Here is a 144,179-nt window from a genome sequence, read left to right as displayed (position 1 = left end):
AGCCTTTCAAAAAGGGCTAGTCGACTCTTAAGTTAGCTGATGAAAATGGAAAGTGCTCTCGCTTTGTAGATTAATTAATTTACTAGAATAGCCACGTGCATCAATCAACAAATTTTACCACACACGTGAGGTCAGACGTTATGAAGTAGTATATATCGTTTAAAGGGAAATCACACTATTGTTTATACGCATCGCTCTCGGCGCCGCCATAGTGTCGTAACTGTATTATGACGTCGCCGTTTTCGATTCCGCCGTAAAGGTTGCTAATTTATGAAAAAGCGAACGCTCGAAGGGATGTTCCACTAAAGCAGGAGAAATGATAATGGACATATCATATCTTTTACAACTGATATGTTGTACTAGCGAGTTTCTAGATTGTATTGTGCTGCGGAATACAAAATAATGGGCAAATACTGCAGAATAAAAGGCAAAAAAAAAAAAGATTGAATGATGAGGTGCTAAAATCTAAAGAATAAAAAATATTGGAAACACAAAATAAACATTAACAAATGAATGACCCACTATCCAGACCATTATAATAAAAAGGATCTACCAATACAAAACACATAAATTAATCATCATGCATAATCAACACTAAGAACGTTGGAATTTCATCCTCTCCGACCATTTTCTCGATAACGAAGTCGGTGACATATAATTTTTTTTAATTTTCTGATGTATATGTTCAATATCTAATTGAATTCAAAATTTCCAAAAATATTATGGACTCATCTTGACCTTAAGTGCAAAAATGAAAATGCTACTCGAAATGGACAAAATGTATGGCAAAAAAATAGCCGAAAGTGGTCATGAAATGGCACAACTTTGGCAGCGTATCGCCGCGATGCGGTATGTAGGGTTCAGCGTATATTTTCGGGGGTTGGGGGGTTGGGCGGGGGGGTACATATAGACCAAGAGTACCAGCATGTTAGCGTATAGCTATCGGAATCTGTAGTTTTCTGTTCAAAAGAGGGTTGTAAATAAGAACAATGAGTTTCAACTTACAGTTTTCTCATATCACATGCATGCAACGTCATAACTATTATAGTCTTCTATACTACATGTATAAATAATTCATCAAACATCTCATTTCATATAAGTATTTATCCGGCTCAGACTGTCGGGTTTTTACAAAGCAGAGACAAATTCATATGTTCTAGTTCTGAATATGCATTAAACTTGCCACTGGACGTAAATGTGTGAAGTCCTATTTGAAATCGTTATTTATTTCACATGTGACGACAGAAATTATCTAAGTGTCGTCCATCTTACCCAAATGTTCCTTTGATATCTAACGCCTCTGAACCCTGAACAGTTGGGGCAAGTTTGGATACAATATTAAAGCTTGATACGGTCTAAATTTGGATTGTGATAAATTTTTTGACATAATATAGGTTTCTGACACAAACAAATGTGGTCAAAGGTATTAAAAATCTATTGTGCAATACTGTGCAATTGGAGATTTCTTTTTGAGATATTTCGAAAAATTTGCAAAAAAAAAAAAAATGAAACGCCACCCCTCCCCTCTTGGAGTAATTACCACCAAACTCAATCCCAGCCTTCCCTGTGTGGTATGGAACCTTGTAGTACAATTTTAGATAGATCCATAACACAAGATGTTGTAAAATAGTAATTTTATTAAAATGCTTGTTTGTGGCCCCTAATTCCTGAACGTTTTGAGCAATTACATGTACCCCTTAAATCAATTTCAGCCTTTCATTTGTGATATGGAACCTTGTGGTACAATTTCAGAAAGATTCATTACTTCTCAATGTCATATTAGAAATTTATCAACAGATATATTAAACAATTTATCAAAGTTGTATGAAAAAATTGATGAAAGCGATATTGAGTTATAATTGTCCGAAAACTGGAAAATCCCCCTTTTTGTCGAGCCTTCGACTTTAGTCGAAAAAGCGAGACTAAGCGATCCTATATTCCGTCGTCGTCGTCTGCGGCGGCGGCGTCCACAAATATTCACTCTGTGGTTAAAGTTTTTGAAATTTTAATAACTTTCTTAAACTATACTGAATTTCTACCAAACTTGGACAGAAGCTTGTTTATGATCATAAGAAAGTATCCACAAGTAAATTTTGTAAAAATAAAATTCCATTTTTTCCGTATTTTACTTATAAATGGACTTAGTTTTTCTGCGAGGAAACATTTACATTCACTCTGTGGTTAAAGTTTTTAAAATTTTAATAACTTTCATAAACTATCCTTGATTTGTACCAAACTTGGACAAAAGCTTGTTTATGATCATAAGATAGTATCAAGAAGAAAATTTTGTAATAAATTTCCACTTTTCCGTATTTTACGTATAAATGGACTTAGTTTTTCTGCGAGGAAACATTACATTCACTCTGTGGTTAAAGTTTTTAAAATTTTAATTACTTTCATAAACTATCCTTGATTTGTACCAAACTTGGACAAAAGCTTGTTTATGATCATAAGATAGTATCAAGAAGAAAATTTTGTAATAAATTTCCACTTTTCCGTATTTTACGTATAAATGGACTTAGTTTTTCTGCGAGGAAACATTACATTCACTCTGTGTTTAAATTTTTTAAAATTTTAATAACTTTCATAAACTATCCTTGATTTGTACCAAACTTGGACAGAAGCTTGTTTATGATCATAAGATAGTATCAAGAAGAAAATTTTGTAAAAATAAATTTCCACTTTTCCGTATTTTACTTATAAATGAACTTAGTTTTTTTGCCAGAAACAAAACATTCACTCTGTGGTTTAAGTTTTTAAGATTTTTATAATGTTCTTAAACTATCCTGGATTTCTACCAAACTTAGACAAAAGCTTGTTTCTGATCATAAGATATTATTCAGAAGTAAATTTTGTAAAAAAAAAATTCACTTTTTCCGTATTTTACTTATAAATGGATTTAGTTTTTCTTCTAGTTAACATTACATACAGTCTGCAGTTAAAGTTTATAAAACATTTATTAGATTCATAAACAATCCTGGATTTTTTACCAAACTTGGAAGCTTCTTTCAATCAAAAGACAGTATCGAGAGGGACATTTTTATTGATGTTTTTCTTCATTTTTGTTGAGTCTGCGATTAACAGCAAACGTAGGCGAGACACTGGATTCCGTGGAACCCTTACGAATTTTTTAATGGATAACTCGGGAACGTAAAAACAAAATTTATAAAAAAAGAAAGGGAGCTCACGTCAATAGATATCAACAATTTCTTAAAGTTTTATGCCAATTGGTTAAAGCGTTTTCGAGTTAATGTCCGACATGTTGACGACGGACGGACAGATGTATACCAAAATACGTCCCGTAACCGGGCGTATAATAATTCAACACGTACTATACATTTGGCTTTACCCGTCTCCAACAAGAGAAATATTTAACACACACACACATGTATTTATGTAGAGGTATACACATGTCTCACAGAGTACTGCTAAACTGTAACAAACACATTTTATTTAATGGTCCGTCTGGTGAAAGAATATTCCGCTCATATAGACAAATGTTTAGTGCTGATGTTCATGTAATATTTACCACTGAAAGTTTTGCAAAAATCAAGAAAACAATGGAAAAAAAATTAATAAATAGTAATAAAAGTTCAGTTTAGATCAATCAATCACTGGGGTAAAGCTGATGACCGTAACTGCATTCACGGTCATCCCAAGATGTCGGATGAAAAATTAGGTCAGTTTCTGTATTGTCTGTTAAAGTGTTTCTATATCATTTTCTTTACAAATCATACATTGAAACGATGTAAATTTATAAAAGAATCACTCGAAAATCACTAATTACTTCCGAGAAATGTGCATGAAACGGGAAATTCGATTTGAAAAAATCGTTAAGATGACCGTAAATCATAATCAAAATATTTTCAAGATGACCGTAACATAAAACAAGGATGACCGTGATTGGTAAAAAGATGACCGTAACTTGTAAAGGATGACCGTAATTTGTAAAGACTGACTGTAATTTATATAGGACGACCGTAACTTTTATAGGATGACCATCAATTCTAAGAAATATCCGTATTGTATTCAAAGCTGTTTTGTTGAGTTTGTCGATCTCAATAGGGGCTCGGTTAGCGGATATAAATATGTTTCATAAATTAAATTTCTTTTTTTAAACTATAATATAATTGGCCATATTTAGGATTTATAACAATGATAGTAAATTGCATATTTCTCGTAAACAATGAAATATTTATTGATATCGACGTTAAAATTTTAACACAAATTTACAGCGATACGACGAAAATTTGAAGAAACATGAATGTGTCCCTAGTACACGGATGCCTCATCTACACTATCATTTTCTATGTTTAGTGGACTATGAAAATGGGATAAAACTGTAATTTGGCTTTAGAATTAAAAAGATCATTCCATAGGGAAAATGTGTACTAAGTTTCAATTTTATTTAACTTGAAGCTGGACAATCGGACAAACAAACAGACGAACGGACGAACGTACGCACAGACCAGAAAAACATAATGCCAATAAATGGAGCATTAAAAACATTAATAATACATACGAATATTTGGTAATCGAGCCCATGTGAATGGGTCCAGAGGAAGCAAATTAAAATCTTAATTTGTCTTGATATATGCAGGCGGAAACACTTTTGAAATAGAACAAAAGAATCGAAGCTCTGTGTTTATCGAGAAAGCGATAAAAGTTAACTGTAATGTTTGATATAGTAACAAAATTTTAAAAAGTTAATAGAAACAAATAAAACGACAATTTTCTTATTTTAAAAACACCATTTGCATAAGTTTTCAATGTATCTATTACATAGTACCCGGTAATGCAAAACAATAAGATATCAAGTCGACGACATGGTTCTTATCGGGGCCTTTTATAGCTGACTATGCGGTATGGGCTCATTGTTGAAGGCCTTACGGTTACCTATAGTTGTTAATGTTTGTGTCATTTTGGTCTTTTCTGGATAGCTGTCTCATTGGCAATAATACCACATCTTCTTTTTTATATATAGTATCTATAAGTTGGATGTAGAAAATGCATAACCTCCGATTTTTTTTTTATCACGGACGGAGAACATATCAATCTTTTAGTTCAGAAATTTTCGTGTCTGCCCTTCCATTATGTGAATCAAGAAAAAATTCCCCAAAACAGGTAACGATTGTATCGAAAAGAGAAAAATCGAGTGCACCTTTTTATGTTAGGGCATGTTTGGGGTGTATATTTTGTCTTTAAAACGTACAAAGCAAGAGTATTTTATATAGCATCTCGCTTCAGATTCTATCATTATTATATATCAAAGCTACAGGTTGACTTTATAACGTAACAAAAATGACAGTACGAAAAGATGAAATATATGGGTCAATTGAGATACCTATCTAATGAATCACAAAAACAGAGTAGGTGTGTTCGAATAGCTATTTTTTCTAAAAGTACTTGACGACAGTCTTTTAATTTGGATGATGAAAATGTGTGTGTGATAACTAGGGTTTATAATCTTCAACCACTGAAAATGTTTAGTCTGCCCTTCCACGAAATATTTAATTAGAATTTTTTTAAATGCTTAAGAATTTTCAAAAATTCCATCTGACATCCAAACAGACAATATTTTTTAAGTTGAATCAATGCAGACAAGATCATTAACTAATGCTCATTAGTAGTAGATACATTTGTATTTTAAAATATAACTGACATATAACGATCGATCGTAATGGTGCTATGTGGATAAATTTATCAGTTTTCAAGAGCAAAATTGGCAGAGCGTCATCCCTACAATGGCTTCCATTTCTACGACTGTGAGCATGAACTGGCGTAATGGGGAGATAATTTTGAAGAAGTAGAATCCTGACTGTATGAATAACATTTCTGTATATATACAAATTGACAACGTTCCGCCTTGTGATACGCTTTTGGTACAATACTATTTTAAGGATCTACTTTGCTGGAGCTCACCTTCACTAGTTTATTCGAATGATATTTTTAAAACATTTCTGTTATTTTATTTGCACGACAAAATGAAAGACGATATAATATCAATGGGTGTACATGCAATTTTTTGGCATTTTTAAAAATGTGTATTTATTATATTAAAAGGAATCCCAGAAACAAACAAAAAATATTTTGTCGAGCAGTTGAAGGCTGTGCAACGCATGTCTTTTGGCAAATTCATTTTAAAAATTGAACCCTCTACTGTAAAAAAAGATACATATTATGGTAATCTTTGCATTTGAAGCACGTCTTATTTTCTTCTACCTCTAGGATAAAACTTTCATATTAATATGTGTATACCAACACGATTAATCATTGATAGTTATATAAATACGGATATTTCTTAGAATTGAGGGTCATCCTTTAAAAGTTACGGTCATCATTTACAAATTACGGTCATCTTAAAAGCAGTTACGGTCAGCCTTGTTATGAATCGCTGATTCTGTTACGGTCATCTCGATTGTGATTGACGGTCATCTTGGCGATTTTTTCAAATCGAATTTCCCGTTTCATGCACATTTCTCGGAAGTAATTAGTGATTTCCGAGTGATTCTTTTATAAATTTACATCGTTTCAATGTATGATTTGTAAAGAAAATGATATAGAAACACTTTAACAGACAATACAGAAACTGACCTAATTTTTCATCCGACATCTTGGGATGACCGTGAATGCAGTTACGGTCATCAGCTTTACCCCAGTGAATCAATGTGATCACTGTCGACAGTGATAAAGAGATATTGTCGGAGACCGTGACTGAAAAGGACATCCAGTTTTTTACCTCTTTATTATTTGTTCTTTAAACAAAAATAGCCAACATGATATATCAGAGAGTGCTTAAATATTGGCACACAAATTCAATTAACTATTTTCAAATTAACTATCATTAATGAGGGGTGGAGGGGGGGGGGGGGGTCAGAGGGTTCCTGATCCCGAAATCCCGGGCTTAAAAACATGATATCCCGAGGTCCAGAATTAAAAAAAAAAATCCTGACATCCCGTACATCGAAAAAAGAAATCCCGGATTCCGAAAGGGTCAATCCCGAAATCCCGAGCTTAAAAACACTTGATCCCGAGGTCCCGAAAAAGGTCGTGCCCCCCTCATTAATAAGTATTGGAAAAAATACGTGCATTTACCACAATGAAAGATAAATGTGATAAAAGAATATACATTCAAACAAAAAGAGGTGCACCAACAGCAAATAGAAACCACATTCTTACTTTTAATTTCATCGGATCTCAAAATTTAAGCTCTTACCAGAATTTTTACTCTACCTAACAGTATAACTCAAGAAGTTTCTTAGTGTAACTCGAGCTTAAACTAGAAATCTTACTGGAAAAAATATTCGAAATCAAAATAAAACTGGAACTCGAACTTAATTTGTGTCGATTATGGAGCGTTGTGTTATAACAGAAATGTTAGCCAATTTTAAAATTTCTTCCGAAAACCGTGTCATTGAGGGCTTTTTTTTTTTTAAAGTGCCGAGTTTGTGGCTTTTTAGACACGGCATTTCGGGTTTTATCTTCCCGGTGCAATGGACAAATTAGTTAATTTATTCTGTTTGTAGTCTAAATGGAACGTGTTACTTTTCAGCCCAGATACCCTCAATCTTCCGAAGTGGAACATTCTAAATCTGCAAGCCGTAAATTAATTCTTTAATACGGCATGAGGCACACATTAGTTTTTCCTATACAACAAATGCAATTAAAAAATTAAGATGACTCCAACTTTGACAATTACTTTTTAATAAACTGTAACTGTATGTTTAATAATGAATAATCAAAATACCTTAAAAAAAATTATTATATAAAAAAATATATATATATATATAATTTTAACCCAATAGTTCCAAGCATTGCAAGAAATGCTGCTATGCTAGCAACGTCGTTCTATAACGTTAAGAAAAAAAGTTATAATTCCCGCCAAAAATTGATAATAAGATTATTTCCACTGTAGCGGATTTAAAACATCGGTGACCCCCCTTTTTTATTAATGCTTTTAAAATCTCCCCTGAAGCTGCAACTAATGCAGAAGTTTGAAGGAAAAAACATTAGTAGATTTTTTTTATTTCAAGAAAAATCTATAATAAGCGGCAATTAAAAATGGCGGGAAATGTAACAAGGCCTTAAAAAATAAGGAAACTGAGAAAAATAAATGTGTATAAGATAAATGTTACAATTGACTGTTTTAGTTAAACCAGTTAAACATCGTTTTTCAATAATTTTGCCTTCTTTTAGCATTTTTGAGCGCTATTTCTATATTACGGTATAACGCAATTCTTTACTTTTTGATGACGTCATATCTCGTAAACAACATCGGTGACCCCAATTTTTTTTTCGCCTAAAATATTGATATAAGTATGATCTGTCTAAATGCAAAATTTCAATGAATTATTATTAGTAGTTTAAATAGTGTGATTTCCCTTTAACGTTGTTGTTTACGAAACTCCAGAAGATTCGACTGTTTATAGATAAAAGTTACCTGAGTGTGTACCAATATCATGAATATGCATGATTAATGACCAGGCAAAATCTAATTACTAAAATAGAGAGGACAAATCCGATACTCTACGGGATTGAAGGACATTTACTAGGTTTGGATTGTCCTAACCAATCAATAAACTTTGAGTATTCACGTCTCGTAATATCTTCCAATCAGGTAGCAAGAAAAATTAACGCACTAACTGTCCATCGTTCAATTCTTAATATCGACTCCTAGGAGTCCCAGGAGTCGATAATAATAAGTAAGTAAATATATATATATATATAAATAAGAGTATATAGAAGAATCATGAACGATATTGTCCTCGATCAAAACGTATATTTTGTTATTTAAGAATAATCAGTGCCTGAGGTGTAATATTTTCGCAACTGCATGCATGCATGTGGTGAACACCTTTTTATGCAGATACTGATACATATTTATTATATCTTTTTATAAAACTAAAACTGTTTCAATGGCTATGCTTATCAGGGTTTTAATGCTTAGTTTTAAATTAAAACCGAACTCCTGCTCTTTATCCCCTTGTTTTAACTACGGTACATGTATAGTACTGCTTTATTTGCTGATTTATTATGTGTAACTCTTTTAATTTTGATTGAATTATTATTTATCTGTGAAATTTAAGTTGTTTTTACATTTTTCATTTTAATAGTATTCATATATTATTGTTAAAATGAAACATTCATACGTGTTTTTGTGCCTTATTACAAATGTCTATTATCTGAATTTGCAAATAACTTGTCTAAAATTAAAAAAAAATCCATTTCATAACTTATTTCATCGACACAAAGTTGTCCCATGCCAAACAAATATTTTTATTTTTTTCCCGGGGCGCCTTTTCTTTTCTCCGGGCGCTTTTTCTTCACCCGGGCGCTCCCGTGCGCTTTTTAGTAGGCCCCGATTAAAGAGGGTGCCATTATATACAATGTAAATAACACATAGCTGAGAGGGTGATAGAGCAGATTGCGAAGCCATGGTTGACAATGCTTTTTCGATGGGTACCAATCTGCTCTATCACCCTCTCAGCTATGTGTTATTTAATTTATTATACTGCGAGATGTCCTACATCATTATTGCCTTTTACAGATGAATTGTTATTAAAGGTATTTTCTATGACGTACGTTACGGGAATTAGAAAAATCAACAGAAATGAAGCAAAATGTTTTATAGAATGAAATTCAAAACAGTGTGGCTGTGGCCATTGATTGACATATTAAATTCATTCATTGACTGGGTCAATTTACGTGAAAGTTTGTCTGTAACGACCACTGTTCACGACGTACCTACGATAGACATTTAAACTGTGGACCAAAGGTTTCTTAACGCCTTTAATTATAAAATAGTTCGAAAAATTAATCATGGATTAACCTTTATGCTTTGATTTATAATTTTAAAAGTACATAGTGAGCAGTGGTCGTTACATAAAAACGTTCACCTAAATTGTCCCAGTCAATGGATCAGTTTAGTGTGTCAATCAATGGCCACAGCCACACTGTTTTGAATTTCATTCTATTTTTATTTTGACAGTCAAATAATAAAATCTGACCTAAAAGCGTAGAATTTAAGCATTGTCTTCAATAACTTGATGTAAATTTAATTAATAGTTTTTAGAATTGTTGATTTTTGGTCGGTCTGGAAGAGAGGGTGAGTCCCTGACATTAAAAAAAAATTGTCACGCTAAAATTCGCTAAAACACGAGTATCAATCTAAGTGTAATGAATATTTTGTCACACTTAATATACTTTGTGAAGATTTATTGAATTAATAACATGAAGATTCACAACTGTGAAAGTTAAGGCTCCAATAAAGCTTTAATGCTTACACGATTGGATTGGTGATGCTTGGTTCAGTGTACATAATTATTTTGAGAAGAACGCCAGTTAAGTTTGTCTTTATGCAACAATGTTTGTACTTAAATCAAGAGTGATATTTAAAAAAATGTATTTCATTTAACTCTTATAAGACAGTGGGAAAACTGGTAAACCAAATAGAACTTTGTAAAGTTTGGCTCGTTCTCCTTAAGGAAACTGTTTTAAGTATACGAGTTCACAACAAAAAGCGTGATGTGGTATGAGACAACTCTCCATCCAAGTCACAATGAGTAAAAGTAAACAACTATAGGTTAAAGTTCGACCTTCAAAACGGAGCCTTGGCTCACATCGAACAGCAAGCTATTAAAGGCACCAAAATGACTAGTGTAAAACAATTCAAACATGAAGACCAACTGTCTAATATATATTAAAAAAACACAGAGAAACACTTATGAACCACACCAAACAAACAACAACCACCGAACAACAGGCTCCTGTATTTTATTAGCAAGGTGTATTTGAGTTGAGCCAAATTACTAATAGAAGATTTTGTATTCTTGTTTGTTTCCATTATTAAGCCCCACCTAGGGGCATTATGTTTTTCGGTCTGTGCGTCCGTTTGTCCGTCTGTCCCGCTTCAGATTAAAGTTTTTGATCAAGGTTCAGGTTTAAGTTTTTGGTCAAGCTAATTTTTTATCAAGTTGAAGTCCAATCAACTTGAAACTTACATGTACACATGTTCTTAATGATATGATCTTTCTAATTTTAATGCCAAATTAGAGTTTTGACCCCAATTTCAAGGTACACTGACCATAGTAAATGATAGTGCGAGTGGGTCATACGTTTTCTATGGACACATTCTTGTTTTTAATGAGTCAAACTGCATCAGGGGTAAAAATAAAAAAAATACAAGTAATTTTCTCATAAAAACCATATTCTCAAAATAAAATATGTAAGGATTCCGCGGAACCCAGTGTCTCGCCTACTTTTGCTGTTAATCGCAGGCTCAACAAAAATGGAGAAAACAATAATAAAAATATTCTTATCTTTTGATTATAATAAGAAGCTTCTGTCCAAGTTTGGTAAAAATCCAGATTATTTATGAATCTTATAAATGTTTTAAAATTTTTAACTGCAGACTGTATTTAACATGTCATAGATACAATAGCCTTAGATATGGCTATTATATCTAAGGTAATGTTAACTGGAAGAAAAACCAAGTCCATGTATAAAATACGATAAACAGGTACAAAATTTTAACAAAATATCCATCTAGATACTAGTTTTTGACCATAAACAAGCTTCTGTCCAAGTTTGGTACAAACCCATTTATAAGTAAAATACGGAAAAGGGAAAAATTACAAAATTTACTTCTGGATACTATCTTATGATTATATAAACAAACTTCTGTCCAAGTTTGGTACAAATCTATGATAGTTTAAGAAAGTTATTACAATTCTAAAATAACTTTAACCACAGAGTGAATGTAATGTTTGGTGGCAAAAAAAACTAAGTCCGTTTACAAGTAAAATACGGAAAAGAATATTTGTTTTACTGCTGTTTTACGACGCCGACGCCGACGCCGACGACGGAATGTAGGATCGCTACATGTGTATGTCTCGCTTTATCGACAAAAGTCAAAAGGCTCGACAAAAATGCGCAATACAGTATATCAAGTTAGCAATATTCTATGAGGATCTATACTATTACTAAAGTTAAATCACTGGAAAAAATGCAAGTGTTGGGTTTTTTTGGGGACTCACAATATATAAACCGAAGAAGCATATACATGTAACTATTATAGAGTTGTCACTATTTTGCAACAATCTCAGATATATACAATATACGTTTCATGAAGCTTTTCTGTTTGTTCTATTGCTAAATTTAACTTAGAAGACTGCTGCTTCATCAAGCAAGGATGTTTTCTCTTGGTATTCTGGGAAAAGATCAATATCTATTTGAAATGCTTCCAAGGCTTCAACTAATGTAGCTTCTAGAGAGCTACCAGCAAAGAAAATTTGATATTGAACATGAAGGTTCACGTACATAGTCTAAAACATCACTAATCCAAACCTCTTCTGGACTTCTGACTGTATGTTTGTAGTTATTATCTTCAAATTAAATATAAGATACCTTATATACCGGCATTATAAGATACATCATATACTTATAAGATATCTTATTAACTTGATTAGATATCTCGTAATTGAATATACAACAATAATAAACAGCTGCACCATGAGCGCATGATACGTCCGACGTCTTGAGTGGAAGTTTTTTGCAATAATCATAAATAGTTTCTGACAAAGTTTTAAGCAGTGACCATATATTGTTTTTGAGACACGGCGGGACATGTTAAACCCCCAACTCTGTGTGGTTTTTTTTTTTTTTTACAAAAAACTAAATATTACTAAAATAAAATTTTGAATCATCACCAAAAAGTATACAGATCTTAAGATTAATATAACAAAGAAGTGTGTAAAGTTTTAAGCAATAATCATAAATTGTTTTTGAGATACGGCGCGACATGTAAAAAAAAAAACCGGCCTCCCCTTTTTTCAAAATTATACTCAATAACTCAAAAGTAAAATTTTGAATCATCACCAAAAAGTATACAGATCTTTAGATAAATATAACAAAGAAGTGCGTAAAGTTTTAAGCAATAATCCTGAATCGTTTTTGAGATACGGTGCGACATGTGAAAAAAAACACAACCCTGTTTCAGTTACAAAGTGCCGTAACTCAAAAAGTTTTAATCTTATTTTCACCAAAAAGTATACAGATCATTTGACCATCATAAGAACCGACAATGTTTAGTTTCGTTAAATTTGGATAAGTCGTTCTCAAGTTACAGTGCGACATGTTTACGCCGGACAGACAGACGGACAGACGGACAGACAGACAGACAGACGGACGGACGCCGGACATTTGTAAACCATAATACGTCTCGTCAAAATGTTGACCATCTTCGCTAGCCAAGGGTTACCATCCACTCCCGCTCTCTTCACCCTTGGCGGATTGAGCCAACATTTGTGAAAACAATGTTGCGCCATCTGTCGGAAGATTTAAGTCACGCCCATTCCGAATACATTATTCTTGACCAATGGTAGCACTTGAACTCTTCAATTTGGAGGTAAAAACACGGTAGTGTCTAGATTCTACACACTTGGTAAAGCCGGAAACGAAAATATACGCCAACATTCATGCATTTGTGCATGAAACATACACAGGAACTTCTATTAGTTGATTAAAAACATTCAAGTTGTCACTAAATATAGTCGTATGTTTAGGGATGCAAAGACTTGTTGCATAATAAACACGTGGCAATTGTTTACAAACACTTTCTACATTTACACGTGATCATGTTAAAGGCACTTTTTGATTGGATGCAGCGAGTTTCGACTGCAACCAATAACAATCCTTACCCTGTGTCCCCGAAATTTTATCTCAATCCGCCAAGGGTGAAGAGAGCGTGAGTGGATCGTAACCCTTGGCTAGCGAAGATGAATGTTGACGGGCGTATAAAAACGGTTTGTCATAGTCATTATGGACTGGTAATTTGTAACCTGAAAGAGGGTAATGGTTGAGGAAAATAAGGGGGGGGGGAATTGTTAAACATGGAGTCGAGTGTTAAATTTTTCAATACTTCGGATGGGCGATTTAGAAACATTTTGGTGACCCACATCCACCTCTCTCTTAAACAATAAAAAATATTATATTCTGGTACATCTGTTAGCTTTATTTTTTAGATTCAATATCTTCTTTAATTTTTTTTTTATTGGAATTTAGTTAGTTCGAATTCACCAACTTTTAAAAAAAAGGATACACATGAACAATGTGTTGAAATTAAATTAATCAAGGTGCGGAAAATGTCAATGAGACCATAACATGTACATTCCTTCAGCCCCTTCTAACAGTATTATGATATATTTCACAACTTGCTCACTATTCCCATTTTGATTTTAATGAACATAATTATTTATATTAAACTGGTGAATTAAAAGGCACAAATTAATTAAAACTTTTACAAAAGTCTTTCATATATATTAAATGTTGGTCAGAAAGTTCGACAGAACCTGTACAAACGGGATATCACATTCTTGTTTTACGGTGATGCCTGTGAATTTAGAGCGCATTTGTTTCTAACCTAAACGATGTAAACGATGACAAAATTTCGGGTTAGAAACAAATGCACTCTTAGACACAGTCAACATGATCAAGGTCACCAAAACAAATTTTAACATAATTTTATTGCTACATTTGTACTGAATCTGCTTATCTAGGGCGGAAATTGACCACAGCTTAATTGATTCTACTTCTTAACAGGCCGTTTCATTAACACCAGATTTATGACAACTGGTGGGTATAAATATTGACACCTGTATGATTCTGTATCATAATGCATGTCTCTTTTCAAAAGATTTGATGTAAACTACATGTACATGTATATTATGAATATTTTTATTGGTTGTTTACGTACACAATAAAACAGATTAAGATCGATTAATTGGTGAAATCTTCTGATCAGGAAATAAATCACCTTTTAAACAAATATGTAAAAATGAATGTTTCGCGCCAAGAATATTAATTAGTGTCGATTTATGGGATAAGTCTTCATGTCTTCATGACAAAATCATTACATTACCACTGAATTGGTGTGATTTCTTTTATTCGAAACTGTCTTTGTGTATATATGTCTCTGCTTTGTGTGACTTTATTCAGCAACAAAATTTTTTTTCACATACAAGATTTGTTTTTAAACAGAATGTTGTATTTTCTTTTCCCTCTTATTTTGAAATGGAAACCAACAGTTTGTTTTACCCCCCCCCCCTTTTTTCCACAGAAAATGTTTTGGATTTGCATTGTCTAATATATAATCATTAAAACAATGCTATTATATTTTTCTGAGACATATTTAATAACACCATCTCGGACAAATTATATGTAATAATTTTTGCTATAATAAAAAAGAAAAGTATGGAGACAATTTTTTTTATTCCACTACTACCTCCCATCCCCTAATGAAAGAAAATGACCCGATTCCCTTAGACATATCGTTTTAGATTGTAGAAAGTTGTTCCAAAAATTTTACCCTAAATTCAGCATGTAAGAGAGATTTTGATTGGACAATGAAATCATTTTTGCCATACCATTAATGTAATTATGCGATTGCATAAAGCTTTTTGCGATTGCATTAATAAAAGTGCGATCGCATAAATAATTACGCCATTGCATAAATATAATTGTGCAATGGCAAAATTAATTAGGCGATGGCATAAAACGCCATTTATGCCATCGCATAATTATTTATGCCATCGCAAAATTATTTATGCAATCGCATAAATAAATTATGCGATTGCATTAAAACGCCATTGTGACACTATTCCCGCGCCATATATTTCTTTAGAGGTAGAAAATATTAGTGTAAACAGTGCATGAACTTTTAAAGTAATATACATTGATTAGTGTATAATTGACATAATAACATGTGTGCCTTAAATGGAGTACAAATGTATATAGTATGGTGATGGAACAGTTTCCTGCACTTGTACAAAAGTGATTTAGCATTAAGTTATTTTAATAACACTCAAGTTTTATGTTTTAATTGAGCACCCAGCTGGGATCGCAGCCTTAGGCAGCAACCATTTGATTTTCTGGGGGGGGTTATGTTTTTTTTTTCTCAGAATCAAAAACAAATTATTATTTTCTCCAAAAACTGGAAAAACCCCTCCCCCCCAGCTCATTTTGGATAAGACCAACTGCCGTTGCGTTGTAAATTGGTGGTGTGTACGCCAGGCTGTGTTTATATCCTTTACACCAGTATATTGAACAATTAATTTTAGGCGAAATAATACTGGTTTGTGCACCGATCATATTCACTGTAAAATATTCCTGCACATGTATGCACACAGTTGCTTATAGTATCAATCAGTTGCTTATCCGTGCTACACTACAAAAGTAGTGGTACTCCAGATAGTGGAGGAAAGAATAAAGAAGAAGAAGGTAGTTCTTATTAATGAAGTATTTGAAAGTATATTTACAAAAACAAAGCTTCAGATATAATTACCTAGCTTTACAAATTTTTCAGGCATGGTGATTGCTACTTCCTCCGTTTGTTTTCATCTAGTCTTCTTCTTTCCTCTATAACTTCCTCCAATAGTTGGAGTACACCAACCTTACTAAATTAAGGTTGGTTAAACCCTTATAATAATTAATTATTCAGTGAAAACATAACTATTTAAAAATAACATTATAAAAAATATATACAGTTAAATCCCTGAAAAAATAATAATAATAACTTCTATGTACATTAAAAATGTTTTATCGCAAATGTACGATAAGTCTAGAAACATTCCGAAAATATCCAACTCGTGTGTTTGCATATTTGGCCACGCCCTCACATTACAATCATTCCAACCGATTGGATCCAGACTCTACATATGCATATGGAGCGTCTGGATAATCGAGACTAGATTAGACAAAGGAAGATCATTAATAAAAATTAAAAACAACACCGGTCCTAATATGGATCCTTGAGGTACACCCGTTTTTTGTTTTTGTACGTCTGATAATGTATTTGAAATAGATACTTTCTGATATCTGTCAGCCAAATATGATGTAAACCAACGTAATGAGTATAAGCTAATTTGTATTTGTTTAATTTTTGAATAAGCAGTTCATGATTGAGAAGATCAAAGGCTTTTGCTAGATCTAGAAATACTGCTCCAACAAGATCGCCATCATCAATGGCTTGAAGCCATTTATCTATTAAAGCTGTTAAAGCAGTTTGACAAGAATGGTTTGCACGAAAACCTGACTGCATTCTATACAATAACTTGTATTTATTAAGATATTTTACTAAGTGTGTTTTCACATGTTTTTCAAGGATTTTAGAAATGAGTGGTAAAATTGCAATTGGTCTATAATTAAAAACATCCTGTTTTGAGCCTTTGTTCTTATAAACTGGTATGACTTTTCCCAGTTTAAATGAGGATGGAAAAATACATTTTTTGATACTCAGATTAAAAATATGACAAAGTGGTATTGAAATAGCATGAGAAGACATCTTTAAAAATTTTGCACTTATGGTATCAAGGCCTGTTGCTTTTGATTCATATAGTGCTTTTAGTTGTAAACACACAAAATCATAACTCATAAGTGGTATAGAAAAATACACGTCATCTGGTACATGACCCGATACAAAATCACCAAGTTTGTTAAAACAACTACCAGAATTGTTGATGTTTTGATCTATATTAAGATTATCTGTGATATTTGTGAAATAAGCATTAAAAACATCAGCAATGCCTTTTGGTTCTAAAATTTCCTTTTTGTTACAATCACTTATGATTTTTATACTGGTATGATTGTCGGTACCGCTGACAGTATGTAGGTGCTTCCATAATTTACTGCTGTTGCTCTTTTCTTGTTCTATGATATTGGTATAATAATTTTGTTTAGAGTTTTCGATGAGATATTTGACTTTATTTCTCCAAAGTCTATAACTATACATATCTTTTTTCTTATGATAAAAATCACGTTTTCTCATGCTATCTAGAATTTCATCATTCATCCACTCATTTTGATACAAACGTTTTACTCTCTTTTTAATGAGTGGAGCATGATGATTTAATACTTTAGTAAAAATATTCAAAAAAGACAACAGTGCTTCTTCGGGGTCATCAATTTTTAACACACAATTAAATGAGCACTGTGATATGTGATTGACAAAATCATTTTCATTAAAATGTTTAGTAGATCTGAACGTAATATATTCATGAATTTTCTTTTTCGATTTTAACCCTCTTTTGTGAGAAATGCATACTGGATAATGGTCACTGATAGAATACTTCGGAACAGCGTGGCTAACTTTGTACATGTTCAAAACAATCGTGGTGCGGTCGTGGCGAAATCAGATCGTAGTAGAAACGTAGTGAGAGCGCACTAAGATCGTAGTAAGATCGCAAAGGTCGCTGTACCATCGTAGCCATCTTCGCTAGCCAAGGGTTACGATCCACTCCCGCTCTCTTCACCCTTGGCGGATTGAGCCAACATTTGTGAAAACAATGTTGCGCCATCTGTCGGAAGATTTAAGTCACGCCCATTCCGAATACATTATTCTTGACCAATGGTAGCACTTGAACTCTTCAATTTGGAGGTAAAAACACGGTAGTGTCTAGATTCTACACACTTGGTAAAGCCGGAAACGAAAATATACGCCAACATTCATGCATTTGTGCATGAAACATACACAGGAACTTCTATTAGTTGATTAAAAACATTCAAGTTGTCACTAAATATAGTCGTATGTTTAGGGATGCAAAGACTTGTTGCATAATAAACACGTGGCAATTGTTTACAAACACTTTCTACATTTACACGTGATCATGTTAAAGGCACTTTTTGATTGGATGCAGCGAGTTTCGACTGCAACCAATAACAATCCTTACCCTGTGTCCCCGAAATTTTATCTCAATCCGCCAAGGGTGAAGAGAGCGTGAGTGGATCGTAACCCTTGGCTAGCGAAGATGCATCGTAGCGAGAGCATGATTTCATTCGGAGAAACTGCGCTACCTTCTCATTGCGACGTTATTACGACCTCACTACGACGATCACGTTCTCATCGCGACCCAATTACTCTCCACTACGACTTTACCACGCTATTCACGACCATAGTACGATTCTAGCACGCCCTTGCCGTCGTCATCACGCTCTTCTTACGACCTGAATACGTTCATACTACGATCATCATTCTCATTGTCATTTTCACATTAAATATATTAAATATCTTAAGGTTTTGTTTGTCTGTATGTAATTGGGACGTCTTGTTCATTTTGTCCTACGGCTCAGCCATGCTTCTCGTTTTCATATAGATTAAACCGTTGATTTTCCCGTTTTTATGGTTGTACACTGGTAATTTTTGAGACCCTTTATAATAATGGTTTACTTTTAAAAATAGATACTTGGCGATGGAGAGTTGTCTCATTGACTCATACTACATCTTCCTATATCTATTGACACATCTGTGTCATCTCTGCTATCGTTCACTAAAATATCGTAAATTCAGCTTTATAGACCAGCAATAGGTTTTAATTTACGTCGGATTGGTCGGTCCGACATAACAACTTGATCAAGATTCGTTGCTATCAGAGCTCCCTCTGCCTCTACGTCAACCCTACCACCACGTCCACGTGTTTTAGTAGATTTTGGTGGCATGACTATTGTTTTCAAGAAAACGTATTAATCAGAAATAGAAGGAATGGAACTGTATTCATATGGAACACGATGTTGACGTTATTGCTGAGAGCGTAGAATAGATCGCGGTAAAATCGTGGTAAGAACGTGCTATAATCGCAGAAGAAGCGTGGTAAGATCGTGTTGCAATCGGATGACTCGTGGTACGGTCGTAGTGAGAACGTGATGAGCGTAGACAGATCTTGATAAACGTAGTGAGGTCACAGAATAAGCACTGTGAGAACGTGGTATAATCGTAGCGGGATCGTTGTAGAAGCGTAATGAGGACGTAGTAGCATCGTGAAAGCAATGAAAATTTACATTTTCATGCCGCTCATACCGCGACCTCACCACGATCTTTTATTTATTTCAGATCGTGGTGAGCGTGGTTCGATCGTGGTCTAGTGGGACTGGGCATAGATTTGTATGTTTAATTTTGCTCCATATTTTTTTTTTTCATTTTTAATGCAGTTTCGTGTTCCCCTCTAAGTGGGCAATTTTTCTTCATAATCCAAAACTGTGTACTTATATTTCAAGATAACACGACACCGAATGGCATATCTCCCAATTTCTAAAATTTTTGGCACACTTGTACTTTGAATAGAGTTACATCGGAATATGTAATAAAAAAAATGGCGGTTACCATTTTTGTTTTTTCGTAAATTTGATTAGAAAACGTCAATTTTTACGACAAATTCACACAGGGAAAATGCCTTGTTTTAACTTTTCTTTTTTTAAAGATTTTTCAATAGATGGCTTATTCTTGTATACGGAGAAAACTAAAAACTAACATAATATCCCGGACTGATGCATGCTTTTTGTAATAGTTGTTATTAGCTTTCAACTAGCTGTCAGTAACTGCGAGTACTCTGTACTTAAAGTCTTTTGGTTGTTGGGATGTATAAGTACCACTCTGTTTTTGTTAGATGTATTATATTTGTATCCATCTGATGAGTTAAGCCTTTTTTAACTGATTTCTACAGTTTATTCTCATGTTGTACTGTTACACCACTGTCCCACGTTAAACTGGTCCGTCATTCCATCTTAAGCTTCGCACCGTTAGTGTAGCGATAAGGGAACACAACAGGGGTCCAGTTTATGTCCCAGGTTAGGGGAAGGGAGGGTTGGCGCCTTTAAACGAGTTTAACCTGACCACATTATGTATGCTCCTGCCCCGAGCCAAGTAGTCTGTAATTTAGTTTGTTGCTATGTAACATATTTGTTTTCGTTCATTATTTTGTACATAAATTAGGTCGTTTGTTTTCTCGTTTGAATTGTTTTACATATGTCATTTCGGGGCCTTTTATAGCTGACTATGCGGTATGGCTTTGCTCATTGTTGAAGGCAGTACAGTGACCTATAGATGTACATTTCAGTGTCATTTGGTCTCTTGTGGAGAGCTGTAACATTGGCAATCATACCACATCCTCTATTTTTTTATATATATAGAAACACACATGTAATCATCCTTGTGTTTTATATACATTGCTTCAAAGTTGACCGATACACTAAGAATTTGACAGAAAACGTGTGACGTTACAGAATAAAGTAATTTGATAAACAGTGATATTGAGGTACAATCTGAATTGATTGATTGATGGTTGCTCAACGTCCGGTGGCAAATATTGCATGCATTTACAGGACGATACAGTGCAATTTGAATTGTTGTGTCTGAAAAACACATTTGGTGCAGCAGTCAAGAAAGGTTAAACATTCTGTTATTTGTGAAAATTAAAAAGAAAATCAACATCCTGATACAATACACAATCTTAATATAACATACTTTGTATGATGTAAACGTGTGGGTTGTGTGCGTAGTTAGTCGGACCATGGAAGTGGAAGTATTATATACTTCCATGGTCGGACAAACCTTGCAAACTGTATGCAAAATTTCACTCAAATACACCAAGTTCAACATTCTGTCGTTCGTGAAAAATCATTAAAGAAAAAATGATCCTGAGAATATATATGCACCCTCAAAATAGGTAAAAAAATATATCGGCGCAATATATTTAAAAATGGAGTAAGTTCGGTAAGGGCCATATTTGGCCCCAATTATAAAGTTCATAGTTACAACCCAATGAAGGTGCATTAAATACATGTGAGAAAGTTAAACAGAACTGTTTTTGTCAAAGTTTAAGTCTTAAGACGTTGATTTTTACATCCCAAAAAGGTCAAGATAAGGGATTTTGGTGAAATTTCACAAAATGAGCTGGATTTCAACCAAATTAAGGACCAGTAAACATAGAGCACAGGCGTCGACAAACTTAATATTCAAATAAGACATGTGAAATGTCTTCACAAACATTATTTTAAAAGATCTTTGTTGTCGACGTATGCGCTCTATGTTTCCTGTCCAATAATCTATTGAAATTTACCTATTTTCATTGATTTTTTCGTGAAAAATCAATATGAGTGCAACTTGTGACGTCATAATGTAACGTAGAAACGTAAAGTTTTCAACAAAATAGCTGATTTCCTATCTTGTCACTATATAAGCTTTAATTTATTGTGATATTGGTCAATAAATCCGAATTTGAAATTTACGCTAAAAAAGGGGGCCATTTTAGGACCTTACTGAACATTTTGACTTTGATGGAACGTTGTTTAATTGGCAATCATATCACATCTCCTTATGTCATAATGGTTTGAGTTTTTTCAAGACTAACAAATACGTACTTGGAGAATAAACTATGTTGCTGTTATAGCTTAAATCTTACTATTGTTGTGAACATGTGATGTTATAATTTGATAGATTTAATACTTGCTATACTAAATATACTTATTTCGGGGCCTTTTATAGATGACTATGCGGTATGGGCTTTGCTCATTGTTGAAGGCCGTACGGTAACCTATAGTTGTTAATTTCTGTGTCATTTTGGTCTCTTGTGGAGAGTTGTCTCATTGGCAATCATACCACATCTTCTTTTTTTTTTTATAATTATTAACTTTCATATTCAAGAAACCAACAAATCTTTACTAAAACTACCGTAATAGATTAGCAGTAGAAAATTACTTGTCCATTCTGCATTAGTCACGTGTTATCTACATTTGTATATGTCTTTGGTTTTGATTGTCGTTAATTGGCCGGTTGCTGTGTATATCCCACATTTCCATTTTTGCAAATAAAGAAATAGCAACCCTTTTAATTTACATAAACACTTGTATACTTGTTAGAAAAACTCCTTATAAGACTGTGAATACTCTCGGGCTTTTCCCGACGCCCATGTGACCAAAATTCCCCCCCCCCCCCCCCAATCGCATGTGAGTCGTTTTGTCTCCCCACTTTGTGAAAAGGTGCGTTTTTTACCAGCTGTACCAGGCCTGTGTATCATATCTAACTCAAAACACAAAAAACACACCCATCTCCGAAGACCAAAGTGCAAATTAATATGAATCTAAATTCAAAATGATTTTAAGATTTGTCCCCCGCGCGACGCGCTAATGGGAACATTAAAATATCGGGCGTCCGTCCTTCCGTCCGGTCTTGTTAGGTCTCTAACGGGTAAAATTCTTGCCAGATTTTTATAAAATTTATATATCAGGTATATATCAGCATTGTTGCTGACAAGTTTCAAAAATCACTGCCGACAAACTGCTTATTGCATTGAATAAAAACAAAAAGCGACTCAAAGACAAACACCAGTTTACAAGTATACGACATAAACATGAGGATGTCAGAATGTGACAGTAAACCGGATTTATTTTACATTTATTAATGACTAAAAAAAGACTTGCTATTTTTATTACCGGATTTCCAGTCCCGTTATTGATTTATTGTTGTACTGCGGACGAGCAGGCGGACTGCTCCAGTTGTTTCCGTGCGATGACTTATGAACCTTTCATCTAAAGGTTTTCAAATTTTAATATGTTGTAACTGGTGGGAAAATGAAGGTAGAGTTCGATATTGACGATTAACTTTACATCATTCAGCAACAACATTATTTTGATTTGAAATGATATGCTATTGCTAAGAAATGTTTTAAAAAATTTGAGCCTTCGATTAGAACAAACACATGCACTGGGATTTTTTTTCATATCATTATACCTTTAAATAGGATAAAGTCAAGATCGGGAAACCAAAGGGCACCAAGATATTTTATTAAAATTTTGAATTGATTGAATACTACCATGTATATCTTTAGAATAAAACTGATACAGGAGCAGGAAGGTTATTGAAATTGATGTAGTTTTTTTTTCCATTAATGTTGTTCATTTTTATTCTTGTTAAAACACGAAATACAGAGATATACCTGATTCAAAAATTAAATTACTTGCTTTGCATCGAATCTATTATATCTGCTACATGTATGAGAAGCGGGGAAACTAGAATGTTTTTTTATATACAAAAGATAATTGTTTAAAAACAGTTTTACTGTATATAATTTCAACATATTTTTAGATACAATGTTACAGTAACTGTCCTTATTTCTCTTTTAATTTTCTAGCATATAAACTTTTAAATTATCTGCGTTTTTCAAAGTATTAACACGTTTTCACGAATACAAACTGCATGTTTAATGATGTCTTTATCTGGCAACTCTTGGCCTGCGTAATTGGTATAATCTGTTTACAACATCTGGATGTTATCATACACAATTAGCGTTACATTGTATTTGATCAATTTTAGTAATTAACACATACGGTTTTCCTTTTAAAGTACCCTATAGTGTTAAAAGATGAACCATTTCACAGTCAGGAAAATCCCTTCATTTACATACAAGTGACACATTTACCACCAATTAAGGGATCGTTAATTCATGGTCTTTCTTCGCAGTATAGCCAGTCGAGGTTGTTAAAAACTTCCATCATCATCATCTCTTTCTTCATTGTATTATTAGACATTTTCAATTGTAAACATAAACATTCTGACAACATTCTGATAAAATACATGTATGTGCATACTCGTGTATTTTCAAATCATAGGATCATGCAAAACCCACGCCTTGGCTCTTGTTTAAAATGAAAAAAAGATCACAAATAAGCAGAAGCGAAACTAACATTTTTCCAAGTCCACATCAAGGTTGGTAGACTTAAGGTTGATGTGGACAAAACATACCGTGTTTATCGATTTGATCTTATTTATTCTAGTTCTAAATGACATCGTTGTTTTCATATTTTGAAGTACAAAAGGAAAAGCTGCTTACAATTTAGTACAGTGTTATTATAATAGTGCATTTCTCCCTACACCTGAGATTCATGTAGTATTTGCAACTGGACGTTTACACAAATCAATCCATCTACCCATTTATTATGTGGCTATATAAGATGTAAAAAAAAATATCAGCTTACTGTTACAATTCATCGTCTTAGTTTAAGTTTCCGTTATGATTCAAGCATATCGAATTGTAAAATCTGCTGTATGGAAAGTTATGAACATTTTAAAGCCGTGTTTTGTTAAACAAGCAAGATCTTAAATTTTTTGTCCATGGTTCTGGAGTAAAGCTGTGGATATTTCCTTATTTATTCAAATAGAAAAAAAATATCATCGGTCCGACATATAAAAAGCACCTTGCCATTTTTTAATATCATTAATTATATCTTCAAGCAGTTCTGTTTTGAATCAGGAAGAACAATATCTACTTCAATTCAAATGTTCGCTCAGTGTGACTCTCTGAAACAATCAATACGTGAACTCTGCTGCAAAACGTACTATACAATATATGGATTTATTTTTTCCGTAAATGTGAAATAATCGACACATCTTACAGCATTTACTAGGGTCTGAATGGGGTCTTTCATATCTGTATTCTTTTATATTCTATGCCCACTGTCATGATTATTTTCTATTCTGTATATATTAGACCCTTTTTATCTATTTTTTTGGGAGTAAATTATTTTCTTTTTTTCTTCTTTTAGCTCTAATCACGACCCTCATTTACGTTTGTTGTGCATGCGATATATAAACTGCAGTCTCGCAAAGCTATACCTGTGTGAAGACAACTTCACAGTATCAATGTTTCATATACTAACTATGAAGTAAATAAAATGCATTTCTTTACGTACATAAATACATCCGACAAATGTTTGCAAAAAAAAAGCAAATATTTGTCAGCATTTACTTTGGTTGTAAATGTTTTATAAACCGCGGTCTCTCAAAACTTTGCATACGTCTGTAAAGATATGTTGCAAATATCGATATTTATCAAAATATTTATGATAATGGAAAGTATAAGTAAATAAAATGCACTCCTGTACATACATAAACGATATCGACAAACGTTTTCAAATATAACACAAACAGTTGACAGCATTTACATTGGTTGTAAATGTTTTATCATCTTCGCTAGCCAAGGGTTACGATCCACTCACGCTCTCTTCACCCTTGGCGGATTGAGATAAAATTTCGGGGACACAGGGTAAGGATTGTTATTGGTTGCAGTCGAAACTCGCTGCATCCAATCAAAAAGTGCCTTTAACATGATCACGTGTAAATGTAGAAAGTGTTTGTAAACAATTGCCACGTGTTTATTATGCAACAAGTCTTTGCATCCCTAAACATACGACTATATTTAGTGACAACTTGAATGTTTTTAATCAACTAATAGAAGTTCCTGTGTATGTTTCATGCACAAATGCATGAATGTTGGCGTATATTTTCGTTTCCGGCTTTACCAAGTGTGTAGAATCTAGACACTACCGTGTTTTTACCTCCAAATTGAAGAGTTCAAGTGCTACCATTGGTCAAGAATAATGTATTCGGAATGGGCGTGACTTAAATCTTCCGACAGATGGCGCAACATTGTTTTCACAAATGTTGGCTCAATCCGCCAAGGGTGAAGAGAGCGGGAGTGGATCGTAACCCTTGGCTAGCGAAGATGATGTTTTATAAACCGCGGTCTCTCAAAACTTTGCATACGTCTGTAAAGATATGTTGCAAATATCGATATTTATCAAAATAACTATAATACTGGAAAGTATTAGTAAATACAATACTTATAATTTCATTCGTTTAAACGGGCAGTGCATTAGAATGAAATTAATTTCTCCTGGGTGTTTCATCACATGTAGCATAGAGGGCGTAATGTTTTCCCGCTTCAAAATTATTTTCGCGGTATTTTATTGCCTATGTAATCATTCAGCACGACATCGTCAATCTGAGCAGTCGAATTTTCTTGGTACGTTGCCTATCTTGAATTTGATAATGGACCCAAATTCTCCATTATTTGAGGAATCTCCTGCATGGTGTTTCACAACAGGAAATTTTCAGCACAAGTTAACCACAATTAAAATTTCAACAGCAGCCCTTTCGAGAACCTCATCCCGGTTGTATGTGCCTTTTATCGTTTTATTGCAACATGTCCAGCACGAGCGGAACGAAGTCAGTCTAAGTTTCAGGAAGGAGCCTGCTATGGTTATGGATAACCAATATTTGAGGAATAGATGCCTATTCAACCGGAAAGCAGTCGATAGGCCAAATACGGAATTATTTATAAAGATGAGTATTTAAATATTTCTATTGGTAGTCAATCGAGTGCACACTCTCTCACACACGACTATTTTCAATATGAACAAGGTCAGTCTAAAATTATCGTCAGAGATAGATTATAGAGACATATTGATTTTTGGTATAACATTGGTTGTCATGATTTCATTACCGATACCATTTTTAGAAGCTATTGAAGATTTTTTTGTTTAGGTGTAATACCGCCAAATCATGGTACGTCACATCCGGTTGCACGAAAGTAGGCCTAAAAAATATTCCCTTGAATTTGACAGTTGTAGAAAATTAACCCTGCATTTCAATGCACTTAAATTTTTCTGAGTCGTAAATATGTATGTTGGGTGTCTGAAAGCATCATTCTTTTTTTATTTGATGGTCTTATAAAATATTTTGGAACGTTAAGGTTACATAGTTACCAAAGCAGGTAACCAGTAAATAACAGTGTAAAAATTGGGTTGTCTACCCTCGGCGGTGGTTACTTTCTTATATGCAATGAAATGTAGTGTGAAATTTTCACTGTATCACTGGAAAGGATTGAACTTTACACATGCAAAGTATTTCTTCCGTTGAAATAAAGGTAAATACTGTACGATTTTTTTTAAAGTGCCAATTTAACAAAGACTAATAGGGAAAAATCAATGGTGGTATTACACCTTTAGGGGACATTATTATTGAATGTACTGATGACAAACCATTGGTTTGCTAATTCACTTGCTACCTCTGTTCTAAACAATGGCAATGAAAGTTTTAATTTTAGATATAGGTCATGTCAATTTACATCTATGGTAAACACCTTTGTATAATTTGAAGATATCTTGGTAGCTATGCAATCTAATTAAACAGAATTTTATTGTTTTAAGTTTGACAATCAGATTATCACCATATAGGCATATATACGATCTGCATTCTAAATATCTTGGTTTTTACTGGACATAATTTATGACAAGGTATAATAATTGAGACTACAAATCCTTAGATGAAAGTTCATATATTTTTATTCTCGTTCCGCCGCCCGAAAATTTTTTAATTGAAAATAATCGGCGGACATGTGATTAAAAGCCAAAGATTTTATAATATAATAATCAGCGGTGAATTTCTAAAAGCCGAAGATTTTGAAAAGCCGTAGATTTTGAAAGCCAAAGATTTTGAAAAGCCGTAGATTTTGAAAAGCCAAAGATTTTAAAAAGCCGAGGTTTTTGAAAAGCCGTAGATTTTGAAAAGCTGAAGATTTGAAAAGCCGTAGATTTTGAAAAGTCGTAGATTTTAAAAAGCCGTAGACTTTGAAAAGCCGAAGATTTTGAAAAGCCGAAGATTTTAAAAAGCCGAAGATTTTAGAATTATAATCGGCGGGATTGTAAAAGCCGAAGATTTATTTGTATCCATGTATTTTTAAAGGAAAAATAATAATTGGGGGGTTCACTGTGGCTTTCCATAAATATAGGACAATGGTGTAGATTAAAAAATACACCACTTCAGACCCTTTTGTTTTCCACATAATTAATATTGCCAATAATAAACAAGTTCCCGGTCGAATCCGATACGGATACCAATAGTATATTCATCTTGTTACCTATTACCTTATCTATGTTCCGCATCCGACAGACGCACCACCAAACAGTGTATTTAGGATTTTGCTATATGGACCATAATTTGCTATTGGGCTCCGTTTCCTATAACTATAGAAAAGTGATAAAATTTGAATTACTGTAAGAAAAGTTGTAACTACATCTAAAGATGCCATTATTTTTATTAACATACAAGTGTATGCTACTCTTCCCTAGAAAAACAAGAGGCTGTCAAGAGCCTGAATCGCTCACCTTAATTCTTTTGGTTAAATCTCTCATCAATGATTATTTTGGCTTTTCAATTTATTTAAATGTTTTTTGGATCGTCCCATTTTCTTCAAAAGCCAAAAAAAAATAATCATTTTCTCCTATGTTCTATTTTAGCCATAGGAGCTATGTTTCTTGACATACAAGGAAATAAAATATAAAATTTATACTAGATACTCTGAAACTCATTTAGCCTAAGTTTGGCTGAAATTGATACAGCAGTTTCAAAGGAGAAGATTTTTTAAAGTAAGTCAACATGATGAACAAATTGTGAAAAAAAGTCTTTAAAGGGCAATAAGTCCTTAAGGGGTCAATTGACAATTTTGGTCAAATTGACTTAATTGAAGATCTTACTTTGCTGAACATTATTGCTGTTTACAGTTTATTTCTATCTATAATTATATTCAAGATAATAAACAAAAACAGCAAAATTTCCTTAAAATTATCAATTCAGGGGCAGCAACCCAACAACAGGTTGTCTGATTCATCTGAAAATTTCAGGGCAGATAGAAATTGACCTGATAAACAATATTACCCACGTCAGATTTGCTCTAAATGCTTTGGTTTTTGAGTTATAAGCCAAAAACTGCATTTGACCCCTATGTTCTATTTTTAGCAATGGCGACCATGTTTGTTGATAGATCATAACTTTGGATATAATTTACAAACTAGATACCATAAGGAACATTCTGTTAAAGTTTGAAAGTATTTGGCCCAGTAGTTTTAGAGGAGAAGATTTTTGTAAAAGATTACTAAGATTTACGAAAAATGGTTAAAAATTGACTATAAAGGGCAATAACTCCTAAAGGGGTCAACTGACCATTTCCGTCATGTTGACTTATTTGTAAATCTTACTTTGCTGAACATTATTCCTGTGTACAGTTTATCTCTATCTATAATAATATTCAAGATAATAACCAAAAACAGCAAAATTTCCTTAAAATTACCAATTCAGGGGCAGCAACCCAACAACAGGTTGTCTGATTCATCTGAAAATTTCAGGGCAGATAGATCTTGACCTGATAAACAATATTACCCCATGTCAGATTTGCTCTAAATGCTTTGGTTTTTGAGTTATAAGCCAAAAACTGCATTTGACCCCTATGTTCTATTTTTAGCAATGGCGACCATGTTTGTTGATAGATCATAACTTCGGATACAATTTACAAACTAGATACCATAAGGGACATTCAATTAAAGTTTGGAAGTATTTGGCCCAGTAGTTTCAGAGGAGAAGATTTTTGTAAAAGATTACTAATATTTACGAAAAATGGTTAAAAATTGACTATAAAGGGCAATAACTCCTAAAGGGGTCAACTGACCATTTCCGTCATGTTGACTTATTTGTAAATCTTACTTTGCTGAACATTATTCCTGTGTACAGTTTATCTCTATCTATAATAATATTCAAGATAATAACCAAAAACAGCAAAATTTCCTTAAAATTACCAATTCAGGGGCAGCAACCCAACAACAGGTTGTCTGATTCATCTGAAAATTTCAGGGCAGATAGATCTTGACCTGATAAACAATATTACCCCATGTCAGATTTGCTCTAAATGCTTTGGTTTTTGAGTTATAAGCCAAAAACTGCATTTGACCCCTATGTTCTATTTTTAGCAATGGCGACCATGTTTGTTGATAGATCATAACTTCGGATACAATTTACAAACTAGATACCATAAGGGACATTCAATTAAAGTTTGGAAGTATTTGGCCCAGTAGTTTCAGAGGAGAAGATTTTTGTAAAAGATTACTAAGATTTACGAAAAATGGTTAAAAATTGACTATAAAGGGCAATAACTCCTAAAGGGGTCAACTGACCATTTCCGTCATGTTGACTTATTTGTAAATCTTACTTTGCTGAACATTATTCCTTTTTACAGTTTATCTCTATCTATAATAATATTCAAGATAATAACCAAAAACAGCAAAATTTCCTTAAAATTACCAATTATGGGACAGCAACCCAACAACGGGTTGTCTGATTCATCTGAAAATTTCAGGGCAGATAGATCTTGACCTTATAAACAATATTACCCCATGTCAGATTTGCTCTAAATGCTTTGGTTTTTGAGTTATAAGCCAAAAACTGCATTTGACCCCTATGTTCTATTTTTAGCAATGGCGACCATGTTTGTTGATAGATCAAAACTTCGGATACAATTTATAAATTAGATACCCTAAGGAACATTCAGTTAAAGTTTGAAAGTATTTGGCCCAGTAGTTTCAGAGGAGAAGATTCTTGAAATAGTTTACGACGACAGACGACAGACGACGGACGACAGACGACGGACGACGACGGACGCCAAGTGATGGCATAAGCTCACTTGTCCCTTCGGGACAGGTGAGCTAAAAATTGAAATATACGAATTTCAAAGATTCTACAACCGTATTTTTGTGTCGTTTCTCGCGTTACTTTTTGCTTCCGAAGAGCATAACGCTGACTGATTTATAGATAATCGTCACCGGCAAATTCGTAACTTTTGCTTTCAAATAACAAAGAACATCGACCAATAAGAATAGTGAGAAGAAAATGCCGAGAACTATAAGTATTTATGTAGCAGATGTAAGAACAGTGGCGTGATTTTTGTGTCCGATTTCGTAACGCAAATTTTAGATGATGTAATCTGCTTTGTTGTAATGGAATTCTTAAAAACAATATGCAAATATGAACTCTCGCGAGATGTTCAAACAGGTAAATCAGAGATGATTTACATTCTAGTTTTGTTCTTCGTAATAATTAAGTAAGAAAATGACGTTATCGTTATGCGTTACATTTCACACGAAACAGAAGTCCAGTTATTTATTAAAATTGTTTTTGTCCTTAAGTTCTAATCATTTCCGGTCATACGTGAAACATGTGACTAACATGTGATCACGCCCTTACAGCCGGACATACGATATACTAGTTCTAAACATTGTTTTTGTTTCCAACGGGATGTTAGCAAACATAATCTATAGACTTGTTTCGACTTGTTTAAAAAAGGAAAATACAATTTTCAAAGAGATTGCGACGGGGGTCTATTATTATTCCTATGTGCACAATGTTACATACGATCTTGTGTGAAAATAAATGCCCAATGACTTGACAAAAGGGTTACACTAAAGACCTGAAAGTGGACTTAAAAAGACCTGAAAAGACCTGAAAATATACGACTAAAATTATTCAAATTACAATAACTTTTTTCATATTCAATGGATATCTTTCAGCTTTAGATTTTGAGAAACTAAAAGTTATTTTTAATGATAAAATTAAAAAAAATATATATGAAAAATACCATTTCGGTATAAAAACTCGAAACTGAACGGAAAATTAAGTAACCAAAATGGCATAAATTTGCTTGAAAAGACTGCGGTCAGATTTATTCAATATCTTTAACTGTTTTCAATCATTCTCCTTGAAATATGAATTTTGTTATAGGAAAGGTATAATATATCATTGAAATTATAAAGAATTTCATCGAAACTATAATGGTTGAGTTACGAAATTCGGACCTTGTCGGTGAAATAAAAGACATGAATGGATTATGGGGGTAGTTGTATTTAAACTCGCAAAACATTGTTTTCCTATTTGTTTCTATTTTAGACAACAGTCTAATGAAGAGAACGAATGACTTTATATTTATACAGGAACATATTTGAAAACAAAGTACATTGTTATTTTGTTATTGATGAATCCTGAACCTAAAGAAAAAAAAGGAATATTGTCCGTTGATATTATCCAAACTAATACAACTTGCTTAAACTACATTAATATATATTAAAGCAGGTCGTAAACTGTTTTATTTATAAAATGAAAGTATTAGTATTGCTTCCCCATAAACCATATGTAATTTAAAGAGTTCGTCGATTGGAATGTTTTAATTACATGAACGTGTGCCGGTTGTAATTCACACCTTGTATTGATATTCGCTGATAATTGGATCATTAGTCTAATAAACATTTCACTTTAATCTTTTAATTGGATTATCACTATATCTTGTTACACGAACTAAACATTGTGCACACGGTCACCAAGTGCAGGTTCCTGACTTGGGACACCACACTTTTTGAAACATTTGTGACGGGGTTATCGTAGTTTACAGACACAAAACCTTTTTCTGAATTATTTATTTCTATGGTATATTAAGTCTCTTTGACTTATAAGTTTTGACATCCGAGTTTTTATTATTTTTTGGTATTTTCCGTTTTTTTTTTACTTGTATCAGTTTTGCGTATCATATTAGTATTTTCCGTAAAAAAGTAGAAAGATGTGGTATGATACCAATGAGACAGGTCTCTACAAGAGACCAAATGACATCGAACATGAAAAGTTATCAACCATATTTTTCGTCTATGTTTATTATTTTCGTTTTAAAAAAATGTGGAATTTTAGGCTCATTCAGATTTTTTATTTTCCGTTCAGGTCCGAGTTTTGACACCCCAACAATATTTTTCACATATTTTTTTTTAATTTTATCACTATAACTAACTTTTAGTTTCACAAAATCTAAAGTTGAAAGATATCCATTGAATATAAAAAAAGTTATAGTAGTTAGAATTAGTCCGACATAGATTTTCAGGTCCCTTCAGGTCTTTTCATTTCTCCGTTCAGGTCCAACTTTTGGCATCAAAAAAATGTTTTTAATTTAAAACATTTAAATTTTAATGAAATATGAATATTTACAATTAATAAATTTCTAACTTGAAGAAATTCCATCCAATAATAAAAAAGCTATTGCAATTTGAATAATTTTAGTCGTATATTTTCAGGTCTTTTCAGGTCCACTTTCAGGTCTTTAGTGTAACCCTTGACAAAATCGATTTCAAATTTGACCGACGTTTAAACACACTACGTTTCCCAATAACGATGTAAAGGGTCCTTGGAAAATTCAATCGAAATTACGTCTCTTATCATGGTGCCGATGTTCGTTGGATTGATTTTGCTTCAGCAGTAAATATTACTGGATATTTTAGGTGAATAAAGATAATTAAATGAAAAATGCATGTTAATATACCGTTACACTAGGAATGTACAAAGTTGGTAACTTTGTCACAATTTTTTATTATTTTTTTTTATTCATGTTCTGCAAACACTTTTCAGAAACGCAATAAACTTGTCAAAGGAAAAGTAAACTTTTACCAGGCATGACTTGAAAGGAAGTACTTTATTGATTTTAGCCCACTAAGTAGGTTAAAATGTGGAAACCATGTAGATGGTGTACAGGTCACAAATATCACATGATGCCTATTTTAAAGATTTTAATTCCAAGTTAAAAGTTTTTTTCTTTACTGGATTTAAAGAATTTTACATTGCCAATGATTTGGAATAAATTTTATATAACTGGAATTTCAAAACCAAATATAAATATATTTTTTTGGCCAAAACATCAAGATACAACGATTATGGTATCCTGTATCAATGAAGAAAATATGGAAAATTCTGAATAAATTGTACTAATTGTTTTCAAAACAAGCACATATTTAGGAGTTTTATAATACTGTTACATTTAAGATGGATTTTAAGAAAAAGTATACTGTTCAGATTATTTTAAGCAGATTTTGCAATAAAATAAAACTAAAAAAATGCTTTCGGTTTCTTATGGTTTCCTGTCACGTTTAAAAAAAACTTTAATATAACATTGAAAATAGATTTTAAATATTAACATGAAGCAAGTAACACTAGTAATGGTGTTTATTTATGCCTTTTGAATTATATTGTGCAAAATAAAGAAAATAAAGATTGGTTTCCTGTTTGGTTTCCTGTCACGTAAACGGTGAATCAAAATGTATTAATTTTTTCTCGAAAAACTCAATTGTTCCATTCATACTATTCTAACACCAACACAACCCACAAAATAAAAGTTAAAATTTTAGAACTTATAAAAAAGGATACAAAAAGAAACCAAAGGCCGAATACCAAATTATGGTCCATATACCCAGGTCATAATCACAGGGTTGACACTACTGAATTAAATCATTGTCAAATTGTTCCCCTTTTGCAGTATTACAATCAGGAAGACTTTCTAAGATAAAATACGAATTCTAAAAATCTGGACTTAAAATAAGGCATATAAGTACAGTTTTCAATTTGTTAGCGGGCATGACGTAAAACAGCGAATAAAATAATTCAACTTTATTTATAACTAGTCTAATATAGGACAATGCTGTTGATAGCAATGTGCAATGGTATGACAACTGCTACCAAATATCATTGAATCATTCTTCGTGGTTCCTCTGGACCTGATCACACACATTATGTAACCTGTTAACTATGCCGAAGTTAATACCAAACTCACTGAGCCCTGATCAAAAGGGACAAGGCATTATAATATCCATGGTTATACCAAATAATATTGACTTGTCACTAGTGGTTTCACTAATATTGATCTAACCACAACCATCAAAGTGTTAACTATGCTTAATTTTTTAAGTCAATAGAACATAACTGTGAGATCTTGCCTAACTAATCCCAATGGTTATATTTATGCTGATACAACTACACACCAAATATCATTGACATACCATTATCGGTTCCCCTAAGTCTGACTTAATCAGAAAATTTAACCTTTGAATAATTTTGAGATACTTAAGTATGCAATAAGTATAATTCCCCATTAATCTGACCTAATCACAAACTTGAACAAATTGTAAATAGTACATGTAAAAATGTTTACTAGGTATTCCTGATTGGAAGATCATACTCATAGGAATACTCATACAAAACCAAAAATAACATTGCTTAGTCTCGTTTTTTCGGCCTACTCAAGGCAAAACAAACCAGATGCTCCACAGGGCGCAACTTTATACGACCGCAGAGGTTGAACCCTGAACCGTTGCGGCAAGTATGGACACAACATTCAAGCTGGATTCAGCTCTAAATTTGGATTGTGATTAAATAGTTGACACAGCATAGGTTTCTGACACAGAATGAATGTGGTCTAATGAACTTAAAATATTTTTTTTGCCTTTGAGCAATTAACTATGCTGTTGAATATTAATTCTCTCAAAAAAAAAAGAAATTTTCTTTTATTTATGAAATCTGAAATGAGAAAAATTTACCCCCCCCCCCCATTTTTTTCACATCCCCCTTTCCCTTTTTCCAAAACTGATCTCAACTCAAATTTCTAATGGAGTTTGCAACAATAACTACTCATTTAAATACATCATAAAATATTAAAATGTAAAATAAAGTGCTTGTTATCACTGAATGATAAAGATTGTTTTAATTTATCAGTTGGTAGTAAAATTGAATATACATTGTATATTGTATAAAACAATGATTTAAGTTGATTCAACTACTATTCTGGACTAAGAAAGATAACTCCAATTGAAAATTTCTTGCTATTGCACAATATTGTCCAATTAGATATTTCTTGCTATTGCGCAATACTGTGCAATTGAAAATATTTGCTATTGCACAATACTGTGCATTTGAAGATTTCTTGCTATTGTGCAATACTGTGCAATTGAAAATTTCTTGCTATTGCACAATACTGTGCAATTGAAAATTTCTTGCTATTGCACAATACTTAACATAATAATTTTGGATCCTGATTTGAACCAACTTGAAAACTGGGCCCATAATAAAAAATCTAAGTACATGTTTAGATTCAGCATATCAAAAAAGCTGAAGAATTCAATTTTAATTTTTAGTTTAATTTTGGACCCTTTGGACTCTAATGTAGACCAATTTGCAACGGGAACAAAAATTAAGAATCTACATACACAGTTTGATTTGGCATATCAAAGAACCCCAATTATTCAATTTTTGATGAAATCAAAGTTCAATTTTGGACCCTATGGGCTCCTTATTCCTAAACTGTTTGGACCAAAACTTCCAAACCCAACCTTCCTTTAATGGTCATAAACCTTGTGTTTAAATTTCATAGATTTCTATTTACTTATACTAAAGTTATGGTGCGAAAACCAAGAATAATGCTTATTTGGGCCCCTTTTTGGCCCCTAATTCCTAAACTGTTGGGATCTCAACTCCCAAAATCAATCCCAACCTTTCTTTTGTGTTCATAAACCTTGTGTTTTAATTTCATTGATTTCTATTTACTTATACTAAAGTTATTGTGCGAAAACCAAGAATAATGCTTATCTGGGCCATTTTTTGGCCCCTTATTCCTAATCTGTTGGAACCCAAACTCCCCAAATCAATCCAACCTTCCTTTTGTGGTCATAAACCTTGTGTCAAAATTTCATATATTTCTGATTTACTTAAACTAAAGTTATAGTGCGAAAAACCAAGAAAATGCTTATTTTGGGCCCTTTTTGGCCCCTAGTTCCTAAACTGTTGGGACCAAAACTCTTTTAAAACCAATTCCAACCTTCCTTTTGTGGTCATAAACCTTGTGTTAAAATTTCATAGATTTCAATTCACTTTTACTAAAGTTACAGTGCGAAAACTAAAAGTATTCAGACGACGACGCCAATGTGATACCAATATACGACCAAATTTTTTTTAATTTTTGCGGTCGTATAAAAATGAAAAACAATTGGCAAAAAAAGTCGTGTAAGGGCAATTAGTTATATTCGAAGTCACCTGATAGTTTTGGTGAAAATGGACTATTTAAAGATCTCAACATTCTTAACTTTTTGCCTTCTGTCAGACTATAGCTCCATCTATATTGGGTTTCAAGATGAGACATTTTCTCCCATGTCGATTCCAAAAATGACCATGTATGTGGTCAAATTGTGGTAGCAACAATCCCATACCTTATTTCACTATATTGTTACATATATTTCTACACTCATAACCTACATGCATGTGTTAACGTGCCAAAAAAACAAGAGGCCCACACGAGCCTGAATCGCTCACCTGGTAAACAATGCCTTATTGAACATATTGAACCATGCCAGGCAAACATGTACAGCTAACAATTCTTCAATATTACAAATATATATGACTTGCTGTTTATAAATAAAGAAAATGAGACCAAAACACAAACACTTAAAACTTAGCAATGGACTGTGAAAATGAGGTCAAGTTCAAATAAAACCTGCGTAACCGACATATAGATCATAAAATATTTTCATACACCAAATATAGTTGACCTAATGCATAAAGTATTAAAAAAATAGCTCAAAACTAAAAAAAGTTAACTTTGACCACTGAATTATGAAAATGAGGTCAAGGTTAGATGACACCTGTCAGCTAGACATGTACACCTTACAATCATTCTATACACCAATTTTAGTAGACCTATTGCATATAGTATAAGAAAAACAGACCAAAACACAAAAACTTAACTATAACCACTGAACTATGAAAATGAGGTCAAGGTGAGATGACACCTGCCAGTTGGACATGTACACTTTACAGTTCTTCTATACACCAAATCTACTAGACTTATTGCTTATAGTATCTGAGATATAGACTTGACCACGAAAATTTAACGTTGTTCACTGATCCATGAAATGAGGTCGAGGTCTTATTTGCTCTAAATGCTGGAGTTTTTTTTAGATATAAGCCAAAAACTGCATTTTACCCTGTGTTCTATTTTTAGCCATGACGGCCATGTTTTTAGACAAAATAGAAAATAAAACACAAACTTTATTTTATACACCCTACTGATCATTCAGTTGAAGTTTGGTTGAATTTGGTTGAGTAGTTTTAGAGGAGAAGATTTTTTAAAGTTAGCATATATGATGAACAAATTGTGAAAAAATTGTCATTAAAGGACAATAACCCCTTAAGGGGTCAATTGACAATTTTGGTCATATTTAACTTATTTGTAGATCTTACTTTGCTGATCATTTTTGCTGTTTACAGTTTATCTTTATCTATAATGATATTCAAGATAATGACCAAAAACTGCAAAATTTCCTTAAAATTACCAATTAAGTGGCAGCAACCCAACAATGGTTTGTTTGATTCGTCTGAAAATTTCAGGGCTGATAGATCTTCACCTAATGAACATTTTTACCCCATGTCAGATTTGCTCTAAATGCTTTCGTTTTTGAGATATAAGCCAAAAACTGCATTTGACCCCTATGTTCTATTTAAAGTAAGGGCGGCCATGTTTTTTGACGGATCAAAAATCGAAGCACACACTTTGTGCAGGATAATCTAAGGAACTATCATGCTAAGTTTCATCCAAATCCATTCTGTAGTTTCAGAGGAGAAGATTTTTTAAAGTTAGCAAATATGATGAACAAATTGTGAAAAATTGTCATTAAAGGACATTTACCCCTTAAGGGGTCAATTGACAATTTTGGTCATATTAACCTATTTGTAGATCTTACTTTGCTGATCATTTTTGCTGTTTACAGTTTATCTTTATCTATAATGATATTCAAGATAATGACCAAAAACTGCAAAATTTCCTTAAAATTACCAATTAAGTGGCAGCAACCCAACAATGGTTTGTTTGATTCGTCTGAAAATTTCAGGGCTGATAGATCTTCACCTAATGAACATTTTTACCCCATGTCAGATTTGCTCTAAATGCTTTCGTTTTTGAGATATAAGCCAAAAACTGCATTTGACCCCTATGTTCTATTTAAAGTAAGGGCGGCCATGTTTTTTGACGGATCAAAAATCGAAGCACACACTTTGTGCAGGATAATCTAAGGAACTATCATGCTAAGTTTCATTCAAATCCATTCAGTAGTTTCAGAGGAGAAGATGTTTGAAAAATTATTAACGACGACAGATGACGACGGACGCCAAGTGATGAGAAAAGCTCACATGGCCTTTTAGGCCAGGTGAGCTAAAAAAGTAATTCAACTGTAGATAAATATTGGTTATATATAAATAGAACTAATCCAATTAAGAAGTTTAAGTAAAAGTAAACTTTGTTGTAACATATTTTTGCTCGTATTCTTCAATATCCAAAATCATATCATCATCAAAATAATTACTACGGGGTGTAAATGTGTCAGTTGCCCACGTGAAAATTTCAGAATGAGATCTTATTTTTTTTTCTTTCAGTACTATATCCATAACCATATTAGCAATTCTTTTCTTTGAGTTTGCAATATCTTCATCAGGAAGTCGATATTCTTTTAAAATCTTGTCTTCCCACTTCCATATTACTTTCATTAAAGATTCACTATTTCGATTCAATGCTTCTTCGAATACACCATATAGGTTGAACTGATTCTTCTCTGTTTGGTTCTGTGGAACATTTTGAAGAAACCAATCTGCTTTGTCCACATCAGGAATAAGACATATGTTTATAAAACATTTTTCCATTTGTAAACAATTTGGTTCTATAACATTTTTTCGCAGCCAAATGATAGTCTGTGAACACATATTTCGCCATGCATTCATTAAAAAAATATTATATTTACAATCTATCTTCTTATCCATGATGAACTTCCACAACAACTCCAATACTACATTTTTGTCAATATTTTCTTTGCAAAGTTCTTCCATTGAAAATCTAACAAGCTCGTCGATAGTTTGACTAATCTTTACTTTCTCTTCTCTCTCTTCTCTGGAGTCATGACTAATCTCTACTTTCTCTTCTCTGGAGTCACAGACTTTCTGAAAAATCGTCTTAACAACTTTCACATTTTCTCCATACATCATACTCAGTTGCCTACAAGACTGGTAAAGCAATAGTGATGAAAAATGGAATGATTTGAAAGAGCCTATTTTGTCATAACCAAGTCTGAGGTTACCAGTCTGTGCAATTTTGGAAATGCTCAATTGATCACCTTTTTTCATTAATAACTCAAGAAAGTTTTCATCCTGTAAAAGAGGAGACATGCATAATATTTTCACTGATTTGATGGCATCAGGAACTGATGTGTTCAGATTTTCTTGAATGATGCTTGTAATGTGTATAGCTAACTCTTCATGTAAACTCGAATCAATGCAAACGAATGATTCATCACCTGTATCAGTAAATAGTCGGAAATAACTGACTATGCAATTTAAAGAACATGTAGTTAAAATTTTGCCAATCCCTTGTGCTTTTTTTGTGTAGTTTTGGAAGATAAAGTCACGGGTAACCTCTTGTTGCAAGCAATACTGGACATCGGAATACTTTGGATCTTTTTTCATCATCAGTATACCATCTGCTTTCGATTTCTTAGCCATGATTCTTTTTGTATATACATCATTCTCAAAATCTAATTTTTTGTTAAACAATAAAACTTCTGCAATTTTGCACATTGACTTCTTTTCACTATGACTGATTTTTGCATGAACTTCAACAGCCATACAAACTTGGGTTAATATGACATAATACATGTTGTTTTCGATGTCACCTTCTTTTGATAAATTGGACAGATACTTCATAAATGCTTCTTTTGGATTGGTAAAAAGTTCATTCCATAACGATGTGTTCTTCTGAAAAAGAAAAAATAATGCCACAAATCCGATCTGTTTTTCTTCTGTTCTCACCATTTCCTTAATATGATAAGCTGCACGTTCTCCATCAATTCCACTTCCTCTAAGCATATCTAGTTTGGGATAAATTTTAGAATCCAATTTGATTATTTCTGTTGTTGAAAGTAAGATATCACTTGTAAATAACTTCTCAACACATGCTTTGGTGTCTGCTTGAACTGTACTCAGGATCTTTATTCCACTTTGTTTTTCATATACCCATTTAAGTAGCATAAGATGCTCTTTAAATGCATATGTTGATGGAACTCTTCCAAATAAATCATCAAGAAATACTACTACCTGGTTACTAGAGTGGAAAAAACCTAAGCCATTGCAATAGTTTATGTCCGATTCCGTGGTTGTTGAAAGCTGTATCATATCATAATCTGTGTTTACCTCACAGTACCGTTTTATGATTGCCTTACCAATTGTAGACTTTCCAGAACCCTTGATACCTACTAAGATAACAATGTCATTATCTTTGAGTGCATCAGCACCTTTAGTGACTTCCTCAATTTCAATAAATGAGTCTGGGAGTGTTATTTCAACTTGTTCTGTTCGACTCTTTAAATCCATTGAATAAGAATCTGAAAAACAAAACAGTGAACAAATATTTAGAACTACTCTGGGGGAGGCATGAAAGACTGACAATTGACTACACAATATTATATCTAAATTCCCATTTGATTATATATAATTGAATAATTAGGATTTATGATTGTATAACAAAATGTTCATTTTCAGCAAAGGAGTAGGTCCGGTAAGGGCCTATTTTGGCCTCAAATTTCAGGTTCATCTAATAAAAGATTTTGAACACTTTTTAAACTCTTAAGTCGATTCAATAAGTTTATGTAAATGATTAGAACTGATATAGTCATTAAAGACGTCCAAATTCAAGCTTAATTACTAAAAATCTATCAAATATGCCAAAATATGTCACTTTTCAGATGGTTATTGTCAAAAATGAAAGTGACCGCATCCGTGTTTACTCTCAACCTTTATACATGCTATGTTTTATCATCAAATACAACTTACTTTTAAATATTAAGAATGAACACAAATAAAATGCGGCCACTTCCATCTAAGACGGAAGCTGCCTGAATTTTAACTTAAATGTTAAAATTGTGAAGATTTCAGTAAAAAGAAAATCACAAAAATACTGAACTCCAAGGGAAATTCAAAACGGAAAGTCCCTAATCAAATGGCAAAATCAAATGATAAAACACATCAAACGAATGGACAACAAATGTCTTAGCTTGTATAAAATGATGCTAGTACCCTATATGTGCATTGTATTGAAAAAAAACCAGCCTACATTTATGTAACAGATATATCATACTTTCCAATAAATAGCAAAAGTTTACATTTGATCAATTCTGTAAAACTGCTATATTTTTTGGGCCATAAAGGAGTCTTACTGGACCTACTCCTTCGCAGGGCCTTATTAAAAGCCCCCCAAAATGAACCTTCACAATGAGTAAGTCGATTACGAAGTGTGAATACTCTCAAAGTTTACAATTCAAGTGCATAACTATAAATATCTTCATCACTTTAACACGGATAGAATCAGTATATCTGGGAACCCTTAGCATTAAATTTTTGATGAAATTACAGAAAAATGTAGTTTAGGACACTTTGAACCTCTATGTGGTATTATTTAATTAATAATTAAAACAAATACAGGTTTAGATACAGCATTTCAAAGAACCCTATATATTTTCAATTTATGTTATAATCAAACAGTTTAATTTTGAATCCCCATTTGGACCAACTTGAAAACTGTACCAAAAATTAGTTTTCACAGAATAACAAACAAACCTTAGTAAACACAAAAATTTTAAAACAATTTACCAAAGGAAATACATTTTCTTTTTTTTTTATTTTTATTATCATTAACACAATGTCTTTTTGAAAATCTATAAAACTTATTTGTAATAATCTTCAAAATGTCTTATAATGAACAGTAAATTTCTACCTTACTTATACAGTCCTTTATAGCTTAATATCATCAATTCTTAGGAAACAAAAAATTGTGTAATAAATCTCTCAATCCAATCATAAGACATTTACCAGATGCTCTGTTATCTATAAACAGGTGAAAATTAGTAATGTTAGTGTAATCAAACTTAATATATACCAGTATATTTAACCATTTCTGTTCAAAGAGAAAAAGCTCAATCACATATAATTATCGCTTTTGAATATTAAAAAGGGTGATAACTCAATAAGGAGAAAAACTAAAATCGTGAAAATGCTACATGACCTTCACAGGCAACAATAGATCTAATTTTGAAAAAAAAAATGTCAAAGGGGTTTCAAGTTATTGAACAAACCACTCTGCCCGCCGTGCATTGCCAAATCAATAACCAATTTTTACTTCGAAAATCTGGTTAAAAAACGAAGTTGTTGCATTTATTCAAATGTCATATTCTAATCATGTTATCTAATTCAACATTCACAATTTGGTTCAAGGTAGATAAAACAGAAAACAAGAAAATCTAATCTTCTTTACTGATTATGATTAACAGGGTTTATGCTGGCGGCCGTCATTTTCAGATTTCACAAAATAAAAATATTTTTTGTGATTAAAATTCATTATTGCCAAAAAAAAAAAAATATAAAATTAACTGTTATTACAGAGATATGTCTCGCCCTTTCGTAATTTTGATTATGCAAAAGTTGAAATTGAATTGCAATTCTTTAACATGTTTCATAAGTTATGCAAATAATCAAACTCAATGAACCATGACTGCAGTATATGGCTAAACAATCTCCATGTAAATAAAATGTGCCACAGCTAAAACAACTACAAACCATATATCATTGACCTATTATAAGTGGGTCCCTTTGAACAAACATAAACACAAAGTGAACATTGACTTGTAAAAGTTTCAAAGTCAATGAACCATGCAGAGGAGGTGGGGCTATATAATCTCTATGGAAATGCCAATAAATTTGCATACCAAATATTATTGAATTAGCATTAGCAGTTCCCCTTAAACTGTCCTAATCACAAATGAATACATGTTAACTTAGCAAAATATTTAAAGTCAATAGATCATGACTAAGGGCGTGGAGCCAGATAATCTCCATTGAAATGAGATATATGTCAATGCTTATATAACTGCATATCAAATATCATTGATGTAACACGAGTGGTTCACCATAAACTAGACCTAATCACAAAATAATATATTGTTGACGACGCCACCACCAACCCCAGAAAAGCATATCTATGTCTAGCTTTTTGACTCCCATCAAAGCGAGACAAAAACTGTTTGTTGTCCATCTTTTTTTATATTTTATAATTTTCTCCAACTTTTTCCCTATCAGAAAATATTGGGATTTCACCTTGAACTCGCCTGCCATCAGACCAACAATTAAAAAACCCTATATAATCAACAATTTCCAAAGCTTTCTAAATATTTAACTTTAATATTAACTTTATAAAAACTAGGTTTATTCTGAATTACACATGCATCACCTTTCTATATGCCATTTTTTGACCAATGTGTAAAGTCATAATGAAACACTATTGTTTGGAAATCAAGTTCCACTACAAATAATCCCTGGTTTTCTAAAATTTTTAAGTAAGTATACTATTGAGGGCATGACTCCTCAATTTTTAATGCAAAATCATGGACAAGTAAATTTTGGCTAAAATAGTATATATATATATTTATTTTATCACCAAAAGGTTCATTTCTGTAAGTTAAGTATACGACGATATCATAAAAGTGCACAGGTTGAAATCTTAATATCATTCCATACACCAAATATAGTTGACCTATTGCTTATAGTTTGTTAGAAACAGTTATAAAGTAACTATTTAAATAAATACTTTATAACAACATTTTGTTACTGAACAGGTAAATGGGGTCAAGGTAAGATAATACCTGCAAAACAGACATACACACCTTGCAATCATTCCATAAATCAAATATAGGTGACCTTTTGCTTATAGTATTAGATAAAAAGACCAAAATACAAAAGCTAAACTTTAATAACTGAACCATGAAAATTGAAACAAAGTCAGATTACACCTGCCAGTTGGACATGTACACCTTACAATCATTCCATACACCAATTTATAGTAAACCTATTTCTTATAGTATCTGGTATATGGACTAGACCACGTTTGGAAGAAATCCAGGATAGTTTAAGAAAGTTATTAAAAACTCAAATACTTTAACCACAGAGTGAATATTTGTGGACAACGCCGACGACGAAGATGACGAGGGAATGTAGGATCGCTATGTGTTGCTTTTTCCACAAAAGCCGAAAGCTTGACAAAAATGAATCACTTTGTACCCCAAAAATTAAAACATAATTTTATGTGAAAATGCTTAGAGACAAGTCATCATAGAGGTCCACATATACGATTTAGACAGAGAAATTGAAGATGATGCTTTCATCACCACCTATACCTGAAAACAGTGCATAAGTACCCCTTTTTCCGATATTTCTTCTATTATTTTCTATTCCACTCTCCATATTTCTATTCTTTTCATCTTGTTTAACATTTATCTCATCCTGGACTCTAAACTTTTCATCAAATTTTTTCTCAATTCTATGCAACTCAGTATATAAATTTTGAATATTAGCCTTGTTCTCAAGTATCTGTTCTTCTTTTTCCCCAATTTCCTCCTTAATCTCACTTATTTCTACTTGTGAACTGGCAGATTGCTCTTCTGTTTGTTTCGTAAGCTTTTCAATTTTCTTGTAAAGCTCTGTAACATCTTCCTCAAGTTGTAAAACTTGTCTGGCATGTTGTACCATTCTGATTAAAACTTCTTCAGTGGAACTGTCAAGTTTCATTGTTGAAGCATCATCCACTACTTTCATAAATTTATCATCTTTTCCAAGGATCCAAACAGCCTGTCAATTAGAAAATTCAAAACTGGATAACCACCTAACCAAGAATGGCAAGAATATATTAGTAAAACAATTTAAAGTTAACTCAATTTTCAAATTTTTAATCTTAAATCAATTCACTGATTTCTACCCCCAAAAATTCCTTTAAAACTATAAGAACTTTTACCAGATGCCCTGCAGGGCGCAGCTTTATACGACTGCAGAGATCAAACCCTGAACAGTTGGGGCAAGTATGGACACAACATTCAAGTTTGATACAGCTCTGAATTTGGATTGTGATTAAATAGTTGACACAGCATAGGTTTCTGACACAGAATGAATGTGGTCTAATGAACTTTATTTTTTTTTTTTTTGCTTTTGAGCAATACGCTATGCTGTTTGATATTAATCCCCCCCAAAAATTAATGAAGAAATTTTCATTTTAATTTCTGAAATCTAAAATGAGAAAAATTGTACCCCCCCAATTTTTTTTCACCTCCTCCTTTCCCTTATTCAAAAAATAATCTCAATTCAAATCTCTAATGGAGTTTGCAACAATAACTACTCATTTAAATACATCATAAAATATTAAAATATAAAATGACATACAGTCATGGTTAAAATTAATATTAATTAATAGTAACTTCTAAAAATAATTTTACAGCTAATCATCTCAAGACAATCATCATTTCTTAATACATGATTTTCAAGCAGTGTAAGTGAGGTAATCAAACATATGTATAACAGTATTCTTTAAATGGAATTGGATTACCTCCCTTCCACTGCTTTTAAATTGTCAAAATTGTCCTTTAACCAGAAAAACCCTTGTTTTTCCCCCTTTTTTGCCGGTAATTGCTGTTTGATTTGAGCCATAACCCCCATAACCATCCCTTTGTAGTATGGAAACTTGAGGTATAATTTCAGAGAGATTTATACACTTAAACACAAGTTATTGACTGGAAACTACAAAAATGCTTATTTGGCCCCTAATTGCTAAACCTTTGGGACCATAACCCCCAAAATTAATCCCAGCCTTCTTTTTGTGGTTATCAACATTGTGTTAAAATGGTATTGATTTCTATTTACTTATACTAAAGTTCTTATCCGGAAACCATGCGTCTTCGGACGACAACGCAGACGAGGCTGACGATGACGACAACATGGCATTAAATGACGCAAAATTTGCTATCGTATAAAAATCAATATCATAAATGAATTCAAAGAAAAGGTTACAAAGAGCCTAAATTGGAGTAAAAATATATGGCCATCAGGGATGGCGTCGATTACTTTAAAATGTAATCGATTAAATTACAATTACTTTGCTAATAAAATGTAATCAATTACATTAAAATTACACCCTTTTTCATATGTAATCGATTACATTAGATTACTTTTCTATAAGTAATCATGATTACTTTAAGATTACTTATGATTACATTGTATATTGCAATATCAAAGTTTTTTTTATAATTTTTTATCTTCACAAAAAAGCTAATTTTGGTGATTTTTTTAAAAGCCTTAAATTATTCATCTTAATTAAAAGAATTTATAAACAAGGACAGTGTAACATGTGTAATTTGATAAAATAGCTATTACAGACAAGTGCATGTCCTTTCTCTATGTAAAAGATATAACTTTATTTTTTTCTACAAATTTTAACTAACTGCATAATTAACAAAAAACCTGAACAAATAAGGAGAAATTAATTAAGTATAGTTTTATTGTCTGTTTGGACATAATTGACACATCCATTAATGTTTTTACAGGCGTTAATCACCACTTCCATTTTTTTTTAACAAACAATAGGTGAGCTTAAGTATTAAAATTTTATTGTCTTAATAACAATATCAATAAAGTTACAAGTGGTTGATTGTCATAATTTTGTTTGAAATTTTTTAATACTTGATCTGATTAATAATTATTGTCAGGTGAAAACACAAAACAGCTTTGTAACTTAGGAAAGTATATACACTTCTCTTAAAATTGAAAAAAACAGTTTATTTTAATAAAATATATTTTGTACTAATGAAACTTCTGACGTCACCTGTTGTTTACTATGCATATTGTTTGTAATAGTATGCCATATGTATACACTGTACATGTACTTGTTTGTACTGATGAGCCGTAAGGCTCAAAGTCAATAAAGAATAAAAATTAGAAAGCACATATTATAATATTATACACGAATTTCTGAAAAACAAAATTTATTCAATTTGTCAATAAATGATATCTGGTTTTAACTTCCATTTTGAATTAAGTGAGCTCATATATTTATGTCGACCATCAAAGTAAAATTGGAACTAAATGTTTTCTGCATTTAAATTTCAATGTAGTTATGTAAAAATATTGGGTAAACTTATATGAAATTGGAGTTAGTATCAGAAGTTTTCAATCAAGGAAAACAAATGCTTTCAAGGCATATTCTTGTATCATAAGAGCTCAATCTCACAACAAAATATTGGAGAGGCAATTTCCTTTAGTAAACTGTTAACAAAATAAAACACTTGGTTTACAAATTTGTTATATAGATGATACAATTTATCACATTAAACAAGGTCCCATCATTGTCAATACCAGTTTCATGATTTTTCATTCAAGCTTTACATTTTCTTATTTTCATATTGTCTATCAAAAACTATTTTCATATATATAGAAGATTTGTAATCAGCAAGTAATCATATGAATTTAATCTTAAAGTAATCTAAAAGTAATAATGATTACACCTGTTTTTTGCAATGTAATCGATTACATTATGATTACTTGTAATCAGAAATGGAATGATTACTGATTACATAGGATTACACTGCAAAATGTAATCGATTACAGCTGATTATGATTACTTATTACGATTACCCCATGCCTGATGGCCATTGAGTAAGTATATACATTTATCATATACTTAGACTAAATAACATATGATTTTTACTGTATGATAATAGCATAACATTAACGTAAATTTCATATTTCTCGAATTGGTGCTTAGCGGGCTGATATGAAAAGTTTATCACATGCTTCGAACGTTATCACATGCCTTTCCGTAACGTTATCGCATGGCATTCCGGTGATACTCGGCAAATTTCGGAAAATACACCTCAATGCTACGTTTTCAGTGAAAAACATCACAAACTAGTGTACAAAACAATTATTTGGATAGTGGAAAGTATATTGTGTAAAAAAAACCCAAAATAAATGCATTTTTAAAAGTTTCAAACATAATTTAGAAAGTAACTTTTATAAAATTTGACTTTTCCAAACAGTGTTCATTATGTAGATTATTAAATTAATTTTTTTTTGTCGATTCGTCCATATTAAAATGTTTTTCTTCTCTTTCGATGCATATGATAGAAAGATTTCATATCGAATGTACTAAATTTGGGGTCCGACGTTCGTGAACGTTCACTCTTTGAACTTCTATTTGGGAACCACATGAAAGGATCTGTATTCAATATATGAATCTGTTATTTTTCTCCATTGTTGAAGGATATGATAAAAAGATCATAACATGTAATTTTTCATATCGCATGTATTATCAGCCCTCGGTCAATATCAGCCCTCGAGCCATGGGGCTCTTGGGCTGATATTGAACCTAGGGCTGATAATACATGCGATATGAAAAATGCCATGTAATAATCTGATAGTAATATACATGCAACACGAGTTAATTTGTTTAATGTAATTTCAAAGCAGATCTTTATTATTATTTTTTTTGTATGGTAAATAATTATTAGGCTTAAGAAAATCAAAACACTTTATTGCCAAATATTAAAACTTTATAAACATTAATAATTTTCATTTATATTTAAAATTCCTTATTTAATTTCTTCACATTTTTTTATCAAATAAATTGCTTGGGTGAGTGCAGCCTGATATGACCACAGAGGTCGAACCCTGAACAGTTGGGGCAAATTTGGACACAATATTCAAGCTTGATACTGTCTCAATTTGGATTGTGATCAAATTTTTCATATGATATAGGTTTCTGACACACAGAAAATATGGTCAAAAATCTTAAAAATCTATTGTGCAACACTGTGCCATTGAGGGTTTCTTCTTTCTTCTTGAAACTTTTCAAAATTTGAAATTTGAAAAAAAATAAAAAAAATATGAATCCCCCTAAAACCCCCCCCCCCCCCCAAAAAAAAAATATTTTTTAATCCCTCTTTGGAACAATTACCCCCAAACTCAATCTAAGCCTTTGTAGTATGGAACCTTGTAGAACAATTCTAAAGAGATCCATTCACTTAAACACAAGTCTGGAAATTAGAAAAATGCTTGTTTTGGCCCTTTTTTGGCCCCTTATTCCTGCATGTTTGGGGCAATTACCCCCAAACTCAATCCTGAACTTCCCTTCCTGATATGGAACCGTGTGATACAATGTCTTCCTGATATGGAACCTTGTGGTACAATGTGTGAGAGATCCATACACTCACACACAAGTTATTGTCCAGAAACAACAAAAATGCATGTTTTTGGACCCTTTTGGACCTCTTATTCCTAAACGGTTGGAACCATCATCCCCAAAATTAACCCCAACCTTCCTTTTGTGGTATTAAACCTTCTTAATTTTTTTTATAGAGATCCATTAACTTAACTAGTTATTGTCTGGAAACCAAATGTGTCTTCGGACGACAACTCCGTGGAACCTAGTGTCTCGCCTACTTTTGCTGTTAATTAGAGCCTGTGTTGCTCACCTTAGTCTATGTGAATATTCAACAAAGGACACAGATGGATTCATGACAAAATTGTGTTTTGGTGATGATGATGTGTTTGTAGATCTTACTTTATTGAAATTCTTGCTGCTTACAATTACCTCTATCTATAATGATTGGTACAGTAGTTTCAGTGGAAAATGTTAGTAAAAATTTACAAATTTTATGAAAATTGTTAAAAATTGACTATAAAGGACAATAGCCCCTTAGGGGTCAATTGCTATTTCTGGGGCAGCAACCCAACAAAGGGTTGTCCAACTTGTATGAAAATTTGAGAGCAGATAGATCTTGACCTAATAGACAATTCCGAATTGCTCTAAATGCTTTGGTTTCAGAGTTATAAGCCAAAATCTACATTTTACCCCTATGTACTATTTTTAGCCATGGCAGCCATCTTGGTTGGTTGGCCTGGTCAAGCCACACATTTTTCAAACAAGATACCCCAATGATGATTGTGGCCAAGTTTGGTTAAATTTGGTCAAGTTATTTCCAAGGAGAAGATTTTTTAAAAGAATAAATTTTAGAAAATGGTTAAAAATTGACTTTAAAGGGCAATAACTCCATAGGGGGTAAATTGACCATTTCAGTCATGTTGACTTATTTGTAAATCTTACTTTGCTGAACATTATTGCTGTTTACAGTTTATCTTTATCTATAATAATATTCAAGATAATAACCAACAAGAATGTGTCCCCAGTACACGAATGCCCCACTCGCACTATCATTTTCTATGTTCAGTGGACCGTGAAATTTGGGTAAACCCTCTAATTTGGCATTAAAATTAGAAAGATCATATCATAGGGAACATGTATACTAAGTTTGAAGTCGATTGGACTTCAACTTCATCAAAAACTACCTTGACCAAAAACTTTAACCTGAAGCGGGACAGACGGACGAACGAACGAACGAACAGACGGACGAACAGACGGACGGACGAAAGGACGCACAGACCAGAAAACATAATGCCCCTCTACTATCGTAGGTGGGGCATAAAAACAGCCAAATTTCCTTAAAATTACCAATTCAGGGGCAGCAACCAAACAACAGATTGTCTGATTCATCTGAAAATTTCAGCGCAGATAGATCTTGACCTGATAAACAATTTTATGTGATGTCAGATTTGCTCTAAATGCTTTGGTTTTTGAGTTATAAGCCAACAAGAGGCTGTCACAACGACAGCAAACCAGATTTATTAACATTTAGGCCAATTAAAATTAATTGATAGATTTTCATCCCCGCCCGCCCCTCTGAAATCGTCCCGCCCCAAATTTTTTTATTTTATAAAATTTACGATTCCGGATTTCGTTCATTCCCGTTACCGGTAACCGTTAAAATTTCGTTTCATCCTCAAGCTTCCTGTTTCAAATTTCGGTTTTGTACCTAAAGTAAATCTAACAAAAATGATTAAGTCGACCTTTCCGCTGCTCTATGATGACAACACCATCTTCCGAGAGTAAAGATTGATAACGAGAATGACGTGAAATATTGGTGTTACAAGAAACACGCTGTTTCCAAGACTGCAAATCGCGGTATGTCACAAATTTCTGTGATTAGAAAACTGCAGACTTTTTTTATTGATGCAATGACTTTGTCTCAGAAAATTTAAACCGTAAATGATACACAAAGCGCAAGATTCGTGGAAACCATTGATACAGAAAACATGACTGGTTTAAAGATATTGAAACACAAGCACGAACTTGTCAGATTTATTGAATTTAAAAAGTCGACTAACATCATGAACATATGCATTTTATTTATGCAAGCCCTTTGATTTTACCCATGGCTGTCTTTTTATGTTGACAAACAGCAAATGTCCCAATACACCCAAAAAGAGTCATTAAACAACAACTTTTTTTTTATTATAAAGTTCATGTTTTACATGATAATTATATTTTCATCTTGCATATATATAAAGTACCAACCCTATTATTTTCAACACTCTCTGAGTTTTCATTTTATTCTGTACTCATAATAATTGTGTTGCATTGTGTTGCATACCAATGCATTTGCTTCATTGTATGGGAATACAAACCATTGTTTAGAAACCCAAATACATTTGGTGTAGGTAGTCTAACTGAAGAGAGTATTTCTCACACGTTTTTGTTGTTAAGTTTTTAAAGCCGCAATTGGATATATTCATTTAAGGATTGGAAAAATTATGTAAGATTCCTCATACTTGTGTATATAAAAAAGAAGATGTGGTAAGATTGCCAATGAGACAACTACATGTATCCACAAAAGACCAAAATGACACAGACATTAATAACTATAAGTCACTGTACAGCCTTAACAATACATGATATAAGCTTATTATTACACTTGCATATATGAAGAACTCGTCACAAAACATGCAAAAGGGTTTCATATGAAATAAAATTTAAAAAATAAAATCCTCCCACCCACCCCATTTTTTTCAAAAATTTGGATGAAAATCTACTAATTAATTTTAGTTGGCCTTATTTGTGTCCTGGCAATATCACAAGAACCATAACTGATGAATGCTGAAAGTGAAAATCGTCAATATCAAATTTGACCTCCATTTTGTAGTCAGTATCAACATATTAAAATTTGAAAAGCTTAGATTGAATGGTTCATTAGTAAATGCAACAACGTGAATGGAAACGCCATTTTACGATCTTTCAAGAACCATAACTCCTGAACGGTAAAAGTCAAAATCGTCATTATTGAACTTGACCATTATTTTGTCATCAGTAACAACATATAAAAATTTTAAAAGCTTTGGTTGAATGGTTTATGAGAAAATGCACGGACACGACTGGAAACACCATTTTTCAATCTTTCAAGAACCATAACTCCTGAACGGTAAAAGTCAAAATCGTCATTATTGAACTTGACCTCCATTTTGTCATCAGTAACAATATATTAAAATTTGGGAAGCTTTGGTAGAACAGTTCATGCGTAAATGCACGGACACGACTGAAAACTCCATTTTTCAATCTTTCAAGAACCATTACTCCTGAACCGTAAAAGTCAAAATCGTCATTATTGAATTTGACTTCTATTTTGTCATCGGTAACAACATATCAAAATTTGGGAAGCTTTGGTAGAACAGTTCATGCGTAAGTGCACGGACACGACTGGAAACTCAATTTTTCAATCTTTCAAGAACCATAACTCCTGAACGGTAAAAGTCAAAACCGCCATTATTGAACTTGACCTTCATTTAGTTGTCAGTAACAACATATTAAAATTTTAAAAGCTTTGGTTGAACGGTTCATGAGTTAATGCACGGACAACATTTGATTGCCGCCCGCCCGCCGGCCGTACATCCCCAAATCAATAACCGACATTTTTGTCACAAAAATCCGGTTAAAAACTGCATTTTACCCCTATCTTCTATTTTTAGCTGTGGCAGCCATCTTAGTTGGATGGACGGGTCAGCGGACACATTTTATAAACTAGATACCCCAATGATGATTGTGGCCAAGTTCAGTTAAATTTGGTCCAGTAGTTTCAGAAGAGAAAATTTTTGTAAAAGTTAACGACGCCGGACGACGACAGACGACGGAGGCAAAGTGATGGGAAAAGCTCACTTGGCCCTGTGGGATAGATGAGCTAAAAATGAGGTAAAAAATCAATAAAAATATTCCTCTTGATACTATCTTTTGATTGTAAGAAGCTTCTGTCCAAGTTTGATAAAAATCCAGGATAGTTTATGAATCTAATAAATGTTTTAAAAACTTTAACTGCAGACTGTATGTAATGTTAACTGGAAGAAAAACAATTTATAAGTAAAATACAGATAAACAGGTACAAAATTTTAACAAAATATCCTTTTAGATACCAGCTTTTGATCATAAACAAGCTTCTGTTGAAGTTTGGTACAAATCCAGGATAGTATATGAAAATTATTAAAATTTTAAAAACTTTAACCTCAGAGTGAATGTATTGTTTCCTGGCAGAAAAACTAAGTCCATTTATAAGAAAAATAAAGAAAAAATGGATTTTATTTTACAAAAAATTTACTTCTGGATACTATCTTATGATCCTAAACAAGCTTCTGTCAAAGTTTGGTACAAATCAAGGATAGTTAAACAGGTTGGGCTCAAGTCATGAAACATGGGGTGATCCCAAGTTTATGGGATAAACACGTTTTTCTGGGGTCGAAAAAACCCACAAAACTGGGGTAAAAAACTTTGTACATAAATTTCACAGCAACTGAGAACCAGATGCTCCGCAGGGCGTAGCTTTATACGACCGCAGAGGTTGAACCCTGAACGGTTAGGGCAAGTATGGACACAACATTCAAGCTGGATTCAGCTCTAAATTTGGATTGTGATTAAATAGTTGACACAGCATAGGTTTCTGACACAGAATGAATGTGTTCTAATGAACTTAAAATTTTTGTTTCTCTTAGAGCAATTCACTATGCTGTTGAATATTAATCCTCTCAAAAAAATGTTTGAAGAAATTTTCTTTTTTATTTATGAAATTTCAAATGAGAAAAATTGAACCCAATTTTTTTAATCACATCCCCCTTTCCCTTATTCCAAAACTAATCTCAATTAAAATTTCTAATGGAGTTTGCAACAATAACTACTCATTTAAATACATCATAAAATATTAAGATGTAAAAAAACTGCTTGTTATCACTGAACATTGGTAAAGATTATTTTAATTTATCAGTTGGTAGTAAAAAGTGAATATACATTGTATATTGTATATAACAAAGATTTAAGTTGATTCTGGACAAAGAAAGATAACTCCAATTAAAAAAAAATCTTGCTATTGCACAATATTTTGCAATTAGATATTTCTTGCTTACTATTCTGGACAAAGAAAGATAACTCTAATTAAAAAAAAAATTGATATTTCACAATATTGTGCAATTAGATATTTCTTGCCATTGCGCAATACTGTGCAATTGAAAAGACTTGCTATTACACAATACTTAATATAATAATTTTAGATCCTGATTTGGACCAACTTGAAAACTGGGTCCATAATAAAAAATCTAAGTACATTTTTGGATTCAGCATATCAAAGAACTTCAAGATTTCAATTTTTGTTAAAATCAGACTAAGTTTAATTTTGGACCCTTTGGACTTTAGTGTAGACCAATTTGAAAACAGGACCAAAAATGAAGAATCTACATACACAGTTAGATTTGGAATATCAAAGAACCCCATTTATTCAATTTTTGATGAAATCAAACAAAGTTTAATTTTGGACCCCGATTTGGACCAACTTGAAAACTGGGCCAATAATCAAGAATCTAAGTACATTTTTAGATTCAGCATATTAAAGAACCTAACTGATTCATTTTTTGTCAAAATCAAACTAAGTTTAATTTTGGACCCTTTGGACCTTAATGTAGACCAATTTGAAAACGGGACCAAAAGTTAAGAATCTACATACACAGTCATGACAGTTAGATTCAGCATATCAAAGAACCCCAATTATTCAATTTTGATGAAATCAAACAAAAGTTTAATTTTGGACCCTTTGGGCCCCTTATTATGTTGGGACCAAAACTCCCAAAATCAAACCCCACCTTTCTTTTATGGTCATAAACCTTGTGTTTAAATTTCATAGATTTCTATTTACTTATACTAACGTTATGGTGCGAAAACCAAGAAAAATGCTTATTTGGGTCCCTTTTTGGCCCCTAATTCCTAAACTGTTGGGACCTAAACTCCCAAAATCAATACCAACCTTCCTTTTGTAGTCATTAACATTGTGTTTAAATTTCATTGATTTCTATTTACTTAAACTAATGTTATTGTGCGAAAACCAAGAATAATGCTTATTTGGGCCCTTTTTTGGCCCCTAATTCCTAAACTGTTGAGACCAAAACTCCCAAAATCAATCCCAACCGTTCTTTTGTGGTCATAAACCTTGTGTCAAAATTTCATAGATTTCTATTAACTTAAACTAAAGTTATAGTGCGAAAACCAAGAAAATGCTTATTTGGGCCCTTTTTGGCCCCTAATTCCTAAAATGTTGGGACCAAAACTCCCAAAATCAATACCAACCTTCCTTTTGTGGTCATAAACCTTGTGTTAAAATTTCATAGATTTCCATTCACTTTTACTAAAGTTAGAGTGCGAAAACTAAAAGTATTCGGACGCCGGACGACGACGCCAACGTGATAGCAATATACGACGAAAATTTTTTCAAAATTTGCGGTCGTATAAAAAGCGCACAATGTCAGCTGTTGCGGTAATTTTTATCCAACATGAACTTTTGTTTACCTTAAGAAGTTTGCCATTGCTCTATTTATTCTTTTGTGTAAGTCTCAGGGTAAATGGGCTTCATAACCGGAAGTGTAAAAATCAAGCCATTTATCAATAATATCATATCATTTCTTTACTTTCTAGACAAATTGTCTTTCTTACTAACTTTGTCAACTAACATTACTCCATCTTGAACAACAATGCATGTGCATTATGAAACAAAGCTTTCTTCAGTCACATAATGGAAGGGCAGACTCGAAAATTACTGAACTAATATATTGATATGTTTTCCGTCCGTGGTAATTTTTTCAAAAAAATCGGTGGTTATGCATTTTTTTCATCCAACTTGAAAGATACCCATGTCGTCGACTTGATAACTAATTGTTCTGCTTAACTATGTACTAGATAAATTGAAAACATATGCAAATGATGTTTTTAAAATAAAACACCTCGTTATTGAGAAGAAAATTGCAATTTTGTTTGTTTCTATTAACTTTAAAAAAATTTGTCACCATAGTAAACAATACAGTAAACATTTATCGCCTTCTCTAACAAAGAGCTTCGATTCTTTTGTTCTATTTCAACCTGGTTTCCGACTGCCTATGATTGGTTCTCATTCTGAATATGCATGACACATTTGCCGATGGGCATTATGAAAACAATCAATTTTCTTTGAAAGACACCGTTCAAGGCTTTGAAAGTTTCCCCAAGTAAAATTTCAGATAAAGATTATTGAAAGAGTTCATGGAAGATTAGTTAAGACAAATTAGCTCCACCAGCACAATTGAAAGCAAAGATATCTCTATTAAAGCTGAATAGAAAACTGACAGTTTAAAAATATTTCTTCGTTCTTACATTTTCTAAGTTGCTCCATAGACTATCAAACTCATGCTCATCCATTTTGGCATCACTGGCATGTGCTAATTCATTTCTATAATGCTTGATGGTTGCTATCTGAGCACCATCACTAATATCATCCTTTGATGGTAGAACATCATATCCATTCTTTGGTGGTTTCACATTTGAATCCTTTCTTAAAAGTGTTATCAGTAAAGACAGATCAAAGCATTCGGATGACACTGGTTTTGAACCTGTAATCAAATAACGCATGTAACAATATGTAATCAAAAAGTAGTATTCTTATCAAACATTTATTAATGACATCACATATTTATATAAAATGATGAACCATTTCATGTTTAATGCATTCTAACATTTCTGTTCATCAGGTCACACACTTGGCTATATAGTTCTTATTTAACCCTGTATTAGAATTTTTTTGTAGAAAGTCTTCTGATCATCCAGTTCTGTGTTTTAACAGATTTTAACAAGTAGCTTCAGAATAGGATTTAGAAATGTTGCAAATCACAATCACAGTTTGATGAGGTTGCCATTTTTGTTAAATTTTTGCTTTCAAATGAGTAATATTTGAGTAAGACCTTTTCTTCTTTTCTTGTATAGTTTGTTAAAATTAGCAGAGAAGTTTCAGTGAAGATGGAAAATGGAATTCTAATACAGGGTTAAATAAGAACTATACAGCCAAGTGTGTGACCTGATCAACATCAAATAAGGAAATTCTTTATTAACCCCCTGCCAAACACATACTTACTCTTGTAATATCTTTTGAAATTATTTTTTGAAAATTGGCCAATCAGAATCAATTGCCTTTGGCAGCCATGTTTTAATCTGCTTGTTAAATTATTTTTTTAGAGGAGAAAATGAAAGAACGAAAAGTTGATTAAAAGACATTTGATGGCCCACCAATTAGCTGGATTAACATTATGGTTATTGATTTCTAGTTCATTCTAAATGAAACTTACCTCTTATTATTCTAAAGCTAAAAGCCTCCAAACTTGTTGTCAATGCTAACTCCAATTTCCCAAGAGTAATGAGGTTTTTAACAGGCTGACATAGCTGCATGTACACATTATTTGTACAATCCTTAGAAATTACATCTATAATTACAACAGTTGAGTTTGTTCCAGATAGTCCTTTTCTAAAAATGTACAGTAATTAAAATTAATTTTTGAAATTGGAAGATAACTCCAATTAAAAAAAAATTTTGTTTAACAATTATACAATTGATATTTTTAGAACAAATATTAGATTCCTTTTTTTCCATTTGTAAAGGAGCATAAAACAGTTGTGTTTTTAAGTTTCAAAATATTTGGTCAAACTTAAGTAAGAGAACGGAAACTAAAAATTTTGCAATTTTTCCATTTATAAAAAAGAGCATAACTCTAGAACGGTTAAAGTGACGCCACCAAAATTGAAACTTGACCTGCGTTTTGTGGTAATTAGCATTGTATATAAGTTTAATAACATTTGGTTGAGGCAAACTCAAGTTAGAGAATGGAAACCAATTTTGGGACGTACAGACGGACAAGGGTAAAACTTAATGCTCCCTCCGCTACAGCGAAAACTCTTCACTGCCTTACATAATAAATTAACAATACTGATATATTACAAACTAAATCAACAGAAAATTCTTAAAGTTGACAGCAGTCTACTATAGTTCCCCTTCACCTAATAATAAAAGTCCAGGGGATAGAAATCTGTCCTTGATCAGTAATGGCAAGCTTATCACAATTGTCTATACTTATCAATATTTTCATATCTACTCACTGACACTCAATCACATTAAATTCCTGCTTTCCAGGAACTTTATCATACTGTGTTCTCAGAACAGTCTGGACAAACTTGGAAAAGGCAAGATATTCTGCACTGTGTTTTTTCTTTAATTCATCTGTGAATGTCTTTTTTACATTCAAAGTGACTTGATAGAAAACTGAAATGTTAATGAAAAAGAAATCTTAGTACCAAAGAGCGTAAAGACATTCTCCATAATGCAAGTGAAAATGAACAAAGAAACTTTGGTAAAAAGAAACTAGAGGCTCTTAAGAGCCTGTGTCGCTCACCTTGGTTTATGTGCATATTAAACAAAGGAAACAGATGGATTCATGACAAAATTGTGTTTGAGTGATGGTGATGTGTTTGTAGATCATACTTTACTGATCATTTTTGTTACTTACAATTTTCTCTATCTGTAACGAACTTGGCCCTTTAGTTACAGAGGAAAAAACTTTGTAAAAACTTACCAAAATTTACCAAATTAATGAAAAATGTTAAAAATGACTATAAAGGGCAATAACTCCTTAAGGGGTCAACTGACCATTTTGGTCATGTTGACTTATTTGTAGATCTTAATTTGCTGAACATTATTGCTGTTTACAATTTATCTCTATCTATAATAGTATTCAAGATAATAACCAAAAACGGCTAAATTTCTTTTAAAATTACCAATTGGGGGGCAGCAACCCAACAACCAGTTGTCCAATTCATCTGAAAATTTCAGGGCAGATAGATATTTACTAGATAAACAAGTTCACCCCTGTAAGATTTGCTTTAAATGCTTTGGTTTCAGAGTTATAAGCCAAAATCTACATTTTACCCCTTATGTTCTATTTTTAGCCATGGCGGCCATCTTTGTTGGTTGGCCGTGTCACCGCACACAGTTTTTTTAACTAGATACCCTAATTATGATTTTGGCTAAGTTTCGTTAAATTTGGTCCAGTAGTTTCAGAGGAGAAGATTTTTGTAAAAGATAACAAAAATTTATGAAAAATTGGTAAAAAATGACTATTAAGGGCAATAACTCCTTAAGGGGTCAACTCATCATTTTCATCATGTTGACTTATTTGTAGATCTTACTTTGCTGAACATAATTGCTGTTTAAAGTTTATCTCTATCTATAATAATTTTCAAGATAATAACCGAAAACGGACAAAATTTCCTTAAAATTACCAATTTAGGGGCAGCAACCCAACAACCCATTGTCTGATTCATCTGAAAATTTCAGGGCAGATAGATCTTGACCTAATAAACAATTTAACCCCAAGACAGATTGCTCTAAATGCTTTGGTTTCAGAGTTATAAGCCAAAATCTACATTTTACCCCTTATGTTATGTTTTTAGCCATGGCGGCCATCTTGGTTGGTAGGCTGGGTCACCGCACACAATTTTTAAACTAGATACCCTAATTATGATTTTGGCTAAGTTTCATTAAATTTGGTCTAGTAGTTTCAGAGGAGAAATTTTTGTAAAAGATAACAAAAATTTATGAAAAATTGGTAAAAAATGACTGTTAAGGGCAATAACTCCTTAAGGGGTCAACTGATCATTTTGATCATTTGACTTATTTGTAGATCTTACTTTGCTGAACATAATTGCTGTTTAAAGTTTATCTCTATCTATAATAATTTTTTAAATAATAACCGAAAACAAACAAATTTCCTTAAAATTACCAATTCAGGGGCAGCAACCCAACAACCCATTGTCTGATTCATCTGAAAATTTCAGGGCAGATAGATCTTGACCTAATTAACAATTTTATTTTGGCTTTAAATCATTTTCATTTTCTCACGAGATAAACCCAAAGATCATTTTCTGTTAAGAAAAGGTCTAGTTAACCAGTTAGCGTTTTTGGTATTTGATATTCTGTCCTTTCCGATGTTAATCTGTTTAATCATTGACAACACTTATCTTATTAAGCATTTTGCACTCCAGATACAGATTCTGATATAGCTACTTAATCCTCTGCATAAAGACAAGACCATTGTAGGCGTGTTGGATCACATTTGAGGTCAAACATTTCATCCAGTTCATTATTATCGTAGGTGGAGCATAAAAATATTATCTAAACAACTAGAACCAGGTGCTCCGCAGGGCGCAGCTTTATACGACCCCAGCGGTTGAACCCTGAACAGTTGGGGCAAATTTGGTCACAATATTCAAGCTTGACTCTGTCTGAATTTGGATTGTGATCAAATTTTTGACATAATATAGGTTTTTGTCACAAAATTAATGTGGTCAAAGATCTAACAAATCTATTGCACAATACTGTACAATTGAAGATTTCTTCTTGAAACTTTTCAAAATTCGAAATTTAAAAAAAAATTTAAAAAAAAGGAAGCCCTCAAAAAATGGTAAACAAAACCCCCCCCCCCACTTTTTGAAACCCCCTTGGAGCAATAACCCTTAAACTCAATCCCATGCTTTCCATTGCAGCATTGAATCTTGTAGTACAATTTCAGAGAGATCCATACACTTAAACACAAGTTATTGTCATGATTGTTTGGAAACTAGAAACATGCTTCTTTTTGGCACTTTTTGGGCCCCTAATTCTAGCATATTTTGGGCAATCAACCCAAAACTTAATCCCAGCCTCCCCTTTGTTATATGGTACAATTTCAGAGAGATCCATACAATTACACATAAGTTATTGTCTTGAAACTAGAAAAATGCTTGTTTTGACCCCTTTTTGGCCCTCAATTCCTAAACTTTGGCCCCATAACCCCTAAAATGATTCCAAACCTTCTACTTGTGGTTTTAAACATTGCGGTATGGTTTCAGAGCAATTGAAATACTTCTACACAAGTTATTATCCTGAAACTAGAAAAATGCTTGTTTTGGGCCCCTCATTCCTCATCAGTTAGGACCATCATCCCCAAAATCAATCCCAACCTTCCTTTTGTGGTATTGAACCTTCTGAAAAAATTTCATGAAGATCTATTCACTTAAACTTAAGTTATTATCCGGAAACCAATGTGTCTTGGGACGACACAAAGACGACGACATCATACCATTATACGATCCCAAAAATAATTTGGGGTTTTATAAAAAGCTTTACCCCTGTAGTTGGAAGGATCATTAAAACACCATCCTTTAAACATAGGCTTAATGATATTTTCCCTCTATGTAGAAAGAAAGATTAACTTTTAAATAAAAAATCAACACATATATATATGACACTATGATCATTTTGTTTGTTAAACCATCACAAACAGCAGTTTTTTTAACTTTAAGTCTTTAACAACCTCGTACACCTCATCCGCAGTAATACTATCATTTAAACAATCATTATTACAATTAATGCTACTAATTTTTTCAGCAAAATTTTTACAAAGTTGAAAATTCATTATGTTTTAGTACTTCAGCCATTCATCATGTGAAATATTAAAGCTAGGGTCTTCCTTCACTTTGTCCTTTAATAGTAGGATAGTTTTTTAATAGGTCTCATATATTTTTTAGTCTTTTGTTTATAGATAGGTCTCATATATTTTTAAGTATTTTGTTTATAGATAGGTCTCATATATACTTTAGTATTTGGTTTATAGATAGGTCTCATATATTTTTAAGTATTTTGTTTATAGATAGGTCTCATATATTTTTAAGTATTTTGTTTATAGATAGGTCTCATATATTTTTAAGTATTTTGTTTATAGATAGGTCTCATATATTTTTTATTATTTTGTTTATAGATAGGTCTCATATATTTTTAAGTATTTTGTTTATAGATAGGTCTCATATATTTTTAAGTATTTTGTTTATAGATAGGTCTCATATATTTTTTAGTATTTTGTTTATAGATAGGTTAGATAGGTCTCATATATTTTTAAGTATTTTGTTTATAGATAAGTCTCATATATCTTTTAGTATTTTGTTTATAGATAGGTCTCATATATTTTTTAGTATTTTGTTTATAGATAGGTCTCATATATTTTTTAGTATTTTGTTTCTAGATAGGTCTCATATATTTTTTAGTATTTTGTTTATAGATAGGTCTCATATATTTTTAAGTATTTTGTTTATAGATAGGTCTCATATATTTTTTAGTATTTTGTTTATAGATAGGTCTCATATATTTTTTAGTATTTTGTTTATAGAAAGGTCTCATATATTTTTTAGTATTTTGTTTATAGATAGGTCTAGTATGTTTTTTTAGTATTTTGTTTATAGATAGGTCTAGTATGTTTTTTTAGTATTTTGTTTATAGATAGGTCTAGTATATTTTTTTAGTATTTTGTTTATAGATAGGTCTAGTATATTTTTTTAGTATTTTGTTTATAGATAGGTCTAGTATGTTTTTTTAGTATTTTGTTTATAGATAGGTCTAGTATGCTTTTTTAGTATTTTGTTTATAGATAAGTCTAGTATATTTTTTAGTATTTTGTTTATAGATAGGTCTAGTATATTTTTTTAGTATTTTGTTTATAGATAGGTCTAGTATATTTTTTTAGTATTTTGTTTATAGATACGTCTAGTATATTTTTTAGTATTTTGTTTATAGATAAGTTTAGTATATTTTTTAGTATTTTGTTTATAGATTTTTTTAGTATTTTGTTTATAGATAGGTCTAGTATGTTTTTTTAGTATTTTGTTTATAGATAGGTCTAGTATGTTTTTTTAGTATTTTGTTTATAGATAGGTCTAGTATATTTTTTTTAATTTTTGTTTATAGATAGGTCTAGTATGTTTTTTTAGTATTTTGTTTATAGATAGGTCTAGTATATTTTTTTAGTATTTTGTTTATAGATAGGTCTAGTATATTTTTTTAGTATTTTGTTTATAGATAGGTCTAGTATGTTTTTTTAGTATTTTGTTTATAGATAGGTCTAGTATATTTTTTAGTATTTTGTTTATAGATAAGTGTAGTATATTTTTTAGTATTTTGTTTATAGATAGGTCTAGTATATTTTTTAGTATTTTGTTTATAGATAAGTCTAGTATATTTTTTAGTATTTTGTTTATAGATAGGTCTAGTATGTTTTTTTAGTATTTTGTTTATAGATAGGTCTAGTATATTTTTTAGTATTTTGTTTATAGATATGTCTCATATATTTTTTAGTATTTTGTTTATAGATAGGTCTAGTATGTTTTTTTAGTATTTTGTTTATAGATAGGTCTAGTATGTTTTTTTAGTATTTTGTTTATAGATAGGTCTAGTATGTTTTTTTAGTATTTTGTTTATAGATAGGTCTAGTATGTTTTTTTAGTATTTTGTTTATAGATAGGTCTAGTATGTTTTTTTAGTATTTTGTTTATAGATAGGTCTAGTATGTTTTTTTAGTATTTTGTTTATAGATAGGTCTAGTATGTTTTTTTAGTATTTTGTTTATAGATAGGTGAAACATCTAAGACTAGCTTCTTTAGATAGTAATTTAATAATGGCTGTCTCAAAACAATATACAAATAATGCTGTAGCAACGTAACGTTATAATAAGAGTTGCGGATGTGTATGATATGAGTTCCCGGGTTAATCTGGATACTACATTCCTCCTTAACTTATATAAAAAAATAGAAGTTTGAAATTAAATAAATAAAAAGTATTTCACTTTGTTTGTGTTGTCTTTGCCGATTAGCCGTCTGTATAAATTCACTTGTATTTTCATATCATTGTCAGTTTATCTCCGTGACATAATGTAGTCATTAAAATGTTCTGGTACCCTACGTTCGCGTTGGGGTCTCTGATTTGACAATTGATTTAAACTTTGTTCATTGTTAATATTATTCTTTTGTTCTGTATTCCTTAGCAGTTCCTCTCTCCAATCTGCCCCCTCCCGCGCCTGTCTTGCGGGGGGCCCATATTCTGTATCCTCTGCCCCCTCCCGCGCCTGTCTTGCGGGGGCCCATATTCTTCTTCTTTTACCAGTTTGTTTGCTATTTTAAATTTACTAGCATCCCTACGAATCTCTCTTCCATCTGTTACTCTTCTTGCACCTATGGTTGAGCCATTTACTACAAAAACTACATAGAATGCTGGTTCATATGCTGTTGTCCATTTGTCTCTCTTGTTTTGTTCCAATAACACATAATCGCCTATCTTTAAATTGTGTTTTCTGGTATTTCTGTTCTCAGCTTGATGTTTTATTTTGTCTTTGTAAGATTTGTCTTTTTCATTAATTTTTTTATCATTTGCAATTTCTTCATCTTTGTTTGTTCTTGGAATATATCCTAATTTAGTTCTGACTCGTCTTTTCATGAGTGCTTCATACGGTGGTACATCTGTTGCTGGATGAGGTGTGGAACGATATCCTACAAGCATTTCCTGTACAGCTATTGCACTATCCCTGTTTTGTAATTTTGCTATTTTTTCGGTCTTGTTTAATACTTTCATGAAGGCTTCGGCTTCTCCATTAGCTCTCGGGTGTAAGGGTGTAATTTTATGGTGTTCAAATCCTTGTTCTGCGGCAAAGTTGGCGAATTCAACAGAATTAAATGGTGGTCCATTATCACTTTCTAGCCTTTTTGGAATTCCATGTGTCGCTAAGATCCTCATAAGTTTATCTTTTGTTTGTTTGCAAGCTGTTGTATTTACTTTTTCTACTTCAGGATATCTTGTTCTTTTATCAATTACCACTAAATTATAGTGTCCATCTGGATATGGCCCTCCAAAATCTACAGATACAACTTCCCATGGATTTTCTGGTATTTCTGTCATCTTCAATGGTTCGTTTCCTTGTTGTTTTGTTGTTACTTGACATTCAAAACAGTGTTTAATGTTTTCTTCAACCATAGCATTCATTGTTGGAAACCAATATCTCTCTCTCAACATTTGTTTTGTTTTCGTCATTCCAAAATGTCCCATCTTGTGTGCAGCATTGATCACTTTTTCTTGCAGTGTCTTTGGAACTATAATTTGATTCAATCTGAACACGAGTCCTTCTGCTACGTATAATTCATTTCTCATATGGTAATATGGTATAATATCCATGTCTTTCTTGTTTCTTTCCCAGTTAGTTTTCAATATACAGTCCTTTAATTTAATTAAGTGTTCATCCTTGTTAGTTTTTTCTTGTAATCGTTCTAGTATTACAGCATGTTCATTGTGAATGACTGCTTTTATCACCCTCTCTGTTTCATCGTGTTCCTTTTCAGGCAAAGGATGTCTTGATAAAAAGTCTAGCGGGTCAGCTTCATCTTTTCCTGGTTCATACATTATCTCAAAGTCTACATCCTGCATATCCATGACCCACTTTTCAATACGTGGTGGTAGCTTGATCATCGTCTTATTAAACATTGGTATCAATGGTTTATGTGCTGTGATTATCTTGAATTTGGGTGCTCCCAGAAGATATATACTGAATCTATTCTTTGCCCATCGAATAGATAATGCATCTTTTTCAGTCTGGCTATACCTCTTTTCTGTATCTGACATAGATCGACTAATGAAATGTACTGGTTGTAATCCTTTCTCTGTTCGTTGACAGTCTTTCCTGCTGACAGTCCTTCATTGAAACTTGCTTCACAACGTAACACTATCGGTCTTATCGGATTGAAAAATGCCATTGTACTTTCATTTGTAATACTGTCCTTTAGCTTCTCAAATGCTGAATTCTCTTCGTGTCCCCATCTGAACTGTGTATCTTTATGCGTTAGTATTCTAAGTGGTGCTGTTAGTAGTGTGTATCTCGGTATAAACTTTGAAAAATATCCAATCATTCCTAAGAAACTTCTTACCGCTTCTTTTGACTCTGGTGCTTTTGCTTCTTTTACAGCTCTAACTTTCTCATGTGTTGGCTTCAATCCATCCTTTGTAAATTTATATCCATAAAATTCTAACTCATTAACTCCAAATTCACATTTTTCTCTATTTAGTGTTATTCCAAAATCTTTTGCTCTTTTTAATACTTCTCTCAGTGTTTTGTGATGTTCCTCTGTGTTGACACCCCCTATAAGTATATCATCTCTTTGATTCAAACAATTTGGTATGTCTCCAAATATTCTGTACATTTGTTTGTCAAATAAATCTTGTGAGCACTTTGCTCCAAATATTAGTCTTTTTGGTCTCATGTTTCCCCAAGGTGTACTGAAAGTTGCAATTTCTCTGGATTCTGGATCCAACATAAGTTGATGATATCCTTGTCTTAAATCCATCTTCGAAAATACTTTACATTTATGGAATTTGTATATGAAATCTTCTACAACTGGGCTCTGGATTATCCTGTTCCTTTCCATGAATTTGTTTGGTATCCTCATGTCGACACATGCTCTTATCATATGCGGTTCTAATTTGTCCTTATCAACTTCACTGAACTTGGGTTTTGGTAATACAACTAATGGAGAACACCACTGCACAGGTGTTCCTGATGGCACTTCTTCGAATATATCTGATTTAACTCCCTCTTCCAACCATTGTTTAAGTGGTTCTAGCAAGTAATATGGAACTTGTCTTGGTTTTTGAGCAATTGGTGCTATTCCTGGTTTCATGCTGAACTTAACGTATAATTCACTGTCATTTCTATAGTCTCTTATTTTACCAATCCCTTCAAAAATAATATCAAATTCGTTCAATATTTGAGTCATTTCTATTTTCCCATTTTCAGTTACAAGCATCACATCAGCATCTTCATTAGTTTTCTCGTTTGTTACTTTAAGATCATTCGGTTCTGCAAATGACCCATCTGGTTTAATTTCCATCATTCCTAATTCCTTAAGTGTTGCTCTACTAAGCAATGGTGGTGAATTTATTCTTCCTTGAATAACGATAAACTTTGTTTCCATTCCACATGTCTCGTTCCGTACGATAGTTTTAAATTCTCCTTTGACGGGAAGTGAATTTTGAAGTGTACTAAGTACTGTTTTACTTTTCTCCAATTTTAGTTTATTTTTAGATAACTTCCTTAAATTTGAAAAATGATGTTCATCCATAACATTCACATCTGCACCGCTATCTGGTTCAACCTTCATCTCTACATCTCCTAAATGAATCTTCACAGTTTTCTCATTGTGACCTTTTCTATAAATTGACTTCACTTTTCCTATCCTTGCAACATATTTTACAGATTCATCAAAATAATCATCTTCCTCATACTGATCGGAATCCTCACTGGAATTGTCTTCAACAGTTTTTTTCACATTTTTTCTGTTTATATTCTGCATCATTCCTCCTTTACTTTGATTATATTTACTATCCTGTTTGTTCCTAAATCTACACATTGATTCAAAATGGTTCTTTTTCCCACAAGACCTGCAATCTTTTCCATATGCTGGACATCTTCTGCTTTCATGACGAAATCCACAATAGTTACACAAATCTTGTGAACGTTGATTATCTGTTCCCATTGTTCTTCTTGGTCTGTTACTCCTTTCGAATCTCCTTTCAGATGTGTTCTGCACTTTATATACAACATTAGGTTCTTCTTTCCTCATTTCTTTAAGATGAAGAGTTGTGTCTTCTACATGTGCTGCTTCCTCAATAAATTTATCCAAGTCCCAACCTTTACTAATGGCTTTTCTAATCAATTCTTTATTTTCAATATTTTGTATACAATGTTCAAGTATTCTTTCTTCTGTTGTGTTTCCAAATTCACAATCATTTGCCTTTTCTCTAAGTCTAGATACATAACAACCTATCATTTCTCCTCTCTCTGGCTTAATTTTTGAAAATATATATCTTGAATGATGTTTATTCTTCTTTGGCAAAAAATATTTATTTATCTTATTTTTCAATACATCATACTCATCTGTCCCAGCTGTTATATCATTCTTTAAACTTTTTTCCAATCTCACTAATTCCTTTCCTCCATAAATCAAAAGTGCATCCTTTTTATCCTCAGGCTGTGTTATCTTGAAGTATCTAAATTCTCTTTCAATTCCTTCTAACCAGTCTTCCCATTGTTTTCCAGTAGATAATGGATCATCACTTTGAATAAACGGAATTGTTCTTAAATTTCTCGTCTCCGTTACAACTGTGATCCGTTGCGGTTCTCCGCCGTCCATTTTCGTCTTTTGGTATTTAGGTAAATTCGTTCCTGATTTGATTTCGGCTTTTAACGTATTCTTCTTTATTTCCTTTCTTCAAAATCGTCAGTTTTGTTCATCCTCGTCGCCAATGAAACATCTAAGACTAGCTCCTTTAGATAGTAATTTAATAATGGCTGTCTCAAAACAATATACAAATAATGCTGTAGCAACGTAACGTAATAATAAGAGTTGCGGATGTGTATGATATGAGTTCCCGGGTTAATCTGGATACTACAATAGGTCTAGTATGTTTTTTTAGTATTTTGTTTATAGATAGGTCTAGTATATTTTTTAGTATTTTGTTTATAGATAGGTTTAGTATATTTTTTAGTATTTTGTTCATAGATAAGTGTAGTATATTTTTAGTATTTTGTTTATAGATAGGTCTAGTATATTTTTTAGTATTTTGTTTATAGATAAGTCTAGTATATTTTTTAGTATTTTGTTTATAGATAGGTCTAGTATATTTTTTAGTATTTTGTTTATAGATAGGTCTAGTATATTTTTTAGTATTTTGTTTATAGATAAGTCTAGTATATTTTTTAGTATTTTGTTTATAGATAGGTCTAGTATATTTTTTTAGTATTTTGTTTATAGATAAGTCTAGTATATTTTTTAGTATTTTGTTTATAGATAGGTCTAGTATATTTTTTAGTATTTTGTTTATAAATAAGTCTAGTATATTTTTTAGTATTTTGTTTATAGATAGGTCTAGTATATTTTTTTAGTATTTTGTTTATAGATAAGTCTAGTATATTTTTTAGTATTTTGTTTATAGATAGGTCTAGTATATTTTTTTAGTATTTTGTTTATAGATAAGTCTAGTATATTTTTTAGTATTTTGTTTATAGATAAGTCTAGTATATTTTTTAGTATTTTGTTTATAGATAAGTCTAGTATATTTTTTAGTATTTTGTTTATAGATAGGTCTAGTATATTTTTTAGTATTTTGTTTATAGATAAGTCTAGTATATTTTTTAGTATTTTGTTTATAGATAGGTCTAGTATATTTTTTAGTATTTTGTTTATAGATAGGTCTAGTATATTTTTTAGTATTTTGTTTATAGATAAGTCTAGTATATTTTTTAGTATTTTGTTTATAGATAGGTCTAGTATATTTTTTTAGTATTTTGTTTATAGATAAGTCTAGTATATTTTTTAGTATTTTGTTTATAGATAGGTCTAGTATATTTTTTAGTATTTTGTTTATAGATAAGTCTAGTATATTTTTTAGTATTTTGTTTATAGATAAGTCTAGTATATTTTTTAGTATTTTGTTTATAGATAAGTCTAGTATATTTTTTAGTATTTTGTTTATAGATAAGTCTAGTATATTTTTTAGTATTTTGTTTATAGATAGGTCTAGTATATTTTTTAGTATTTTGTTTATAGATAGGTCTAGTATATTTTTTAGTATTTTGTTGAATGGAAACCTATATTCAAGTATATAAAAAAGACAAAAGCCAACAATCAAAACTTACCAATCTACTATAAATAAAATGCTTCACCGAGCACAGCCTAATACGACTGCAGAGGTCGAAACCCTGAACAGTTGGGGCAAATTTGGACATAAGATTCAGGCTTGATACTGTCTGAATTTGGATTGTGATCAAATTTTTCACATAATTTAGGTTTCTAACACAAAGCAAATGTGGTCAAAGATTTTAAAATTTTGAAATTGGACATTTAATTTACCTAGTATAGTCTGATATCCAAAATCTAACAACATAATTACATTCAGCAAATAAAAAAAACACAAAAATTTTGGTTGAAATCAAACAAAGTTTAATTTTAGACCCTTCAAACCTTAATATGGACTAATTCAAAACCAGAGCCCCCCAAAAAAATATAATTGCACAATAAGATTCAGCATATCATAGACCCACAAAAATTCAGTTTTTGATGAAATCGGCAAAAGTTTAATTCTATTTTTTTTTGGACCCAACAATGGGTTTGTTCCATTCGTCTGAAAATTTCAGAGCTGATAGATCTTGACCAATTGAACTATTTTACCCCATGTCAGATTTGCTTTAAAAGCTTTAGTTTTTCAGATATAACCCAAGAGAAAACAAAAACAGGACCAATGGGGATCCCAATGCAATCCCGGTGAAATTGCCGGGATAAGCCGGGATAAGCATCTGGAGTCAGGATCCCATTCAGGATAAATATCTGAAACTGGGATCCCATACTGGATAAATGTCTGAAGCCGGGATTCCAGTCTAGATGAAACGGGATAAATATCGGACACTGGGATCCCAATCAGGGTAACTGTCTGACGCTAGGATCCTTATCGGAACTGTTTAAAGCCGGGATCCCAATCGGGATAACTGTCTGAAGCTGGGATCCCAGTCTAGTTAAAACGGGAAATTGTATGAACCAGAATTATGTTGTTGAAAATATGTAAGTAAAATTGAGAATGGAAATGGGGAATGTGTCAAAGAGACAACAACCTGACCATAGAAAAAAACAACAGAAGAAGGTCACCAACAGGTCTTCAATGTAGCGAGAAATATATACCTGGAGGCGTCCTTCAGCTGGCCCCTAAACAAATATATACTAGTTCAGTGATAATGAATGCCATACTAATTTCCAAATTGTACACAAGAAACTAAAATTAAAATAATACAAGACAAACAAAGAAACGAGTGTTTTGTTTGTGTATATATATGTGTCTGATAACATCAAGTACAGGTTATTGGTGTTAATTAACAATGTGTATGACACCAAAGCTGTCAGGTGAAGCCAATCACATTTAAGTGTAATTTAATATTCAGTTTGACAGATATTTATAAGTCTGAAAATTTCTGAGATTTTCGCGATAAAAATGGCAGGGCGTCCGAGAAATGTCAACGGGTGTTTTGCCAGACAAGCAAGGGCGTTTCTGATGTTCCCCAAGTTCCCATAAGTGCGTTTCTATTAGTTGTCGTCCGGCATCAATGATAAGATAATGATTGACATCGTAAAACATTGGTTTCTCAACTTCTGGCCGATATAATTTGGGGCAAGATTCGACGTTAGTGTACTGGTAAAAACGACATCAAAATATGATTACGCTGATTTATGGAGTCCTGACCAAGATGATGCAGATGTTTTCAGATAAGTGCATTAATAATTTAATTTAACATGTGTATATGTGCATATAATGATTATAAAAATAATTTATTGAGGAACTATGATTTTTATGGTTTTTATTTGAGCAAATCAACATCAGAAAGTCTGAAAGCATAAACTGAAAATATATTTATTTTTAACATATACAATGAATAAACTTGTTGTCACATAACAGGCATAACTAGTAGGTATGTAAAAATTTAATTCAGTTGTGTGTATGTTTATTTGGTGAAAATAATAAGTCGCTAGTTATTTATCTACAGGGGATAAAAATGGGGGAGGGTAATTAATTTGCCAAAAAAATTAAAATAGCCTTCCAAGACTGCATAATTATTTGAACTAGCTTCCAATCTACTGTATAAACATGCAATAATATTTCTATTGAATTTGTTGCTTCAAAACGTATTGAACAAATGATTCTTTGTGGATTTTTTTTTATACTTTTAGGGGATTTAATGATAATTCTAAATGGAGCTGCCAACAGAACAGATTGCATGCAGATATTCCAGTTACCATAATTTACTCAGCAATATTAGTTGGAAGTACAGAGACAGCAAATTAATTAACAGAAAGGAGAACATGACATGTATCCTTTTGCATAAATAACCCCAGTGGCAGTGCAATTTGAATTGGTGCATGTATATCCTGCTGGGATTTATTTTTGGGATCCCGCTTCTTTTACAGAATCCTGAAATTTTATCCCAGTACATTTACATCGGGATCACGCTTTTTTTCCCAAAATTTTATCCCAGTGGGATCCCAATTGAAATCCCACAATATCCCAGTGGGATCCCAGTATATTTCAACCGGGATTTACATCGGAATTCCCGGATTTTTGGGGGATTCCTGAAATTTTATCCCGGTGGAATAAGGTGGAATCCCTCTTGGAATCCCATCAAAATTGTAGCCGGGATTCCAGTGGAATTCCAGATTTATTTTCTCTTTGGTAAGCCAAAAAATGCAGTTGACCCCTATGTTCTATTTTTAGCCATGGTGGCCATGTTTGTCGATGGATCAAAACTTCAGATACAATTTATAAACTAGATACCCCAAGGAACATTTAGTTAAAGTTTCAAGGGATTTGGCCCAGTAGTTTCAGAGGAGACGATTTTTGAAATAGTTTACGACGACGGACGCCAAGTGATGGCATAAGCTCACATGTGGCCCTTTGGGCCCTGATGAGCTAAAAATGGGGTCCAATATCCAAAATAGTAATACAAGGTAGAACCCCCTAAATTTAAAGACTTTAAATTAATCCCATTGAAATCGATTAAAAGATTTGATGTGTATCTCTCAAATAATTTAAAAAAAAAAAATCCCCCAAACAGTAAAATTGAAAAAAAATCTCCTCCTTATTACTAAACTGTTGGTAACATAAACCTCAAAATCAATCCAAACCTTCCTTTTATGGTATTGGACCTCCTGGTAAAATTTCACATTGATCCATTCACTTAAACTAAAGTTGTTATCTGAACCAAAGGTGTCTTTGAACAACAACTACGCCTCAGCCATCACCGCTATCGACGACATGAAATATAGCATTATTCAAAGGCAATTTTTTTTTGCAGTTGTATATAAACTGCAAAATTTCCTTTTAATTATCAATTCAGTGGTAATAACCCACAAAAGCGGTTGTTCGACTTGTCTTAAAATTTTATTGCAGGTAGATCTTGACCTAGTGAATGCTTTTGGCCCAGTCAGATTAACTCTAAATGCTTTAGTTTTTAAGATATGCCAACAAACTGCTTTGCCAAGTGCAGCCGGATACAACCAGAGATGGCCAAACCTGAACAGTTGGGGCAAAAATGGACACAATATACAAGCTTGATACAGGTCTAAATTTGGATTGTAATTTAAAAAAATTTGAAGCATTTTAGGTTTCTGACACAGAATAAATGTAGTCAAAGAACTTAAAATTGGTTATATGATTTGATTTCATATTCAATTGAAAATTTCTTGCCTTGTGCACTACACTGTGATTTTGCTCAATACTTATTAAATATGTTTTCAGACAATATACAAAGAATAGGCAAAATAATTGGTGACCCCAATTCTTTGGAAAATTGACACTGTCTTAAGCTTAAATCTTGAGGTAATTTTTTTTTATCTCCCTAAAATATGCTCGCCAAAATTTTTTTTTGAAGAAATTTTCTCTTTTACATGTTTAATTTCTTAAATCTTAAGGGGGAAAAATCCCACCCATATTTTTGTTCACCAACACACCCCCTCCCCTATCCCCTAAATGACATTTGCAGAAATTTTCTTTTTGTAAAATAAGGTAAAATGTAAGAGACATCAATAAGCTTGAACACAAGTTATTGTCTGAAAACTAGAAAAATGCTTGATTTAGACCCTTTTTGGCCCCTAATTACTGAACAGTTCGAACAATAACCCCCAAAAATGATTCCAAACCTTCTACTTGTGGTAATGAACCATGTGGTACAATTTCAGGGCAATACAAATATTTATACACAAGTTATTGTCCTGAAACAAAAATGCCTGTTTTGGGCCGCTTTTGGCCCACAATTCCTATAGCAATATATGACCCCAAATCTTTTTTGCGGTCATATAAAAACTGCATTTTACCCCCATGTTCTGTTATTAGCTATGGTGAAATGTTTGTTTTACAAAACTGTTGTAAATAAAACACAAACTTTATACTAGATACCCTAAGGGATCATTCAGCAAAATTTTGGCTCCAATTGGTTCAGTAGATTTAGAGAAGATGTTTTAAATAGTTTACACCAGACGGACGATGACGACCGACAACCACTGACAATGACCAATGTCAAGTGATGGCAAAAGCTCACTTTTCCTTTTTAATGAAAGGTGAGTTAAAAATGAGGCCAAAGTTAGATGAATCCTGCCTGTCATGCCATACATCAAATATAGTTGATATAATGCTTATAGTATCTGAGAAGAGGACCAAATTACAGAGACTGTACATTGACAAATGCACAATGAAATTGAGGTCAAGGACAGATGATACCTGCATGATAGACATGAACATTTGTCAATCATTTTATACTAATACACTAAAATATAGACTTATTGCTTATAGTATTAAAAAAACTCAGACCAAAACACAAAAACTTGATATTGGCTAATGAACCATGAAAATGAGGTCAAGGTTGAATAAAATTTGCCAGAATGACATGGACACCTTAAAATCATCCCACACATCACATATAGTTGGCATACTGCTTATTGTATCAATGATCTAGATCACTGCATAATCACATGATGCAACTTAAATATTTTTACAATCTACACATAAGATCAATAAAGGCAACAGTAGTATATACAGCCGTTCGAAAATTTAGAAAGAACAGAATAAACCATCACAATGTACTACTAAAATAATACTACAATACATATTTCATTTGTTTCATCTTATAGTATTACCTGCTTCTATGAGTTTTTGAAAATGAAGATCAGTTGCACAAACTTTTAGACTGGAACCCAACAGTCCAGTCTGAATTTGTTTTTCCACAGGTTCTTTTAATGTACTTTCATCAGAACAACCACTAGATGTTAACTTGAAGATAATGGAATGTACTGCTCCAGAAGACTCTATCCTAAATTTTTAAAAGTTCTTTGTAATACAAATCAAATTTTATTTTAAAACATTGAAGTATACCCATGCAGTAACAGATGGTGATTATCAGATGATTAAAATGTTTGTAAGGTGAACTGTCCTAAATTAATTAAATGCTATTTTTGTTCTCTGCATTTTTAATACCTCTGTGATTAATAAATATTTTCTGTATGACAGTAAAGTATGTTAAAGAGAATCTGATGAAAATTATTACAACACAAGTTAAACAATCTGACAGAAGGACAGGAAGAGAATATTATTATTTACCCCAATTGTGAGTAGCAGGAGATATATAGGTTTCCTAATGAACAGTCATGTAAATTTTGGTAAACATTAAAAAAAACCTAAAGACTACCATGAAACACCTAGTGGTGCATAACAATAGATCACGTAGCCCTTTGTGGCCTTTGGACCAGGGTAGCAAAAAACAAAGCATAAATTAAGCATAACATTTATCAATGTGCAGCATGATTTGAAAGATACATATGATCACTTACTTATATCTAAGAATGTCAATTTCCTGAGAGCCACATACTGAATCATATAATCTCAGGATTTCAGGTTGAACCTTTTCTTTTAAAGATTTGAAGGCATCACTTTTAGGATTTGCTAATTCTTTCGAATCAGAATATTTTTCTGCTAATCTCAGTGTAACTTCAAACATACCTATAATGAAAGAATCAATATAAAATTAGTGTTTGAAAAGTTTCGGAATACTGCAAGGTGGGTTTGATTTCAAAATCAACCCTGTTTGCCAGGATTTATTTTTAAGCTTCTCTTGTCTGTGTCTCTTATCTCCCTTATGAATAGTAACCAACAAGAGGCTCTCAAGAGCCTGAATTGCTCACCTGTGTTTTTTTTCTTAAATCTTTCATCAATGAATATTTTTGTTCTTCAATATATACTATTAAGTGGCTGAAAAATTCCATTTAAATGTTCTTTGTATCTATCATTTTCGTCTTAAAAAAACCAACAGTTTACCCTCAGGGATCTCCATGGCCTGTTTAACGATGGCAGCCTGCCATCGTTCAAATGTCTTGCGCCATCGTCAAATGACTTGCGCCATCGTTAAATTGTCTTGCGCCATCATTAAATTGTCTTGCGCCATCGTTAAATTGTCTTCCGCCATCGTTCAAAACTTCATCGTTTTTTGAAGCCCGACGCCATTTTTTTATCAATTATAATCAAATGCATGTAATTGCATAACCCTTAGACTTTATATGTTATAATCCAATACAGTTCTAACGCCTGAGGGATATCCGGATTAAGATCGCTAATCACTTGTACCTGAGCTTGTACAGGTAGATCAACAAACCACACAGGTGAATACTATCTGAGGATAGACGATCAATTTGTCGAATTAATCAATTAAGTTTTAGCAAATGATTATGATAATTTAGATTAAATAAAAAAAATAATAATCCAGTTACAAAGAAAACAGTTTAACAAGTCGAACACGTGCTTTATTTTGACTTACAACAACAACAACAACAACAACAATACTTTATTTTAAGAGGGTTACACAGTTAGCTATATAACTAATCTTCCCTGAGGCCCTCGTAATGAAAAATCAAACAAAACACAAACATATACTAGTACATTGCATACATACATTAGCATAAAAAGTCAAGTGTGATAATAATGTTCAATACAACTTGATAAAATGTGATGAAAAAATAAACATGATGACATGATCAGTTTTTTATATTATTTATACAGCTAGGTTGATTTCAATAAATGATCTGTTATTTTGTATTTGAAAGAATTAATATTTGTAATATTTCTTAACGGTATTGGCAAATTATTCCACAAGAATGGTCCAGAATACATAAAAGATTTTTTGAATAATTCTGTTTTTGGTTTAGGGAGTATGAGGTTTCCTTGAACAGCATTTCTCAAGGGGTACGGATTTCTGTCTGAAACATAATGAAACTTGTTAGTAAGATATGATGGGGCATCATTATTAATACACTTAAATGTCATCACTAACTTATGATATTTTATTCTCTGTTCAACTGTCATCCAGTTTAAGTGTTTGAATAAGGGTGCAGAAGGAGCGAATGGGTCTGTTTCTAGTATTAATCTAGCAGCCCTCTTTTGTAATTTTAATATCCTTTTTAAACCCTCACTGCTACAACTACTCCACACTATACAACAATAATCAATAAGTGGCAAGATATAACCATTATAGAATAATTTTCTGCAGTCTAGATTTAGAAATTTTTTAATCTTTAATAGTAGATATAGTCTAGATGATATTTTTGAGCAGATCAAGTCAATTTGGGTTGTCCATGTGAGGGAAGGGTCAATTTTAATGCCTAAAAGACTTTCGCATGTGGAAGATTGTATCACTTGATTGTTAATAGTTAAACAACTCTCATTGTAATGTGGCATTGCTCTTTGCTTCGTTCCAATAATCATATATTTTGTTTTATTTTTATTGATGAACATATTGTTATCATTGCACCATGCCTCTACACCATGTAAATCTTCTTGTACCTTTGACTGAAGAGTTTGATAACAATTACCAGAAAGATGTAAGGTTGAATCATCGGCATATAAATCAGTGCAACAATTTTTCATATAAATAGGAAGGTCGTTGATGTATAATATAAACAGAAGGGGGCCTAATATGGAGCCTTGGGGAACACCATACTTGATATGAAGTTTTTCAGAATGAGCATTACCAATCTGTACTTGTTGAGTTCTTTCATTCAAATACGATTGAAAAAAAGAAACAGCAGTATTATCAAATCCATAAATTTCAAGTTTACGCAATCAGCATCCCCCTTTTTTAAGAAGTACAAAATAAGACGCAAAACAGTAATTATTATTTCATTGCAAATAACTTGAATACTGCTGTAACGATAATTTAGAATTACTTTAAAAGTTTAAAAGTAAAAACTGAAATATTTCCTGTAAAGAAATATCGTATCGTAATTCCGAATTCATTTCGTATATTACAATCAAATTGATACATCCGCGTTTCCGGTTTCTATTCAGACTCGAAAGATGCATGTTGCACAGCATCAATTTGACAGATAAAGTCATTAAAAACGTTTTCATTTGTCAATGTTTGCTTTACAAATCTCTTTAACCTTTTACATAACCCGTACGAATCGTTTTGTAGCTGCAAATCAGCCATACCGGTAATGGGTTCTGAATTTGACAACTGTCCATGAAAAATAAGCTCCACATCATATGATTTTTAATCCCCATAACAATTACCAAAAATACAAGAAATCTACATGGGGACATTTATGACAGCTTTTGGTCATTCTCGACTAAAGGGGGACCATGAAGACTTGGCATTTGAATGGTTAAAAACGGCAATAAATGAAAATATTGATACTTCTAATTCTATAATGAAAATTCAAATAAATCTAATTTAAATAAGCAATGATTTAGCATGTTCACCATTCCTTGTATAGAGGGATAAAATACTTCCGATCGCGCTACACTGTACAGTGTACAGCGTAGACACGGTTTGTAATGTGAAAGTTCCTCCATCGTTCAATTTTCATCCATGGAGATCCCTGTTCCATTTTAGCCATAGTGGCTATATGTTTCTTGATGTACAAGGAATTTAAAGACAAAATTCATACTAGATACTCTGAAACTCATTCAGGCCAAGTTTTTCTGAAATTGATTCAGCAATTTCAAAGGAGAAGATATTCTAAAGTAAGCAAACTAGATGAACAAATTGTGAAAAATTGTCTTTAAAGGGCAATAACTCATCAAGGGGTCAATTCACAAATTTGGTCATATGAACTTATTTGAAGATCTTACTTTGCTGAACATTTTTGCAGTTTATCTTTATCATTAATTATATTCCAGATAATAACCAAAAATGTAAAATATTAAAATTTCCTTAAAATTACCAATTTAGTGGTAGCAACCCAACAATGGGTTGTAAGATTCATCTGAAAATTTCATGGTGATTAAGAATTTGACCTAATGAACATTTTGACCTCACATCAGATTTGCTCTAAATGCTTTAGTGTTTGAGATATAAGCCAAAAAACTGCATTTTACCTGCATGTTCTATGTTTAGCCATGGCGGCCATGTTTTTTTGAAGAAACAAAAATAAAACACAAACTTTATTTTAGATATCCTAAGGATCAATTATTTCAAGTTTGGTTGGAATTGGTTCAGTAGTTTCAGATGGGAAGATTTTCTAAAGTTAGAAAACATGATAAACAAATTGAGTAAAATTGTCCTTCAAGGGCAATAAATCCTCAAGGGGTCAATTGACCATTTTGGACAAATTAACTGATTTGTAGATCTTACTTTGCCGAACATTTTTGCTGTTTACAGTTTATCTTTATCATAAATTATTTGAGATTCCATTATTTTAAAAATATGTAGAAATGAACACAAAATGTTTCAGAACAAACAGTTTACAGTAAACAGCTGATAATAAGATTCACAAAAATTATATCTGCTTTTTTACAGAATTTGTATTGCATTGCTAATTCTACTCACATTTGTTTGTCTCAAAGTTAAATCCATCATCTGTGATTCCATAACTCAAAGATAGTGATCCGGTTCGTATCTTTCTTTCTGTAACCGCTCTTAATCCCTCTTCATCATTATTTCCATGAGAAATCAAATGATACAAAACAAGCACTGTATCTGATGATCCTTGTCTAAATACATATAAGTCAAAATGTATAAAATATTCCATTTTCATCATAAGTGGATTAACAAAGGGACATTCACATTAATTGGTTGATAAGGAAAAGACCAAACAAGACAGTATGCAAAACACAACAAATAAAATCTATGGACTGAGAAACACAAATTCTTATCAAAATTTTGGGTGATCTCAGGTCATCTGGAAGGGTGAAACATTAACAAAACCAGTCTATGGGGAATTGTTAGGGTGTACTTATTTCATAAATAATGTGTTGCCAATCATTTGTGTGTTAAATTTGCTATATTTCAAACACATTATTGTTTAAATAACAGTGGTTATGTATGTAATGGTTTGCATATATAGATACTTTTGTTTTTGCAAGATTTTAAAAAGTTTAACAATAGATAATGTATTGAGCACAAAGAGATAGCAAGAGCTCTATAAACCTGATCAGTTAAAAATAATCTTAAAACTTTTATCAAGTTTGATACCATTCACCTACCGACATTTTACAATTTCTACATCCTGTTCACCAGTCTCACTGTTATACAATCCTTTAATTATTGGCTGCACTTTGTTTGCAAAGGCTTTAAAATCATTGCTGTTACTGTTTTCTAACGTTTTGGAAAACTTTTCTTTCACATTGATTTCTGCTTCAAATACAACTGAAATAAATATAAGAAGATGTAGTATGAGTGCCAATGAGACAACTCTCCATCCAAGTCAAAATTTATAAAAGTAAACCATTATAGGTTAAAGTAGGGTCTTCTACACAGAGCCTTGGCTCTCACCGCACAGCAAGCTATAAATGGCCCCAAAATTACTAGTGTAAAACCATTCAAACAGGAAAACCAACAGTCTATTCTATATAAAAAAATTATAAGGGTTCTGCGGAACCCAGTGTCTCGCCTACTTTATAAATCAAATAAATGTTTAAATAACTTGCAGACTGTATGTAATGTTAACAGGAAGAAAAACTAAGTCAACTAAGCAACATACTGAAAAACTGGATTTTTTTTTTAACAAAATTTCCTTCTAGATACTAGCTTTTGATTATAAACAAGCTTCTGTCCAAGTTTGGTAGAAATCCAGGACAGTTTAAGAAAGTTATTAAAATTTTAAATACTTTAACCACAGGGTGAATGTAATGTTAACTGGCAGAAAAAAAAATCCTTTTATAAGTAAAATATGAAAATAAAAAAAGGATTTTTTTTTTTTAATTTCCTTCTGGATACTATCTTACTGACATGATTTAACAAACTTTACTTAAATTGTCTTTTTATAAATTTAACAAACTTTACTTAAATTGTCTGTTTATAAATTTAACAAACTTTACTTAAATTGTCTGTTTATAAATTTTTGAAATTATTATGAAATTAAGGTTTCAACTCCCTCAGGCAAAGTTGGCTTTAGACGAATTTGGCTGTTTATTTTAGGTATTTTTGACATATAGCTCTTCAACGATTTTCGGTACTTATGCATCTTCGGATTTCAAATGTTTGGCTTTGAGCGTTCCTGATGAAGGTAAATCCAGAAAAGCGCTTCGGACGCATTAAATTATAAAATGTGTTGTTTTCCATTTTTTATGATCATAAACAAGCTTCTGTCCAAGTTTGGTAGAAATCAAGGATAGTTTAAGAAAGTTATTAAAATTTCAAAAACTTTAACCACAGAGTGAATAATTGTGGACGCCGCCGCCGCCAAATGTAGGCCTAGATTGCTATGTCTCCCTTTTTCCACGAATGTCAAAAGCTCCACAAAAAATAGAAATGAGAAGCACTTATAAACCACATCAACAAACAACAACTACTAAACATCAGATTCCTGCATGTACATATTCTACATAAATGTGATGTTATTTCACAAGCATGCATGTCTTTGGAATTAACAGATTCTACCACTGCATCAAGACAATTACTTTCAATGAGGCTTGTCAAGCTTTTTAAATATTGAAAATTTTACTGTCGATGGAATGGAGTAATATTGTATTGCACAAGATTATGCGGTGTCATCTGTTACTCAAATGACTTTTAGACGATATGCAGACATATTTTTTTTGCTGATTGCATACAGATATGTCCCTTATATGTGATGTCATCAGGCATGGGGATCTTTTTTTTGGTGACGTCACAATAGGAAATTGAGAGGTAAGCAAGTATGTATCGCTCACCTGACTCTACTTGGGTTTTTGAAATCATATTAAAAAAAGATAAAATTTGGTCAGCATCTCATCAGGAACATTCATGCTATGTTTGGTTTCATTCCATTCAGTGGTTCTCTAAAAGAAGTAATTTGTATGCATTTCCCATAGGGTTCTATGGTAAACCAAGTCCCCACACTGGCGACCATCTTGGATGATGGATTGGCTACAAAGTAACAACACTTGGTCAGCATCTTAAGGGACATTCATGCTATGTTTGGTTTCATTCCATTCAGTGGTTCTCTTAAAGAAGTAATTTGTATGCATTTCCCATAGGGTTCTATGTTAAACTAAGTCCCCCGCTGGTGGCCATCTTGGATGATGGATCGGCTACAAAGTAACAGCACTTGGTCAGCACCTCATGAGGGACATTCATGCTATGTTTGGTTTCATTCCATTCAGTGGTTCTCTGAAAGAAGTCATTTGTATGCATTTCCCATAGGGTCCTATGTTAAACTAAGTCCCTCTCTTAGCGGCCATCTTGGATGATGGATTGGCTACAAAGTAACAACACTTGGTCAGCATCTCAAAAGGAACATTCATGCTATGTTTTGTTTCATTCCTTTCAGTTGTTCTCTAAAAGAAGTAATTTGTATGCATTTCCCATAGGGTCCTATGTTAAACTAAGTCCCTCGCTTGGGGCCATCTTGGACTTTGCGCATGTGTCAACCACGATACGTCGAAAAAATTTCGGCCACCAAAATTTTTAGTTCTTTTACATATTATCTTTGGCATACCAGGCAGAATTGCACAGAAATTAACCAAATCTTACAGATATTCAGGTAAAAGCGATCCACACTGAACAACAACTCACAGAAATACACAACTCTACAGATGAGTGAAATGACAACAATCAGTCAATAGCCGCCATTGTTGCCAATGTAAACAGTTTTGAGTGATGTACAAAATGACTTCGATAATAAACATTATATCAATCATAGCACTGTACAAGATACTTACCATAGTGTTACATGCAGAAAACACATATTTACATAAAAACTTCAATGAAACATCGAAATACAGTAAAGAGGTTACTCTTGTTGAACAGAGTATATTTCAAGATATTAGTACATGGCTTCACCATACGTCAATCCTTAAATGGAGTATAGCAAAAGAAACAAATAAAGTCCACTTCAGGAATAACAACATGTATATCAATATATTTTATACAAGATACAACACCAAAATTCAGCGTTTATTAATACAATTAATATTGATGTCCGGTGATGTGCACCCCCATCCAAGCCCTATCAAGTATCCATGTTCTGTATGTGAGCGACCAGTAGCAAAAAATCAGCATGCACTACAATGTGATTCGTGTGATCAATGGGTTCACATAAAGTGTGACGGTATTACAAAACAAGAATACAAACAATTTCAGGAAATAAAACACCTAATATTTGAGTGTCCAAAATGTAATCTTTTTACATTTACGGACTCGTTCTTTAACGCAAGTGGAGAAAGCATAGACCTCAGCAACTCCTTTCAGGCATTATCAGATTTCTCTTATAAACCGAATAGTTCTTGGGATTCCACAACTGATAGTGTGACAACAAACCAGAGTCAACACAAATGCGGCCTACGAATTATGAGCGTTAATTGCAGAAGCTTAATAAGCAGCACCAAGCATATAGATCTTCAAAACCTCATAGAAACACATAATCCAGATATTATCCTGGGATGCGAATCACACCTTGATTCACAAATTGCTAGTAGTGAGGTGTTCCCTATAAACTACAGTAACCCGTACAGGAAAGATAGGAAGCTAGGCGAAGGTGGAGTGTTCATAGCCGCTAAAAGCGACCTCATAACAACAGAGATTAATATAAAAACTGATTGTGAGATAGTCTGGGCAACACTAACTGTTCAAGGCAGCTACCCAATTTACATAGGTTCCTACTACAGAAGACCCTCAAGTAAAACAGATATGATAGAGGAACTGGAGAAGTCAATCGAACAAATAACATCAAAGGTAAAAAACAACATGCCACATATTATACTAGGAGGTGACTTTACCTGCCAGATATCAACTGGGACAACACCACAGTGAACACCAACCCACAGTATGGACAGGAGATCAACTCCAAACTTGTTGAGATAGTAACAGAAAATGACTTCATTCAGATGGTAAAAGAACCCACCAGAGGTAAAAACATACTTAACCTGATACTTACCAATAACCCAGGAATGATAGAAAGAACACAAACACAGCCTGGAATGAGCGACCATGAAATCGTGATTACAGATATCAACATCAAAGCAAAAACATACAGAAATAAACAGCTGCGCCATGAGCGCATGATACGCCCGACGGCTTGTGTGGAAGTTTTATGCAATATCATAAATATTTTCTGAGGAAGTTTTAAGCAATAACCATTTATTGTTTTTGAGACACGGCTGGACATGTGAAACCCCCTCACCCTGTTTTTTTTTTTACAAATATCACTAAAATAAAATTTTGAATCAAACCAAAAAGTATACAGATCTTTAAATTAGTATAACAAAGAAGTGTGTACAGTTTCAAGCAATAATCATAAATTGTTTTTGAGATACGGCGCGACATGTAAAAAAAAAACCCTCCCCTTTTTTACAAAATAATAATAACTCAAAAATAAAATTTTGAGTCATCACCAAAAAGTATACAGATCTTTAGATTAATAAAACAAAGAAGTGTGTAAAGTTTTAAGCAATAATCATAAATCGTTTTTGAGATACGGCACGACATGTAAAAAAACCCTCCCCCTATTTTACAAAATACTCAATCACTCAAAAATGAAATTTTGAATCATCACCAAAAAGTATACAGATATTAAGATTAATATAAATAAGAAGTGTGTAAAGTTTTAAGCAATAATCAAGAAACGTTTTTGAGATACGGTGCGACATGTGAAAAAAACACACCCCTGTTTTAGTTACAAAGTGCCAAAACTCAAAAAGTTTAAATCTTATTTTCACCAAAAAGTATACAGATCATTTGACCATCATAAGAAACAACTATATTAAGTTTCATGAAATTTGGATAAGTCGTTCTCAAGTTACGGTGCGACATGTTTACCCCGGACAGACGGACGGACAGACAGACAGAGACAGACGGACGGACACCGGACATTTGTATACCATAATACGTCCCGTCAAATTTTGACGGGCGTATAAAAAACCAAGAAACGTCTATATTTATAAAAAAGCCGACATGAATAGTCTACAGAATGATATTGACCAAGCCTTTACAGATCATTTAAAGAACAAAGATAAGCTCATGAACTCCGTCGAAGATAACTGATTTTTTTCAAAGACACAATTGTCAACAGTGTAAACAAGCATGTCCCACAAAAAACCATCAGTGGGAAACAAGATGTGCCCTGGATGAACCATACCATTAAGCGACTAATTAGAAAACGTCAACGCAGATACAACACAGCTAAAAACTACGATACATCAGAAAACTGGAAAAAATACAGAAAAGCTAGAGACATTGTCAAGCAGACCATGACAGAAGCACACGATAAATACATCAGGGGTTTATTGAACGATGACAGTGCTAATGAAGAACAGAAAAAGCCTACCATGGGAAAGAAATTCTGGCAATACATCAAGTCCAGGAAAAAAGACACTGTCAACATATCAACCATGAAGAACAGCTAAGGAACCGAAGTAATTGACAGTAAGGGGAAAGCTGCTATACTTAATGAACAGTATGATAGTGTATTTACAGACGAAGATATGAATACAATGCCTTCTCTTGGGAACAGCAACATCGACGACATAGAAATACTAAGAGTAACAGAAAATGGAGTAACCAAACTTCTCAAAAAGCTAGACACATCAAAAGCCATAGGACCAAACATGATACCAACTAGAATCTTAAAAGAGGCAGCCGACCAAATATCACCATTTTTAACATACATATTTAACCAGACTTTGACATCTGGGACAGTACTATCAGACTGGAAGCTAGCAAACATCACAGCTATCTACAAGAAAGGTGATCACACACAAGCAGTCAACTACAGGCCCGTCTCTCTGACCTCTATATGCTGTAAAACAATGGCACATATCATCTACCGCCATGTAATAAACCACTTGGAAAAACACAACATCTTAGTGGACTACCAACACGGTTTCAGACAACATCGCTCCTGTGAAACTCAACTGGTGAACACCATAGAATCAGTGGCACGATCTCTGTACATGAGAGAACAGATAGATATGCTTGTCTTAGATTTTTCCAAGGCATTTGACACAGTCCCACACCAGCGGTTATTGCAGAAAATGAGCTAATACGGTATCCGTGGAGATGTTCTTGATTGGATAAGCGCATGGCTTACCAAACGAAATCAACGAGTTTGTGTAGATGGTGAAATGAGTGATATGAAAGCAGTACGTTCCGGTGTACCCCAGGGGACGGTCCTTGGGCCCTTATGTTTCCTGCTGTACATCAACGACATAGGCGATTCTATATCGCCATGTACCAGTCTACGACTGTTTGCTGACGACTCCCTTTTGTACAGAAGCGTCCACAACTCGGGATACGTGCCAGCAGCTACAACAAGACCTTACGCAACTGGTAGAATGGGCAAGACGCTGGCAGATGACATTCCATCCAGCAAAATGTTTCATCCCTAGGGTAACCAGAAAACGCAACCCTGTCGTTCACAATTACCATATGATGGGACATTACCTGGAAACTGTTCAGCACTACCCATACCTCGGCTTAGAACTATCAGAGAACATGAATTGGGACCACCATATAACAAAAGCAACATCAAAAGCCAACAGAACACTTGGATTTTTAAGAAGGAACTTAAATAAGTGCCCACAAGACATAAAAGAGAGTGCATACAAAACATTAGTCCGACCACACCTTGAGTATGCATCTGCAGTGTGGGACCCATATAAATCGTGCCATATTAACCAAATCGAGATGATACAACGAAGAGCTGCCCGATTTGTAACATCAACCTATTCTCGGGAACCAGGAACTGTAACCAACATCCTACAGACAGTTGGCTGGCCAACACTAGCAACACGCAGACAAGGAGCCAGGCTCATACTCCTTTATAAGATCCTACATGGAGAAGCATCAGTCATTATTCCAGATTACATCAGGAGACCAACTGTAACAACCCGACAATACCACAGAGACAGGTTTTTCAGAGTCAGCACTTCAACGGATGCCTATAAATACAGTTTCATCCCAAGAACAATTGTTGACTGGAACCAACTACCTGAATGTGCCATCCAAGCTCCCACAACAGTCGCCTTCCGGGTCTGTGTGTGGCAGTTCCTGGCGTAACTATTGATACCTGATTTTAATCCTATACAGTTGTTGCAAACATCACATAATTTTATTTGTTTTTGTTCCTGTAAATACACAAAGTTTGTTATTTTTAACTTGGCGTGTACTGGTTGACACACGCGCACAGTATATTTGCGTTATGGAATTTCCGACTGCAGATTAACCACATAGAAGTAGAAGTAGAAGATAATGGATCGGCTACAAAGTAACAACACTTGGTCAGCACCTCATAAGGAACATTCATGCTATGTTTGGTTTCATTCCATTCAGTGGTTCTCTAGAAGAAGTTCAAAATGTAAAAAGTTAACGACAACGACGGACGACTGACACCAAGTGATGAGAAAAGCTCCCTTGGCGTAAAAAGTGGTTCTGCGGAATTTTCACTTGAAAATTTTTTTTTTATTCTTTTTTTAATTTTATCATTAGAATTATATTTTTAAAGTGTATTTCTTTTTTTTTTTTTTTAATTTTTTATATTTTTTAATTTTTTAAATTTTTTAATTTTTTATTTTTTACTTTTATTTTTAATGTGTATTTCTGAAAGGCTTAAACATTTTTATTAAGGTAGATTCAGGGTATACCGCCATCTTGGATTGTACTATCGCAGTACACAATCAGTTTAATTCTTTGCCCAAATCTGCAAATTTGTAGACAGACGTGCAATTTATTGGTTGGACTGTTTATTTATATGAAGAAAACTTGCTGATTTATTGTATAATCCAAAATATTTAAACAAATACCAAACATTTGTGTTTTAGAATCCATGTTTTCAACTAAGCCATTTAAGGGGAGATAACTCTTTTAGTAAAAAATTTATATTGGACTGATAGGAAATTTTTTATTTTTACTTGTAGCAAGAAAACAAGTAAGGTGACACCATTTTTTCTTTTTATTTTCTTAAAACATATTACAAAACCTATCTTCTCACAATTTATTTTAAAATTCTATCTCATAAATTTCTTTTTATGCACAGAAATGTGTTTTTTCATGATCATTCTAATCAAATTTAGGCAATTTTCAACGACTTATAGCTTAAAATATAGCACAGTGACCCATCTTTTATATTATATTTTTGGAAAGAGCATAGTAAAATCTTCATTTTGGCAAAGTATAAAAAAATTCTATCTCGGGGAAACATATACTAATGATTTACCTTAAGTAACCAGGGAATCAAATAAGCTGTGGTTTGAGGTCTGTCACCTTCTATTTACATGTTCTGACTGAATGTATTTAAGAAATTCAGAAACTAGAGGATCTTAAGAGCCGGTGTCGCTCACCTTGGTCTACGTGCATATTAAACAAGTGAAACTGCCAGCTACTGCTCACTGATGATACCCCCGCCGCAAGTGGATAATATTAATAGTGTAAAAATATGCAAGTGTTCGGTAAACAGGAAGTTGTCGAGTGATGAATCTGAAAACGCATCACACGGTATAGCTGACTTATATAAATCCTGAAACCAAATTTCAGAAATCCTTGTATTGTAGTTCCTGAGAAAAATGTGACGAAAATTTTCAACTTGGCTATCATGTGTAAAATCATACAAGTGTTTGGTAAACAGGAAGTTGTCGAGTGATGAATCTGAAAACGCATCACACGGTATAGCTGACTTATATAAATCCTGAAACCAAATTTCAGAAATCCTTGTATTGTAGTTCCTGAGAAAAATGTGACGAAAATTTTCAACTTGGCTATCATGTGTAAAATCATACAAGTGTTCGGTAAACAGGAAGTTGTTGAGTGATGAATCTGAAAACGCATCACACGGTATAGCTGACTTATATAAATCCTGAAACCAAATTTCAGAAATCCTTGTATTGTAGTTCCTGAGAAAAATGTGACGAAAATTTTCAACTTGGCTATCATGTGTAAAATCAGACAAGTGTTCGGTAAACAGGAAGTTGTCAAGTGATGAATCTGAAAACGCATCACACGGTATGGCTGACATATATAAATGTTGATACCAAATTACAGAAAGGGTGGATGTGTAGTTCCTGAGAAAAATGTGACGAAAGTTTCATGGGACGGACTGACTGACGGACGGACTGACGGACTGATGGACGGACTGACGGACAGACAGAGGTAAAACAGTATACCCCCCTTTTTTAAAGCGGGGGTATAACAAAGGACACAGATGGTTTAATGACAAAATTGTGCTTTGGTGATGGTGATATATTTGTCATGCCAAGAAATTGCCTCCGTTGAAATTCTGCAAACACCCCATAGAGCAAATTAGCAAATTACATGGATGATTAATATTGACCATTCGGTATATGGCCGTGTTCTAAGCGACACGTACATGAAGGTCGTAAATTAATTTCTTGAATGAAATCAAATCTTTAGCTACTAATGACTGCCGTAGGAGGTCGACCGGAATTTTTAGCGAGGATTTCTTGGCATGGAGTTTTCTTTTTCTTATTTGTGTCTTCGGACTTTATGTTTTGAATTGTAGTTTCACTTTCCATATTCGGTATTTATTCAAATGTAAGCTCCACGTGGTAAAAATCATGTGATGCAGGAATATAGTATCTTGGAGTTGGGCTATTTCTTTCTTTTCGGGCCAAGACTCCAAGCAAACAACATGCATGTGTATAACGGCACTATAGATTTTCGTATTAAATAAAGAAAGTTGCCGGTCCGCTAAATGAATAAATTGGTTAGAAAGCAAGGTTTTAATTTAAATTAGATTCCTAAGCTTAATTCGAGGGTTGAAAATAGAGAGCACAAATAACAAGAGGCTCTCAAGAGCCTGAATCGCTCACCTTAATTCTTTTGGTTAAATCTCTCATCAATGATTATTTTGGCTTTTCAATTTATTTAAATGTTTTTTGGATCGTCCTATTTTCTTCAAAAGCCAAAACAAATAATTATTTTCTCCTATGTTCTATTTTAGCCATAGGAGCTATGTTTCTTGACATACAAGGAAATAAAATATAAAATTTATACTAGATACTCTGAAACTCATTTAGCCTAAGTTTGGCTGAAATTGATACAGCAGTTTCAAAGGAGAAGATTTTTTAAAGTAAGTCAACATGATGAACAAATTGTGAAAAAAGTCTTTAAAGGGCAATAACTCCTTAAGGGGTCAATTGACAATTTTGGTCAATTTGACTTAATTGAAGATCTTACTTTGCTGAACATTATTGCTGTTTACAGTTTATTTCTATCTATAATTATATTCAAGATAATAACCAAAAACAGCAAAATTTCCTTAAAATTATCAATTCAGGGGCAGCAACCCAACAACAGGTTGTCTGATTCATCTAAAAATTTCAGGGCAGATAGATCTTGACCTGATAAACAATAATACCCCATGTCAGATTTGCTCTAAATGCTTTGGTTTTTGAGTTATAAGCCAAAAACTGCATTTGACCCCTATGTTCTATTTTTAGCAATGGCGACCATGTTTGTTGATAGATCATAACTTCGGATACAATTTACAAACTATATACCCTAAGGAACATTCAGTTAAAGTTTGGAAGTATTTGGCCCAGTAGTTTCAGAGGAGAAGATTTTTGTAAAAGATTACTAAGATTTACGAAAAATGGTTAAAAATTGACTATAAAGGGCAATAACTCCTAAAGGGGTCAACTGACCATTTCCGTCATGTTGACTTATTTGTAAATCTTACTTTGCTGAACATTATTGCTGTTTACAGTTTATCTCCATCTATAATAATATTCAAGATAATAAACAAAAACAGCAAAATTTCTTTAAAATTACCAATTCAGGGGCAGTAACCCAACAACAGGTTGTCTGATTCATCTGAAAATTTCAGGGCAGATAGATCTTGACCTGATAAACAATAATACCCCCATGTCAGATTTGCTCTAAATGCTTTGGTTTTTGAGTTATAAGCCAAAAACTGCATTTGACCCCTATGTTCTATTTTTAGCAATGGCGACCATGTTTGTTGATAGATCACAACTTCGGATACAATTTACAAAATAGATACCCTAAGGAACATTCAGTTAAAGTTTGGAAGTATTTGGCCCAGTAGTTTCAGAGGAGAAGATTTTTGTAAAAGATTACTAAGATTTACGAAAAATGGTTAAAAATTGACTATAAAGGGCAATAACTCCTAAAGGGGTCAACTGACCATTTCCGTCTTGTTGACTTATTTGTAAATCTTACTTTGCTGAACATTATTGCTGTTTACAGTTTATCTCTATCTATAATAATATTCAAGATAATAACCAAAAACAGCAAAATTTCCTTAAAATTACCAATTCAGGGGCAGCAACCCAACAACAGGTTGACTGATTCATCGGAAAATTTCAGGGCAGATAGATCTTGACCTTATAAACAATATTACCCCATGTCAGATTTGCTCTAAATGCTTTGGTTTTTGAGTTATAAGCCAAAAACTGCATTTGACCCCTATGTTCTATTTTTAGCAATGGCGACCATGTTTGTTGATAGATCATAACTTGGGATACAATTTACAAACTAGATACCCTAAGGAACATTCAATTAAAGTTTGGAAGTATTTGGCCCAGTAGTTTCAGAGGAGAAGATTTTTGTAAAAGATTACTAAGATTTACGAAAAATGGTTAAAAATTGACTATAAAGGGCAATAACTCCTAAAGGGGTCAACTGACCATTTCCGTCATGTTGACTTATTTGTAAATCTTACTTTGCTGAACATTATTCCTGTTTACAGTTTATCTCTATCTATAATAATATTCAAGATAATAACCAAAAACAGCAAAATTTCCTTAAAATTACCAATTCAGGGGCAGCAACCCAACAACGGGTTGTCTGATTCATCTAAAAATTTCAGGGCAGATAGATCTTGACCTGATAAACAATATTACCCCATGTCAGATTTGCTCTAAATGCTTTGGTTTTTGAGTTATAAGCCAAAAACTGCATTTGACCCCTATGTTCTATTTTTAGCAATGGCGACCATGTTTGTTGATAGATCAAAACTTCGGATACAATTTATAAATAAGATACCCTAAGGAACATTCAGTTAAAGTTTGAAAGTATTTGGCCCAGTAGTTTCAGAGGAGAAGATTCTTGAAATAGTTTACGACGACAGACGACGACAGACGACGGACAACGATGGACGCCAAGTGATGGCATAAGCTCACTTGTCCCTTCGGGACAGGTGAGCTAAAAAGGGGGGAGGTGTCCACAGGGAATATTTGTATCTTATGAACTCTACATGTATATTTGAAAGGTTTATTTTTTTTTATTTAATTAAAAAAGAGAAAAACAAATGTAAGACAAATTGTGAATGGTCTTTCTTCCTTTCTCCCATGCCAAGAAATTGCATCCGTTGAAATTCTGCAAACACCCCATAGAGCAAATTACATGGATGATTAATATTGGCCATTCGGTATATGGCCGTGTTCTAAGCAACACGTACATGAAGGTCATAAATTAATTTCTTGAATGAAATCAAATCTTTAGCTACTAATGACTGCCGTAGGAGGTCGACCGGAATTTTTAGCGAGGATTTCTTGGCATGTAGATCTTACTTTACTGAACATTCTTGCTTCTTACAATTATCTCTATTTATAATGAACTTGGCCCATTAGTTACAGAGGAAAATATTTTGTTAAAATTTACAAAAATTTACAAAATTAATGAAAGGAGTATAAAACAACTAGGTTGATTATGTTTTTATTACAAGTTTTCAAGATTATTGGGTATAATTATATTAAAACGTATATAAAAGAATTCAGACATCAACATTAATCAGCAGTAATTAGCATTTTCTTTCAATTGACTGTGATCCTAACAAGTCTTTCATCTTGTGTAACATGTAATAACAAATAGTTACATACATGAACGGTACAAGCCGATCCCAAAGCTGATACATACAAACTTTGTTTTTCTTTTTCAGTTCTTAAAATTTCTCAAATTGAGAAATGTTGTTTGATTTGCCGAATCCTTACTATAAAAGAGTGCTGATATTAAATTTTAGAGAGTGAAAACGTGCATTCAGTGTCATTGTTTTGTTATTTTCTTGCAATAAAGGATAATGGATACTCAAATGACTTTTTTTATCTACACACAACTATTCAAAATATTGTCAAAATAAGAAAAATATATTGACTATATATTCGATGTTACAAAAAAAACCAAGTGTTATACAATAGAATAGAATAGAATAGTTTTATATTCTATTATATTTCTAACATTATATATGTTATAGAAGCCTATGATGTAACCTGAAAAAAAAATACAAATAATTATTATTATATAAACCAACCAGAAGATCAAACTATAAAGACCTTGTTGAAAAACAGATTACGTAACTTTAATAAATCAGCATTGGATTGAATTAAGTGATTACGAGTGGCATTACCTTAGTTCACAATCATCAGACAACTGTTGAATATACAAACCAATTATAGAATAATGATTTGATTAAATAAGTCATTATGATGCGTTAAATTTTATAGGTCCATTGGACTGTAAATATTTATTTAGCTATTCTGTGTGTGAACTGAATCAAATAAAAATCGCCATGAAATTCAAAGTAAAAGTTATCATGGAAAATAACTTTATAATTTAAAAATGTAGAAACTGCGATACAAACAGACACAATAACACTCATATTCGTATCGATTTAAAAATGGTTCTTTAACTGGTACTCCAATACTTCACTGACCTGTTGTCATCCATCATCGGACACTTTTTTCAAATTCCATTTAAACTGTTAAAATTTGTGACAAATTCATCCAAAATCAATATAGTTAATTCATATTTTATTATGGGGCCGGATCGACTTGGGGACGGATCAACTTGAGCCGGATCGACTTTGGGCCGGATTGACTATGGGCTGGATCGGTTTGGGGCCGACACGACCGGATACCTGGAAATGCTATGCCCGACTCGCCCAACTCGTACAGTTGACCGACCGGACAAGCAAATTGTTGTGTCTTTGTTGCCCGTGGACAAGTAAAGAAATGATGCTTGACTTTGTTGATTTATATAGTCATATAGAAAAGTCCGCAAAATCCATTCACAAAAGTAGAAAAAATATCAAATAACAAGACGAAAACAACAAGTTTTAGTAAAACTCCATCAATGATCAAGACAGATCGATTATCAAACAAAAAAATAGGTATGCGAATCCGGGTTTCATTCATATTCTGTGATTTTTTCCCATTGATCCGGGATCGTTGATCAGGTTATAGCAATGGTACACCGGAAATGGTCATTATTAACTTGAAGACTGACTTCTCTTCTCAAGAATGAAAACTAAATGACTGGTCGAGATGGATAAGCATCTTAAGATAGGTCATTGCTCCGAGTCAAGAAACGGAAATCACAGGAGGCAAAGCGCAAATATCATGAAATCAAAGGGCTGAATAGCTCTGTGGATAAAGACGGCCCTTGTTTCTATTTCATTTTTTTTTTTGGGGGGGGGGGGGGGGGGGGGGGGGGTATCTTTTGATAGTCTTCATATAAAAAATGAAAAAAAGAACAGCTAGAACATGTGGAAGGTTGACACTATTGGAATCAATTGTTGTTTAATGTAGTTTCTTTAGTTTAGGATTCAATTTAGACCAATGGAAGAGATCTGCATCTTCTAAATTTTAACATTCAATTAAAGTTGATAGTTAATTATCTAAAATTCAACTAGTTGAATTCTGTCATTTAACAACAACTACAATTATTTTTGAAATCTTAATAGTGTACGACTGAACTGCACGCTAGGGCCATTTTCCTTTTTTTGTGACAGTACTCTTAAGATTTTTAATTTCTTTCTTAAGAAAGTTAAGTCTAAAAAATCTATTCAGTTTTAAATTTCCATTGACAAAGTTCCCAGTTACATCTCTCATCACTGGGATACAGGTACTAACAAAAATAACAATATGATTGATGTAAACTGTGTGAAGCTTGTTTCCAAATCCTACATTTTGAAATATTCGTAAAATTTCATGATTAAATAGGTTTAAACTACAAAATGCAACATTTGTATTTTTTTTTGTAACTATTACAATGATTATGTTAGTACACAAAATTTAGTTTTAATGGAAGACTACTTATCATATACTAAATGTCACATTTTAAGTGTTTATTTTAGTGGATAATAAGCTCATAAATTGAGGTGCTCCTGAATTGGAGGAAGATTCTCAAAACAGAGTTTTACAGAAAAAAATGGAAAAGATCGTTTATCTCCCCGATCTCATGTAGCCCCTCGGACTTCCTGTTTACTTTGAAAGTTGTTGACCTACAAACTAAAGTAGGGCCTATTGCATGTTGATGTTTGAATCATCTACAACAAACATCATTATGTTTAAATTAAACAAATACTATTTTTTAATAAGTGCAAAATCTTTGAGAATGATTTAAATAATCAGTGAAGGATATCCCTGCTTATGCGTAGTCTGGCATTCCAACAATGACGTCACTATAAAATATAATGTAGGTTGGATATATTTAGAATATCTCGTCATACTGATTTTTCCGGATTGTAAAAGAAACGTAAATAGTGTAAAGGAGAGCTCAATATACGATAATTTCGAGAGAAATAGAAGGGAAATGTGTAAAAAAGTGTTTAAAGTCAATTTATTCATTTGTGTCTCCCCATCTCATCATTCTCAGTAAGATTTTTTGGGGGGTTTTCCACTCTATAAAAACAAAATGAATGATGTGAGGGAATGTCACTCTGGTCAACCCCATTGGGGATTGACGGCTTGAAGCCGTCTTCCCCAAAAAAAAATGAATAGGATTTTAAAGTTCTATAAAATTTTGATTTCGCTTAGGTATCTAAAATAAATCTCAAATTTACAATTGGTCCACCAAAAGTTTTTTTTGGGGAAAAGGAGGGGGTGCAAACAACAATTCAGTAATTCATCAATTATTTGGTTTTCATCCCTTCATTAACTTTAAAACTTCGCACTGGCTCACAGTGAAGAAAATATAAGCCATGATATAATCTCCCAGGTTCATGTAAGCTAGCATTGAAAAACATTGCAATATTATTGGCCTCTAGATTCTTTAATTTAGAGCTGTTTTTGGGTTTTTTTTTATAGCTCATATAGTGGTCTACGTATACTCTACTTATCTTTTTATCATTCTATTATACAAACAAAGACCATGAATACCATTTCCATTGTGTTTCAAAACTGTTTGAGAAACATACACATTTACAGTAAAATACATCTTTCACTTTCCAAATTCATTAAGAATTCAGGGCAAGTAATTTTTCTTCCAGACAAGTAAAATTTACAATTTCACTTGCCCTGGGACAAGTGGTCACAACAAATATTTCCACACCCCTGGTACTCATGTACTCAGCCTTCAAAGCGAGTACCCGAGTACTTGAGAACATGTTGCCATTCCTAAATTTTATGCATACTTACTGACATCTTTGAAAGAGAATCCATGAGGAGTGCATGTTGTTTTCAAGGTTTTTCCCAGTCTTCCCTCTAAAGTTGGTATACTTATAGCTTCTTCTAATTTCTTGTCATCTTTGTGTTTCTCTGATGTTAACTTACATATTGCAGTAGCAGAGTCTGATGTTAAACATCTAGTGAAAAGTGAAAAATGGTGTTCATACTATTGAACAAAATTAACACTTGTTTGAGACCTCAAATTTAATATTGTTCTAGAATTTTATGTTATTTGTAAAGTGTGTAACTGAACAAATTGACCATGAATTATACACAGAACTATACGAAATTCATCTGCATATGGATAAACATTTCCCAACTCATTCATTTCATTGGGTATTGAAAAACTTGAAGCTGCTACTCGGACTTTACAAAAGGTCACCAGTTTCTGAGCAGAAAGTTGATGAACCAGGGTTTGTCAAAGAAATTAGCACCTTCCTTTTTCTTAAAAAATTAATCTGAAGATACTAAGACCTTGTTGATAAATTTTCCATATCAAACTCACAAATAATACACGATGGTCTTCAAGTATAAATTCTAGTTATCAGCGACGTCACAATGCCAGAGGAGACGTTAACAAGCTTGCTTTCGCCAAGCGTAAAACTGTCTTAGGAAGAAGGAAAACACCAGTAATAGAAGGCTGAATAGATAATCAGTTTTACTTGTATAGACAGTCAGGGGTTGTACTTAAACAAGTGATTTCAAAATCACCTCTTAGAGTGATTTTGGCTGTGAAACATTTAAAATTTTTGCACAGACTTTTCAAAATCACTGAAACAAGTAATTAAGAAGTCAAAATTTAATCACTTCAGTAAGTGTTTATAACATTTTTTGGATATTTTTCCCACAAGCTTGATTTTTTTATTGGTAAAAAGACCAGAATTCCATTGAAAGAACAAATATGTACATGCAGAAATTGTCATTTGCTTGATAAGCCTGCCAGTTTGTACAGTTTATTTGAATATGCAAAAACTGGAATAATTTGTAGATCAGGACATAACCTTAAAACAAATCATTCTAATTCTAAAGAAAACCAATCAGGTCACCTTATATTGTTCACCTTTGTCTGATAGTAAGAGTAGTTAATGAATATTTGATTACAGAACAATTCCCAAGGGTACTTTTAAAAGCTTTAGCGTTTATAATTATACTGCCCAAACACACTGGTGAAATTGATATCCAAAGATAAAGGGATAATTGATTTATGTAGGAAAATTATAGAAAAGTTTGTGAAAATATGGAAAATCAATGAAATTAGCATGAAGATCAAAGAAAACACCAAAATCACTCAAATAGGTGATAACTGAATATAAAAAATCACTCAAATAGGTGATAATAAAATCACTTGTTTAAGTAGAACCCCTGACTGATTATATCGTAAAATATCAGCCGCTCGACATAATGTGACACTCACCAAAAAACATTGTGGCTTGCAGCTGATATTTTACGATATCAATGTGTAGAAAACCTGATAATCTATACTTCACTGTTTAGTCCATTTTTTTATAATATCCACCGGCTTGGCTCTGATATTTATTCTACCTACAATTGTGTTATTGTGCAATGGTCTTTTTTTTATTCTTGTCTTTCGTTTTTGCATATGGGGCGTATGACATTTGCGCCGATTTTGAAAATTTTCATTCTTTCATTTGCGCCGATTTCATTTTTTCATTTGCGCCGATTTTATATTTGCTCCTAATTAGATTTACAGGTAAGTTAATACTTGTACATGTACTGTACTATACCATTGATAAAATCTGGTTATAATTGTTGTTCATTTATGTTTAAGTTTATTTTGATTCATATTGTTCTGGAACTTCGTTGTAACATGATAGACATATAACACACTGAAACGAGCCGAAGAGTCAATTCTTTAATCATCGAGGGCAATACATATCGGAAGGTTAGTGTCCTGAAACATAAGAACATATCTTACGAATGTACCACAAATCGTATAAACCCAGAGTCACCACGGATTATATTGTCAAAACACTGATCGAGCATAAACATGTGGCAGATGTCCGAAAGACAGAGGTTAAAGAACTACGGGTACTGTCAAGAAAAAGTCTGGAGGTGTATCTTGTTTCTTCCATCTCCCAGTAGTGAGCAGGGGACAACAGTTATATACATGTTATGATTGACATTTCATTACATTTGTACAAATGGCTAATGGAAGAGGTCTTAAATGATAAATGAAAAATAACATGACTTGGATGGAGAGTTCTCTCATTTGCACTCATACCGCATCTTCTTATATCTATTCACCTGTAATTTACCTGTAAAAAAAAATCGGCGCAAATGAAAAAAAAAATCGGCGCAAATGAAAGAAAAAATCGGCGCAAATGAAATGCAGATCGGCGCAAATGCAAAACGCCGTGCATATGTGCATTGTCTAATAAGTATTACATGCCATGATTTTGTTATTTTGTGTTGATATACCAGTAGTTGTTTGTTTTCATAGTGATTAAGGTTATATAACACGGTGTCTTCCTCCTATTCCCACTTTTTAAAAATATTATTCCTTCTATTCCCACTTGCAAATAACAATAGATGTTTTGATAAATAATTTGTTTTTATAACAATCAGGGTTAATTAGAATTACACCTACGATTTACCTGTATTTTTTTTTAAAGCATAACATATTTGGTACACTGTTTAGGTATAATACCTTGTTTATTTGTAATATGTTTCTTTTTTCATCATATAAATACTTAAAAATAGAGAATTTGTTCTTAAAAATAAAGAAAAATTATGATAACAGATTGGAGTCAGATTTATCTTTAAACTTTTGAATTTGTACTTAAAAATAAAGAAAAATTATGATAATAGATTGGAGTCAGATTTATTTTAAAATTTTTGAATTTGTAACTTTAAAAAATTGTCTGATTTACTAATAAATCATGTTAAAAATAATATTATAACCAAGTATAATCTTATATATATATCTTTATTCTCACAAACCAAATTACAGAAAGGTATAGAGATAATTATAAATATTTTAATACAATTACATAAATAAATAATGGAAGAAAGTAGATAGAGGCATTCACAATTGTTCACCCAGAAAAGTTCAATTTGTTATTGATCTCCTTAATAAGTTTACAAAGTTCGTTCAGATTGTTCATTTTGGGGAATTCATTAAGTCATAAAACTTCAATGTGTTTGTTCTATTTCTATTGTAATATGCAATACATTGTTTTCTACAATTATCGAAAGCTGAACAATTAAAAATGTAATGGTATAATATTCATCACCAATGGCATCTGAATTACACAATACACATTTTCTGTTTTCTCTTTCTATGTTTTGTCATCTTCCAGTTTCTATTGGAGATTTCATGTTCAAAGTTCCAAATTTAAGAAATAAGGATATCTGCCGGTCATCCAAAATAAATATTTTTTAAACTCCAAAGTAAACGATCATTTAATGCTTTTGGTGATTCCTGTTGGCGTAAGATGTGGAATAAAAGTATACTTTAAAATATAATTACTTGGACCAAAACTCAAAGATATAAAATAATGGGTGAAAACTGTTAACTTTACTTCATTATTTATTTTGTTTAAAAAAACCAGAATTCATACAGATGCAAAAGTAACTTATTACCTGTTCTAATAAAAAAAAAACACTGGTCAATTAACAGTTGATTAAAAAATGTTTGTACAGTATAATCCTTTGTTTGCACAAGTTTTCCTTCTATTCCCACATGAAATTTTACCTTTTCCTACCAGATTTATAAAAAGTGGGAATAGAGGGAATGAACCTATAACACAATGTCGACTTCTGACACTTATCTTTTATTTGTTTGATGTGTTTGAGATTTTGCCATTTCTGTTTGAATTTTCTTGGAGTTTGGTATTTATGTATTTCAAAAATCATGAATCATAACGTACCTAAACTCTTCAACTTCAACTGACTGTGTGCCTGGTACAGTATCAAACAAAAATAATAGAACTCTTTCCAATCTTTTAGCCATGATTTGGAATTCTTTGGTGTCTTTCTGAGCTAATGCTGCTGCATTTACTTTTGTTAGGTTTATTTCCATCCTGTATGTATCTGAAACTGGTTTATGTAATGAGAAAAATTAAACAAATGACACTCAGTCAATTTGCACAAAGAGTCTAAGGCAGATATAAGAATGCTGATGTTGCACACTTCGAAAGATGCACTGCCAATTTAACAGTTTACTTCAGAACTTTGAATTTGAATCAAAGAAAGTTTAATATCGTATTTTTTTAATGTAAATCATTTGGATGGCCAACTCGTCAACTGATTACCATAATTGCCTTTTGTTTATTTTGTCTTAAGGGATTAAAATCTGGATAATATATACAAGAGTGCACACGCTGAAATATCTCGCCTTTTTTTACTAAGCATTGATATTATGTTGATAGTTTTTATTACAACGGTCACATAAACTTAACATTAACCAAGAAAACTAAACATTGACCAATGCAATGAACCATGAAAATAAGGTCAATGTCAGATGAACCATGCCAGGCAGGCATGTACAGCTAACAATTCTTCCATACAACAAATATAGGTGACCTATTGCTTATAGTTTAAGAAACACAGACCAAAACACAACCAGATGCTCTGCAGGGTGCAGCTTTATACGAACGCAGAGGTCAAACCCTGAACAGTTGGGGCAAGTATGGACACAACATTTAAGCTTGATACAGCTCTGAATTTGGATTGTGATTAAATAGTTGACACAACATAGGTTTCTGACACAAAATGAATGTGGTCTAAGAACTTAAACTTAAAAACTTAAAAATTTTAAATTGGACATTTACCTATTATGGTCCAATATCCAAAATCTAAATACATGGTTAGATTCAGCATATCATAGAACCCCAAGAATTCAATTTTTGATGAAATCAAATAATGTTAAATTTTAGACCCTTAATACCTCAATGTGGACCAATTTGATAACCAGGCCCAAATATTAAAAATCTAAATACATGGTTAGATTCAGCATATTGAAGAACCCCATATATTCAATTTTTGTTGAAATCAAACAAAGTTTAATTTTGGTGAACCCCCATTTGGACCAACTTGAAAACTGGGCCATAATAAAAAATCTAAGTACATGTTTAGATTCAGCATATCAAAGAACCCCAAGAATTTGATTTTTGTTAAAATCAAACTAAGTTTAATTTTGGACCCTTTGGACCTTATAAGTGTAGACCAATTTGAAAATAGGACCAAAAATTTAGAATCTAAATACACGGTTAGATTTGGCATATCAAAGAACCCCAATAATTCATTTTTTGATGAAATCAAACAAAGTTTAATTTTGAACCCTTTTGGCCACTTATTCCTAAACTGTTGGGACCAAAACTCCCAAAATCGATTCAAACCTTCCTTTTGTGGTCATAAACCTTGTGTTAAAATTTCATAGATTTCTATTTACTTATACTAAAGTTATTTTGCAAAAATCAAGAAAAATGCTTATTTGGGACCTTTTTTTGGCCCCTAATTCCTAAACTGTTGGGACCAAAACTCCCAAAATCAATCCCAACCTTCCTTTTGTGTTCATAAACCTTGTGTTTAAGTTTCATAGATTTCTATATACTAATACGAAAGTTATTTTGCAAAAATCAAGAAAAATGCTTATTTTGGCCCTTTTGGCCCTAACATCTAAACTGTTGTGACCAAAAATCCCAAAATCAATCCCAACCCTCCTTTATTGATCATAAACCTTGTGTTTAAAGGACTCCGAGTAGGTCCGGTAAGGGCCAATTTTGGCCTCAATTTTCATGTTCATCTTACGAAAGATTTCAGACACTTTTTTATTTCAATTGATTCGATTAGTTTATGTGAAAGTTTTTAACTGATTAAGTCATTAAAAACGCTCTGATTCAAGCTTAAATATGAAAAATCTATCAAATATGCAAAAAAACGTCACTTTTCAGATGGTTTTTGTCAAAAATGAAAGTGGCCGCATCCGCCTTGATATATATTACGTATAATAATAAAATACAACTTACATTTCAATATTATGAATGAACACGAATGTGGCCACTTTCATTTAAGACGGAATCCGTCTAAAATTTAACTAAAAGGCTACAATTGTGAAGATTTCAATAATTTAACATGACTTCATGATGCTAGTACCCGATATATGTGCATTGTATTGTAAAAAACAGCCCATATGTATTTAGAAGAAGTATTCTACTTTCCACTAAATAGCTTAAAGAGTACATTTTCACAATTTTGTAAAACTGCTATATTTTGGGGCCGAAAAGGGATCTTACTGAACCTACTCCTTTCATAGATTTCTATTTACTTAAACTAAAGTTATAGTGCGAAAACCAAATGTCTTCGGACAACGACGACAATGCAGAAGACAACGATGCCAACGTCATACCAATATACGACCAAAAAATTTTCAATTTTTGCGGTCGTATAAATCTTAATACTGAGCAATGAACTGTGAAAATGAGGTCAAGGTCAAATAAGACCTGTGCAACAGACATATAGATCATAAAATATTTCCATAAACCAAATATAGTTGACCTATTGAATATAGTAATAGAAAAAAAGACCAAAACTCAAAAACTTAACTTTGACCACTGAACCATGAAAATGAGGTCAAGGTCAGATGACACCTGCCAACTAGACATGTACACCTTACAATCATTCCATACACCAAATATAGTAAACCTATTGCATACAGTATAAGGAAAATAGACCCCAAAAAAAAAACTATAACCACTGAACCATGAAAATGAGGTCAAGTTATCAAAGGTACCAGGATTATAATTTAGTACGCCAGACGCGCGTTTCGTCTACATAAGTCTCATCAGTGACGCTCATATCAAAATATTTATAAAGCCAAACAATTACAAAGTTGAAGAGCATTGAGGATCCAAAATTCCAAAAAGTTGTGCCAAATACGGCTAAGGAAATCTATGCCTGGAATAAGAAAATCTTTAGTTTTTGGAAAAATTTAAACTTTTGTTAACAGGAAATTTATAAAAAAAAAAATGACCACATTATTGATATTCATGTCAACACCGAAGTGTTGACTACTGGGCTGGTGATACCCTCGGGGACGAAACGTCCACCAGCAGTGGCATCGACCCAGGGGTGTAAATATTTATCAAAGGTACCAGATGACACCTGCCAGTTGGCCAGTTGGACAGGTACACCTTACAGTGCTTCCATACACTGAATATACTAGACCTATTGCTTATAGTATTTGAGATATGGACCTGACAACCAAAACTTAAACTTGTTCACTGATCCATGAAATGAGGTCAGATCAAGTGAAAACTGTCTGACAGGCATGAGGACCTTGCAAGGTACGCACATACCAAATATAGTTATCCTATTACTTATAATAAGAGAGAATTTAACATTACAAAAAAATCTCAACTTTTCAAGTAGTCACTGAACAATGAAAATGAGGTCAAGGACATTGGACATGTGACTGACAGAAACTTCGTAGCATGAGGCATCCATATAGAAAGTATGACGCATCCAGGTCTTCCACCCTCTAAAATATAAAGCTTTTAAGAAGTTAGCTAATGCTGCTGCCGTAGCCGCCACTGGATCACTATCCCTATAACGAGCTTTCTGGGACAAAAGTCGCAGGCTCGACAAAAATGTCTGGCTGGCTAAAAAAAAAATTTTGGAAGCCCTGCCCTCACTCCCAATTCTAAAATTATTGTTACCTCCTTGCTTAGCAAAAGTAAATCCATCAGGGATGGTTTCAAGACTTGCATCCACATTTCCTCTGGTCACAGGTACTTCTAATGCTGACCGGATTTTTCTATCATCAGGATTGTACTGTGAAGTAATTTCTAATTTAGCCAATACTTCTCCTGACCTACAAGTAATAAATTTTATGGTTAAATATTTTTTTGAAAATTCTCTCCCAATATGTAACATCATTCTTAACTTTCTGTATTTCTAAATAACTGTCTGTCACACATTTTGGTATCTTTTTAAGAAGTTTGAAAGCCATCTTGTTCCATTTCAATTTGGGGGTTATATAATGCAATTGCATGTGGTATATGGCAAACAATATATTATTAGGGGTACAAATAATTAGATTGTTTAATTAGGCCAGGGTTTATTGATTTGTTGGTTTACAGATTTTATACATGAAAAAGTCGGGTCGGTCGGTCAGGATAAAAAAAAGAAATTTTTTTTAAAAAAAAATATATTTTCTTTCTGAACAATATGTTTGGTATGCTATTTTGTCATCATTTCTTAAATTCAAGTTCCATGAAATATTATTGCCCAACTCATCAACTGTTGTAAATCATGATACTACAGTCCTGGGTCCTATACAATTTTTAGAATATTTTTTATCTTTGACATCAATGTGAGTTGTGTTTAACTTACTCTAATCTTGATAAATTAACTACTTTCACTTTCTGGTCACCATCAACAGAATCAAACAAACATGTAAATATTGTACTGATGCGATCTGTAAATTCTTTATAATCCTTCAGGTCTGTTTTTTCATAAGAAGCAAGATATGTTTCTTTTATGTGGACATCTGCCCTGAACAATACTGTAAAAAAAGAGATTTCAATAAATATTTAACAAGAGGCTCTCAAGAGCCTGAATCACGCACCTGTTTAAAATCTTTCCTCAATGATAATTTTGCTTTTCAATAAATATTAATGAGCGTCTTAAAATTCCATTGAAATGTTCTTTGTATCTGTCATATTTTCTTCAAAAGCGAAAAAAAAAATTTTTTTATCCCTATGTTAACATTCTATTTAAGCCATGGCAGCCATGTTTTTTTTTGAAGAAACAGAAATAAAACACAAAAATTATTCTCGATACCCTAAAGATCAGTCAGATAAAGTTTGGTTGGAAGTTTCAGAGGAGATTTTTTTTTAAAAGTAAGATAACATGATCAACAAATTGTGAAAAATTGTCCTTAAAATACAATAACTCCTAAAGCAGTAAATTGACAATTTTGATCATATCAAATTATTTGTAGATCTTACTTTGCTGAACAGTTTTGCTGTTTACAGTTTATCTTTATCATTATATTAAATATAATAACCAACCAGATGCTCCGCAGGGCCCAGCTTTATACGACCGCAGAGGGTGAACCCTGAACAGTTGGGGCAAGTATGGAAACAACATTCAAGCTTGATACAGCTCTGAATTTGGATTATGATTAAATAGTTGACACAGCATAGGTTTCTGACACAGAATGAATGTGGTCTAAGAACTTTTTTTTTTTTTAATTTACCTATTATGGTCAAATATCCCAAATCTAAATACATGGTTAGATTCGGTATATCAAAGAATCCCAAGAATTCAATTTTTTATGAAATTAAACAAAAGTTTAATTTTGGACCCTTTTGACTTAATGTGGACCAATTTGATAACGAGGCCCAAAACTCCAAAATCTAAATACATGTTTAATAAGATTCAGCATATCAAAGAACCCCATATATTCAATTTTTGATGAAATCAAACAAAGTTTAGTTTTGGACCCCAATTTGGACCAACTTAAAAACTGGGGCCATAATCAAAAATCTAAACACATGTTTAGATTCAGCATATCAAAGAACCCTAAGAATTCAATTTTTGTTAAAATCAAACTTAGTTTAATTTTGCACACTTTGGACCTTAATGTAGACCAATTTAAAATACGGGACCCAAAATTAAAAATCTAAATACAAGGTTAGATCCAGCATATCAAAGAACCCAAATAATTCAGTTTTTGATGAAATCAAACGAAGTTTAATTTTGGACCCTTTTGACCTCAAAATATATATATGAACCAATTTGATAGCGGGGCCAAACAATCACAAATCTAAATACATGGTTAGATTTAGCATATATCAAAGAACCCCATATATATTCAATTTTTGTTGAAATGAAACAAAGTTTAAATTTGGACCCCAATTTGGACCAACTTTTTGGCCCAAAATTCCTAAACATTTAGGGCAATTACCCCCAAACTCAAACCCAGCTATCCCTCTGTGATATGGAACCATGAAATACAATTTCATAATCATCCATACACTAACACACAAGTTATTGTCCTGAAACTAGAAAAACGTTTGTTTTTTTCCCCTTTTCGGCCCCTAATTCCTAAAGTTTTGAGGCAATTACCCCAAAAATCAATCCCAGCCTTCCCTTTGTGGTATGGCACCTTGCAGTACAATTTCAAAGAGATCCATACACTTGAAAACAAGTTATTGTCTAGAAACTAGAAAAATGCTTATTTTTGGCCCCTTACCCCTAAATGTTTTTGGCAATTACCCCCAAACTCAATTCCAGCTTTCCCTTTGAGATATGGAACCTTGTAATACAGAAAGATCCATACACTTACACACAAGTTATTGTCATGAAACTAGAAAAATGCTTGTTTTTTGCCCCCTAACTCCTAAAATATTGAGGCAATTACCCCCAAAATCAATCCCAGCATTCCCTTTGTGATATGGAACCTTGTGGTACAATGTCAGAAAGATCCATACACTAGTTATTGTCTGGAAATTACAAAAATGCTTATTTTTGGCCCCTAATTCCTTAACTGTTGGTCCATAACCCCCAAAATCAATTCCAACCTTCCTTTTGTGGTATTGAATCTTATGAAAAAATTTTATGGAGATCCTTTCACTGAAACTAAAGTTATTGTGCCAAAACCAATGTGTCTTCGGACGACGACGCCGCCAATGTCATACCAATATAAAACCACAAAAATTTGTTTGCGGTCGTATGTATAAAAACTGCGAATTTCCTTAAAATTACAAATTTAGTGGCAGCAACCCAACAATGGGTTCTCAGATTCATTGGAAAATTTCAGGGCTGATAGAACTTTTACCTAATAAACACTTTTACCCCATGTCAGATTTGCTCTAAATGCCAAATGGTTTAGTTTTTGAGATATAAACCAAAAACTGCATTTTACCCCTATGGTTTATTTTTAGCCATGTCGGCCATGTTTTTAGACGAAACAGAAAATATTTTTTTTTTATTCTAGATACCCTAAGGATCATTCAGCAAAAGTTTGGTAGGAATTGGTTCAGTAGTTTCAGAGAAGATGTTTGAAATAGTTTACACCAGACGGACGACGACGACGGACGCCAAGTGATGGCAAAAGCTCACAGTTCCTTCAGAATGGCGAGATAAAAATAAGTCTGAAACATTTTGATATCAACCGGTATCTTATCACGCTCAATACATATTTATCATGTCCATCCCCAATATAACTAATTATTTTCAAGATCACTGAATAAAGCATTTAAAGTACATTCAAGTTTAATGCAGATCTTCAAATATTAATATGTTTTATAACAATAAATTAAATAGTGTGTACTAAATAAAATATGAAACCTGAATAATGGACTTAGTATCTATGGAAGGATTCATAATATTTGACTCCAAAAGTAGGTTATAACATAGAATAAATTGATTAGGCGAGGGCAGCTGGATACAACTGCAGAGGTCCAACCCTGAACAGTTGGGGCAAAAATGGACACAATTATTCTCACTAGAGAAACAGGTCTGAATTTGGATTGTAATTAAATATTTGACACATAATAGGTTTCTGACACAGAATAACTGTACATGTAGTCAAAGAACTTAGAATTGGTTATATGATTTGAATTTATATTCAATGTTTTGCTTTTGTGCAATATGCAATGTTTTTTCTGTTGCGAATTGACCCCTCCCCCCCCCAAAAAAAAAAAATATATTTTACTCCCCTTTTTTTGCAATATTTGAAGGAATTATCTTTTTAATTTCTGAAATTGTCCCCCAACAACATGTATCGTAAGCATATAATTGATATTCGTATATGTGTGTGTGTGTGAAGTGAAGGTGACAACTGGCTAGTTTTTTAAGACAAATGAATAGGTCAAGACTACCTGAATTGTACAAATAAATACCGTAGAAAGGCTTGTATATTTCTCACTGGTACATAGTCTGAATCCGGGTCCATTCGCTTCAATTCATGTTTGCGCCCACTCATGTTCACCCCCCTTTCACTTTCACACCCTACATGTTCGCACCCAGTCTTAATTGGTTTTGTGTTTAATAACTCTGTAAGCAAGTGTTTTCTTATAAGTATAATTGTTGTCATTGTCTCAAAATAAAGTGAGACAGCATTTTTTTTTTTAGTTGAATAAATCTTAATCATGTTTTGGATAGCGTATTGTTAAAAATAATAATAATCCTTTCTAAATAAAGTGGTATTTTGTCAACGTTTTATTTTGTGTTGAATAACTCTTAATCATGTTTTGGTAAGTGTATTGCTATAACTTGTTTTCATTGACTTGTTTCAAAATGAAGTGAGATTCTGACTATGTTTTTTTCTGTGTGTTGAATAAATTTTATCATGTTTTGGTCATATTAGTGGATTGCTATATTTTGGTATCTATGTTTTATTGTTTCCTTGTTTCAGATCAAAGTGACCAAGCTGTTAAAAACAATTATCTTGTGTTTTTCCTTTAAAATCTTCAATGTTTTACTCATACCAAGCTATAAATACATTCAGTATTTACACCAAAGCAATTTAAAACAACAACCATGATTTTCCAATTATTCAACTTGAATTTGAATTAAAATTGGGCGCGAATGAGTAGAGTGCGAACGCACCTTGGGTGTGAAAATGTATTGGGCGCAAACAGACCTGATACCACATAGTCTGAACCCCCTTCTCCCACAAAATATGAAGTAAATATTCTTTTTGTTACTGTTATCAAAGGTCTAATGAAACTCAGATAATTTCAAACATTTGTCAAAGAATTCTAGTCAAACCACCGGCACCTAGTAAAATTGGCACCTGGACATATCAGCACCTGGTTAAAATCAACACCTGATATAGTCAATTCGTCACCCATGTTAAATATATATTTTTAACAGTATTTTAAGCAAAAAGAGTAAAAATAAGAAAGGGGTTGCCAGAATTTTTTTCAGTATTTAAGCAAAAAGAGTAAAATACTAATTTTCACATTTTTGGGTGTTCATGTACATTTTGTATATATTTATTTTTCTCAACTAAATGACTTTTTTGGTGTATTTTTAATGATATATATATGAGTAGTCCAAATAATTATTACGTCTGGCAAGGCTTTTTTAATTTTATTCTGGAACACCTTCCTATGACCGCAAGGCTATGTTAATATTTTTCTGGGACGCCTTCCTACGAACGTCGTAGGAAGGCGTCCCAGAAAAAAAAATAGCCTTGCCAGACGTCATAAATATTTGGACTAATACATGAGATGTTGGATATTTTTCTGCATTATTTTAACCAGTTGAGCATTTTACAGGATTGTTGGTTTAATGCTGTTTAAACTTTACTGAAAAAAAAACACCTTTAATTTGCTAATTATTTGGCATGAAAGTTTGATTTATTGAAAGGGACTCATAGTTTTCCATTTTATTTTAATAATTGTCTAATTGTTAAAACAACAGCTTTGGTAAGGGCTTCGTTGTTTACCTTTATACACAACAACATATTCACTTTCGTTTCGTTGTTTACCTTTATACACAACAACATATTCACTTTCGTTTCGTTGTTTACCTAAATACACAACAATATATTCACTATGTACTTGGTAACAGTAATTAATTAATTGAATAGAAAATATTATAACAAATATTATTGGATGCCGAATTGACGTCAAATAGGTGCCGATTTGACTAGATGCCTATTTGACCAGGTGCCGACTTGACTTGTATGTTTCAATTCCTCTGCGATCGTTTGCGGTATTTTCTTGAGAAAACCTATTTTCCATTATCAAAGAGAAGAAGAAACTGCTGTAAAATGATTCTGGAACGCTTCATGATTGTTAAAATAAGTTTAATTCACTCAAAAAACAATTTTTAAACTTGCGATGTTTAAACAGGAAGTTTCAAAAGCACGTGTAAAAGAAGAAATTAATCGGTGAGAGTGGAAATCTGTACATGACAGATATCACTATAGTACGACTTTGAAAGTAAAACAGTTCAATCCTTTTGTAAAACAGTCTTTAATATACCTATCACATTAATGTTTGAAGGGTCTTAAGCTTATTCAAACCATATAAGTCTGTATGAAACACCAAAACGGAATGAACCATTACCGATTACGTTTTGTAGTTTACAAATTCTAAACTGGTTCCCTTCAAACTACAACACTTTGTTTGGGTGTAGTGGAATACAAGCAGAAACCACTTAATTTGTAAAATAGTAAATATGAAACCGAGTGTAAACTGGTTCCTGGCTGATTACTACACAATGATCATGCATAATGATAACACAGGCGGATTCCAGTTTGTATGGAAAATAGTAAAAACGAAACCAAGCGCGGTAGGCAGAGATATGTAATGAAGTTCCAGTCGGCAGTAATGGAACAATGACTGCGTCATTTTCCAAAATTTTTTCCCTCAAGATATGGTCATAATCTCAATTAAAATTTTCATCATGTTCATTGGAGATGCAACCACAATTACCAATTTAAATCCATTATAAAGTCTTAAAATAGAAAATGACATACATAATCATGGCTAAAATTAATAAACCTTAATCAGAATTTTTAAAACAGTAAGTTCTAAAAATAAATTGACAGCTAAGGTATAGAACGTTGTGGTATGATTTCAGAGAGATCCATACAAAGTTCCACAGGTTATTGTCTGCAGACTGGAAAAATGCTTATTTGGGCCCCTTTTTGGCTCCTTATTTCTAAACTGTTGGGACTACAACCCCCAAAATCAAATTTCATTGAATTCTATTTACTTGTACTAAAGTTATTGTTTTAAAAACCAAATGCCTTGGGACAATGCGGACGACAACAAGATACCAATATATGACCGCAAAATTTTGTGCAGTCGTATAAAAACTTTTCTTTGCTGATTAAGCTATCTATTTATTGATCTTAAGGAATATTCAAAGGTTCACATCATAGTATCTGACATAGAGAGTTTTTTTTTCATAAATATATATATATATGTTTTGAAGTTTGAACCCTTTAGTGGCAAGAAATCTTGTTACAGAAGATTATGGAAAACTATTTTAGTTAAAAGAAAAAAAAAAGTTGGTCTTCAAACTGCATATATACAATTACATGTATGAGGCCCTGAACTTATGAAAACACTTCAATTGGTGAATTTCTGTTTTTAAATCCCATGTTTTTGTGATGCAAGTATCATATAAATTAATTATAAGAGTTCATGCTAATAAAACATAGTAGTTTTGAAATCTGAAGCTTATATATACTACCATGATGCATTATCATGATTATATGCATATATTCAAAATGGTTAAATCAATAATTTAATTTCAATTACCTTCTGGGTAAAGTTGAATCCACTGATAATTTGGAATTTTCTTTTCTTCTTTCTCAAATTTTGTTCTTTGGTCCAGTAAGTATTGAACTAAACTTGTTGGAGGGTGAAGGCCATCAAAGTAATGTCGAACAACATCAGTGCACACCTGGTAATTAAGGTAAACTGACCTCAGGTACCTTTCCTTGGGTGACATTCTACTTCCCCTCCCAGTCATGTTTGGTTACAAGATTCTGTTAGTTCATTCTCAAAACTATGAAAGACATACTGTCACTGTACCTGAAATTTATTAACATACTGTGAATTAATTTAATTCATTATTTTGAGAACAAATGGACTGCTTCATGGATACTTGACGAGCTTGAACTTGTGGATTCGAAATATATTGCTTTATTATATATGATTAGACTATCTTCATGATCTTAAAAATTTAAATAAAATGCAGTGTTAGGAAAATGCCATGGAATGGTACATGTACAGTTAGTAAAGAAGTTACATGTATGGTACTTCAAACTGTCCATACCTTTATTTTGGCATCACACAAGGACATGTTTTTCTCTTACTTTTAATAACATCTTTATACTAAATCCATTGGATTTTTTTATAAAGGATGTATACTTGATTATCCTCTTGAAATAGATAATGCATTTACGACATTGTTCAATTATTCCGTATTGGACTATTGGGGTGTCGGACCATTGGGTTGTGACCAGACTAATGGGGCAGCAGACTATTGGGGTGGTGGAATAATTGGAAGTCAGAATAATGTGGCATCACTTAATGTATATAAAAATATACAAATTTTCACCACCTCATAAATTAACATACTTCCAAATACAAATAAAGCAATAAAATATTTTGATAGAAATAAATTAAAATGTTCTTACAATGCAAAATCAAATGATTCAGAGACCATGTGTGCTCGTCAATGCGTCCTGTCATTGCAGGGCCAAGCTTCCTATATAATACTTATTAGCTTTTAGAAGTATGATTTTCCACGGCCTAAGTTACCTTCATGTAGATAACTAAGCTAGTAAAGCATAGAGCTTGGTGTGCAAATTATATAGCAACTGTCTACACAGGGGTTCTTAAATATTACTGGTTTCCTCAAAAGCAGTTTTGTTTACATCAATGTCTACATATATACAGTGTAACATGTGCATTCCGACACACTGGGGGACCAGATAAAAATGTCAGATTAAGCAGGGTGTTGGAATACTTGAAAGTTTTTTCTGCAACTGGATAGGAATGTTTTGGGACCATAAAAATGTGTTGGTTAAAGCAGGATGTTGGAATACTCAGTTTCTCAGGTGTCGGATTATGCAGGTTACACTGTATTATAACAGAACAGGTTGATAATGATTATAATAGCTAATAATGATCAATAATTAGTTTGAGAAGATCAGCTGGAAGGAAGTTGTATCTTTAGCTAGAATCAAGCTTCCATTGTTTAAAATATATTTGACATAAGTGGTTTTCTAGTGTCTTTTAATCAACTTTTCACATAACAGGATATTTAGTGTTCCACTGTTTCATCACCTTTACTACAGACATTGACAGAGTTTATAAATTGAACTGATACATGTGATATGTTTCTTTGAAAATGAGGCTTTGTGGGTTTGTAGGATATTGTTCCCAAGTGTAACTTTAAGACGTACAGAAATTTGTTGATGTCTGTTAGATTTGCACTGACCGAAATTGTTAAGAAAAGGATGTATGGTCCAATGTTATATATATATCCAATATATATGGTCTATGAATTTAAGTGTTGAATATCCTTTTGACAAACAATAGATACACACAACTATTGGTGAGTTAAGGGGTGTAATTGAGTGGACAGTATCAAAAGCAAATCAGGCTTTTGTTTAATTTTACACCTTCTGCAGAAACGAAAAAATGCCTATAAATTATAGATCAAATTCGAATTTGGGTCTGTTCGCCCAGATTCATGTTCGCCTTAGTACCTGTTCACCCTGATACCTGGTCAATACCTGTTCGCCCAGGGTCTGTTTGTCCGATTTTTATTTTTTCTATATATGTTGTCTACTTGCATAATGTTTATTATTTGAACCGAGTATGGTAAAAAGTATGCTGAAAAATTCAGCGAATATGTGTATTACTGCAACCAAAATATTATTTTCCCTTTTATTTTTCTTAATTACTGGAATACAATGTACTTATCTTTATTGATAAAATGTTAACTGTTACAATTTAAATTACTCTATTCAGTCAATTCAGCAAATTATGCAGTATTATAATAAATGAACTTTTAAATCCTTTTCATGCATGTGTCATGTTTTACAATTCATAAATCATTGTAACTGTACATCATTGTTTTTACCTCATTTCAAACTGAAAACAAAATGTTGTTTTTCTTTATTATTAATCTATCAAAGACAAGTATTACAACTATCAGTGAGAACTATTATTATGTCATTGAACAATTAATGCTTCAAAACAATTAAGCCATTTAACTTTTAAATATATATATCCCATGGTTTTTTTTATGAATTTCAAGTATTTACAACCATATACATGTAACTATTTGAATAAGTTTGTTAAGCTGTATTTAAATGCCCTTAATATTAATATTTTTTTATAAAATATTGAATCAATGAAACATGTAATCAGGGTGAACGAACTTGATACCATAAAAAATTCCAAAACAGATTTACAATGTAATATCTTTCTGAAACACAAATTGCATTTCACTTTTATATATATATATATATACTAAAGAGATGCAAGTCAAATCGGCACCTGGTCAAATTGGAGCCCATAGAAAAAGTCAAATCGGCACCTGGGTAAATCGGCATCTGGTCAAATCAACACCCATTTTATCGGCATCCAATATAATTTGACATAACTAATACTTCTGAAAATGTATAAATGCCCTTTTCATTTTAATTATCTAACCAGATGCTCCGCAGGGTGCAGCTTTATACGACTGTAGAGGTTGAACCCTGACCGGTTGGGGCAAGTATGGACACAACATTCAAGCTGGATACAGCTCTAAATTTGGATTGTGATTAAATAGTTGACACAGCATAGGTTTCTGACACAGAATGAATGTGGTCTAATGAACTTAAAATTTTAGTTTTGCCTTTGAGCAATTCACTATGCTGTTGAATATTAATCCTCTCAAAAAATTGTTTGAAGAAATTTTCTTTCTATTTATGAAATCTGAAATGAGAAAAATTTAACCCCCCCCTTTTTTTTCACATCCCCCTTTTCCTTTTTCCAAAACTGATCTCAATTCAAATTTCTAATGGAGTTTGTAACAATAACTACTCATTTAAATACATCATAAAATGTTAAAATGTAATAAAAGGTGCTTGTTATCACTGAATGGTAAAGATTGTTTTAATTTATCAGTTGGTAGTAAAAGTGAATATACAATGTACATTGTATATTGTATAAAACAATGATTTAAGTTGACTCAAATACTATTCTGGACAAAGAAAGATAACTCCAATAATTGAAAATTTCTTGCTATTGCACAACATTGTGCAATTAGATATTTCTGGCTATTGCGCAATACTGTGCAATTGAAAAATTTGCTATTGCACAATACTGTGCAATTGAAGATTTCTTGCTATTGCGCAATACTGAGCAATTGAAAATTTCTTGCTATTGCACAATACTGTTCAATTGAAGATTTCTTGCTATTGCTGAATACTGTGCAATTGAAAATTTCTTGCTATTGCACAATACTTAATATAATAATTTTGGATCCTGATTTGAACCAACTTGAAAACTGGGCCCATAAACAAAAATCTAAGTACATGTTTAGATTCAGCATATCAAAAAAGTCCAAGAATTCAACTTTTGTTAAAATCAAATTTAGTTTAATTTTGGACCCTTTGGACTTTAATGTAGACCAATTTGAAAACAGGACCAAAAATTAAGAATCTACATACACAGTTAGATTTGGCATATCAAAGAACCCCAATTATTCAATTTTTGATGAAATCAAACAAAGTTTAATTTTGGACCCCGATTTGGACCAACTTGAAAACTGGGCCAATAATCAAAAACCTAAGTACATTTTTAGATTCAACATATAAAGAACCCCAAGGGTTCAATTTTTGTTAAATCAAACTAAGTTTAATTTTGGACCCTTTGGACCTTAATGTAGACCAATTTGAAAACAGGACCAAAAATTAAGAATCTACATACACAGTTAGATTTAGCATATCAAAGAACCCTAATTATTCAATTTTTGATGAAATCAAACAAAGTTCAATTTTGGACCCTTTGGGCCCCTTATTCTTAAACTGTTGGGACCAAAACTCCCAAAATCAAACCCAACCTTCCTTTTATGGTCATAAACCTTGTGTTTAAATTTCATACATTTCTATTTACTTATACTTAAGTTATGCTGCGAAAACCAAGAATAATGCTTATTTGGGCCCCTTTTTGGCCCCTAATTCCTAAACTGTTGGGACCTCAACTCCCAAAATCAATCCCAACCTTCCTTTTGTGGTCATAAACCTTGTGTTTAAATTTCACTGATTTCTATTTACTTATACTAAAGTTATTGTGCGAAAACCAAGAATAATGCTTATTTGGGCCCTTTTTTGGCCCCTAATTCCTAAACTGTTGGAAACCAAAACTCCCAAAATCAATCCCAACCTTCCTTTTATGGTCATAAACCTTGTGTCAAAATTTCATAGATTTCTATTCACTTAAACTAAAGTTATAGTGCGAAAACCAAGAAAATGCTTATTTGGGCCCTTTTTGGCCCCTAATTCCTAAAATGTTGGGACCAAAACTCCCAAAATCAATCCCAACCTTCCTTTTGTGGTCATAAACCTTGTGTCAAAATTTCATCGATTTCTATTCACTTTTACTAAAGTTAGAGTGCGAAAAAACTAAAAGTATTCGGACGACGACGACGACGCAAGACAATGACTACGACGCCAACGTGATAGCAATATACGACGAAAAATTAAAATTTTTGCGGTCGTATAAAAATAAATGAGTTGAATTTTATATTTCCACATCATTTAAAATCATCATGCAGCATTATAATTCATAAGTTAATTGTTTGAAGTTTTCTCAAAATTTTATGACTGATGTTTGGATAAGTTTTCTTTTCAATTAATTATTAAATCAATAAATAATTTTATAATCAACAAATTCATCAAGTTTGTTGTTTTAACGCTATACTGGTAGTTATAATTCTTCAAAAACTGAAATAAAAAATCACTGAAGCCATTACCAAAGCTGTTGTTTAATCCCATAAATATTTCGGTAAGTTTAAACAGTATTAAACTTACAATCATACAGAAGTATCAACTGTTTAAAAGTACATAACAAAATTCCAATATCTTGAATATACATACATGTAAGGCCAGACTTTTTTTATTATCTGTTTAACGAGATCCGCCGACTCCACATTGTCCGATTTCAGAATAAAAATAAAAGAAGTGCTTCCTACTTTTATTTTTATTTTTTCCGCCGACTGTAACGAAATCCTCAAAAAAAAAAAAAAAGGACGAGTTCGGGTCTGCGATTATTAATTTATCTCTTGTCGCATGGTCAAACAAAACGGCGACTTCCGGGAAGGGACCGTTTTTTTACATTAAACTTTAAGTCCGATCACTAGAGAGAAGTTCGTGTTCGCTCAAATTTGTTAAGTGTAATAGAAATGAGGCAATCGGGGTCATGTTGTCCAATGAGTTACCGGAAGATGTTGGCATCAGCTGCATTAAAACCAACGAGGCAGATGTTGAACCTGACATGCCGGTCAACGTTTTGGAAGAGTTTGGGTTTATATTTTACCTTTGAAGTAGTATCGTAGTATGCATATTAAAATAGTATCAAAGATATCAATTAAAATCAATAATGCTTTTTGAATTTTGTGTATGGATGGGACCAAATCATTTGAAAAACCACTTTTTTTATTCACGTTCACCCCCTTTCACTTTCGCACCCTACAGGAGGGGGAGGACAGGGGGGTACCCTTCTCCCTTCTCCCACCCCATTTCTCCTTTCTCCTACCCCCGTTCTCCTTTCTCCCATTAGAATAAAACATCTCCTTTTGATATTTTTTCTTGAAATATTAGATCATTTCTTAAAAGGAGAGATATTTTATTTTTTCTCCTTTCTTCAACTTTTTCTATTTCTCCCAGCCTTCCTCTCCTTTCTCCTACCCCCTTTCTCCTTTCTCTCACCCTCTTTCTCCTTTCTCCCTGTCTCCCTTACCCCCTGTCCTCCCCGTCCTGCAGTACACGTTTGCACCCTACACCGGAATAAAGAATAAAACTTAGGAAACTCAAGCTGGTAGCCCAGACCAAATTATTCCTAAATGATGTTTGTATTTTGAACTAAATTTTATCAAAATTTTAGTAGCCTAGCTCACAATCTAGAGGTCTGTTTTCTTCCATTGTTCTTGTATTTTGATAAATTCTTAAAAAAAAAAAAAAAAAAAAAAAAAAAGGTCACTTAGATTGGTTTTATTTTTATTTTTAGTGTCGACTGGACCAATTTTGCACTTTTATTTTTTTTTTTATTTCGTCCCCTCGACCCTATTTTTTTACAAATTTTCTCGTTAAACAGATAATAAAAAAAGTCTGGCCTAAAGCTGTACGAAACAAATACATATGGAAACCACAAAAAAAGTTAATAATTTTAAAAGTCTTTATTCTGGACATCCCACTCTTTATTTTTTTCTTCCTAAATTACTGAAAAAAAGATATATATTCAACTTATTTAACATGGGTGCCAATTTAACCAGGGCAGGTGCCAATTTGACTATACCAAGTGCCGATTTGACTATTCAGAGTGTTGATTTGACTATACCGGATGACGATCAATCTAATTAAAAACCGATCTCTCATCGCTCCTGTTTCTGATATGTCGCGTGGGAGATCTAACGAAACCAGCTTTGAGGTCACATGTGAGTGAACTAAAAGTCATGAATTTATAAAGATATGCAAATGAGTTGACGACCTATTAATAAGCCAATCAAAAAAGTTTATGAATTATTATGACTGACGATTTCGTCGTAAATAAAATGAGTTACATCCCTTTGCCTTACGTTAAACTTCCAAGATTGTGGAAGACTCAATTTCATTGGTCGAAAAAGACACACCTACGAGGTCACTCACATGTGACCTCAAAGCAGGTTTCGTTAGATCTCCCACGCGACATATCAGAAACAGGAGCGATGAGAGATCGGTTTTTAATTAGATTGGATGACTATTTGACTATTCATAATTCAAAGTGCAATTTGATCAGATGCTGATTTACAACCAGGTGACGATTTGACTAGAATTCTACATAGTGGATGCCAGGTCTTAAAAAACTTCCAAACTGTACATGTCATGTAACTCTGTATCGATACATAGGACATAGAAGGTGAGAGAGAATAGAATATAGAATAGAATATTTTTATTTCCCAAATTACAGGGCCCATAAAGGGCATAAAATCAGTTATGATTTACATAATTGGTCACAACAATAATAGAGGCATATACATATACATTTGGAATATAAGCATTGGTCAAAATCAAGCTAAAAACCACTATATATATACACATATACACAGAGAAGTTTTTAAGGTGTAAATACTGCCATTTTTGTCCGTTATCCAATGGTCGGTAAAGCTTTCTTTTTTTACACTTCCTGGTTTCAGATCATTTCTGAGGGCCTGGGACAGCGGAGAGTTTTTCCTTTCCCATTAATGTTGGATATGTCCCAATGCGTCTCTTCTTCTATGTCCTATCCTCTCACACCCACACACTCGGTACTTTCTCTCTCTCACACACTCTCCTGTCTCACACTCAGAACCTTAAACTCAGAAACTCTCTCGCTTTCTCTCTCTTATCTCCAAACTTACTTTCAACCTTTTTTAAGCTCCAACAGGTCAGGAATAACCACCAATTGACGTATAATACCTCAATTGACGTATAATCCACCAAATGAGATAGACCAATTGACGTATAATGTTCTTTTCTTCAAATAAAATCTTAAAATGAAATTCGCGCGTTTTTTTGCACATACCATCTGAACCTTTGAATGGTACTCATTGATGACATGAAGTCCATTCTGACACCTCGTGCTGCATTTGCAGTGACAAACTCAAAAAATAATTTGCACCTCCTTTACACACCTATAAATTCTTTGTTTGAGCTTTCAAAACTTATTTCTATTCTTCGATTGCTTGTGTAAACTTCTTTCAATAAACTACCGGAAGCTGCTACAGCTGCTGCAACATCCAAAACGTTCTTGGTGAGAAAAAGTCAACAAATCCGTGAAAATAGTACAGACGACGGGTCTCACTAATTAGCGACAACAAGCGTCAACAAGCGACAAGAAGCGACAATATACACCTATTGACTGGGTGTGAGGGTAATAGCAAGTTTGTTGTCCCTGAGGTACCAACTATTGCTCGAGGCAAAGCCGAGAGCAATAGTTGGTATGCGAAGGGACAACAAACTTGCTATTACCCGCACACCCAGTCATTAGGTGTTTTATTATACTGAACAACACAGCCATTAAGTATTTTATATATATACCAAATAACTAATTTTCTAAAAGTGTATATATATCATTTGCAAGAAAACAAAAATATCACATAACTTTATATGCACATGATGAACTATACTTTTTTATAATTCGTTTTGTATTAATAAATATTTCATTAATTTCAATCAAGACTAGAAATACTTGCTTGTGTTAAACTTTCTGTGCTTATAACAAATTCTAGCTAAAATACACCAAACGCAAATTCACTTTTAATATACGGAGAGCGAACCCATATTAAGGATAAGGTACTACATTTTAGATCTTTAAAAAAATCCCCATGAAGATTTTTTCTTCTTTTTTATGATTGCTTCTTATAAGTGAAATTACAATCAACACAAACAGATCCCACCGTTTACAATATTAGCGGGAGTTTGACGTTGCAAAGCATACGTAACCAAGCAGAGTAGTCAATGACATCATTGTCGTCCAATGAAAAATAAGCATGAAAAAGTACGGGAAAGATGATTATGAAACTATTCACCGGGGCAATAGTCTTTGAAACTATTGAATGGCAAATGGTTCTGTGGAATGAAATAGCACAACTATTTCATTACTTTTGATATAGAAAAAACACACTGAAGTATAATAACAAGAATTATTTTAGCGACAACAAGCATCAAGAAGACTATTTAGCGACAAGAAAACATATTTTTTTTATTAGATATAAAGAAATTTGTATTTAATGTTTTTTTTTTTTTAAATATACGAGCAGATATGTCTAATTAAAATGTTGTATTATATAGATAGACGAAGAAAGGAAACATTTGTGAGGAAAAGAGATTGTGAAGTTTATATTAGTATATTGGTAGATGAAGAAATTAAACATTTGTGAAGAAGAAAGAGATTGAGCTTCTTTTTTTATTTTTAAATATGAAGAATATGTATAAGATAATGTATGTATCAGTTTTCATCAAAGTCAAAGTATGAATAAACTAATGGAGATATATATGGAGCGGGCATAATGGAATATAATATTTTGATTCATTTGCTTAATACTATGCGGCTAAGTGTACTCTTGTTATGTCAATTCGATGCTTTATTTGTAGAACTCTCAGCCACGCTTTGCCATCTTTATTATTTAAGCGTGTTTCCAGACCCCACGACGAGGACGTGGTTCTACCTTGGGGTCAATATAAAAAAAAAAAAAAAAAAAATTTAATTATTTTTAGTCATTATATAGTAATATGTACATTCCTATCTAACATAATGTTTATACATTTTGTACATGGTGGTCCCATTTTAATAAGCCGTAGATTTTTACCACTAAGGTTCACTGTATTTTTGCCTATTTTGAAGTTGTAGTTTTAGCATTTTAACGAGATTAACGAGGCGCGTGTCTCCTGTTTTATTGCAATCTAATTAAAAACCGATCTCTCATCGCTCCTGTTTCTGATATGTCGCGTGGGAGATCTAACGAAACCCGCTTTGAGGTCACATGTGAGTGACCTCGTAGGTGTGTCTTTTTCGACCAATGAAATTGAGTCTTCCACGATCTTGTAAGTTTAACGTAAGGCAAAGGGATGTAACTCATTTTATTTACGACAAAATCGTCAGTCAAAATAATTCATAAACTTTTTTGATTGGCTTATTAATAGGTCGTCAACTTATTTGCATATCTTAATAAATTCATAACTTTTAGTTCACTCACATGTGACCTCAAAGCCGGTTTCGTTAGATCTCCCACGCGTCATATCAGAAAACGGGAGCGATGAGAGATAGGTTTTTAATTAGATTGGTTTTATTGCTACAATAACATCCAATTAACACCTTCAACTTTGTACACGCCAGAATATACAATCATTGTAAATAGTGAACACCTGTTGAAAACTCAAGATTTTTATTAATTTCCTTTCATCTTCAATCATCTTGTTTAATTTCAGTTCTTTGTATTTCACAATTTGTGTCAATATTTTCAGGACAATGATGCACAAATAATTCATTTTGCGAGCTTAATATATATTGCACGAAAAGATTTTTAAAAAACAAATTATAAGATAAATAATATGTTCTAAAACACGAGGAAAAGTAATCTCATAACACAATAATTAAACGTAATACTGGCTGTTATACATAATAGATGATAAAATATTATGTAAATAATGTTTCATTTTTTTCTATCAATTTTAACTTTCTTGTCGCTAAAGTCATTTTCTTATGCATATTATTTTAATATTTATTGCAATAATTAATTTTAATTAAAAAAAAATATGTTTTCTTGTCGCTAAATAGTTTCTTGTCGCTTGTTGTCGCTAAAAATAATTCTTGTTGTCGCTTCTTGTCGCTTGTTGACGCTTGTTGTCGCTAAAATTCTTGTTGTCGCTAATTAGTGAGACCGCAGACGACGAGAAGAAAAGTACGGTCAACAGTATTACCAGAAATAAATAGGGTAAGCATACCTGCCAAGTTTGCAAAATGCCCGTGGGGGTTTTGCGTCCAAGATGACTGCCATATTCCTGAAAAACCTTCAAGGGGGCCTTCAAATACAGTGCAATGTTGTTTTTTGGCTTCTTCATACTTTTATAAGCCTCAATTCATTGTAAAATTATTTGTTTTGTTAAAATTGTGGACATAATTGCTCTTTAAAAATTTCAATTTGGGAGCCTCCATGGGGGAAACCCCCCGCAAATAGTGACAGTTGGCAGGTATGGGTAAGTAATATTTCAAGTATATTTGAGACAGTTATCAATACATTAATTCATTTCCTATTAAAAAAGCAATTAATTGCATTAGGCACGTAAGTATGGAAAGTTCCATTTTCACATTGACAAAGTTGAAAATAATCACAAAAACGAACATACAAAGAAATTCACCATTTTTTGGTACTGAATTGGGAGTATCTAGATATTATAAACTTTTTTCTTATTTTCAAAGGCTGAAGGGAATATTATAGCCAAAAATAGATACCACGAAACTGTCATTCACCGGAATCCGGGGAAAAATCTAAAAGGACAGACCACTCAAGTGAAAAAGTATCACACAGGGAAGAGATCCACATCTTTCATAGAAGACTCAAAGGCCCGAGCAAAGTCCTTGTATTCAAGGAAACAAACAATTTTAAAAAAAGTAAGTTTTATACAATAATACATGTTTGTTTCAATTTTACATTCAGAAATCATACCGGTGGTATACGAAATTAAACAGAAAAATTAATTAACTGCCTGTGAAACTTCCTTGTAGAATGTTATATAGTCATGTTTCGTTCCTTTTCGAATGTGTTTCCACTGTTGGAGCAGCACTTCTCCCTCTGTAGTTTAACGAGATCCCAAAATATATGGTGATCCGTCACACCCCGCTATAGTCCATTTTCGCTTTACACAACATACATCTAGTACATTAGCAAAAACCTCACCGACGGCTTCATAGGAGCATGGATTGACCATAAGAGGTTCACCAATCATGGCACTCTCCGGTTGGCTTACACGGCTATCGCCTACAAATTCGTATTTGTCTAATTTGTCATATTTTTTACCATCTGTGTTAAAAAAAATAGGTTTTTTACCTTTAACATTTTCAGAGACTAAATCTTTACCACTGATTAATTCGTTATAAACTTTGTTTAGTCGGGTTTGAATAAAATTACGGCGGTACTCCCTAAATAACACATTGCTCTGTTCTTGCAAACATGTTAACCTTTCATTCAGTTCTTCCCGATCATATTTAAATCTCCACGTTGCCGGTGAAAGTGTAACATTATTTTGAAGGAAGCTGGTTGATGATGGAAAAAGATGTAAAAAGTTAGTGATTACACTAACGGAGGCCTTACTGTCAAAATTAACGCGCCAGTTTCTAGCCATCACCTGATTGTTGTCAAAAAATGTTACCACATCTGTCTCGTTTTCAACTTCTATTCTACTCGAACTGGCTTCACGGATCCAGTTAAGCACAGTAGTGTAGCTACCTGCTGGTGAACACGATGCATTTATGTCACATGCTAATTTGCTACCAGTTACAAAATAGGTTATCAAGTTACCTGAAAAGCACAGAGGCAAAACAACGTTGCAGTTAGTCGCATTGACGAGATGTTCGTATGCTTTACACAAAGATAGTGTTTTTTTATCATTTTCACAGGTACCGTCTATTCCAGTTAATGACCGCACGAAGGCCACAAGTACGGGGTTACGCTGATCTAGCCATTCATTTGCGTTGAATTTTGACAGGAAATCGTCTGATTTATAAGTATCAGATAAAGAGTGGCTTTCGTTTAAAATATCTGCCGCTAGACTTTTCCCTAAAACGGTAGAAATTCTGGTTAACTGTTCATTATCTAGTTCTTTACTCTCAATTAAATCAATAATTGTATCAACGAAATGTGAAGTTAACTTCGGTCTCTTTTCTTTAGGAGGCATATAAAAGTTATCTTGTACATAGTCTGCACAGGCACTGCAAATGTAGGTTGAGCGTTGGTTGATAAATTGTTTTTCAATCAATAAATTGCCTATTTCAACACTTATTTTTCTAGACGAACGTTTAAACACTGAAAATGTCTTACCCTCAGCAAATTCCACATGTTTCTTGCAGCTGCATTTGGCCTGAAACAGGTGTTAAAAAACTTAAAAGAACCGAATGAAAGTTTATTTAGAGTGGGAGTTATATCACAATTACATAGTTTTTGTTTCTGTCTGGTTTTTTTTTTAAATATAATACTTTTAATTGTGCATTCAAAATAAGTACGATCATTCTAATATATAGTGTTTATGATAGTTCTTCGACTGTTCATATGTTCCGTTATTGCAATTTTTATTCAATGTAATGACTTCCGATCTCATTTCATGTTACCTCCGCCACTTGCTGTATGGATGTGTCTTATCTGACCGGTTGAGGGATGTATATATATCCAGTCAAGGTCCTTAAAAAAATCCATTTGTTGGATGTGCCTGTCCCCAATAAGGAGCCTGTAATTCATTGGTTGTCGTTTGTTGCTGTGTTATTTGTTTTTCGTTCAATTTTTGTACATATATATCATTGTTTGTATATATTGACATAAGCTCCCTTTGGATTTTTTAAAATTTTGGTTTTATGTTTCGGAGTTACAGGGTTTTGTTTATAAAAAAGTATGATTTGGCAGTTTTCTGACAATATCAAAAAAATTTGTTCATAACTTTCTAATGTGACATTGCGAATTAATATAACTTTATATATGTTTTATAACATGTGAAGCCCGTATCATGCTCTAATGGCACAGCTGTCAATTATACATGTAACATTCAGAAACGTGTCCGATTCAATCAAACGTGTCTATATGACGTCGCTGACCTGCAAAACAGGTCTAGATACTAAAGCCTTTAAGGGCATTAACACGTTACTATAGCAAATACACGACCTTATTATCACCAGTGGAAAGACCCCAAATAGATATAAGAAGATGTGGTATGCGAGCTAAAGAGACAACTATCCATCCAAGTCACAATGTTCAATTTCTACTTAAGATTGTCTGCCAAAATGCTAACATTACAATTTTCAATAACAGTTAACAGCAATAACAGATAACAATAAAAATAACAGTGCTATAACAGCTAACAAGGAATAAGACAATAACAGCTATAAACAGTAAATATATTTTTAGAATAACAGATAACAAAGAATTGAATTACCCCTTGCCCCCTCATCTATGCGTTCAAATGATATATGAATAAATATATCATTGAAAAATGTATTAACAGTGGCGGCCCCAGAGAAGGCGTAGAGGGCACACACCCCCGTTTGCTTGGACTTTTTTTTTGTAAAATGGTTAATCAGACTAGACTTCATGAACTTTGCCATTTGCCGTGTATTTAATTTTTATGAGACAATTATTTACTTATAAAGGCAGCAAATTAAAGGTATTCTTTGCTTGTATTTACTGTAATATATTATTGATTATGAAAAAAAATCACTCAGTCATTTTGAAATTCAAATAACAGTAACGCATTGCTTAGGCTGGGGATGACAATCTAGACACCTTCAAATCGACAAAGGATTGAGCAAGAATGTATTGGCTTTTATTGACGGGCTTGTCTGTTTCGTCGAATTAATATATTGAATACTTTTCAAGACCAGACTGCAAGCTGCCTGCTGGGTGTGGCCTTTATGTAGATATAGGAAGATGTGGTGTGAGTGCCAATGAGACAACTCTCCATCCAAATTACAATCTCCATTTGTCGACCGCCATTCATAAATTCAATGTTATTTCAGACTCATTCGTACCATTTGGTTCAGTATGAACCCCTCACTTCTCTTGTTAGGGTGAACCGAAACATTTGGATAAACATTGCTCGTTTTTCTTATAACTCGTGTCGGTCGTTTAGTAAATTTCATTGAGTAACCTGGCGTATATTTTGCTTGCAAAAACAAATCTGTTAATTTATCCTTATCTAACATACACATAATTTTTTTTATATAAATAAGGCCTTTAGTTTTCTCGTTTGAATTATTTTACATTGTCTTATCGGGGCCTTTTATATCTGACTATTGAGTATGGGCTTTAATTGCTCATTGTTGAAGGCCGTACAGTGACCTATATATAGTCTGTGTCATTTTGGTCTCTTGTGGACAGTTGTCTCATTGGCAATCATACCACATTTTCTTTTTTATATACAACAAACGAGAATTTGTCATGCCTATGTTTTACTGACAAGTCCCACATCAAATATATCAGTACATAGCTTTGGATCCATACTATCATTTTATGATAGAAAACTTCGCCCTCCCCCCTCCCCCTTTTTCACAAATTCCTGGATCTGCCCTTGATTAAAATTAAACATACTAATTTTTCAATTTACCATTAGATAAATGTAGAGTGTAATTAAAAGTTAGTAACGTGTCTGGTTAATAAGATAATGAAATATATTCTGAAAACTGTGTAGATTTTATTTTATGACAAACTGTTTCAAATTACATAAATGTGTATTGGCTAAATGGTGATCGACTGGAAAAGGCAACATAAGTACATGTTTTACATTTTCTACATTGGCTAGAGGTATAGGGGTAGGGTTATGATCTAATAAATATGTTTAACCCTGCCGCAATTTTGCGCCTGTCACAAGTCAAGAGCCTCTGGCCTGTGTTAGTCTTTTATAATTTTTAATTTTAGTTTCTCGTGTATAATTCGGAGTTTAGTGTGACGTCCATTATCATTGTACTAGTAAACATATTTTTAAGGGGCCAGCTGAAGAACACCTACGGGTGCGGGAGTTTCTCCGCGCTACATTGAAGACCCATTGGTGGCCTTCGGCTGTTGTGTGCTATATGGTCGGGTTGTTGTCGCTTTTACACATTCCCCATTTCCTTTATCAATTTTATTTGGAAGCTTCCAATGTCAAATACAAAACGGAAAAAACGTCTATACCATCAGGAACACTTGTTTTACTCAAAATGATACGTTTCAGTGCAAGGCTAGATTAATTTTATAAAAGTAGTGGGGACCAGGGGGAGGGTTTCGAGGGTTGTAACCCCCCTTTTTTGGACGATAAATGCATTTGAATTGGGACATATAGTTGGAACCACCCCTTGTATAAGTTTTAGCTAGATATCTTCCTTGATTTTCAAAAACATTTTATGTTTAGACATTTTAAAGCAGATAAGGCCTCAAATATGCACAGGTACAACAAATTGCAAATCGCGTATAGGACCCGATATCATGAAAATGATTGAAAAGATCAGACAAAACTAATTAATTGCATTTTTGCTTCCTTTGCTCTAAATATATTTGTTTCGGCTGTGATTAATGTGCCTTAACTCCGCCGTCAACATAGCCCATTTCAAGTTATAGAAATATTTATTAGACTGGTACAGCAATATACTTAAATATGATTGGACATTTATGCAAAAATATCTTAAAATCGTAAATGTCTCCATGTTAAACTTGATATGACTAATTTAACTGTGTTGTTGATCAAATACAATAAAATGATTGGAATACAAGTATAAAATATAAAACATATAACCCATAATTGGAAATAAAATATCTTTTTCTTCTTCTATAACCATTTGCAACGTTAAATTAAAGCCTACCTTGTTCATTTTTGTTAGGCACTGGCTACGATTACATGGAAATGTAACAATAATAAATATATTATTGTTACATTGGAGACTAATTGCCGGAATGTATTGTTGGGTAAGGAACCGGTTAATTACGAATGTAACAATAATTATTGAGGCTACGGTTACATGGCGTTATTGTTACATGAAAAACAGCAATGTACCGTGTTTACGATGGGGCTAGTAATATGTACTAATGATAATAAAAGCAGGGGCGGATGCAGGAATTTTCGAAGGGGGTGCTAACCCAGGGCACCCAGGGCAAAAGGGGGGGGGGTGCAAAACATATGTCCCGATACAAATGCATTGATCGGCAAAAATAAAGGGGGGGGGGTGCGCACCCCCGGAACCCCCCCCCCCCCCCCCTGGATCCGCCACTGAAAAATTAAAGACATTTATTTCATATACAATATATACAATAATTACATACAATTTCTTGATTTTTTTCTATTTACAATGACAGTCAAGTTCTACATATCCAGTCATTGAAGTGGTTTTTGGAGCATTTTCAAGTCCGACAAATTTTTGATGAAACAACTCCAAGAAATATTCTTATATAGGTATATTGGTTAAAAAAGGGAAAAAAATACCTTTGGTTTGGGTGAGCTCCATCTGATTTTGAAACGAAATTACGTCCTCCATGGACGAGATTGAGGATGGATACATCATCGTAACATGTATACAGAAGTTCATAGTATTTAAGTTCACAGTTAGCAAACTTTGCTTTTGATGTATATATGAAGTTGTAGGTTTGTGTCTTGATATTGTTTCAGTTTCGTTTCAAACGCATCTTCAAGTTTTAATGTTTTCATCCAATACAAAATTGGTAATAGGAATCTCTTCGTCCATTGTTCAAAGTATAATGACAGTTATAAAAGTAGCTGTGCAGTTAAATACTTAGAAGGGCACACTTTTCTCAGCCCGAGTTTCCCAACAACAAACCATCATGAACTATATTTTTCTCCTTTGGCACTACTTATCTGAAGTAGTATATCTTTAAGAACATCAAAACCATTAATACGTAAAACTATTTAAACACCATTTGTTGAATAATGATATTTATTATTTATCATTATAACAATTATTATTTAGTACGTATGAAAGAATTTAGCAACAAAACTATAGAAGATTTAAGTTTAATGAATCTAGCGAACATTGCTGTTTTTCATGTAACAATAACTGTAGCCCCAATAGTTATTGTTACATTCGTAATTAATCAGTTCCTTACCCAACTTTGCATTCCGGCAATTAGTCTCCAATGTAACAATAATATTTTTATTATTGTTACATTTCCATGTAACCGTAGCCAGTGCCTTTTTGTTAATTGAGCTGACCGTAGTCTAGTAGTTATGAAGATGTACGATAATTAACTCCAGATGATGGGAGTACGTTTTCACGGATTTGTTGACTTTTTCTCACCAAGAACGTTTTGGATGTTGCAGCAGCGATGCAGGACGTAACGGCCATACTACCATGACGGCCTTAGGATGAAACGGCCATACCCCGAAAAGATGAAACGGCCATAGTACAAAAACGGCCATACTTTGTAAAGACGTATCGTCCATGGTTTTTTTTTTTTTTTTTTAAATGTTATAGATGAATTATTTTGATACTTATAGATGATTATTATAACTTTTATATAAAATATACTGTTTTTACATTATTTTTCATCTTAATTTTTGTTATATCATTTGTTTACTCATTATATATTTACGTAAATGAATGTGTTTAATCTAATAAAATATTAAAATATCATATTGTTTTCTAAATGATTGTTTGATATATTGCGTATAGCAAATAGAACGAAATGAACAAATATTAATGACTATATCCGAATGAGAGACTAATTTCTGTCATGATTAAAACAATGAGTTAAGTTTTGAAATATAAAACAAGGTAATCAGCTGTAATCAAGTAATGATTAAGTTGGAAATTTAAGAAGATTGTTGATTGCTTATTATTACCTCTTTGATGAATACAAGTATTAATTATGCTTTTGTCAAGAAATTGTAAAGGAAATACAATTCAAGATCACTATAAAAACACAACTCCCAAGCTGAGTTCAAGCGGAGTGAAAACATACATTTGGTAGTGAAATTCTTGTAAAAATATAAGCTGTTTGAGCAGTCTTTTTGATGTACCGACCTTGCTTTATAAAAGTAACCAGACATGTCGGTGGCACTCATTTGGGAAATTGCTGTTCAGCATGTCGTACCCTTTTTCCGGTGCTCCTACAGATTGCATATAAGTATCTCTTATATCTATTACATTTAACATTCTTTGGAAAAAGTCCTATTTATTATTTGATAATAAATGAAATTTGTCTATTGGATTATATACAAGATATATATTAAAGTCAAAATGATATATCATAACAAACTTTAACTTTATCGTAGGTGAGCTCAAGTCACTGTAAATCCGGTTATTTGTCATTTAAGTCACATTAGTTGTGACAAGGGCAAATATTTGGAAATGGCTAATGCAATTGATAGAGAAAACAAAGATACAGAATCGGTTACTTCTGAAAATGATGTTTTATTTAGAAAATATTTGGAAAACGATACCACTATTTTGAGAAATAACACCCTAGTCATATATGTTGACGAGTCCAATAGCGATTTCCAGAAGGAAACAGCTGAGCAAATAAACACAAGAGATGTCTTGTTCACTCTCCAATCCTCTGTAAACATTACTGACCTAATAGTATGCTTTCAAAAATCAGGGAAAAGTAGTTACCTGGCAACATGCCGGGACGAACATTCTCTAGAAACATTCTTAAATGAATTTCAGACTTTTGTTGTAAATGACACCACCTTTAGATCAAGGCGTGCAGAACCTTTAAATCTAGGTCTAAAAGATTACATTGATGTGATTGTTTTTGGCCTCCCATTCGAAATAAAACCAATGGCAGTAAGGTCAAAATTTGAGATTTATGGAGAAATCCAAAAACTTATATCTCCGAGCTTCAAAGAGTTCCCTAATATACAATCAGGAGTGAGAATTGTGCGTATGAAAAAGCTATACCGACAAATCCCCAAAAAACTATACATTAAAGGTCAGTCAGTGTCAATTAAATATGAAGGTCAACCACAGGGAAAGAAGTGTTACTCTTGTGGTGACCACGGTCATGTCTCAAAAGAGTGTCCGCAAAATTTTCCGGTCCCAGATTTCATACCAGTTCCTTGCTTGAAATGTGGGAAAAAAGACCACACGGAACTTCAATGTACAAATCAACCCATGCTAGAGCACAAGGACAAAAATGAAAATAATGTGGAAAATATAATTTCCGATTCAGTTTTTCAGCCAAACCCGAATGTCTTAAATTCTCTTGCTAAATTTGGAAATGGGTTTAACTTTGACTTCACATTGAGTGAAAAGACGCAAATTTCGGGGAAATCTTCTAAAGCAGATGGGCATCCAGAGGGTCAAGAAAAAACAAAAGATTTAGATAAGGATAAAACAAAAGGCACACCGTCTTTTAAAACTAGTAAGGGCGAGAGGGCAAAGACAGGTGATGAGATTGTAGCCCGTATGTCGTCGTCGAACAAACCTTATTCTGAGGCTGTCAAAGAGGGTTGCGACATAGCGGGTGATAAAGTTCCCCTACCAAAACGAAAATCGTTAAGTGCAAAGAGAGTTGATAAAAATAAAGAAAAAGACAAAACAAAAAGTTCGGAAAGAGAAAAGGACCAGGAAAAAAAGAGAAACCGAGATAGACTAAGTATTGAGAGTTCTGTTCAAACGGGGAAAGATCAAAAACTAGCAAAGACTCAGACTCAAAAAAGCAGTAACATTAGTCCTGCAAATTCTAAACCCACTCCCACATAACTCTTAAAATGTCTAATTATAACAATCACTCTCATATATTGATAATATGTTTACTGTATTTTTTCATATATAATTACATTAATATGCTTCTTTTTACATTGAACATTAGAAATGGTTTTGAAAACAAAATTTATGAAATATTAGATGATAATAGAAATATAGACATCATCTGTTTACAGGAAACTGGTTATATGTCGCCAGATGTTATACAAGATATAAAACAAAAATTTAATAAAAATGTAGACTTTTCAAATGGTGTAAGTAGATCTACAGGTGTCATAACAATAGTAAATAAAGATTTAAAACTTTTTAAATCTCATAGGGTTCCAACACCGCTAAAAGGTAGACTAATCCACAATAGCTACGTCTATAATGATACTGTCATAAATCTTCTGAACCTATATGCACCACAATGTGGTTTGAGGGAGGAACAACGATTATTTTATGACATTCTACTAAACTATGTCTCAAATGTAGAACAATATAGTTCAAAAAATAAATATATATTGACTGGAGATTTTAATTTCATAGAAGACAAAATAGATTCAAATAACATGAATTGTAGACTTAACAAATATATACTTGATAAATTTAAAAGTATCAAAGATACTCTGAAAATTAAAGATGTTTATAGAGAAATTCATAAAGACAAGGCAAATTTTACATGCTACAACATCTCTGGTTCACGTACTAGAATTGACAGGTTTTATGCAGATAATGAATTTATTAATAAAATAAGTGAAATTAAACATATTCCATATAAAAAGTCAGATCATAAAATGGTTCAGATTAACATACAATATAAACGGCAAAAATGGGGTCGTGGGTTTTGGAAAATGAATAATAGTCTTCTTGAAAATGAAAAATATACCGTATTAATATCAAACATTATCAAACAATGGAAAGAAGATAAACTGAAATATGACCCTCTAAAAGGTTGGGACCTCTTAAAAAAACAAATAAAAGAAACAACAATAAATTTCTCAAGGGTTCAAGCAAAAATTAGTAAATCAAAGTTGAATAAGTTATATGACTCACTTTTAGCTGAAGAAGCAAAACCCTCTCAAAACTGCTCTATAATAAATACAATAAAGGACGAAATAATAGCAATTGAAACAAAAGAGAAAATAGGTACATTAATCAGATCACGTGAGTGTTTTTATAAAGAAGATATCAAAAATATCGAAATCTTTAAAATAGCAGAAGAAAAAAGAGGCACAAAGAAGGAAATAAAATCATTACTTGATAAAAACAATAAAGCTACTGACGAAAAAAATTCAATATTACAAATAATTCTAGATTTTTATTCTGAGCTATATACTTCTGATGGCTTTAATGATCAAGAGGTTGATGAATATCTAGGGAAAATAGAATTAAATGAATTAAAAGAAGAAGATTGGTCAGTTTTAAACCAATTTATAAGCAAAGAAGAATGTCTAAATAATATTAAAGATTTCGAAAACAATAAATCCCCAGGTATAGATGGCTTAGGTAAAGAGTTTTATCTAAAATTTTGGAATGAAATTGGGGATGAAGTTGTTGAAATTGTAAATAATATATACTTAAAAGGGGAATTAACCGAAACAATGAAAATGGGTATAATCACATTAAATTATAAAAATAAGGGGGATAAAAAAGACCTAAAACAATGGAGACCTATAAGCTTATTATGCTTTGATTATAAATTAATCACAAAAACTTTAGCTAAAAGATTATCTAAAGTAATAAATAAACTAGTTGATATAAAACAAACAGGAGCTGGCGAAGAAAAAAATATTTTTGATAATATTATCTCGATATCAGACATTTTCGACCATATGAATTTGAACGATATAAAAGGTTTTTTAATAAATTTTGACCAAGAAAAAGCATTCGACAAGATTAAACATGAATTTCTTATTAAAGTTTTAAAGAAAATGAACCTACCAGTAGAATTCGTAAGATGGATTAAGATACTATATAAAGATATAAAAAGTAAAATACAAGTCAATGGTCAGTTAACAGAAGAAATTTTAATTACAAGATCAGTTAGACAAGGTTGTCCGCTCTCTATGAATTTATATGCCTTAGCTATTGAAACACTGGCAAGCTCAATAAGAAGAAATAAAAACATAAAAGGCATTAACATTCCAAATTTAAAAGATCCAATAAAACTTTTCCAACATGCTGATGATTGTACAACAATAACAACAGATATTAAAGATTATTACTTATTTATGAATGAATTTGAAAAATTTGGTAAAGCATCAGGAGCAAAGATAAATAAAAACAAAACAGAAATATTAAATATTTGTAATGCCCCAGAAGAAGACGCTTGTTTAAAACTTTTAACAAAGGAGAGCGTAAAAACACTGGGTATTTGGTTTGGTAAGTCGAGTCAAAGTCAAAGTTGGCTACCTATTATTCATAGTATAGGAAATACAGTGAAAAAATGGGAAAATAGAAAGCTAAATTTTAAACATAAACTTATTGTTATAAATACCTATATCATAAGTAAAATCTTATTTGTTGCTAGAGTTGTGTCCCCTTTACCTGAATATATCACACAAATAAATAGATATATTTACACTTTCTTTTGGGGAAGGAGTAACTCGGAATATATAAATAGAAAGTCTCTATCACAAATGTATGATAGAGGTGGACAACAAATACCGTATATAAATCTGAAAATAGATGCCATGCTTCTCCAAAGAGCAACTTGTTTTTTACAAGGAAATACATCTGTCTGGACATGTTTTATGATATATTACTTAGGTTACACATTAAGGGAGTTTAATGCAGAATTAGGAAATAATAAATATCAACATACTATGATCTTACCAAGAGTTTATACAAAATTAAAAGCTCTCTTAATAAATCATAAGAATAAAATTGATCTACAAAGTATAAACCCCAAAAATATTTATAAGAAAATTCTCGAAATTGATAATCATAAACATAAAATTGAAATAAAGTTTAGCTATGTCGATTTTACAGATATATGGAGTAATATTAGGAATATCAAAAGCAATTACCAGCAAGATTTTATTTATAGAGTTGTGCATAATGCTCTTCCTACTAAAGATAATCAAAAAAGACGAAATTATAGTAACGTTTTTCCGATATGCTTTTTCTGTAACTCGGAAAATGAAACACTAAATCATTTACTGCTACATTGTAAAAAATTAAGACTATTCCGAAAATATATAAATGACTTCATTAGAATAGAAATAAATGATGAAACTTTTGTTTTAAATGAATTACACTGTTTGTTATTTAACATACCAGAGGAACTATTCCCATCTATGTATGCATATGTTTATTCAATTTATCAAATTAGTTATGTAAACAATTCAGGTGGTTTAATTCATACTCTTAACACCACATTTCATAGAAATAGAGATATATATTTAGATAAAAACAATATTACTTAGTAAAATATGTTACTTATTGTTATAATTTGTGTGTATATGTTATATATATTTTTTTCCAATAAAATACTTTTAATGTTCGGAGCACAATGATGACAAAATTTTGGCCACATATACCTCTTCCACCAACATGAGAATGAAGGTTGAGGCCTGCATCCCAAATATTTTTTATTATGAATAAATTGTTTTTAAATTATTGGTTAAATATAGCTTTGTTAACTCACTAGACATCCGTTAATAAATAAAGCACAAACCCAGCTTCTTTCTATGCATATATGTTCATCACTCTTTTACAGCTATTAATTATTAATATTATATACTAATCATATTACTGTATTAGTAAAAAGTTAAGTCATATTGCGATTATCGTTTTAAAATTGTCTTCCAAACCCTTCAGTCTGAGTGCTCATGTAGAAAAAAAAAAAAAAAAAAAAAAAAAAAAAAAAAAAAAAAAAAAAAAAAACCTTGTACTAGAGACTAGAATAGATAAAGAGACAAGAGCAGATTTCAACCAGGACGGACGTCTTTTTCCGGTGCTCCTACAGATTGCATATAAGTATCTCTTATATCTCTTACATTTAACTTTTTTTGAAAAAGTCCGATTGATTGTTTGGTAATAAATGAAATTTATCTATTGGATTATATACAAGATATATATTAAAGTCAAAATGATATATCATAACAAACTTTAACTTTATCGTAGGTGAGCTCTATAGTGTGTGATAACATTGTGTGAGGGAATTCGACGTTTGATGTACCACTGTTCACTCCAGTGCAATTTATGACAATACCACTGCATCAATCAGAATTATTTTTTTTGCAGTGTTTTAAGAAATGATTTTGCTTTGTTGTCGCGTATTATTTGTGAAACATTCAATGTTTTAAAAAGGCGAATTTTCTTTATAAAGTCAATGATTATGTTGACTTTTGAAGGCCAAACTTTCTACAGCCTTAAATACGCTAATGAAAGATCCAAAAACTATACCAATATATAACGACATGATTATGAAATTATAACAAATCTATTGGTTAACAAATTTTTACTCGTTATTGCAAAATAATGAACTTAATATATCTGTCATTTTCTCCCTACCCAGTTTACCCCTATACATTTTTATGATGTGGACTGGTCATTGTTATTGAATCGTAGGCAATTTGATTGGATTAAGTTGTTAATAGTTTACCTTCAAACTTGTTTATGCTTTTCATACATGACTATTGATTAATTAGAACGTGCATGAATGTGACCGGTAACTAAAATGACCTTCAAACTGGACACTGGACGAGTCAATATTATGTTTTATCAATGAAAGTTAAGGTATGAAAGGTAAGAATTGCCACTTATTCGATTTTCACAAAATTTTCGGAATATACAGTTGGAAAGGTTATTTTTTAAAAGCCTATTGTGAAGAGTAAAGAGAAAGTTTACAAATAATACGTTTTGTTCCATTAAACAAGTCATTTTCGTAAGAGAAATACCGAAATATATTTTACGCACGACTACGGCAGGTAAAATTATTATTTATCATAATAAAAAAAAGCATTTTTCAGTCTCATTGGAATATGTTGATTACAATTAATCCCAAACTTAAGAAGTAAGTAACTAAAGTCAAAATATGTCCGATCTGCCTATTTCTGCACATCAAAAGTCAATACGATCGTTTTAAAGTCAATTTCGTCTACCTCACAAAATCTTGTTAGGCACTATAGTCACTGTAAATCCGGTTATTTGTCATTTTAAGTCACATTAGTTGTGACAAGGGCAAATATTGGAAATGGCTAATGCAATTGATAAAGAAAACAAAGATACAGAATCGGTTGCTTCTGAAAATGATGATTTATTTAGAAAATATTTGGAAAACGATACCACTATTATGAGAAATAACACCCTAGTCATATATGTTGACGAGTCCAATAGCGATTTCCAGAAGGAAACAGCTGAGCAAATAAACACAAGAGATGTCTTGTTCACTCTCCAATACTCTGTAAACATTACTGACCTAATAGTATGCTTTCAAAAATCAGGGAAAAGTAGTTACCTGGCAACATGCCGGGACGAACATTCTCTAGAAACATTCTTAAATGAATTTCAGACTTTTGTTGTAAATGACACCACTTTTAGATCAAGGCGTGCAGAACCTTTAAATCTAGGTCTAAAAGATTACATTGATGTGATTGTTTTTGGCCTCCCATTCGAAATAAAACCAATGGCAGTAAGGTCAAAATTTGAGATTTATGGAGAAATCCAAAAACTTATATCTCCGGCCTTCAAAGAGTTCCCTAATATACAATCAGGAGTGAGAATTGTGCGTATGAAAAAACTATACAGACAAATCCCCAAAAAACTATACATTAAAGGTCAGTCAGTGTCAATTAAATATGAAGGTCAACCACAGGGAAAGAAGTGTGACCACGGTCATGTCTCAAAAGAGTGTCCGCAAAATTTTCAGGTCCCAGATTTTAATCCAGTTCCTTGCTTGAAATGTGGGAAAAAAGACCACACGGAACTTCAATGTACAAACCAACCCATGCTAGAGCACAAGGACAAACATGAAAATAATGTGGAAAATATAATTTCCGATTCAGTGTTTCAGCCAAACCCAAATGTCTTAAATTCTCTCGCTAAATTTGGAAATGGGTTTAACTTTGACTTCACATTGAGTGAAAAGACGCAAATTTCGGGGAAATCTAATAAAGCAGATGGGCCTCCAGAGGGTCAAGAAAAAACAAAAGATTTAGATAAGGATAAAACAAAGAGCACACCGTCTTTTAAAACTAGTAAGGGCGAGAGGGCAAAGACAGGTGATGAGATTGTAGCCCGTATGTCGTCGTCAAACAAACCTTATTCTGAGGCTGTCAAAGAGGGTTGCGACATAGCGGGTGATAAAGTTCCCCTACCAAAACGAAAATCTTTAAGTGCAAAGAGAGTTGATAAAAATAAAGAAAAAGACAAAACAAAAACTTCGGAAAGAGAAAAGGACCAGGAAAAAAAGAGAAACCGAGATAGACTAAGTATTGAGAGTTCTGTTAACTAGCAAAGACCCAGACGCAAAAAAGCAGTAACATTAGTCCTGCAAATTCTAAACCCCCTCCCACATAACTCTTAAAATGTCTAATTATAACAATCACTCTCATATATTGATAATATGTTTACTGTATTTTTTCATATATAATTACATTAATATGCTTCTTTTTACATTGAACATTAGAAATGGTTTTGAAAACAAAATTTATGAAATATTAGATGATAATAGAAATATAGACATCATCTGTTTACAGGAAACTGGTTATATGTCGCCAGATGTTATACAAGATGTAAAACAAAAATTTAATAAAAATGTAGACTTTTCAAATGGTGTAAGTAGATCTACAGGTGTCATAACAATAGTAAATAAAGATTTAAAACTTTTTAAATCTCATAGGGTTCCAACACCGCTAAAAGGTAGACTAATCCACAATAGCTACGTCTATAATGATACTGTCATAAATCTTCTGAACCTTTATGCACCACAATGTGGTTTGAGGGAGGAACAACGATTATTTTATGACATTCTACTAAACTATGTCTCAAATGTAGAACAATATAGTTCAAAAAATAAATATATATTGACTGGAGATTTTAATTTCATAGAAGACAAAATAGATTCAAATAACATGAATTGTAGACTTAACAAATATATACTTGATAAATTTAAAAGTATCAAAGATACTCTGAAAATTAAAGATGTTTATAGAGAAATTCATAAAGACAAGGCAAATTTTACATGCTACAACATCTCTGGTTCACGTACTAGAATTGACAGGTTTTATGCAGATAATGAATTTATTAATAAAATAAGTGAAATTAAACATATTCCATATAAAAAGTCAGATCATAAAATGGTTCAGATTAACATACAATATAAACGGCAAAAATGGGGTCGTGGGTTTTGGAAAATGAATAATAGTCTTCTTGAAAATGAAAAATATACCGTATTAATATCAAATATTATCAAACAATGGAAAGAAGATAAACTGAAATATGACCCTCTAAAAGGGTGGGACCTCTTAAAAAAACAAATAAAAGAAACAACAATAAATTTCTCAAGGGTTCAAGCAAAAATTAGTAAATCAAAGTTGAATAAGTTATATGACTCATTTTTAGCTGAAGAAGCAAAACCCTCTCAAAACTGCTCTATAATAAATACAATTAAGGACGAAATAATAGCAATTGAAACAAAAGAGAAAATAGGTACATTAATCAGATCACGTGAGTGTTTTTATAAAGAAGATATCAAAAATATCGAAATCTTTAAAATAGCAGAAGAAAAAAGAGGCACAAAGAAGGAAATAAAATCATTACTTGATAAAAACAATAAAGCTACTGACGATAAAAATTCAATATTACAAATAATTCTAGATTTTTATTCTGAGCTATATACTTCTGATGGCTTTAATGATCAAGAGGTTGATGAATATCTAGGGAAAATAGAATTAAATGAATTAAAAGAAGAAGATTGGTCAGTTTTAAACCAATTTATAAGCAAAGAAGAATGTCTAAATAATATTAAAGATTTCGAAAACAATAAATCCCCAGGTATAGATGGCTTAGGTAAAGAGTTTTATCTAAAATTTTGGAATGTAATTGGGGATGAAGTTGTTGAAATTGTAAATAATATATACTTAAAAGGGGAATTAACCGAAACAATGAAAATGGGTATAATCACATTAAATTATAAAAATAAAGGGGATAAAAAAGACCTAAAACAATGGAGACCTATTAGCTTATTATGCTTTGATTATAAATTAATCACAAAAACTTTAGCTAAAAGATTATCTAAAGTAATAAATAAACTAGTTGATATAAAACAAACAGGAGCTGGCGAAGAAAAAAATATTTTTGATAATATTATCTCGATTTCAGACATTTTCGACCATATGAATTTGAACGATATAAAAGGGTTTTTAATAAATTTTGACCAAGAAAAAGCATTCGACAAGATTAAACATGAATTTCTTATTAAAGTTTTAAAGAAAATGAACCTACCAGTAGAATTCGTAAGATGGATTAAGATACTATATAAAGATATAAAAAGTAAAATACAAGTCAATGGTCAGTTAACAGAAGAAATTTTAATTACAAGATCAGTTAGACAAGGCTGTCCGCTCTCTATGAATTTATATGCCTTAGCTATTGAAACACTGGCAAGCTCAATAAGAAGAAATAAAAACATAAAAGGCATTAACATTCCAAATTTAAAAGATCCAATAAAACTTTTCCAACATGCTGATGATTGTACAACAATAACAACAGATATTAAAGATTATTACTTATTTATGAATGAATTTGAGAAATTTGGTAAAGCATCAGGAGCAAAGATAAATAAAAATAAAACAGAAATATTAAATATTTGTAATGCCCCAGAAGAAGACGCTTGTTTAAAACTTTTAACAAAGGAGAGCGTAAAAACACTGGGCATTTGGTTTGGTAAGTCGAGTCAAAGTCAAAGTTGGCTACCCATTATTCATAGTATAGGAAATACAGTAAAAAAATGGGAAAATAGAAAGCTAAATTTTAAACATAAACTTATTGTTATAAATACCTATATCATAAGTAAAATCTTATTTGTTGCTAGAGTTGTGTCCCCTTTACCTGAATATATCACACAAATAAATAGATATATTTACACTTTCTTTTGGGGAAGGAGTAACTCGGAATATATAAATAGAAAGTCTCTATCACAAATGTATGATAGAGGTGGACAACAAATACCGTATATAAATCTGAAAATAGATGCCATGCTTCTCTAAAGAGCAACTTGTTTTTTACAAGGAAATACATCTGTTTGGACATGTTTTATGATATATTACTTAGGTTACACATTAAGGGAGTTTAATGCAGAATTAGGAAATAATAAATATCAACATACTATGATCTTACCAAGAGTTTATACAAAATTAAAAGCTCTCTTAATAAATCATAAGAATCAAATTGATCTACAAAGTATAAACCCCAAAAATATTTATAAGAAAATTCTCGAAATTGATAATCATAAACATAAAATTGAAATAAAGTTTAGCTATGTCGATTTTACAGATATATGGAGTAATATTAGGAATATCAAAAGCAATTACCAGCAAGATTTTATTTATAGAGTTGTGCATAATGCTCTTCCTACTAAAGATAATCAAAAAAGACGAAATTATAGTAACGTTTTTCCGATATGCTTTTTCTGTAACTCGGAAAATGAAACACTAAATCATTTACTGCTACATTGTAAAAAATTAAGACTATTCCGAAAATATATAAATGACTTCATTAGAATAGAAATAAATGATGAAACTTTTGTTTTGAATGAATTACACTGTTTGTTATTTAACATACCACAGGAACTATTCCCATCTATGTATGCATATGTTTATTCAATTTATCAAATTAGTTATGTAAACAATTCAGGTTGTTTAATTCATACTCTTAACACCACATTTCATAGAAATAGAGATATATATTTAGATAAAAACAATATTACTTAGTAAAATATGTTACTTATTGTTATAATTTGTGTGTATATGTTATATATTTTTTTTCCAATAAAATACTTTTAATGTTCGGAGCACAATGATGACAAAATTTTGGCCACATATACCTCTTCCACCAACATGAGAATGAAGGTTGAGGCCTGCATCCCAAATATTTTCAATATTTTTTATTATGAATAAATTGTTTTTAAATTATTGGTTAAATATAGCTTTGGTAACTCACTAGACATCCGTTAATAAATAAAGCACCAACCCAGCTTCTTTCTATGCATATATGTTCATCACTCTTTAACAGCTATTAACTATTAATATTATATACTAATCATATTACTGTATTAGTAAAAAGTTAAGTCATATTGCGATTATCGTTTTAAAATTGTCTTCCAAACCCTTCAGTCTGAGTGCTCATGTAAAAAAAGAAAAAAAAAATGTCGTACCCTTGTGTGCTTTAATTTGTGACCAGCAAGTCCGACCAAGACACCATGCTCTCCAATGTGAAGATTGTGGTAAATGGCAACACAGGCTTTGCAATATCATTTTCCACTGTGTAGAATGTGTCCGCATACCACAAGATATGGAGGTTGAGGTACATATACGTTATTGTATTATTTCTTTAAATGTTGTGTGTTCGACAGAATTGTTCAATTTCTTATCGTTTCTTTATTATTTTGTATTAGAAGAAAAATTGTATTCAACATTAATGTTTCATTTTTTGTGGTTGACTATTAGTCCGAATAAGTGCTGTTATGCCAAAGTTCTCAAACCGTTACTTATGATAATGTATGATTACCTATAAAAGACCGATCATAAATCATATTAATCCAATCATTGGGCGCATGTCTCTGTTTAATGCAAAGTAAACAAATTACGGAGGTGTTAATCCTTTAATTAGTTTATGTGATTGCCAATTATCAAACAATGTTACAAATATTAATGTGAATTTATATATTTTGACAAT

The 144,179-nt window shown here is 32.4% G+C and overlaps 1 protein-coding gene across 1 annotated transcript; it reads right to left on the bottom strand.

The window, feature by feature from the left end:
- Positions 1–41,051: 41,051 nt before the first annotated feature.
- LOC143074107 (uncharacterized) lies at positions 41,052–113,195 on the bottom strand. Its single transcript, XM_076249654.1, has 15 exons — positions 112,917–113,195; positions 106,018–106,189; positions 105,342–105,496; positions 101,553–101,721; positions 97,633–97,799; positions 81,310–81,472; positions 80,654–80,817; positions 76,665–76,833; positions 75,975–76,147; positions 59,499–59,661; positions 58,694–58,869; positions 57,729–57,964; positions 45,541–45,991; positions 41,539–41,700; positions 41,052–41,074 (listed from the first exon to the last, which is right to left on the bottom strand). Exons 1-15 carry the CDS (start codon positions 113,128–113,130, stop codon positions 41,052–41,054), a joined length of 2,757 nt encoding a protein of 918 aa, XP_076105769.1. The 5' UTR covers positions 113,131–113,195.
- Between the last annotated feature and the right edge of the window lie 30,984 nt (positions 113,196–144,179).

Source organism: Mytilus galloprovincialis, chromosome 5, assembly GCF_965363235.1.
Source record: "Mytilus galloprovincialis chromosome 5, xbMytGall1.hap1.1, whole genome shotgun sequence".
In the NCBI taxonomy this organism is placed as follows: Eukaryota; Metazoa; Mollusca; class Bivalvia; order Mytilida; family Mytilidae; genus Mytilus; species Mytilus galloprovincialis.
Note: the sequence above shows the minus strand (reverse complement) of the source record. Positions and strands in the feature narration are given on the sequence as shown.

Excerpts from the sequence above, each read along its gene's own strand:
- LOC143074107 (XM_076249654.1), bottom strand. The coding sequence starts at position 113,130 with ATGACTGGGAGGGGAAGTAGAATGTCACCCAAGGAAAGGTACCTGAGG. Across the intron at positions 106,190-112,916 it reads GATTCAACTTTACCCAGAAG|TATTGTTCAGGGCAGATGTC; the intron begins GTAATTGAAATT and ends CTTTTTTTACAG. Across the intron at positions 41,701-45,540 it reads TACTTATGCACTGTTTTCAG|ATTCTTATTCAATGGATTTA; the intron begins GTATAGGTGGTG and ends TTTGTTTTTCAG.